Genomic DNA, 138,902 nt, shown 5'->3' on the forward strand with positions numbered 1-138,902 from the left:
TCACCCGTAATAGCCTCCATTCGTCTCAAGCTCTTAGCAAATGAAAAAGAAAGATAAAAATTATCCGGCGGACTTATTGTCTTTGGCCGCCATTTTTGATGTGTTCTTTAACGCCGAGTTGCACGAAACAAAATTAAAATTTAAGTAGAGATTAAACTAATTTAAACACAATAATTTTATACAATTCTTGCGATTAAATTATTTTAATCAATACTTAAATTTTAATTTCTTTTCGTGCAACTCGGCGTAAGATGAGTAATTGTTTCGAAGCATTTTACCTTTGTCTTTAAGTTCTTACCGATTTACCGATTTAATTATTCCTTATGACGTTGCTTCGTACCAAATTTCAGATTCTTAGTTCACGGGAAGTACCCTGTAGGTTTTGATTACCATGCGAGTGTCAAAAATTGGCAGCATAATCGGTTGTATCTTTTGATTGCGTTGGCTTAGAAGTTTAATTTTATTTTACAGCTTCAAGGGACAGTTGACTTGCATATTTGATATACATTTCAGCTTGATACTTCCACGCGTTCTTGAGAAAAGGGGTCTTGACAGATAGACGGACAAAGTGATCCTATAAGGGTGCCGTTTTTTGACGTACGTATAATCAACTTAAAAATATTTATGTACGTATATCAAACAGGTTAAAATGTAAAATCCAAATTAAAAATGATACAAAACTAATAATTTCAAAACTCATTTTTACTATATTTTAATTTACAACAAACATGATAAAATAGTTTCGGTATTTTTGAATAAAAATTGTTGATTTACTAAAATAGTATTTTATATACTTTTGAAATAACTTCAAAAAAGTAACTGAATGTTTTAACAGAGCTCAGAATTGCGTTTCGTGTGTATGTAAAAGTTTGAATTTATTCTCGTATGTTTTAACAAAAGCTGTTGTACCGCGAGTGCATACGCTAACGTATGGCATGTATACCTAGAAATTATGACATAGGACTTAGTATTTTGTTTTTATTTTGTGACCTATGTAGTATCCCATTTATATTATTTAATAGCTGATGATAGGCGTTGTTCTGTGTTGCAAACAGTAAAAAAAATAATGTTTAAATAATCGTTTTGTTTTTGAAATTGAACTTCTTCACGCACCTTGACTTGGGAATTAAGCTGGTGAATGTGTGACGAGAGCGTTACAAAATGTGTGATCGGGCGAGGCAAACGGAGCAAAAGAGAGAGGCACACATTTTCTTTCTCTCTTTCTCACATAGCCAGCTATTTTTCGTATATCTAAGACACAGCGTAGGCCTATCGCTAAAGAAATTTTACTTCAGTCGTGTGGTCTGAAGCACACTCGTTTTTGAATTCTCAATTTTCAATTTTCTACACAATTTCCGTAATTTTTCTGCCCATAAAACGTTCTATAAATTATTAGGAAAAATATGATTTTTTTTAATATTAGTTGTTATAGTAAAATAATGACTAAAGTTGTTAGTAATTGTTTTAAAACAAATCAAAAGGTAATAATACTGTTTATTTAAAAAAGGTTAAATTTGTCAGTTCAATTGCGTTTGCCATCGATATATATATATAATCTATAACTCGACCTCAAAATTTTCAAACGAATGAAAAGGGGAAAAAGTTATATTAACCTCCTTACAGATTGGACAATTTTCATTTGTTTTACACATCAAGACCACGGTTTTTTAACTTTACAAAATTCCATCGTAACGGTGTATTGTTATTCTGTTTGATGGTGTGACGATTTTTGTTATATAAGTATGGATAAGGTAAAAGGGCATCAATGGTAATGACAGGAAACGGTCCTGAATAACGTAGTGTCATCGACGGTCCCAACACCCTTGTCAGAAACCAATTAAATTCGAGCACTTCGGAAATAAAAGAGTGTGAAAGAGCGAAATATTGTACTGTACACTCCATTAATGATTCAAGGTTGTTCATAAATTCGATAAAACGAAATTACTTCATACTACCTGAATTTCATGATTGTACTCGAGTGAATTCCTAATCAGCTATTTACATAATGTTGTTATCCTGGATATTCAGCTATCTACGCACAACATTTTATTGCAATCAATATTATAGTTTTTGCGTGCAAGAGTAACAAGTGTCCATTCAATATATTGCTTCAGTGATACCAATTCCGTCCCGTAACCTGATTAATATTCAAATCTGTGGGAATGTTGAAATAATAATTAGTCTGCACATTGTGCAGAATCTTCTAGTATGGCCGTACAAATTTCCATCACAATCCTCAACTGAGGTAGGGTGAGGCAGAACATATCCTGCTCAAAATCTGGAGCAGTCCGATTGGCGAAGTACCTAGACCCTACAGAAGATCACAGAAATATCTTATACTGTTGTCAAGCAGTGTTGTGTTCCTGTGACCGAAGCTCCTGGAGGAATTGAGGGTAGGGTCAGCAACGCGCTTGCGATGCTTCTGGTTTTCGTAGACGTCTATAAGGTACGGTAATCGCTTACCATCAGGTGAGCCGTACGCTTATTTGCCGACCTAGTTGTGAAAAAAAAACAAACAGTTTAGTAGTTTTTTTTTTGCGTGAAAAAGAAACAAACGCCCTCCTATCCATCCTCCACCTTCCTGATATTTCATATTTAAAGATATTATTACCGTGATTTCAGGTCAAAGATATTTATTCCATAAGATTTTAAACAATCTTAAATGTCAATCTTTTTTACGCACGCTTGACTTGGGGTACTCCCCAAGCTAGTGAATGCGTGACGAGAGCGTTACGAAAAGTGTGATCGGGCCAGACGAATGGAAGCTGAGAGGGAGATATAAGTTAGTGAAGATAGAAAGAGAGAAAATTAAGACTCGTATATTACTGTAGGAGCAACTAAAGAATATTATCTAAAGCACACTCGATTATTTTTAAAAATAAGTATCAAATTATTTCCACCCGAGCATGTCAGGTTAAGTTCAATACAATATACGATATCCTCACAAAAAAAAAAGTAAAAAAGTGAGGGTAGAGTGTTACATTGATGGTGAGACCAGTCACTATGCAGAATAAAGGAACAAGACAATAAGCGACGAAACACAAATACATAAATGTGCAAATGTCTAACTAGATACAGCCACACGACATTTGAAATAAGAATCAATATTTATGTAATTTTTTTAATTAACAAAAATAATATATTATATATTTTTTTGTAATTAAAAAAATTAATTTATATATTTCAGTTATTTATTATTTTTTTTATTGAGTATTTGTAGCTCGGGTCATTATTAATATTTAATTAAACTAGAGAAAACTTAGAAGATTATTTATTGTTGAGATTTTGTTCTTGGTATTTATTAGACACCCCAATAAAGTTGCTATGTCACATGTTTGCTGGGATAACAATTTGTTAATGTAGTCAAACATATGCTTATCGTCCTTGAGGTGTTTATGTTTGTATTCTGTGTTACCGGGCACCTGGCCATAGTACAAAACCTAATCCAACCGGAAGGTGATAAGCGTTAGATGTTTGTTTATTGTATTGATTGTTTACCGAAACAAGCAATTTACTACCTGTCTACCCACCATGCCTCGGAGAGTGCCGTCGATCCCGGTTGTTGTTATGTATTTAGTGATCGTTACTCATAGTAGGGAATATACCTGCCAACCCGCATTGGAGCAGCGTGGTGAATTAAGCTCTGATCCTTCTCCTACATAGGAAAAGAGGCCTATGCCCAGCAGAGGGATATTACAAGCTGAAGTGTAATTACCATATAATAAAAAAAATATTATATTATATACAAGCACAAGGTGGCAACTAAAACCGAAGAGCAACAACGCAGTACAAGTCGAATAACGTATAGTATAGAAACGTGTACAAATTTCTTAATATGAGCACTATTATGTTCACTGAAATATAATTTTATGCGTATCTCGTCTTTCCAATTCACGCTTTGTCGCACCTCATCGCAGACAACCTCTTTGGACAACGTAGACCGTATTTAAATATTTCGCATTTATTCTTTATTAAAGTTGATCTCAAATGCATTTATTGACCAAAAATTTGAAAGTTTCCATTTCGCATTTGGTGCTAAGTGTTTACCTCATAGGTGATTTTTGCTTTGGTGCTTGTCATGTTGTCATATGAATAATTGGATAAATTAAATTTATATTACTTTTCAATAAATTAATAATGGTTAATATGGATTTATCAACGATTCAGAATCGGCAAGATTCTCAGCTGCTTATAACTTAATTATCATGTCACTTTTTTCGTCACTTTTTTACCTGACGTATATTTCGCCCAAGACAATGGTTGAATTGAGAGGGCAAAAATGATATTTATCAGTACTATTATACTCAGTAAATAATATTCTAAGTACGTAAATAAAATAAAATGAATAATAAATATTCTTTAAATGAATCATAAAAATACATACGTTTTGTTTTGTATAAATCAACATTGGCCTTAGTTCGTCTAATACAGAGGATTTATACATTGTCAGACAGACACTGTGTCAGCTAGGACATTCTTCAGGAAAACGCAGAGTTGCCTAAGCTCTGCGCCACCCTCTCGACCTCACTGGCTAGGCCCACAGGAACGAGTCGATACGTGTGGAGCCAGATCGGCTGCAGGAGTCTTTCGCATTTTAGAGCTATGCCACGAATGCTTGACGGAGACCCCATTTCGGGTTTCAAATGAAGTTTTCCTTCTCCAGGACCCTGATGATTTTGAGCCAGGTTTATCGCTCGGTCGCCTTTTACGACCCCCACGGGAAGAAAGGGTGTGGTACTCTTCTACTCGGCCGACACCACACGGCATAGTGTATAAATATTATATACAAAATAAATTTACTTTTTACTATAAACTGCAAAAGATAAAAATATTTTATTCCATATCATAAATTCGGAAAATGTTGATGACATCTAGAACACACAAAAGAAAATTGTTGCCAACTTTTTCTGTGTTTGGCGAGATTCAGTAGCAAGTGGAATATTTTACGTTATATCGAAATGACAAGCGAATGTGGATTATTCTCGTAGAGGTTTCTGCTTTTGATAGATGGATCGTGCTACGTTATTGGCAGATTTATTCGTATTTGTTAACAGGCGTCATTCTTAAGCGGGTTTGGAGTCTGATGTTTATAGATTTGTTCTGTGTTAATATTTGTTGAACTAAACTCACTTTTAAAGTAAAACTTTTTACGCACACTTGACTTGAGGAGTGAGCTGGTGAATGCGGGTGGAGAGCATTACAAAATGTGTGATCCGGCGAGGCTAACATAGCAAGAGAGAAAGGTGCAAGCACACATTTTCTTACTCTCTTTCACTCATAGCTACGTTTCGTATATCTAAGACACAGTGCAGGCCTATTGTGCAGGAGTTGTACTTCAGTCGTGTGGTCTAAAGCACACTCATTTTTTGAACTAACTACTGTTGAGAAAAGCTTTTTATCTTCGAAACGGGTTGAAATCTAATCAATCACGCTGCTTGCGGTTTAGCGAATAATTTACCTACTATGAGTAGTGATATACTCGTATCTGCGATAACAATTTGGACAAACTTGTAGGGTAGTAGACAACTTATTTAGATCCAACAGTTTAGTAAGTTTATCAGGTTAGTTTGGGGCTTAGTCAGCAGATTGTAATCATATGCAACTTTGACTATGTGTGCTTTAGTCAACTAACTCAGTTAACCTTCTAGCGAGCAACATGTGTTAACTAACCAGTAGGTCCTTACTGATAGCTATAGCGTATTTATGCGCTTAAAAGTATGTTTCTTAATATCGACATAACACGAGAGATCTAATCTGACTTCAATGTATTTTATTTACGGAACATACATTAACATTAAGAGATTTTTTTATTATTATTTACTGTACAAAAGAAAAGGATTAAAATAAATTAAATATACGTATATATTAATAATTATATATACAAGAAAGAGTGCTAAAGGTAGCGTTCACATAAAAAAAATCTTCTAGGCAACTTTTGGATAGAAATTATAAAATAAGAATTTATTAGCTATACTAAAACAGAACAAATGGGTATAATGGTATCACTTCAGCCTGTGGCAGTCCACTGCTGGACATAGGCCTCCCCAAGTTCGCGCCAGACATCCCGGTTTTCCGCAATCCTCATCCAGCCTACACCGGCAATCTTACGTAGACCGTCGGTCCAACGGGCCGGAGGACGTCCCACACTGCGTTTGCTAAGACACGGTCTCCACTCCAGGACCCGTCTACTCCAACGGCCATCGATCCTACGACACAGATGACCATCCCACTGCCACTTCAACTTGCTAATTCTGTGGGCTATGTCGGTTACTTTCGTTTTCTCGCGGATAGTCTCATTTCTAATCCTATCTTTGAGTCAATCCTATAATTGTATATTAAACATTAATAAATATTGTACTTTAAATATACGTATACTCGTATTACATATCGCGCCGCGTAACTGTTTAATATTGTAAATTAATTATTTTATTTAATGTTATTTATTTTCATTTCTTTTCATTTACAATTAATTGTTATTCACTTTTAAGAACACAATTTATATAATATATTTAATAAATTACTCTGCAATGTTTAATCATGTATAAATATGTAATTTATATTAATCTGTATTTCAATTAGCATATTATGAAGGTTATGAATATTAAAAACGTGTCATGAATCGCCGATATCAGTTCAACGCTTTAATCTCTAATGACAACGAGGTCGTGTTTAAAGTAAATCTTTAACGCTTTAACGCTTTTGTTAATTTCAAATTGTTTTGACAATTTTAAGTAAATGTAAATAAATTCGAAATAAATATAACATCAATTTATAAATTCAAAGTTTGAATGGTTATAAAAAAAATCCTTTGACCTATTACTAGCCCGCGACTTCCGTCCGGTTGTCGTCCGGGTGGAATAGGAACAATTCTGTCATACATGAATTTTTTTGAAACTGCAGCGCAAGCAGCGGAAGCTCTCACAAACATGTATGTACTCGTATATGTGCAATTCACTCACGACAGGAGTGAAACAAACTTCTGTAAGTAGCCTATAAGAGATTTTTTCATCGATAATATAAAATACTATGTAATCTCATTCTCTCATATACATTTATGTGTTTGTTTATTTATCGTGACGCATTTTCGTTTCATCGAGTTTCAAATAACAACGATTATGAAGAAATTTCACTTAATAAAAAATATGTATAGCGCTGGGGTCAACCAGTGTATTTGTTATAAGCTAACCCACTTACATAAATTCTGAAACACTCTTTTTAAGGCGTTATATTACATAACAAGTACATAAGCAGCTAATAACGTTTACTGCCGGTGTTGTGATTTAGTCTAGAACCTTCACGGCTGTTAAGCTCGAGCACGACATGTAACCTATTTAGCCAAGCGATTAACTAGACATCTCTTTTGGTTTTACCTCTTTACCCTATCGAAAAAACATCAAAGTCATCACGTGAATTTATGTCCATGTTAATATTATTATGTCACGAATTCTAATTTCTCTTTATCCAAGAATAAATAATATACTTTCTTAGGGGGGGGATTGGGGTAGGATCTTCTGGTATTGCAGGCCTCTATAAGCTACAGTAATTGCTTACCATTAGATGAGCCGTATGTTTATAAAATATCCTTATATATTAACATGTTCAAACAGACAAACTCTTTAATTTAACAATTACTATAAATATATAGTCTTGCATTGTCTTGTCAAAGTGTCTTGCTTGGATTGGCATACGAAATTCAATTTACATAAGTAAAGACAGCGTGAACAATTGTATGTCGCGGTTGTCGATCTACTGTTTTCGAAATCATTGTTATTGTTCTGCTTGGAAACAGTATTATTTAGCTGTGGTCTTCTGTAAGGTCGAGGCACTATCTCGGTCGGGCTGCTCCATATTTTGAGCAAGAAATTTCCTGCTCCTCCTTCCTCAGTTGTTACCATTAGACGAACTTTATTTAGAAAAGCTTATTACGATATCTATGAATATCTTAACGATGAAAAGGCATGGCAATAATTAGGCTGCCGACCAATGGCGGGATAACCATCCAACTACTGGCAATGAAATACACAAGCCGTAGAAGGACAGCAGCGTCTTCGGTGCGACAAAGCCAGCCCTGCGGCCACCAACCCGACTGTGCAGCGTGGTGACTATAGGCAACACACATGAGTTCACACCATTTTTGGCGTGAACTTGTGGAGGCCTATGTCTAGTAGTGGACTGTGATAAGCCAAAATGATGATGATGATGATGATGATGATAATGACTTAGGTTTGACCAGGCTTTCTCTACATCCCGCCCTGTCATTAAATATAGTTAAAAATATTGTAAGCAAGTGGCGTGTAGTGATTTCGGTACACACAATCGACTGTCTCGTATTTGTCCTTATTATTTCATGGTCATACTGTAAATATCTTGACTTTGTTTGTATAACGACCTTAAATTTAAAAAGAAGCACTGAGAGTTATTTTTCCGGCTTTTTTCCTCTTGGCCAACACTAGGGTTTATTAGGTTAAGTAATTTATTTTAATAATTAATTAAGCTAATGACATAATAGAGAGACGATGTGTACTTAGACACTAGGGATTAGAGAAAAAGAAAAACATTGTTATTTATTGCATAACACTGGTTCCATTACCTAAGTTTGTAATGTGTCTAATGTCAATGTTGTAGCAATTTTGAAATTGTAACTACCATGACTCTTTTATTTTAATTTTTTAAATGTAGAAAAAAAAATTTTGACGTTCGTTAAATGTGCGTAATCACGAATGGCGAAATATATACTTTCATTACATTCCATAAGTATATCAAAGTAGCAGAAATGTGCCATGTGCCAAGATGTCATTCTGGTACTCCAGCTACGTTAAAAACTAAGATTGAAATCGTTTAAAAAGTTACAGGTATAAATTACGCACAAAAAAAATACAAACACTTAATTACAATGAAAAAACAGTCCATATGACTTAATTGGAAAAACAATTAGTACCTAATTGAAACAACGAAAATCCATTACTGGATAATTTCATGGAATTAGCTCGAATTGGGGTTACTGCTAGCATTATAATCAGAAGGCATTATAATATATTTTTTATATGTTAATCTCGGAATCGGATTTAATTAAATAAATTCGCTTTTCTTTATTTTACTTTTTGACAAGAAAGATTAAAGTACTCCGCTCCGTAAGAATGCGAAAAAAATGTTATTCTAGTTTTTATTTAATTTTTTATATTATAAGAAGTAGGAACGTCCTTATTCTTTTAAATTTAAGATTGGAACTTTGTCATAAATTAACATGACATATTCTGTAGTTAAGTAACAAAGCGAAGATAACCAAAAAGAAGAAAAACGCTCAAATAAAGAACCTACTTCTTTTATAGTACTAGCTGCCCAGACATTATCATGTCTTGGAAACTATCAAAAGGAAAAAATGGGTATAGACACCGCTATAACCTAGTTGTAAGAAATTTACTTAACGACATATTCTCATACATACCAAATATAAAGAATTCATAAAAATCGATCGAGCAGTTTCGTAGGACTGCGACCACGAATACCGTGATACATATTTTTTATATATCAGAATATAATGCTAATAGTACTCCAATGTTAAACTCGTATATACATATAAATATATTGTATCAACAACTGTAGGCTGTGCCATGTGTATATAGCGCAATTAGACCGCGTTGCATAACTTATCGAAGTGAAGAAAGACATTTCGACCGTTTGACACGCTTCAATTTTTTGGTATCCATGTTGTTTTTTTTTAGCATTTCAATATATTTTTTTTTATTGCAAAGGTGGCAAACAAGCGTACGTTATGCCTGATGCTAAGCGGATACCGTAGCTTATGGACGCCATTAACACCGGAATTATTGGCACTGTGTTGCTGACTCTATTCCCATATCCCCGGATCTCTAGCTACCTTACTGACCATAGGAACACAACAACAGCTTCATTTAGTTTTCTCAATTATTTACAATAATTATCACCCACACCCAATAAGTAAGACTGTTTGTTGTTATACGGAAAATTCTGAAGCGATTCAACGGAAAAATTATATAAACGTTCGTGATATCATTTCATGCAAACGTGATTTATATGATATTTATAATTGTCTGAAAAAATATGTATATCTTCTATATAAATAAAAAACGATGTTGCTTAGCGCATAACTCGAGAAATGCTCGACCAATTCGGCTAATATTTTTTTTTGTATTTTGTTTAAGGCCCACGGAAAGTTTTGATATTAAAAAAAAGTTAAAAAAAAAACTGTATAAATAAAAGTCTATATTTAAATATAAAATAGTTGTTACTGGCTTTTCTGTAAATGAATGATTCAAAAGTGCTTTTAAAGCCAATTTCAATAAAGATATTTTTGATTTTGCCCTAATTAGTAAAGCTTGATATATTCAAACATTCTAATTTCTTTTCTTATAAAATTTGTTTTTATATTTTTAATTTTATTTCACGCTACAATAAAACTTTATTTTTATTTTAATTGAGTTTTGGACCAGAATATAAATTTAAATCGTACGTTAAATTTATACGTTATTATAGAAAGTTTTAATTTCGAACACTTCTTGAATAAATATAAAATTTTAATGATACAACATCATTATATTTATAATGTCAATGATTTTTAGATAACTAAGGAACTCATTTAGAATTCTGTATTTTTAAAGTGAAGAAGTTTCTTAAATGTTAAGTAAATTTTCCTTTTTAATTATTAATTATTTCTATTCAAGGGTCGTTCAGATACAGCGAGATATTTTGGGATCGTCAAGGGCTATTGAGTGATTTTCTTTCATCAACTCCGAGTTTTCATATTTTATTTAAGTACCAAAATGAATTGGGAAAGTTATTAAATATCTCTAATTCGTATATTGTTTTCGAGTACGCATCAAATATATAGAGTACTAGAAGAGAAGAGAAGTTGGTCCTTCGAATAGTATTTTTATTTTAACCTACTTCAAAAATAGGAGAATGATCTTATTTCGACTGTATTTTTTTTTATGTATACTCAAACTTTTGACTGTGTGGACCGATTTCGATATTTTTAAATCGAAAGGTGGTGTGTTATGTGATCCCATTTAAATTTAATTGAGATCTGGAAAGTACTTTTTGAGTACTCGCTAGTAATGCATAATATTTACTTGACTGACTACTTTTTGGTGACCTACGTTGTATTTATACCTCATAATTTTTTACTGGGTATACCGATTTCGATGATCCTTTTTTGAATCGAAAGCTGGTACTTTTCACGTAATATTATTTAAATGCTAGCTGTGCCCGCGACTTAATTTGCGTGGAATTTAATAAAATATTTATTGTTCACAAAGTTATAAAATTTAAAAAAATCTAAAATAAAAGTAGCCTAAGTTACTCCTTATTAAATCAGCTATCTGCTAGTGAAAGATCCGACAATATCAGTAGAGCCGTTTCAGAGATTAGCCGGAACAGACAGACAGACAGACAAAATTGTAAAAATGTTATTTTGGTAAATGTACCGTGTATACATACATATGAATTTAGTTAAAAGCGGTAATTTTAATATTACAAACAGACACTCCAATTTTATTTATTTGTATAGATGATCGAGATGACTGCTTTCTGAGCAACGTATAAAAATGCAAGTTTACTACTATTGTTCCGTCTACCTACGTTATGTTACTCCATGTCATTGAAGTCGACTTTTTTCCGTTTGCGGGCAAACACAATTATTACACTAATTCGTTATGTGTGATAAAGATATCGCTTGTAAATATTTAATAGTATTTTCATTATAGCTAATATAACATACAAAATAACTACATGTTACATAATCATATAGATTATAAAATCGAAAAATAGGAATATGACAATGCTATAACGGTGTTAGAACACTTTGTTTGTATTCAGAAGCATCAGCTGACTTCAGCAGTAATTATCTTTAAACTGTAACGGACAAATTAATCTTGTAAATAAACTCCTCACGGCAGTTGATAATTGAGTTATCTTACTTTAGACCATAAGTGAGCAACCTGCGGCTCACGGGCCGCGTGCGGCCTGAAAAGAGATTTTGTGCGGCCCGCCAGAGGTTTCAAATTTTTCAAAACTGTCAATTTTGTTATAATACTTGTACTATCAAGTCTTATTATTTTTCATCATTCTGTGCTTTTAGACTGGAATATCAATTTTTTAAAATTTTACGGCTCTCTAGTATAAAAGGTTGCTCACCCCTGCTTTAGACAAGGCTCTCCTTTGACGATATTTAGGAAAGTCGGGTTACGTGTATTTGCGCTTAAATATTTGAACGGGATAATGTAAACTACATCTAACGTCTTAACAAACACAAAATTGAAAGAAAACATTCTCAAGACTTAGTTTATTTTGTTTTCAAAATACAATATCGTAATTAAGTTATGTTAGTAACAAGAGTTCAAGCTAATTACGGCGCAGTTTTACGGTGCGGTTTTTAAATCGCAAGCAAACAATTATTAACGCATATTTTTATGCGAAGAAGTGCGTATTTTACAGAAGTCAGGGCATATCAACAAATATCAACTCTGCCTTCAATAATCGTTTTGTGTTCTTTTTAAGCGACTTCCGAGGAGGTTCACAATTAGGTTGTATTTTTTTTATTGTTACCACAGAACTTTTGACTGGGTGGACCGATTTTGATTATTTTTTTAAATCGAAAGATAGTGCGTGTCATGTTGTCCCATTTTAATTTAATCGAGCAACAAACACTTAAAACTTACTTTTCGAGATATCTAATAATGTGTATTCAGTTGACTATTTTGTGTGTTACGGTATTAGTGTGGTTACGGCAATATATATACATACATTTTTTATTTTTTTTAATGTAATTTCGGTGATAACTTCGTCGTTTATGAACCGATTTTGATAATTCTTTTTTTGTTGGAAAGGAGATATCCCAGGTGTGGTACCATGATAAGGAAACTAGGATCTGATGGTGGGATCTAAGAGAAATCGAGGGAAGTCCTCGAAAATCCTTTGAAATCTTCGAAAAAACTTTTTACTGGGTGATTTATTAAAATCGGTAATTTTAATGATTTTTAATTTAATCGAAAGTTGATGTTTATCATGTGGTCAAATTTAAATTTCATCGAGATCTGATTACAACTTTTGAAGTAGTCTTTGATAATGCATATTTACTTGACTATTTTTTCTTCTATCTACTTTGTATTACTTGTCGATGTAATTGAAGACGGTTTTTTTCATTTGCCAAACACAATTATTATAATGATACTTAGCTATCAAACACTTTCATAATATTTTGAGTTCTACGTAGAAATTTTCACTGAAATATACTCACCATTTTTATTACTTTCTTACAAGATTGAATAAAAAAAAAATCAACCGAAATTACTTCCCAGTCCATACTAGACCTTTTCTCGAGTGTGGCTGATTTAAAAATAAATCTTACCTTAAGCCATTGACTTTTTTTATATCATCATTACAGCCTATACAGTCCACTGCTGGACATAGGCCTCCACAAGTTTACGCCAAAAATAACGTGAACTCATGTGTTTTGCCCATAGTCACCTCGCTGGGCAGGCGGGTTGGTGACCGCAGTATTGGCTTTGTCGCACCGAAAACGCTGCTGCCCGTCTTCGGCCTGTGTATTTCAAAGCCAGCAGTTGGATGGTTATCCCGCCATCGGTCGGCTTCTTAAGTTCCAAGATGGTTGTGGAACCTTGTTATCCCTTAGTCGCCTCTTACGACACCCACGGGAAGAGAGGGGGTGGCTAAATTCTTTAGTGCCGTAGCCACACAGCACATATATATTTTTTTATATAAATTTGATTAATGATCTTTTAAAATGAATTTTATTGTTAATAAGTAGGATTTTTACTTTTTACTTTTAAAATTTTTATGTGATGTAATCTTAATTATACTTGCTTCATGACATTAATATATGGTGGAATGTTGTGTACTCCGTAATGGGATACATATTAGACAATAATGTAATAATGATTCATATATAATGTTTTGTATGTATTCTGTGGATGTACCTATAAAATAAATAAATAAATAAATCAAGCTGACAATAGTAAAAGAGTTTAGCAACCTCAACGAATTACTTGAAAAAATTTTCTTTTTATGTACAAACACCCTTTTAAATGTTTTTAAATTTAACAAGTACTTTTTATTTAGATAAAACAACTTATCATTTTGTCCTTGCTTCGTACACTTATGAGATTATTATGTGATAATACCACTGTACAATCAATATAATCTTTATTGACACAATAACAAGCACTAAGGAATTAATGTTCAGAACGTACAAATTGCAAAATATTTAGAACGAATATTCAAATATCTTCTTGCTCCTTGGAATGCTTTTACATAGATGTTAGCTTCTAGCATTTGTTTTAGGTTATAAAGCACAACGAGTGCTATAACGAACCTTACTTAATCACACACTTGTCCCATTTTTCACAATATTCTGATATATAGTTGAAACATTTTAAGCTGACAATTTTTAAAATTTTACATGACATGATCAGACTTTCATCCTAATATATACTCATAAGCCCTGAGCTAGAACCAACCCATCTGTTTATATTAAAAATTTAATCGTCAAGGGGCTGGCTGAAAAAATAATTTGTATTATATTCATACACTCACAGTTAATTTTTTTTAAAGAGTAACTGCGGAGTTTCTTGCAGATTCTTCTCTGCAGAATCTACATTCCGAATCGGTGGTAGCTTTACTTCAACAAATATAATAATTTATTTTTAAAGTTTTAATTTGTAAAATGACGATTTGAAAGTGCTCTTGGAGCATATTTGAATTTAAAAAAAAGTGGAACTGTGTTATCCCTTAATCGCCTTTTACGACGTCCACGGAGGGAGAGGCTACATTCGTAAGGAACTGTGTTATCCCTTACTCGCCTTTTACGACGTCCACGGGTAGGGGGGGAGGCTATATTCGTAACCATACAGCAAGAAGCCTTTTTGTAATTTTTTTTATTTTGATTTTTGATTCGCCGACAGTCATTCAAACGAGATTTTTAGCAGACAACCCCATATCATAATACCCCAATAGAACAACAGACAACCCCATACATACATGTATGAGTACGAGGCATTTATTTTATTTTGTATGACTTCAACCTCGTTACCAAATAGTCGCTCAATATGATAAGTGACAAATTGTGTGGTAATTGGCTTTCTAAATTTGAAGCTTGTATCAACTTGTTTGCAAACGATTTTGTCATTCATTACGTTTCCACTTTGAATAGGTCTGCTAATTGCTTTCGTAGCTCGTATGTGTATTAAAGTCGTCAAGTATAACATATGTATTTAATACATACTAATTTTACAAGGATTTTATTTTATAAATCTTTTATTATAGAAAATGCACCTACGTGTAATTTCGGAAATGACCAAAAAATACAAAAGTAAAATGTGTATTAAAAGGCATTATTGACTTTTATTTAAATTTTATGTAATATATAAAAACTTTAACTTAACTTAAACTTTAGCTTACAATATTCAGTGCAGCTTAAATATAAATCACAATAAAAAAAGTTAAAAAAATATCTAGAGATACTTCTTCTATCAAATCTCATTACTGATTATCGTTCTCTTTCGCAGGTGGCGGCATGCAAGATTAGATTAGATAACCAAAGATGTGTACCGCGAAAACACGACAGTTACAATTGAAACTCGGACTGATTCGGAACGTAAAACGCACAGTCTGAAAAACTTCGAAACACACAAAGAAATGAAACTGAAAACTATCAAGTGACTACACTCGGCACAGTGATCACAAATATGTCAGTGATGTAATAATTGTTTAAGTGAATTATTGGTAGTATCTAGAAGTACTTGTGAAAGCTTAGAAGTGTAAGTGAAAGTGTAGAAGTGTTAGTGTAAGTCCGTGATGTCAATTTTGTGAAGTAAAGTTATAGCTATGGGTTGTCAGCTGGGTAAACTGGCTGCGTCTGAGCGTAGGTCGAACAACCAGGTTCTGACTGATGGACCGCCTCCAGCGACGGACCCGAGGCTGCCCCTCACCGCGAAGCAGAAGTACTCGATGCTGGCTTCGTGGAAGGGCATCTCTAGGGCTATGGAGAAAACTGGAATATGCATGTTTATAAAGTAAGTCCTTAAGTTGTTACGCCTGATGCAGGATTTCGTTGTCAAAATTATGACAAAATAAATTAGATATCTACCAAAGTTTTGAAATGTGTTCGTATTTGAAACATCTAGAATAGTTATTTTAACGAATTTACGTAATTTATCGAATTCTACGATACGACTGATTTACCACTTAACACGTTGAAAAGTCCGGAAAATTGTTATATTTAAAGTATATTTTATTTCGCAACATATTATTTTCTTAAGGTATGAATTACAAAGACATCGCTGTATATTCTTAACAAACAACTTTACACAAAACAAACCCATTGCATAGTAATATATTTTTACAATCCGCCAACCCGCATTGGAGCAGCGTGGTGGATTATGCTCTGATCCTTCTCCTACATGGGGAAAGAGGCCTATGCCCAGTAGTGGGATATTACAGGCTGAAGCGATATTTTTACATTATTTGTGAAATGAGACAATAAAACATACTTTTCCGGTGGCAGATTGGGGTCCAGGCGACTGGTAGTTAGGGTTACATGCAAAGGAATCACACAATGCGTCTTATTTCAACCAACACTTTGTACTATGCATTGAGTATTTAGAATACTCTTAAACTTTTTTAATTTTTAAAATAAATTTAAAAATACTATCGTAACTTCATATAATACTTCAGGATACGAATAAACTGTTATCTATATCAATCGTGAGTTAACACTATTATGATATCAGATATAATGTATAATCTATGAACTGTTTTAAAACAGATCTAAATTTTATCTTCATCAAATAGTTCTAAATATAATCACAGATCCATACCATCTCTTTATTAACTTCCCCGTGACTCTGGTTTGCCTTAAATGTATTTCAATAACTCCGTCAATATCAACCTTTGTTCTGTATTAACAAACAATATTGCTATTAAATTGCTATTTGACTTAACATACAAACAAACTATAAATACTGGCCAACAAGTTTAAACAAAGGAATATTTATTATCAGCCAGATTTTTTTTTTGGTTCATACTGATGATGATCAACCTGTTAAACTAAGTAATAATTTATCTTGTGGATATTACCTTAACAAGCTATTCATGACTTAATCGGTAAGCAGTGAAAAATTCCCTCGGTGTTTGATTGTTTTTTAATAAACGTATTTTCAATGTTAATCATAAATTTCTTTACTGAGAATTATCACCATCAATATAAATAAAAATGAATGTTGCTAAGCGCATAACTCGAGAGTGGCTCGACCAATTTGGCAAATTTATTTTTATGTATGTTCCTTAAGGTCCACGGAAGGCTTTAATACAATTGTTTTTAATATTAACTTTTGACAGAACGAAGTCTGTCCGGGAAGCTAGTATATAAATAAAAAAATTACTAGGTTTTAAAGAGAAGCAAAGAGCAATTTCTTTTATTTTTTAAAGCTATTTTATGCATAAATTTAGTTACTACAATTTTATAGCTACTTAAGTACTTGCACCTTGGTCATTTGTAAAAGATATGTGTAGCAGTAGAACGACGTCATTATTTAGAGATAACGTCTATTGATATAAGAAAACATACATTAATATATATTAAATCTATTACAATTTCAGACTGTATTAGTTGTTTTATCCTATTTATTATACTAATCGTCTTTGCTACATTTTATTTTTTATTTTCATATCATATTCCGTTTAGTCCAATTTAGTTAATGATAAACACTTATCTTCAGCTCGAAACATTATTAAGTCTTTCCTTTCAACAGTATTTCTTTTTTTTATAAATAAGCTAATTTCTCTAAGGTTTTATTGCATGAATATTTGAATTATATTTTATCAATTAGATACTTTATTTTTGTGTATAATATGATTTCTATTGTGTGCAACGATATTAAATTACAAGAAAGTCTATAATTTTATTGCGTTGCGTTGCTAAAGTTACCCGATGTGCCGAACTAATGAAATTACAGCAGTGAGGAGGCTTGACCGGGCTTAACACGGCACGGATGACGCGGTAAACATGCCTATGTTAACAAGTATTTAATATGCGTTAATCCAATTATTATTCTGCTTTATTTGATCAACAAGTGAATAAAACTATCGTAATAGTGTGTAATTGTAGGTCATTGACAACAGATTAACTATCTGTGACGTCATTCGCAAATAGCAACACGAGAATTACATCCCTTCTCCCATGGTAAACTGTACTTAATTTTGAAATAAAGAAACTAGTACTCTAGTTCGTAATATTGAATAAAAACATAAGTGCTACGTTTAGTTTTAAATTTAAAAAAATTTAGAGATCAAAAGCTATAAGTACAATATACCACACTAACGCACTGGTAATACGATTACAACGGTTCAACAAAAAACCACCATAGTACACTTGCGTTTTGTATGTGAATGAGCGAAAATTGGACATTTGATCCCTCCCATTCCCCTTCATTTAGGCAGTTACTCATTGACGGCACCCATGGTGTTAATAGGTGACAGCTATTACTTAACATCAGGTGATGCACAAGGGGGTCGGTTTTATTACATTAATATAACAAAAGTAGGTTATTGACTTTCTAATGATTTTTTTGGCATTTTTCGCGTTCTACTGTTCTTAATGGACTTCGAAAAGAATGAGGTTTTATGTATGTGAGTTTGTATGTTTTTACCTTATAGCTTTTTACTGGATGGACCGATTTCGATTATTCTTTTTTAATCAAAAGCTAGTGCTTGTTATGTATACCCATTTATTGCCAGCTTGTCAGTCCGTGTATCGATATAGACATTTATCACTGTTCTCTCGCTTCTTTTAAAACCAAAATTTTAATAAATGTAACTGGTTAAGCAATTTTAGTTTTTAAGTTTAAATTTATATATGTATAATCCATTCCATCCACTTCTGTTCTGCTTAGTGTATTATTTTACTGTATGTCGTGCACGTTAAGGGTTCAACCTTGACATTATGCAATATATGCATTATTTCAGTATCTTTTAATGGCTGTAGCCTGTTTTGTACGTGATTAAATAAATAAATAAATAAATTGAGATCTTAAAAGTACTTTTTGAGCTATCCCTAATAATACGAATTTACTTTACTAACTTTTCATCTACCTACGTTGTATTAATAATCGATGTAATTGAAGTCGGTTTTTTTATCGTTTGCAAGCAAACTCAATAAAATATATACTTAAAACTAACGTCAAACAAGCAAGTCGCTTCGTCTTCTATATTAGGTATATTATTGAACATTATTATAAGGTAGGTGAAATATTTTTTCTAACGATTATTATTTTATAATAAAACTAAGAATCTTTCAAATTCACTAATCAAAACTCAAACATATCACTGAACTCAGTAAAGTAACTCAATACGTTTAAATGATCAATTTCCTGAACTAAACCACGAAGGTCTTGAATAATAAAATGAGTTGACTAAAATTGAGAATAATGATAAGCTTCGCTTTGTCTGTCCGTGAATACTTGGAGTATGAATTTCACGATTACAATGTAAGGGTGTTCTCGAGCGTGGATCCAAGGGGGATAAGAGGGTGGATAACTCTCCTCGACCAAAGTATTATTATGAGTTTTAAAAGAAAATCAAAATTAAAAGTTTACATTTTTATTTTTTTATTTAAAATACAAAGAATCTTGCAAAAAAAAAAATAGCATTTAACGGTGTGACACAAATCATCGTTGATCCGCACACCGGCATTCGACATCGTACGCTCACAATATCAAAAATAAGTCAGTAGCATAATTATAACAACTTAACATAAACATACGATCAACATTTTCACACATCTACCCTCCAAGTTTTATAATGAATCAATCACAAAATAATACAGTCGCAGTAGCAGGATACACACGCGGACATGATTACAATATTTTAATATTATAAGTTGTCACGGATCGATGTATGTGCATAAGAGACGATTGGAAAGAACCTATTTGTAGATGTATTTATCAGTTTCAATTTAAGTATTATTCATATTTTTTTTTACTTTTAAAACTTGATATTTTTTTTATAAAATTTAACAATTACTTAAAAAAGGAAATATTTAAGCATTCTCTCTCATTATCATACAAGACTTGACTAAAATTATAATTATTTATATATTTTTTCTCTCATTATTACCCTAAAATTATAATTATTTATATTTTTTTAAAAAGTATCTGCCGAGTTTCTTGCCGGTTCTTTTCTGTAAAATGGTTTATCTCTATAAAGAACATTTAAAACTGATATATACAAATATTTTTATATTCTTAGGCTTCAAAAAAGGTCTCTCGGCCTCAAGGACTACTTTTTTTATTCGGTTTGCGAACGTTTTAAAGTATTATCTAGCATTATCACGGTTGTCTGGAAGAAATCGCTTACCTAGCGATAATACCGCCTTTGCGCATAATATTATTTTGTAAGTTTAATTTTTTTATGATACCTATATTTCTTCTTCTTCTATTATACATTTTCGGATTAGGTACTATACATTTGTTTAACCTTCTATTTATTTCATATCTTGGAAGAAGGGCAATGAACCCGATAGTCTTTTCAGTGAAACGGAAATATTAATTTCAGGCAACAATACACTCAGTAAACAATAGAATGTGTTACTAATTACTTTACTTATTTATTAACCGTTGTTATATAAACAACAATCAAGACTTATGTATTCATTTATTTATTTTTTATGTAAAATAATAATTTGTTTTTACAAACATATAATTGACTTACTAAATTAAACAATGTTAAATTTTATTTATTTTTGCCTATAATCACAACACGCCTTAATTGTTTAGTAACTTTTAAAAGTTAGTAAATTACAAGTTGGTTAAAATAATGTGTATTTTCAAATAGAAATTGTACCACTTGAAAATATTGTAAATAATTATTGTTAAAATATGGAGCAGCCCGACTGAACTTGGCCTTACAGAAGATCACAGTTAGAAATACTGTTTTCAAGCAGTGTTCTATCCCTGTTGGTGAGTAAGGTGGCCAGAGCTCCTGGATTGGGGGTTGAGTCGGCAACGCGCTTCCAATGCTTCTGGCGTTGCACACGTCTTTAAGCTACGGTAATTGCTTACCACCAGGTGAGCCGTACGCTTGTTTGCCGACCTAGGTGTATAAAACCAACATCACTAACATTACGGACATTAAAATAGTATCAACAATTCGTTTATCGATAAATTAATAATTTCTGAATATACTACAAACTCACACTGTTAAATAATATACACGAAAATTAAAAACACATACTTATATACACAAATCACAATAATAAAATAACCAATTTTCACGCACTTGACAGCGCCACCGTTAGCAGTACACAACCTCTACTCAATTGTACTGAATCAATAAAAATAACGTAATTGCGTGCGTGTCGAGCAGTACAGGCCAGAACGTTTATATATGACTAGCTTTTACCCGCGGCTTCGCTCGCATTGTTTTTTTTTTTTTTATAAAAAGTATCCTATGTTACTTTTAATACCTCCAAGAATATGCGTACAAAGTTTCATGATGATCGGTTAAGAAGTTTTCGCTCGAAAGCGTAGCAAATAAACTTATATTCAGATTTATAATATTAAGTAGGGAAAGTAGGGATCATATATATATATATATTTAATTTACTATAAAATAACAAAGTAACGGTTTAATTGTTATGTACTAAATCAATTATTTCAAAGTCGTTTATGATAAGAAATTTCTTCAAATCTTCGAATTATTATAGATAATATAATTTAAAATCACCAGCATCTTAGAAATAATAAAAGCAATACTTTTGTTATTTTTAACCTACTTCCAAAACAAGAAGAGGTTCTCAATCCGATTTTTTTTATATATATATTACCTCAGAAAATTATAACTGGTTAAACCGATTTCGATGATTTGTAGTTACAAAAATAACTACGATTATTATCTAAGTTCATAAAGTAACGTCAAATTGCGTAAGATAAAATTCGAAAAAAGTAATGTTCTGACTTCTATTAAGGCTTTCATTAATATTGAAGATGTCATAGCCATGGGACCAAGCAAGATTAATCATTACAGGAGTTGAGGCCAAAAACTTTGGGGTTTAAAAAAATAAATTCTAAATTATATTTTTTTTTACGCCACGCTTACGTTTCAGCCTGTAATATCCCACTGCTTGCTCTCTTCCTCTATTTAAGAGAAGGATCAGAGCTTAATCCACCAAGCTGCTCCACGCTTGGTGGCTATTTTGTTCTATTTTTGTATAATTATGTTAAACTTTTAGTATTATTTTGATTGGTAACAAATTGTAAAATTATCATTAATTAGATGTCTTTTATTAGTGCTTAAATGGCACAGATATTCGTAATATTCTCCAATGTTACGCAGAATAGAGAAGACATGACATTGATCGAATAAATCCGTAACACCTTTTGAGAGAAGAGTAACACAGCTAAAATAAAATTAAAACCTCAATTTTACAATTTAAGATAAACAATTCATGTCATATGAGCATTTTACTTTCATAAGCGGCACTTGAACTAGTGTTTTCACGCTTCAGCCTGTAATATCCCACTACTGGGGATAAGCCTCTTTTTCCATGTAGGAGAAGGATAAGAGCTTAATGCACTACGCTGCTCCAATGCGGGTTGGCGGATATATTCCTTACTATGAGTAGCGATCGCTATCAGGTGTACATGATAACAACCGGGACCGACGGCTTAACGTGTTCTCCGAGGCACGGTGGGGAGACTCACGAGGACTGCACAAACACCCAGACCACGGCAAACACCTGTATGGCCAATACAAATGTTTGTATAAGGGGATCAAGTCCGCAACCGCCAGCGCAACCGGCACAATCCATGGCTGTGACCGTTGCGCCAACGTGGCGTCTAACTTGAACTAGTGTTTTACGTCTATTAATATACTTAATTTTTTTATTAATTGGTAAAATTAAGATATTATGTGTCGAAAATAGCACCAAATATAATCTAAATCTATAAAAACCTTTTTTTTACGTGAGGAAAATCCTTCATGGATACCCTCCAGCGCGGGGGCACCAGAGGGTTATGTCAGACTCCTACTGAATAAAAAACCACCACGTGTGAGCAGTCGTCCGCCTTGGTGGGGCGAGATGGGGTCGCGCTAGCATTCGCCACCTCGCCTCAAAATCTATAAAAACCTAACTCAACTTTTCTGATTTGAATTCCTCTAGTTAAGAGATCACAGTTGAATGTTCTGCGGCTGACGTTTCTGTTTTTTTTTTTATTCTTCTATTATTCAAATATAAAAGAATTTTACGATAGTAAATCAGAAATTGTGTACGTTTATTATTCCAATTTCAACTTGGTCGTTTCTTCCATTGTTGCCATATTTTGTTATGAAACAAAAGAATAAATTATATCTCAGCGAGGCTTTTTGTATAATTTTCACACTCACGAACAATACCAGTTTTATATTATCGAATATTATAGTTTCATTAACTTTGCTTTCTTTTTATAATTCACGAATATAATAAATGATGTCACATGCTTTGCGAAAAATCAGAGAAAAATTAAAAGATTATATTTTAATATGACTGATTAATTTACTTTTTAATTATACTATTAAACGATGTATTATACTTTAAAATAGTATTCATACTAATTTGTACTAACAATATTTTTAACGCAATTTAAATTCAACTCTTACTACTAACTGAAAAATACTAGAAAATTCTAACAAATCTCTCTTTATTAAAAGTTGAAGTTAAAAGTTTGCTTATCGAGGATAGCTTTACAAGATTAATTTAGTCGTTATTTTTTTTTAATATACAAATATAACGAGGTTGGCAAACAAGCGTACGGCTCACTGAGCGATTCCCGTAGCTTATAAGCGTCTGCAACACCAGAAGCATCGCAAACATGCTGCCGACCTTATCCCCAATTCCATTCCCCAGTTTTGGAAAGTAGATATTTCAAATTTCCGAAACATTGTCGGTGGAAGTTAAGCTTAAGTGATTTTTGCTATTTTTGTGTCGTGATATCGAAGGAAACTTCTCTTCGAAGTTCAGTTTCGTAGCTTTTACTTTATTTCTTAAACTACAGTTATTTTGATAGATTTACGATAACGTGCAAATTTTTCGGGCACAATTTCGAACATGAATATTTATTTTTATTGAATGACTAGCTGTGCTCGCGACTTCGTCCGCGTGGAATTTCACAAAAAAAGTTATTGTTCAGTTTTTTGTAAAGTTGACTTAAAATTAATTTAGAAATATCATATCAAAAATGTAAAGTTTTTAAAAGAGAAATTGTATGATTGAAGTTTTATTTTTGATTGATGTTGATTTTGAGGAATTGTATGATTTGAAAAGAAATTCGTTTGTCTTATGTATGCATGTAGGTTTTTGAAGAAAACTTTTATACGCACGCTTGACTTGGGAATTAAGCTGGTGAATGCATAACCAGAGCGTTACGAAAAGTGTGCTCGGGCAAGGCGAATGGAAGTTGAGAGGGAGATATAAGTTAGACGGAGCTAAAGAAGCTTTACTTCAGTCGTGTGGTCTAAAGAACACTAGTTTTTCCTTCTGTGTATATTACTTAAAGTATAGAGTTGAAACTTTTAATTGCTTAGGAAATACAAGTTCCAGAATTATGTTATTTACATTATATACTGGTAAAGATAATGTGTGATAACTGCATAGCTTGTATTCAATTCTGCTATTGCATTTGCTTTTCATTTTATGTCCAGCAATAGACCACTATCAGTCACAGACATTAAACTTAAATAAAGAATATCGAAAAGTAACCAATAAACAATGTCGTCCCAATTTATATTTTTATAATTAAAAAAAAAATCTTCACAAATATATTTAATAAATTTCACATCTACAATGGAACAATATTCATTCATTAATACTCACAGTCAAAATAGAATGAACGCTTGAACGAACGAATTATATAAACCGAATCATTCATCTGTTCAGGATCAATATATTGAAACGGCATATACACTGCCAGCTTAATAGCTATTATCAGATGTGGTTAACAGAGACGACGATTGTTCTATAGGTATACGAATTAGCTGGAGGTATAGAGAAGTAATTGCTATCGGGAATTGTCTTGATGATCGAATGTCTACGTTCCAAGGATGCGGCAAATTGTTATTCAGCGACAAATTAAACTTAACTTTATTATTTGATTAGCTCCCCTCTATATGGGGGGAGAATTCAACCTTAAATTTCATTCTTCTGATCTATATGTTGATGGATAATTTTACTACCATAAGTGACGATTTGCTATCAACTGTCTATGATAACAACCGGTACCAGTAGCCTTATGTGCGCTTCTAGGTTTGTAAGTAGACCTATAGGTCTAGGACGTTCAACTGAGGTGGGGCACCGCGAAATTTCCTGCTAAAAATATGGAGCAACCCGACTGGATTAGTACCTCGACCTTACAGAAGATCACAGCTAAATAATACTATTTTCAAGCAGTGGTATGTTCCTATTGGCGAGTAAGATGAGCTCCTGGGGGAAATTGGAGGTGGGGTCGACAACGCGCTTGCGATGTTGCAGACGTCTACAAGCTACGGTAATCGTTTACCATCAAGTGAGCCGTACGCTTGTTTGCTGACCTTGTTATTTCGGCGATACTCAGACGAGTAATAAATATTTAGTCAAAAATAAGTATCTGTTCTACGATAATCGATTCTGCAACAGTGAGTGTAAGTTCATCACTTCATATCATCACTATTTATGGTTTTCATGTAATTAAGAAGCACTTTAAAATCTGATCGAATAAAGGATATTTTAATTTCAATTTTCTAGGAAACAATTACAGCCCAACAGTGAGATATATTTTTTTTTCAATTCAGTTCAAATATTTCCAAGAATAAAACAGAACATATTCGGTAAAAACAACCCCTAAAGGTATTTAACAAGCGCAAGTTTATTCGCAAGTGTAGTCTTTGGACACGGCAGTTAAATCTGAACTAGTTTTGTTTTTTCCGACCCAGTTACTGTGACCATCGGACGCCTTTATTAGAGTTGGACGAAGGGTGACCAAGCGTTCATAACATATTACGGATTATATACGGATTTCATATTTTCCAATTGACGCGTTGACGCAGTGGGTAGGTTTGATCTCCACTTATAGCAAATGTTTTTTAAACCCATACAGACCTTTACCAAATTTTCGACGTTTGTTCTTGTGTTTTCGTGTTACAGACACAATTTGTGTTTTGTACTTAAAAATTTGACCCAAGAGTAAATTCTAGTAAGTGTGAAGCGTTTATTTTGTGAAATTTAATTTTGTATCAATAATTATGAAATGAATAAAAAACTGTAATGTCTTTTTTTAAATAGAAATCAATTAGGATTGAATTATATAAGTTATACTCCTAGAATCTAAGTTAATAGAAAAATGAAATACATTTTATGTGGTTACCCTACTGTAAAACAGTTCGCAATAAAGCTTTCAATACCTTCTTCAATAAAGCTTTTGAAAACAATATCTTTCCGTTACTGTTTTCATATTTTTTATTATTATGCAAAAGTAGTATTTTTGTCTATCTTTATCTATATTGTTATATTAAAACTCCTTATGTATTGTATTGTTTTATTATTGCTGTTGTAGTTATAGTATGATAATTTTTTTTTTTTTTTTATGTCACTAGGTCGGCAAACAAGCATACGGCTCACCTGATGGTAAGCGATTACCGTAGCTTATAGACGCCTGCAACACCAAAAGCATCGCAAGCGCGTTGCCGACCCAATTCCCAATCCCCCAGGAGCTCTGGTCACCTTACTCACCAACAGGAACACAATACTGCTTGAAAACAGTATTATTTTGCTATGATCTTCTGTAAGGTCGAGGTACTACCCCAGTCGGGCTGCTCCATATTTTGAGCAGGAAATTCCTGCTGTGCCCTACCTCAGTTGAATGTTTATTATTTAGTTTATTAGTTAGTAAAGAGATATTATAAAATTAAAAGAGGTTTTTCATAATTAAAAAGATTTTGTACTAGCCCAAGATCCTGAAAGCTGAAAGTTTATCAGCGCATGGTCTCAACACAGATTGAAGCAATTTTCTTCCAAAAAAAACATTTTTTTAAACAAAAGGTGGTGCAAGTAATGTGGTCCAATTTAAATTTAATTAGAATTTAACGAGTAGTTTTCAACTCAATAAGTAGCTGTTGTCCCGCGAACTCGTATGCGTGAAATTTAACAAAAAAAAAATGTTTTTTAAATTCGCAGAGTTATCAAATAAATTTCTAAAATAAAAGTACCCTACGTTACTCCTTACTACATCCGCTACCTGCCAGTGAAAGTTCCATCAAAATTGGTCCAGCCGTTTCAGAGATTAGCCGGAACAAACAGACAGACAGACAGACGGACAAAAATGGTAAAAAATGTTATTTTGGTATACGTACGGTGCATAAGTCACAAGTAAACATCCATATGCATTTAGTAAAAAGCGCTTATTTTAATATTACAAACAGACACCCCAATTTTATTTATTTGTAAAGATGCGTATTTACTTGACTATTTTTTCGTCAACCTACGTTGCTTTTTTTATATAAGTGATATATCCACAGGCTTATAGTGCCCGTGCTTTTGTTATTCCATATATATTTTTTTTTTTCTTTAAACATACATCGGTACTTACTACAACTTAGAAAACTTAAGTACTAGCCATAGAATCTCTAAGTATCGACGCGAGTCCACTGACCACGACTATTCTACATATTGTTTCTTTTTTTATAATTATTATTTTTATTATATTTACACTTATTTGCTAACTACAATATATGGACACATATTTGCTACTTACAATACCTACGTTGTATTATACCACATAACTTTTCACTCGGTCTGGTTTAATTGAAAGTCGATGCTGTTTTGCAGTCTCATTTATGTTTGATGAGGTCTGATGACTACTTTGTACTTATTTTGAAAAAATTGGCGTTTTACAAAAAGTTTACAAGTATTAGGTCTTTACGAGTAATTGTTTGTTTTGTCTACTTTTTAGAATTTATTATATTTTCGTGCTTCGTTCTTCATTACTTTCCTGGGTATAGTCAGTTCAGAAAGTTTGAAACGAAGTTTCTGTTCGAAAATTTTTACTTGAGTTTGGTGGATTTACACGTCAAAAAAAATTGGTTGTCTGTAAAGTCGGTTTAGAGACGATAGTTTAACGTGACAACGTCATAAGAAACATCTCCTCGGATACATAGGCCTATCGAGTGGAAGAGAGATAGATGCCGCGCAAACGTACCGTAACGTAACGGGACACACAGCATAACGGGCATTGAGTCATCCTGTTTCGTGCATGCATCCGGCGTTCATCTATTTATTAGACTTCTAAACCATACGGTTTTCTTAAACTTTTTACTTACTCGAGATAAAAGTTTTTAAAGGCTTTTAACTCTTTAAAATGAATCAATACTAAATGCTTATAAATAGAACCTTAATTAGAATAAAAATAATATTTCCTTAACAAAACTCATTTGAATATATTTACAAAATAAAATCTTTATTTATTTTGTTTTATTGGCAATCAAAAAAAAAACTGTCTAAAACGACAAATGAATTCCTTTGTTGAGTAAAAGCTAACAACGAATTCAGAAAGAGAGTATTCTGGAATATTCGATTCAATTCCATACATTCTATTTCAAGTGAAATTCTTAAGAAATAAGAATGAAATCCGAACATTCCGACCAAAATACAAAATTATTACTGTAGCCACTTTTCAATGGAAATGGAATGATATATTCCGGATTGTTTCGTTGTCTCGTGTGTAAATAAAAACTAACCTAACCTAACCTAAAAACATTTTGAAATTCTACCAAATATACTTAATATTTTATTTTTTTGTAGAATCAAATAAAATTGCGTCTGGGTTTCGGAAAACATGACTGTCGATTAACTTGTGTGTTCATACGCTTGTATGTTTATAAGAGATTTAAAAATCATAATAAAAAATTTCCAATTGTTTTTATCAATAAAGCAATGAAGTTGTCTGACTCAGGCTTTTTCTAGATATTCATACAATTAACCTCTTTCATTGTGACGTTAAGAGATAATTTATCCCAAATAAGATCTATCCCAATAGAAAAAAAAATCCCAGTTATGCGAAATCAGTCTGCTAGAATAAAGTTTAATATATTATCTACATATTTGAACATATCTCCCTAAGATTAATCTTCATTTTCCTGCAACCGTATAATAACAATAGTAAAGTCTCAAGAACAATCAAGCCAAGTATACTAAGTTTTGAAATCAACTCCCACGTAGATTCAACCACATTTAATCTCGCTACAAATACGTCCCAAGATTCATCTCATGCTCTACATATTTGTTAATTTAAAGTTAACTGAAGTTTGATTGTTAACGAAGTCAAAACTGTACTTAACAAATAAAATGATCAAGAAAATGAAGATAACAAGAAAGATTCTAGCAAGGTGATTTAAGATGAACTTAATCTCATTGGACAAATTTTAAATACACAATGTCTAAATGTTTTAGTAAAAAGTATAAATTAACAAAATACATAGTCCTAGGTTAGCACAAACAGTACTATTGACATTGTTATACGATACACTTTGCTTAAATTAGATTTATATTTATGACAAAAAATAAACGTAACAGCACATAAATTCAAGAAAACTTACTTATTATCGTTCTCCATAGAATTCTGTTATTCTATAATGGTTTATGTCCAAACTTTGATATTTTCAGTGGCCACGGTTACGAATATTATTCAAGAATTGGTTGATAAGTTTGTGATATTCTGAGACTAGTTTAGGTTGAATATGTCAAAATTGCATGCTGTGTTCACTATAATAAGAATGAACATTGTACGATTTTCAAATTGCTCCTCACATAAACATTCTTATATTGTGTCATTCAATTTGTGAACCTAATAATAAAAAATAAAAAAAAAACTTTCCTTAAGATTGACTTACTTGACTTTATATCCTACGGAACTTAAGTGGAACAGACAACCTATACAGTGCTCTCCCATTGCGTCTGGTTCTGGGCAATTCGCTTCGATACGTCAGCCCCATCGCCTTCAGTTTCGCTGTCACTGAACGTCTCCTAGTGTGCTTATGACGGCCACGTTTCCTTTTCCTTTGTAATGTTTATTCCAAGGCTTGCATTGGAATGTACATTATAAGGGTCGGTTTTTCTTTAAGAATTACTAAACTTACTAAAACACTAAAAATATTGTTTAAATTCAATCTGGCAACCCTAATCAAATGTGACGTCATGTTACATTACCGGACATTAAGGTGAGCATACTAATAAATTGTTACAATTTACGACTATTTTACGATGTGCTTTAACTCTAACTATTCTTTCAGCTTTAACGACAAATCAATTAAGGCCCAAATGTTTATTAACGTCTGTAGAAAACAATCACAAGCAACTAACTCTAAGAAGGTTTTTCACATCATAATGACTTGAGTGCCGTGTGGTGTCGGCCGAGTAGAATAGCACCACCTCCTTTCTTCCCGTGGGGGTCGTAAAAGGCGTCCGAAGGATAAACCTGGCTCAAAATTATCAGGGTTCTGGAGAAGGAAAACTTCATTACAAACCTGGAATGGGGCCTCCGTCAAGCATTCGTAGCATAACTCTAAAATGCGAAAGACTCCTGCAGCCGAACTGGCTCCACACGTATCGACTCGTCGTTCCTGTGGGCCTAGCCAGTGAGGTAGAGAGGGTGGCGCAGAGCTTAGGCAGCTCTGCGTTTTCCTGAAGAGTGTCCTAGGCGATACAGTGTCTGTCTGACACTGTCTAAATCGTCTGCAATAGACGGACTAAGACCAATGATGATGATGATGAGTGACTTGAATTTCTAATGGCGTCTGTAAATATAAATTTGTCTCTTTCGTTCTCTGTCTTTTTGTATATAATAGGAAATAGTGCATAGCAGGAAATTTTCTGCTCAAATGATGTAATAGCGCGACTGTGATAGTATCTCGACCTTACAGAAAATCACGGCTAATAATACTGCTTTCAAATCGTGATGTGTTCCTGTGGTTAGTAAAATGACAATAGTTCCTAGGGAAGGTCGAAGGTATGGTCGGCAAATGGTGTTGTAGACGCTTATAAGCTATAATAATCGCTTACTATCGGTTGAACCGTACGCTTGTTTGCCGACATAGTTATATAGTTACATAAAAAAAAATAGTTAAGATTAGAAGCCCAAATATTCGTCACTTAATTCGATACTTAACTTAATAAAAACAGTTAAAATTTAAATTTAATGGAGATAACACAAAAAATACATTCGATTTCTCCTCTTTTTTTTAAGTTATTTAAAAAATGTATAAACAAACTATTTACATCACAATATTAAAACAAATTAGGTTCATTTCCGGGCTCCTTTGAATTTAAATCCGTTACGGTTTCCAAGGTACAACCCTAATAACAGATGTATGAATTTAATTAATTTCACTCTGTAAAGGATACGTTCCACAAATATTAATTAAAAATATATCGTATAGAACGGAGGAGCGACAATTTTGATTACTCATATTATATGGGAAATATTTTAAAAATAATTTGTGGCTGAGCTGCAAGAGTACAATGAAATGAAAAATAAATATTTTGAGTTTTAATGTTTTTTTTTTTGCTTTTTTACGCTTTCATAAGAATATGATTAAATCAAGAACCTTATAGCATCCTGTAAACATATCATATATATGTAATATTAGAATATTATAAATCTGAAAAGTTAATTTGTTTTGTTGTGTAAGCGTAATATCACAATGTATTGGTATGAATTGAAAAATAATTTTAATTTTCGATAGTCCATTTATCGAGAAATGCTGTAGAAAAAAGATATTACTGTAGCCTGTACCTACTATAAACTTAATTATAAATAATTGTGTTTGCTCGCAAACGGAAAAAACCGACTTCAATTACATCGACAAGTAATACACCGTATGTAGACGAAAAAAATTAACAAACGCACTAGTCGTCACTACGATTTTCGAGGGTTTCCCTCGATTTCTCTGGGATTCCATCATTATATCCTGGTTTCCTTATCATTGTACTACCTTTTTAAGAAAAAAAGAATTATCAAAATCGGATTATAAACGACGAAGTTATCCCCAAACATACATTAAAAAAATATATATACGGTCGAATTAAGTAATCTCCTACTTTTTTGAACTCAGTTAAAAATACCTTAGAACGTTTTGATATCGAAATGAAGATGACCTTTTATATTCAAAACTAGCAGTGCCCGCGACTTTGTGCGCGTGGAATTTAACAAAAAAATGATTGTTTACTTCGCAGTCATAAAATAAATAAATCTCTAAAATTGAATTAGCCTAAACTACTCCATCAGCTATCTGCCAGTTAAACTCCCATCAAAATCGGTACAATCGTTTCAGAAAATAGCCTAAATAAACGCACATATAGACAGACAGACAGACAAAAATTATAAAAAATGTTATTTTGGTATATGTACCGTGTATATATCCATATGCATTTAATAAAAAGTAGTTAATTTAATATTACAAACAGATACTCCAAATTTATTTGTATAGATGATTTTGTCGTAAAACAACTTGCTTCTTCAAAGTAAGCATACATAAAATTACTTAGACAAGAACCACAAAATAACGCAAAACAGAATTATTCCCTCGAGAATCAAAATGCTCAGCTAAAATGATGTATGAAAATATTTCCTAAATGCCGCAAAATTCTCAAGATAGTACATTCGAGAAATTTAGTTTTAAGAATATTCGAAGTTCAACCTATATTCAATACCCTCGTCAGGCATTCTCCGATCTCAATAATCCACCGAGATTACCTCGGGGGAAGGAAATACGTAATTAAGGACTAATGGAATGTACGGATAAGGCTGTATCTAAACGTATTCTGGTCGTTCGATTCTTCTAAATCTTATCAAATATAAATTTCGTTTATTATTTTCTTAGTAACTCATCAGAAAATTCTGTTTCATAGAATATATAGATTTTATTTTCATTGGTGTTTTTTGTAAGGACATTCTTTAGTATGGAAAATTTTGATAATTCGTTTTTCTACTAATCGTAAGATTTTTTCTTTTGATATAAATACTTGTTTTAAAGCGAAAAAAATGTATAACTTATTGCACAGAGTTCTGGTTTAAAGTCATCATTATCATCATCATCACTTCAGCCTATCGCTGTCCATTGCTGGACATAGGGCGCCACAAGAACTCATGTATGTTGCCCATAGTCACCACGCTGGGCAGGAGGGTTGGTGACCGCAGGGCTGGCATTGTCGCACCGAAGGCGCTGCTGCCCGTCTTCTTGTGTATTTCAAAGCGGTTGGATGATTATCCCGCCATCGATCGGCTTTTTAAGGTAGTTGAACTTTGTTATCCCTTAGTTGTGTTATCTATTTCGACACCCACGGGAAGAGAGGGTGTGGCTATATTCTTTACCGCCGTAACTAAGCAGCAGAAGGTTTAAAATGTATACGATAAAAAATTTGTAAATGTATACAGATCACCATACTGTCAGACGTTTATAACGAGCTTTATGAACGAATCTCCATGAGATTATTCCATATAGATTATATTGTTTTCGGGGCGATAAGCCAGCTCCAGATGATATCAGGCATTATCAACGTGTAAATACCGTCTCTAATACCTGTTTTAACTTCATTATCTAATATATTGTTTTCTAATATTTACGCGAATTTCACTCTATATAATGAAACAACTTTTTCGGATTTTATCGCGGTTATTTAAGTCTTTTAGATGCCCAACGTTTCGGATACTTTACAGCAACCATTGTCGCAGGAAAAATCCCGTTTGAAAGTTGTTTCATTATTTAAGTTTAATACATTATCATATGTAAGATATGTGAATATTTAGTTACTACGTTTCAATAAATTATTAAAGATATCGTAGTTCCCGCTAGGAGATTAGTTGACTCAAAAAAAAATTCGTATCCGGCAAATAATCCTAGCTATGCAAATAAAGAAAAATTAAGACAGTTTTTCTTTTAATCAATTTCTTTATTCAAACAAGCTTCAAAAGTACCTTCGAATCGTTATTTTTCAAATTCAAATTTTAATTATTATAAAAAAATTCGGAATATAGAATTTGCAGAGAAGAACTGGCAAGAAACTTTGCAGTTAATCTTTTAAAAAGAATAAACTTTATTTTAATATAAAATTTGTAATATCTTGCATAAAATACAGTGTCACTACATCCACACATATTTATTATTTATGTTATCCTGCAAAGAATAAGCTATTAATTTCGCTTTAGCTACTGATTTATTTTTAAGATATTGTATGATGCACGTCACTACTCCAAAAATCACGAACAATTTCGTCCATATTTCTATTAATACACACTTGAACGAATGACTCTCCCGAAGTCGGAAATTGAATTTAAGTCGAGACTAATCCATCACTGTTAGTAAAGGTGTGAAAATGATTGATATATAACATAAATTCAACTCAACTTCGTGTTATTCCTGTTTATATATAAACGATTTTCCAAAACGACATATCGAAATATAATTGAATTTTTGAATGAATTATATAAAAAAGAAGTCGACAAGTAAATTAATTTGGAAATTAATCTAAGTTTCTGTATTTCTTGTAATACTTTCTTGGATAAACTCAAGTTGATATTTGACAAAATTAAAGCAAAACGTTCAGACATATTCAAAGTTCAAGGTCGGTAATTATCAAAGCGTGTAAGAAGGCGTCTTCCAACTAATAAAAGTCACATAAATCCATTTATTATACTGAAGGTGGTGTGACATTTTATATAACATATGGGTGTATATGATGGGTTCGAAATATGAAAATAAATTGATTCTACAACGCTACTGAGAAATTCGAAATAAAAATCAAAACTTCCCTGTTCAGCACTAAATGGCACTTGTGAACCATCAATATACAAATTTTAATCACAATCGTCATTAATAAATAATTTATAACTATTGTAGATTTTCCACCGATTCGCAATGAAAATTCTGCTAAGAATAGACAAGAAACTTAACAGTTACTCGTTTGTTTGATTGATAATTTTTTTTAAATCATTACAGCCTATACAGTCCACTGCTGGACATAGGCCTCCACAAGTTTACGCCAAAAATAACGTGAACTCATGTGTTTTGCCCATAGTCACCACGCTGGGCAGGCGGGTTGGTGACCGCAGTACTGGCTTTGTCGCACCGAAGACGCTGCTGCCCGTCTTCGGCCTGTGTATTTCAAAGCCAGCAGTTGGATGGTTATCCCGCCATCGGTCGGCTTCTTAAGTTCCAAGGTGGTTGTGGAACCTTGTTATCCCTTAGTCGCCTCTTACGACACCCACGGGAAGAGAGGGGGTGGCTAAATTCTTTAGTGCCGTAGCCACACAGCACAGCATTTTTTTTAAATAGTTAATTTAAAAATACATACCGTGTTTTCCTATAAATAATTGACACGCTAAGTTATTCGTTTCATTGTACGTAAAATATTCAAATATCAATCACAATATTGAAGAAACAATTAAATTCAAAAGTCAAACAGCTGACAGCGACTAACATTTCTATTCTTTAGACTATCACACGCCAATTCACTCTAAATGCTAATGATGAAATGACAAATATGAATAGAATTGGCGGATCATTCGATTTAAAATAATGAGGTTTAATTATCTGCGACCTGAATAGCGGTGGGTACAAAATACTGTAATCAAATCGTGAACACATTTGAGGTTTTGTCAAAGTTTACTATAGTAGCTTAACCGCGTGATATCGATGTTGACATTTCACAAACAATGGCGGTAAGTAATGGCGATTTCACAATCAAAACCTTGATCACAGCTCTTGATATCAGACAGGGGTTGAGCTGCCTTATTGCGTGGATTATTTAGACAATTTATATGATTCATAGGATGGTTCGGAGAAATCGATATTTATAATAAACTTTGATAAGTATAGATGTAAAAAAACTGTAATTTACAATTATGATTATTCCAACCACACGCGCTTCGGAGAATGAATTATGTACGATCGAAATCGATTGAATCGGTTCGTCGAGCTTAAAGCGCTTATTATTATATATTATATAACGTATATATCAAAGCTAATCACTATTGCTTTACAATCGAAATAATTATATTAGCTTGCAAATAAAAAAAAACCCGACTTAAATTTAAATCGATATATAACACGTAATTAATGAAATAAACAAAAAAGCAACATTATTAGATATAGCTCATAAAGTACTTGTCAGATACCGACCAAATTTAAGTGGGACCAAAGGATCAAACATCAACTTTCAATTTAAAAAATATCAAAATCGGTACTCGGTCTAATTAAGAATTTCCTTCTTTCTTAAGGCGGTTAAAATTGTAACTTAATCGCTAACACAAGCAATCGTTAGAAGCAATAACTCAAGTCAGCAATTTATCGGTATCCCATGAATATGTGATTCTATCAACCTGACTTGTACAATCGTAGTAAATTAATCGTGAATCAAAGACGAAGGTAAACAAGTTGATTCAGTTTAGCGTGAGCGTGCGTGCGAAGCGGACGTGTTTTAAAACATTTAAAGCGATAATAGTTTGGTCAATCTAATTTCGACCGAATTACAATTATTTTAGTGACTATAGTCGATTGATTAGTGCTGTGTCAATTACGTCCATAACGTTTTATACGTAATCGAATACAAAAACAACATGGATATAGTACACTCACCTACTGGAAACGGCCAAAATATCGAGCGTAGTGGATCGCAACCAAACTTGTCTACTATGGATATGCAAGGAAGAACTTCCAAGGATTTACCTAAAACTACTCTACGCAACAAACGAAAATATTGTCCTGACAATGATGTGAATAATCAACTTGGGGATATTCAAAAACAAATTAATGAAATGATGGCCCTCTTAACAACATCTATAAGCACACAAAAAGAATGTTCAACAAAAATAACAAATGATATAGCTTCTATCAAAAATGAAATGTTCGAAATCAAATCCAGCATTGGGAAGACGCAACAGCAACTGTCAACCATAAACACAGATCACGAAAAGATGAAAGCTGATATTCAAAATATTACTTCTGCCACAGGAAAAATGGAGGCAAGAATTGCGTCTTTAGAATCTAATGTTCTAAAATTAGAAACATCCCACATTGATTCGCATAAAATAGATGAAACAATGCACGAGAACATGGTGACAGAAATTAGGGAACAAATTCTTCGAAAAAATAATATCATATTATCTGGGATCCCAGAACCACAGTCTAACGATTATAAGGAACGGCGTAGGCAAGATAAGGAAGAGGTTTTTAAGGTTATTACGTCTTTATCAAAGGATTGCCCCGAACCTACTAAAGTTACCAGAATTGGCAAATACAAAGCCAATCATAATCGTGCTATTAAGGTTCACTTTGCGTTAGAACAAACCGCCAAGATGATTCTTCAAAACAGAAAAAAAATTAAAGAAAGCACAATAAAAATTTTCCCAGATCAAACGCCATTTCAACAAACACGTTTTAGAAAATTAAAAGATGAACTAAACCGTCGGATAACAAATGGAGAAGAAAATATACAAATCAAGCACATAAAAGGCATACCTAAAATTGTTACCTCTGCCCCAAAAAACCACACGATTTAAGAAACCACTCTAAAAAAATCCAAGACACAGCACACCAAGCTTCAAACTCCAAAAATATACAAATTAATTGCATTACAAGCAAGCATACAATAGTAAAGACATTACCTGATAAAAGCCTAACCATAAACAATACCGAAGACGAAGACAAAATTACTTACCAAGTGACAAACAATTACGACAATCTTATAATCAACACACAATCCTTGAAGTTCCTATACGCAAATATTCGCAGTGTTGTGACGCCCGGAAAATTTGACGAATTAAAATGTATTGTTCAATCGTTCAAAAGCATAATACATGTGATAGTTTTGACAGAAACGTGGATTAAATCTGATGCCGAAGCCAATAGATTGCAATTTAACGGCTACACGCACTACTATCAGTATAGACAGGATGCTATTGGTGGTGGAGTGTCAATTTTCGTTCATGATTGTTTGAAACAATATAAGGTAGAGGAACTGGAAAAGGATGGAAATCATTACCTGTGGATCCATTTACAAAAACTATCAATCGATATTGGTGCAATATATAAACCTGGCAGAACTAACGTTAAAAACTTTTTAGAAACTTTTGCATTACAACTGAATCAAAGAAGAAGGGCCGTGTTATTTGGTGATTTTAACCTGGATCTACTAAACCCTGATAGCACTGTTGAAGCGTACACAGATACACTACTGGAAAATGGGTATGCAGTAATCAATAAAATTTGCCCTGAGTACTGCACACGTGAAACCTCAAAAAGCAAAACTCTTCTTGATCATATATCTACAGACCTCAAAGAAAATAGTTTTCATTTGGCAATTATTGAATCATCATTGTCGGACCACAAGCAAATGTATTTTGAAATAAAGAAGCAACAAATAAAACCTAAGCGAAGAATTGAATATGAATCACTCGATTATAATAAACTGTACGAAACAATTAAAATATTAAGCTTAGAAAACATCAAAAACAATGACTATAAAAAACTTGAAGACAAACTAATAAAAACTATTGAGGATTGTAAAATAAAAAAAGTCAAAATTATAAACCCACCAAGGCAAGAATGGATTAATAAAGGGATAATCAAAGAAATTAACTATAAAAACAAACTCTGGCATCAACATAAACACAATCCTAAGGATAAAATCACTGAAAATAATTTTATAAAACAAAAATGAAATTAAAAAAATGAAAAAAGAGTATTTTTACAAGAAATTTACAGACTATAAAAATAAACCATCCAAGATGTGGAAACTTATAAATGATCTATCTAATAACAAAGTTAAGCAATCTTTGGCAGCACCAAAATTACTCATAGGAAATACTTTAATAACTGAAACTAAAGAGATATGTGAACATTTCAACTTATTCTTTTCGACCATCGGAGAGGAACTAGCACAGAAAATAGCTCTTCAGGACCATGATGATAAGATTGTCACTATTACTGAAGTCGATGCGGGTGACGATATACTAACAAATATGAAACCGGCCACGGTAGGTGAAATAATTAAAATCATTAATAACTTGGATTCTAATACTACTTCAGGCATTGATAACATCAGTACTAAATCGATAAAATGTTTAAAAAACCTAATTGCCCCAGAGCTGACTCGATGCTTAAATGACTGTCTAGAACAAGGCACATTTCCTGCTAATCTTAAAATCGCCAAAGTTACACCAATTTATAAATCTGGAAATAAAACTGACCCCAGCAATTACCGACCTATATCAATACTTCCCGTAGTGTCCAAAATTTTTGAGAAGGTAATTTATAATCGTCTTGAAACATATCTAAACTCTATTGATTTTCTTTATCATAAACAATATGGATTCAGGCCCAAATCTAACACACTGTCAGCAACTGTAGATCTAGTTACAAAATTAAAAAATAATATAGATGGAAAAAAAATCGCCATTGGTATTTTTATTGATTTAAAGAAAGCGTTTGATACAGTTTCCCACAAAATTCTCTTAAATAAGATAGGCGATATCGGCATAAAAGGTAAAGCTTTTGAACTGCTTAAATCATATCTCTCCAATCGCTACCAGGTAGTCCAAATTTCAAAATATAAAAGTAGCCCAAAAATAATAACGTGCGGTGTGCCACAAGGGTCAGTTTTGGGCCCGTTGCTCTTTTTAATTTATATTAACTCCCTAAGTAGATTGAGACTCAAAGGTGATCTATCACTATATGCGGATGATACAAGCCTGTTTTATTTCAGTGGCGAAATTGAACCAATTATTCAAGACGCGCAAAGTGATCTTAATATATTAAAAACGTGGTTTCAGTCTAACCTACTAACAATAAACCTATCGAAAACAAACTATGTCATTTTTACAGCAAAAAATAAAATAATACCTAATTTCGCACCTTTGAAAATTGATGATTTTGAAATAAAAAGAGTTACTAGTGAAAAGTATCTAGGGCTAATTTTGGATAATCAACTGACTTGGAAATTACAATTGGAAAAAGTAAAATCAAAGTTAACATCACTTACTGGAGCACTACGCGGAATTGTTCACTGTCTACCACAAAAAGTACGCCACTTTATTTATAACTCTTTGGCAAAGCCGCACATAGACTATTTGATAGAGATCTGGGGATCAGCTGCTAAAACTAATATTAACACTCTTCAAGTCGCTCAAAACAAACTGGTTAAATTACTATTTCATTACGATTTCCTAACACCTTCAACTACAATATATAAAGATACGAAAATACTTAACATTGAACAATCATACAAATACTATTCTTGCATACTTATAAGAAAAATTATAAATAAAGATGTACGTAGCACTTTAACTTTTACTAAAAAGAAAAATATACAAACAAAAATGTTGAGAAGTTCTAATGACCTAGTTCTACGCCCACCGAGAACAAATTACGGGAAAAGGAACATTACATATGAAAGTGTACAAATATATAATAAAATGCCCACAGTTATTAAAGAAGCTAAAAGCATCCTGAAGTTTAAAAAATTGCTAAAAAATTATTTACAAAATCTAAAAATATAATAAAAACAATTATCACAACTACAAACAAAAATTATCATCTAAAATAATGAGTGGAAGTAATAACGTAAATGAACTAAATAAATAAATAAATAATAATAATTAAGAAATAGGTTGCAAAACAATAAAAAAAAAACTACAAATTTATACATAAAAAAAAAATACCTACAAAATATCAAAATAAAATTCTTAGTCTGCAAAAAAAAATATTAAAAAAAAAAAAAAAAAAACGTCAATTTAATATTATTTACATATGTATATGTTTAAAAGACCCTCACTTTAAATCAAAGTAATAACGTTAAAATAACTAGGAAATAGGTTACAAAAGCTCAATAAAAAATAAAGTAATTAATAAATAAAAACCTTAATTATATAATTTTAAAATCACACACATACGAAAATATAATTGTAAATATATATTTCGCCTGGCCGTATCTAGTTTAACATTTGAAGATCTATGTATTTGTTTGTGTTTCGTCGCTTGCTGCTTTTGTTGCTTTTTTTTTTTTAATGCATTGTGACCGGTCTTACCATTGATGTAATGCGTTTCTACCCACTTTTTGGTTTTTGTGACGATATTGTATAATGAATTTTGTTTATTACCGACACGCTCGGCTAGAATTATTGTAAACTTGTAGATATTTAAAAATGTATTCTTTCTAATGTATTTCTCATATAAGTGAATTGTTAATTCTTATGAGAATAAATATCTTTGACCTGATTCATAATCAGTATCGTTCGATGCCTAGACCACGACAAAGATCTGTATGGCCCTTACAAATTTGTCAATTGTTATAACCAAAAAAAAAATACATAAAGTTCATTACTCTCATTATGAAACATTCGGGGCAGAAGGTACGCATTTTTAAACTTCATTTGGAGTTATATTGCGCTGATGTGAATGTCTGGCCCATTGGGAAATCAATAGATCGGTACCAACTTGACTTTCAATTACGGTCTGAAACACTCCTATTATTTTCTAGTGCTTTGAATACAGTTCATTATGTCAAATATGCTCTCTATTTATGCAGTTACGTGGATCATTTCAACCTGGAAATTGGGGCACGTTATTTTTTCTTAATTGAGTTCAACTTGTGACAATATGGATGTTAACCATTTTGATGACACGATATTTTGCAGAATTTTTTTTAAGCACCGCGTATGTTTGGTGTGATTTTTAAGTAATCTTTAGATATATCTGTAGACATTTTAAGTATTCGATTATTTTTAGTAACTGATTTTTGGTAACTGCGCAGTTTTTTGCCGATTCTACTCTGCAGAATCTACATTCCGAATCGGTTGCTTTACTTTTACAAAAATATTATCCACCTTAAAATTTTAATTTGTGAAATGACGATTCGTAAATGCTCTTTGGGCCTATTTGAATAAAGTTATTTTGATTTTGATTTTGATTTTGAAATTCTTACTATTTTTTAATACTGCTAAGTTGTATCGTTGTCACTCTGGATTTGAACTCAATTCGAGCGTATAAATCGATTTATGTAATGAAGTCTCAGTCGTTAATAATACAGACAAATTTAACCTCGATGATATTTCAAACTTAAGTTGCTGTGACGAGTCAAGTTGCTATTCTTAGAATATATTTGATGTTCTGCAGACGTGAATAATTAAATTTAAAATTAAGTAATTAGTCCACAAAACGTAGCAGTTAATATATGTCGTCTGGTTTAATCTACCAAGTAAGTCGTTGGTCCCTTACTAATCTCGTTAGCTTTAAACTTTTTAGCTGTTTTAAGTAATATATTGTTGGAAAGTTGCTTAATTTTAAAAGTGTCGGCCAGAATTTTAACAAAGCTTATTAAAAATTTATGTCCACGTTTTAACTTTCTTAGTGAGTTAACCACTGGTAGGTAACGTGTTTATCTAGAGAAGTTATTTGAAATGAGTGTATTTTTGTCATGCTAATTCCGAAAAAAACTTCGATTGAAGTTGCAAACTGCAAAACATAAAGTGTATTATTAGTAATAGCACAACATCAAAATCGATACATCCATTAGAAAGTTATGCGGTATAATACAACGTAGGTCGACGAAAAAGCGTCAAGTAAAAACGCATTATTAGAGATAGCTCGAAAAGTAGTTGTTAGATCTCAAATAAATTTAAATGGGACCAATTGGCACACACCACCTTTCGATTAAAATAAAATTTGTCGAAATCGCTCCACCCAGTCAAAAGTTCTGATGTAACATACATAAAAAAAAAAATACAGTCGAATTGAGAACCTCCTCCTTTTTTGGAAGTCGGTTAAAAATAACGTTATTTTTATATTACAACTATATGATTTTAGTGGCCAAGATTACAGAATCCGCTGAGACTTTATATCAGGTGTTATTTATCAATTCTAATTTTCATTAAAACTACAATATATACCGACGATCATAATGCTTCCGACAATGTTGTTATTTATTTACTTACACTTTCCACACCACTACAATTTTTAAACAATATGAGATATGCTATAAGAAAATAGAAAATGCATCAGCTGCAAGAGGCGTTTTATCGCTCACACAGCGATCTCTTCCAGGTAATCTTAATTGGACAGAGGACTAACATAGGGAGTGTGGGATGGAGCGCAATAATTGTATTTGACAGGAATATATACATATACAGATACATACACGTGTACATTTTATACTCAGAAATTTTCGGAGTAGATTATTTGCTCAGAATTATTATAACGACTATAAATAGCCCGCTTCTTTAATTATGTTGTCTTATTTAAGTATAATGAGATTTACATAGCTTACGTTAAACACAAAAGTCAGATTCATCAAAATACATTTCAAGACATTCTCTTATATGAAAGGTTTAAATGAAAATATAGTTATTACTATGTAAAATAGAATGCTACTTTAATCCATTATGTAATCTTATAAATTTCAATCTACATAGAACTTGCTTTGATGGTGACCCATGGGGAGTCATAACATGGTTAGTGCTTGAGTAATTGTTTTATATTACAGTGAACGAACCAAATAATTTGTTATACGACCCGTGAGGTCTTACCTTGACATCAATATTTCAGTGATGTGTGTATTTTTGATTATAATTCGCACAGTGTTACTAACGAGGTAGAAATTAAGTTTTGAAAATACATTTTACAATCATAGAGCAACACGGAGGGGAGTGGCCATTGCGTTTGTTACCGATACAAAACTTTCTGTCATTTTTTGCGGGGGGAAATTACACACATGCACACTTTATCTAAATCCCACACAAAAATAATCGTCTGTCACTACGAAACTCACACATACTAAATTTAAATCACACTTACATTTTTCACACACACATAGATACATTCTGTGTTATTACAGTATAATGACACGCCGCAACTACACTGAAAAGTTGCTAACAGCCGTGGTTGTAACAACTGTCGATATGCATTATCGATAAATTCAACTACTCTGTTAGGGAAATAATGTTTTTAAAGTGATACAAAGGTAAGATATATTATATTATAAAAATAGACTTAATTTATTATATACTACAAATCAAACATCTTCATGTAAAATAAACGATTATAAGGAGTAAAGATTTGATTGTTTGTTTGTTAGCATTGAATAGGCTCTGAAACTATTGGACCGATTCAAAAAATTATTTCATCGTTGAGAAGCTACACTATCCTTGAGCGACATAGGTTATACTATATTTTTAAAAATATTAGGGATCTTTACTAAAACTCCAATGATGTAACCCAAGGGATAAAAAAATATCCTAAAAAATTCCTTACATTGCGTGGGCTGCAAAAACTAATGATAATAGAAATATATAATGTAGTAAGACTTTGTAGAACACATCATTATCTACAATAATTGTATTTGCTCGCAAACGAAAAAAAAACCTGACTTCAATTACATCGACAAGTAATACAATATATGTAATATATACGCGTTATCAAAGGTTACTCAAAAAGTTGTTATCAGATCTCGATAAAATTTAAGCGCAACCACATGATAAACATCAGCTTTCTATTAAATTAAAAATCATCAAAATTGGTCCACCCAGTCAAAAGTTCTGAAGTAACATACATAAAAAAATACACTCGAATTGAGACCCTCCTCCCTTTTTGGAAGACGGTTAAAAAGTGTCGCGACAGCATATGTCTAACTATTATAATTATGTCATAATACGTTTGGTGCAACGTTGTTGTGCCAAACAATGCCAGTCTACAATAAACGATTTAAAATTAACCCACATTTTGAGGAGTTGATGATTACACTGTGATGTCAACGAATCAGGAATAGGCAGCGTAGCACTAATGGCATCATAAGATGATAGCCTGTCATTGCTAGATTAAATGATTTGTTGATGACTCTGAAAGGATGGACATTGTTAATTTTTGATTACCCTGTACATGAGACAAAAAAAAAAACTTATGGGACAAAAACAGTGTGGCGTTAGTGTTGGTTTGGTGCCCTCGACTAATCCTTCTATTGTTCGCCAACACTTGAAAGTTAGTGGTATTAATATGATCTGAACAAATTACACTATTTTTTGTGGGCGTCCAGGTAAATCTGTCATTACCATTTTTTTCCCATGTATCCCTTAAATTGGGATTTTTAGAAAACCTGCCAAATTTTTATATAAAACATTATGGTGGAAGTTCACATTAAGTAATTCTAGTTAAATGTATTAATACTCATAATACGTGTATTATATTTAATTTAATGCAATTTTATTATATAACTATGTTTATTAAAAAAAGCTAGCAATATAATATTTTAAATAAATCAAAATCTCAAAAGTGTCTGTCTCCTCTTTTGCCTTTGCCGTTTTTATCGATAACCATCTACAAACAAACCGGTAACAACACTATCGCTCGGCGACTGTGACTTCTCGGAAATAGACTCCGATCAGTCGCTCGACCGATCCGCATATTGTATGCGGGCGAGCGGCCTGTGTTTGTAAACAAATCGAGTCAACACGAACGATAATATTTGTAATTTTTAAGTTTAAAAAAGGTTTAAAAGAAGTATACAAGTAATAATGTGATTAAAAAATACTTACGTATGAAAGGTAACGCCATGTTTTAGTAAATTTGACGTGGCAGATCTTTTTTTGCAGTAAAAAACAGAACAATTTGGCATTTTTTGAAGGACGTTGATTCAATCGCGCAACTAGATTTAGTCTAGTGGTCAGTGCGGCTGCAACTAGTTTTATTGTTTGCATATGGCCATTTGGCCTTATACCTTGACAGAGGGGAACGCCTGTACATAGCTACTCCCCTCCGTGTTGCTCTTTGTTTACAATAGAAATAAGAATTGAAAACACCGATGCACGTACCGGCTTTAAAATCAATTTGCATTTGTATTTGTACAAATATTTTATTCCGGTTTTGGTGTATGTCATGTAAAGATATCAGTCCTGACTTTTTAACCGACTTCCAAAGAAGGAGTAGGTTTTCAATTCAACTGTATTTTTTTTAATGTATGTTACATCAGAACTTTTGACCGGGTGGACCGATTTCGACGATTTTTTTTTTCAATCGAAAGGTGGTGTGTTTCAATTGGTCCCATTTAAATTTATTTGAGATCTAACAACTACTTTTCGAGTTATATGTAATAATGCGTTTTTACTTGACGCTTTCTTCGTCGACCTGCGTTGTATTATACCGCATAACTTTCTACCGGATGTACCGATTTTGAATTCTTCTTTTTTTGTTGGAAAGAGGATATCTCTAATTTGGTAGCATGAAAGGAAACCAGGATCTCAGAGAAATCGAGGGTAACCTCTCGAAAATCCGCATAACTTTTTACTGGGTGTACCGATTTTAATGATTTTTAATTTAATCGAAAGCCGATGTTTATCATGTGGTCACATTTAAATTTCATCGAGATCTGATTACAAGTTTTGGAGTAATCTTTGATAATGCGTATTTACTTGACTATTTCGTCTACCTACGTTGTATTACTTGTCGATATAATTGAAGTCGGTTTTTCTTCGTTTGCCTGCAAACACAATTATATCAAAAATATATCGACCGTTACTCATAGTAAGAAATACATATAGGTAACTGCCAACCCGCAGTGAAGCAGCGCACCATCATCCTTGCTCGTAATCTCCGACCTCTCTCCTTCATGAGACAGAGGCCTACGCTCAGCTGTGGGATGTTACAGCCTGTACCAAAAAATCAATAATTGCACATATTTAAAAAATATACACAATAAAAATCTCTTAATATATAACCTTCATATATGAACTGAATAAAAGTTAAATAAGTGGAACCGATGCATAGAGTCGGTTTTCTAAAGCTTGTGATTTATAATTTATACTTTACACTCTCGTTAATTTTCAACATTCATTTTTGTAGATCCGCCAACCCGCATTGGAGCAGCGTGGTGGATTCAGCTCTGATCCTTCTCCTACATGGGGAAAGAGGCCTATGCCCAGTAGTGGGATATTACAGGCTGAAGCGAAATTTTTGTAGGCTTAAAATAATTTGATGCCGATATGACACAGTGTATTTCCTCTTTTTTTTGTCTCTTCTTTTGTAAGTTTTTCTTGATCGGAAGTCCATCTACTACACTGTACTAGCTTTAGAGAAATAACACGTCTCATTATGTTTTCTAAAACTTACATATTCATATATTTTCTCGGTGAGTAGGTACGGATAGAATTTTAAAGGCAAATTTATCACTTGAAACTCAGTGTTGCCCTGAATTTAGATCCGCGGTCGAGTAACATCGACCGACATTTGATATCCACAAAGGAACGTATCTCAACAGTAGGAGTCTCTAAGCATGTCAAAATATTTATGTGTATATGTGTATGATAATGTATAGTGCACATATAGTTTTAAAGGAAATAGTATTAAAAATCTTACCACCTTTCCTGGGACATATAATATATATAGCTAATTATCTGCAAATAATATACAATTAGGTGTATAGTTTAAATATATGTTTACAATAATTTTTATTTGATTTCCAGTTAAATGAAACCTCAAATTACAAAAATAATACAACATTAAAAATTTCACGAGCATTAACATACCAATACAATTAATTATTCTAGAAACAGTCGACTATCACACAGCATAACATCATTATACACCTATTCAACTACTTCTGGTATCCACAAATTACTGCCAAAATAATTTGCTTACCTGTGGCGCGCGAGTAAAGGCTTAAGTAATCTGTGTAGACTGGGCGATTTTGATGTACTCAGTTCGGGTGTGGCGAGGCGAGTATTGAGCCAGAATTTTTTTGAATTATTCAATTGATATAATATATGTATTGTTAAAAAGGTTATGTAACATCTTGACGTGCAATTACTCTGTCCGCGTGATATGTTTATTTATGTATTAATTCTTATACGTGAAGACCTATTATTAGCCAAATGTTGTTTGGTTCAATTTGCTATGTATTTTTATTTGTTTATTGACTAGCCCGTTGGCGAGGTTTGTAATGTCCTGCTATCTGTGCCGCGGGTTGCGGGTTCGATTCCCGCCTGAGTCTGCGTGTAATATTTGTATATATTTATATATGTATTATTTATAAGTGTGTTTATAAAAAAATGTAGCTATACCAGTCGGCTGTTACCTATAACACAAGCATTAAGTTGCTTACTTTAAAAACAGATGACCATGTGTGTATTGTGTAGATATTTATTTATTTATTTATATTTTTTATAAGATATTTATTATTTATTATTATTATTTGTGCTGTTGGTTTTCCGAATACTAAATAAATAAGAACAGCGCAATGCCAACGTTACTATGGTCCTGCAATATTATACTATAGTGTTAGTTTAATTGAAACAAAGTCTTGCGACGTTGAATAGTACGAGTATATATGGCTTAAAATGTCTCTTGTGTTTGTAATAACTGTTCGTTCAAACAATGTCAAAATGAACATCGATTATAACTCTACAATACATGCGCTTTCGTTCTCTTTTTATCGCTGTTTGATTAAACTTTTCTGTTTGTCATTAACCGCTTGTTGGATTTTAAAAATCGATAAAAGTAATAACCACATGCAATTAAGTTTTATTTAGAGACTTTGTAACAGCAGTTATACAATTTTATGTACAGGTCTTGTGGATTATACTCAATTACTTCCACGATGACTATTATAAAACTGAATTTTTTTCCTCGTAGTATCAGTAAGGTACACTTTTGCGGTTTTATTTCAAGTGGCAATTTCCTTCAAGAGGATTTTAAGTCCTTTATTAAAAAAAATGGCATTTCCACGCCTCCAATGTGGCTGTTTTTATTCTCACAAAATGAAAAGTACGGGAAGCGCTTACTCTTAAAGCTCTACTTATATTATTATAACAGTGCATTAATATTATATACACACTTTTATATAATTATAATATATATCATACTATAAACTAAATATCATTTAAAGTTTTTTGAATACTATTACAGTGAAAACAGTCGAATAAATAAATATTACATTAGACGACATTAACTTTATGAACGTAAGTAGGTATAGGGTTGTAATGGCTCGCAAGAACCGCTTGACGAATTAAGCTTTTTTTTATTATGTCAGAAAAATATTAATTTAGAAGTCTGTTGAATATAAAGGCTGAAAAATTGTTTAACTTTTAACTATAATTGATCACTAAGTTATGGAGTATATTTTTATGAGTCAACTTTCAACTATATCATTTATAATCTCATAAACATTATATATTGCGAAATTTGAATTACTTTAGTAATCCACACAAGACTGGTGAAACAGAAATCTAGATGAAACTTCCAGACTAACATGTAGGCTACTTTTATTCCAAAATTCCCTAAATATAGAAAAGTTACGCAGACGAAACCGCAGTTTTCTGGCTTTCTGACCACAAAATTTGCTATCAAGCCTAAATAAAGTGAGTCCTCAAACAAAAAATTCTGTCTAAACTTTATGGTTTCTGCTCTACTTCTACGTGGATGAAAGTTTGAAATCTAAACCATTGTACATAAACACGTATATACAAATTCGTACGTAAAGTTTAAAGTTACTCTAAAATCACGTAATGTTTCATTTTCGTGCAACATTGTTACCTTAGCGTATTGTGTATTTTAGTATATTGTCTCTGTTCCGAGCTTCAAGCTGTCAGGTTTAAGTACCTACTCGTATAAATCTGAAGTACAAGAAGTATATAAAACAAAAACATGAATTTTGTACATCTGAATGAATTTTGCGGATTTAACTGGCAAAGTTGTCGCAGTTTGTAGTGAGTCGGTTTACACTTGAAACTGGGTTATATATATATTATTATATACTTATTAATATATATATATTTATCGTTTTTTTTTTTTAAGTTATATCAGTCGGCTTTTACGTATAACACAAGCATTAAGTTGCTTACATAGGAACAGATGTGCCATCAGCCTGTGTGTGTATTAAAGATATTTTTATTGTTTGGTTTATGATTTCATAGACAAAGAATACCAACGAATTTTACACTTCTCTTTTTACAGTCTTCCATATCTCATTTAAGCTGTAATAGACATTTTTATTTTTTATTATTAGAATCAAATAGTAGATGTTAAATTTATAAGAAATGTTTTTTCGATGTTTTAAATTAAAAAAAAATTGATATCTAGATCTATTCTTTATACTTATAATTCACGCGGGACCCAGATGCCGTAGAAATTTCTGGAAAAAGTCCTATATTAATTAAATCTCCAGCTATTTATATACTTCAAACGCAATTTATTCTGTTTATGTATTAGGTGTATGCTTGAATATACAATAAACACTTTTCATTTATTAAATTAATCATTGAATCGAAAAATTTCAATAGGATTTACGTCCATACCTACATGTTTTTTTTTTTGCAAAAGAAACTCTTACTCGACTTATTGCCTCCACTGGTGACAAGAGGGCTGGTGCATTTTTTGCCCCAAGAATCGGCATAGCGATTCAACGGGGAAATGCTGCCAGCATTCTTGGCACAATTCCACGCCGACATGATTTATACCAAAACTATCTGTAAATATTTAGTCCTTAAGTTGTGAATTGTAAATATATATAATGGTTAAAAAACTATTTTAAATTAAAGAAAAATAATTATATACCTATATATATTAGTTTTTAAGACTTAATACACTGTGAAGATTATAGCGATGGTAAGGTAAAAAAACAACAGATAGTTTGTAAAACAATACGTAGTCCAACAATGAAAGCCGAAATAAGAATTGTACGAAAAGCAGTATTTTTCTGATAATTTTTAGATAAAAAACACTTAAGTAAAAGAATAAAGCGTGTTTTCGTAAAGACTGGAGTTAATTTCGTTAAATCTGTACTGATATTATCAAACTGTAGAGCTTTTTTTGTGAACGCGCAAATAACATTTAGATTACACAAAGTTCGGCTGATTTTGCTAGTCTAACCCTTTTATACCACCGTTTATACCTTTTATATCATACGCCTGTTATATCCCACAGCTGAGCATAGGCCTCTTTCCCCATGTAGGAGAAGGATCAGAGCTTAATCCACCACACTGCTCCAATGCGGGTTGGCGGATATTCCCTATTATGAGTAACGATCACTATCAGCTGTACATAATAACAACTGCAACCGACAGCTTATTGTGCTCTCCGAGGCACGGTGGGGAGATCCACAAGGTCTAACAACCAGACCGGAAATAAATATTTGCATAAACACAAGTATCCACTATGGGCGGGAATTGAACCCGCGATCGTCGGTGTGTAAGTGCCACCAACACGGCACACGCACCATTACACCAAAGCGGTTGTCATTCATATCATGTCTACATTTTTTTATGTCACTAGGTCGGCAAACAAGCGTACGGCTCACGTGATGGTAAGCGATTACCGTAGCTTATAGACGCCTGCAACACCAGAAGCATCGCAAGCGCGTTGCCGACCCAATCCCCAATCCCCCAGGAGCTCTGGTCACCTTACTCACCAACAGGAACACAATACTGCTTGAAAACAGTATTATTTAGCTGTGATCTTCTGTAAGGTCGAGGTACTACCCCAGTCGGGCTGCTCCATATTTTGAGCATTTATATCATAGCTAGCATAAAATTTCGTATTTTAGCGCATCTGAAAAAAATCTTACTGGTGCTGTCTTCAAGAATCACATTGTTCTTATTGTTCGCTATTCTCATACTATTTCTTTATTCATATTCAAGTATTTCCTTTTTATTATATGTAATACAAATCAAGACACGCTCTAGAAAATTCTAGCTGACTATAAAATAAAACTTACCCTTTTCTTTACCTACGTAAGATAACGTAACATTTTATGCTACAATTGTAACTTCTGTAAGCCACCCATTCAGTTTTATCGTATTTACCTCCGTTATAGAACAATGTAAACGGTAAAAACTACTTCTAAAGAATCTTTTAAGTCTAATTGTGCAATAGAATTCTTTTATCGGCGGATTTAGAGATCGAAAATCTTATTTTATATTCTCTCCTTTTTTTCTTTTAAAAGGGTATTTTGTCACGAAGTGTCAACCCTTGAGCAAGATAATATAATTGGGGTGACCAAATACGGTCCTTTATCGGCCTACTTTTACACATTCTTAAGATTCATTGAAAAAATACTGTACAGTTTACGTAGTTTTTTTTTTTATGTCACTAGGTCGGCAAACGAGCGTACGGCTCACCTGATGGTAAGCGATTACCGTAGCTTATAGACACCTGCAACACCAGAAGCATCGCAAGCGCGTTGCCGACCCAATCCCCAATCCCCTCAGGAGCTCTGGTCACCTTACTCACCAACAGGAACACAATACTGCTTGCAAACAGTATTATTTTGCTGTGATCTTCTGTAAGGTCGAGGTACTACCTCAGTCGGGCTGCTCCATATTTTGAGCAGGAAATTCCTGCTGTGCCCTACCTCAGTTATAGTTTAGTAGTTTACATAATACTCTGTCAAAGGATATAAATGTCGCATTAATGTGTTCAAATCTGTCATTAAAAAGGACATAATATCGACACGTGATATGAAGAACATTGTATCTGATTTTGTTAAGTTTTCAGGGGAGCGTTTTACAATTTTGTTGCGTTAAAAATGTTGCCAAGTGATATTAAATAAAGCCGTATCCGTAATGCAGTTAATTGTTCTATTATTCAATTTTGCTTTTTGTAGTATGAACATGACCATATCAAACGGAAAACTGTTTTTGTTCAAGTTACAACGATTAAGAATACGATTGTTTTAGTTTAAAAACAATGTATGAACAGTTCCTATAATAAAAACCAATATTATCGCTTTTATTATATATTTTTATTTTCGTAAACGAAATTACAATATTTTGTAGCAGGAAACTGGCTTATCTTTCATTACAATGAAGTTTTTTTTCATTTAAAAATCTTTCTAATCGGTCGTATATTTTATACCACAGTTCCCAGATTGAAAGATACAATTTTTTCTCCTAAGTATTCTGATGGTATAGTTAAATATTGTTTCATTAGTTACAATGTACTTCATATTGGGTGTCGATATATAAACAGCATTCTTGAAAAGTAATAGTAGAAAAAAATTAACTGTACATTTAGATACAAATATAAGGATTTTAAGACTAAGTATACAGCATGCAATGTGAGGGAGTCGCTGTAGTTTCGTTGTTTCTAACGATTTCTTTTCCCGTATTTTTTACTACCGCGCCACTTATAAATTAGCTAAATATTACATAAACATTTTTATATACAACATAACAAAAATAAACTTAAAAGAAAGACTTACATCTTAGAAATCTTTTGATCTAGATTTTAGTCTGCTAAAGTTTAAGTGTTCGGGAAATATGATCAGAATTTTCCTAAGCTGTTTCGTTGAGTTAAAACTTGGAATTACTTGCCATCGATCCGTCTAACACGGATTGTGTAAATTGCGCTGGTTGAGTACATTAAATATCGCTTAGTTCGACAATGAAGCATAACGATAATGCTTCGAAAGTGTTGAAGACATTTATTCATTTCCCTGTGTGAATAAAAAAGCTTACGTTATTTATTTTACTGAATTGTAAATGTGTATATACCTTATTATATATACTTGCGACCCACTCCGGCTTCGCACGGTTGCAAAAACTATCAGTGTTCCTCTACTATATTATGCTATGTATTATACATATAAAGCTTCATCTGTCTCACTCTATTTACTAAAAACCGCATCAAAATCCGTTTCGTAGTTTTAAAGATCTAAGCGTACAGACTCAGGAAGCGACTTTGTTTTATATTTATACTATGTGATGATGTATAACAAGATGATCATTTGACCTTTGTACTTTTCTCATTTAATATGTCATAATAAAACATTTTTTTAGACATACCCTCCTTTATAAATAACAAATATAAAAAAAAATACCAAATTTGGTGTAGTCGTGTATACATTTCTGAGATTAATTTTATGGCTATAGATAAATAATTTAACTCCGTTGAGTTAAGTTACAGCAACTGAGGTAACTAACAATAGGAAATTTCCTGCTCAGAATATGGAGCAGTCTGACTGGGGCAGTACCTCGAACTTACAGAAGATCACAGCTAAATAATACTGCTTTCAAGCAGTGTTGTGTTCCTGTTGGTGAGTAAGGTGACTAGAGCTCTTGGGGGGGATTGGGGATAGGGTCGGCAATGCGCTTGCGATGCTGCTAGTGTTGCAGGTGTCTATAAGCTACGGTAATTGCTTACCATCAGGTGAGCCGTACGCTTGTTTGCCGACCTATTTGTATAAAAAAATTCATAAAATTACATGCAATAGCAAAACAAACCCAAAGTCCTCCCTAGTATCGATAAAAGCTTTGACATTTATAGATTGTCACTTTATAAAATAAATATTCTCCATAATCCCGGAGCAAAGTGTATTTTTATTATTATAGCTACTGTCACCTTCGTAGAGATAAAAATTCAATGAGTCAATATAATTTAGTTTTCATGGGCGCGTCCATAAAGACCGCTGTGGATATAAAGCGGTCTGGATTGAGAACTGGAAAGTCTTAAAGTAATGTTGCAATTGTATTATCGCTTTAGTCGTTGAAGCGAAAATGTAATTTAGAATTTTAAAGGAAGAAAAACGCTAATGGAACTTTTATTTATCGAGATATCTTATATATAAAATTTTATCGAGATATCTTATATATAAAATTCTCGTGTCACAATGTATTAACTCTACTCCTCCTAAGCGGTTGGACAGATTTTTATGAAATTTTCTGTGGATATCAGGTAGGTCTGAGAATCGGCCAACATCTATTTTTCATACCCCGAAGTTAATAAGGGGGGGGATTAAGGGGGTTAAAAACATATATGGCAAAACAACGTTTGCGGGGTCAGCTAGTATGTATATATTTAAATTCTTAACATAACTAAATCCGATTTTCTAGACAGTTACATTATTATTATTTTCGCGTTCTTAAAACGTAAATAAAAAATATGCTTAGGAGAAAGAAGGCTGTTTCGTTTTTTACGAGACTGAATTACAAATTACGAAGTCGTTTGTAATGGACGCAAGATATTAAATATCGCAGATTGAAATAATTCAATTGTTTTTTAACTTTTTCATAATATATACGTAAAAAATATGTAGCTACACCAGCAGTTTGTTACCAATACAAGCACTAAGTTGTTTATCTTAGGAAACTGTTAAATGCGGAAAAATAAAAATAAACATTTTTGAATATCATATCAAAAATTGACCGACCGGGGATCGAACCCGCGTCTCCGACTGACCGTGTCGGCGCTCTAGCCAATTAAGCTATGGAACGATGTACCCGCTAAATCAAAATTTTTGATAAATGATTATTTTATTTTCGGTTTGAGCGAACCGTGGCGCCGGTCGCACGGACACGGTTCAGGTTCGATCCCCGCTGGAACCGTCAATTTTTGATATGATATTAAAAAATGTTATAATTCCTAATGTGTGGGTAACACAAAAATAAAATCGTAAATAAAAATAAAGTTAAAAATAATAATAAATTAGAAACATTACAACAGCACATATATTTAGTGCTAGGGAACAACAGGTTCTCAATCGTCTATTATCTTTATTTGTACCACGAAACCTTACAAGAATTCAAGTTTAGAGTAATCACGAGAAAAAATACGATTCAGCTTGTAACATCCCACTGCTGAGAATAGCCTTCTTTCTTCATGTAGGAGACAGATTGGAGCTAAATCCATCACGCTGCTCCACTGTAGGTTGGCGGATAAATTCCCTGCTATGAGTAACGATCGCTATTAGGTATTTATGATAAAAACCGGGACCAACAGCTGAACGTACTTTCCGAGGCACAGTAGGTAAACCAACAGAGACAGACAGAAATATAATTCGTATCACAACCAGTGGAAATCGAATCCGTAAGCCGTCGGTGTTTTGGCGCCTACACGCACTACTACAACTGATACTGGTATTCTCACATACACACACACACACACACACACACACACACACACACACACACACATATATATATATATATGTGTGTGTGTGTGTGTGTGTGTGTATTTTTTCTGGTACATAGTTACAATTATCGTTTATTGTACTCTAACATGTCGCCGCCATATAGTAATGGACGCTTACTTTCGCACGTGCTCGTAAATGTATCCCTCGTTTGTTTTGTTCATTGAATCGCTTCCTAAATAAAGTAAATATAAGTATTTTTTTCGTGTGAATAATAGCACTTCGTTTTGATAAGCTTCACATTTTTATAGACACATAAATGTATGGATTAGATTATTTTTATTCAGCCTGTAACGTCTCGGCGTAGTCTTTTTTTTTCGAGTAGGAGAAGGTCTGTGCTTAATTTAACACTCTGCTACGGGTTACCTGGCTTCACTTGGTTATTATTAAATTTTAATAAATTTAACAATGTTTCATTGTCTGATTTGACGTAACAAACTATACTAATAAAATAAAATAAATTGCGTTAGTTTTATTTTAAAAAATTAAAGCTTATGTTTGACAGAAGTAAAATAATAGTAGGAGAAGGATCACAGCTTAATCCACCACGCTGCTCCAATGCGGGTTGGCGGATATATTCCTTACTATGAGTAACGATCGCTATCAGTTGTACATGATAACAACCCGGACCGACGGCTTCGTACAACGTATACGGTATCAGCTGACGGCTTCACGTGCTCTCTGAGGCACGGTGGGGAGACCCACAAGGACTGCATAAACACCCAGACCACGGCAAACACCTGTATGGCCAATACAAATGTTTGTCATGTGCGGGGATCGAACCCGCAATCGCCAACACAACAGGCACAATCCAAGACAGTAACCGTAACGCCAACGCGGCGTCCAAGCTTAAGACAAGACATAAGGCATGTCCAGCAGTGGGACTAAAGGCTTTTTCGGTTTACTTTAGAATATACTACAGAAACATTATATATCTTATATGTATTTTAAATATGTATATATTTTTGCACGAATTTCCAATACTCTTCCCATTCCATCCAATTTTTTTCTTTTTTTACCTTTGGTTGATGGTTTGTTGATAAATATACCACAGATATATATATAAAAACAATGCATAAAATATAGGAGGTGTCAAATAAATATGATTGTACATATGTGCGTGGTACCTACTTTCAATATATTATTTCTTTTTATATTGAAAAAGCTTATCCACTAGACAAAAAAAAATATAAAAATAGCTGTGACGGTTACATGATGATATGATATATAATGATAGATGAGATAATATATATATATATATATATAGAACACATTACACCCAGACACAGATGAGAATCGAACCCGCAACCTGCAGAACAGAAAGCAGGGCAAATATAAACTGAGCCTAACGGCTAGTCAATTTATAAGTCTGTAGATATCACAGATCAACCCCCCCCCCCTTGGGAGTGATCTGTGGTAGATACTATCTTTACGCACTAATCGGAAGTGGAGCAACTTAATAAATTAAGCTCTAACCCATCTTAATAATAGGAGAAAAAGCTTCTATTCCGTAGTGTCACCTTCAGGAACCTCATAGAACAGTATTACAAAGGAACCTACAGAAATATGTACATATACATATTTTTAGTTTTTTTGTAACAATTTCATCGTGACAAGCACTATGAGAGCTTGCAAATGTAACTGGGCCAATGCCAGCACGGCCTACTTCGGACCTCCGTCTCATCGGGAGTAATTGACACAATACGTATTAGTCTGTATATAAGATGAAGGTTCAATTCTATACTTAGAGAAAAAATTTGAAGTCAGTAAGAGATAAATTTCTATCATAAAAATTAATTAAATAAATTTAGTTACGCAATGAATTATTATTTGGAAAAAAAGCGTTTTAATATAAAGTGTAAGTTGTTAATTATAAATTATTAATATATATATATATTTGTATATAAAGTGTCATCACAATAAGTTTAAAAAATATATATTAGCACTGGAGTGAATGAATAAAAATTTATTTATATAAACAGAAAAATTAGTACTATAAATAAACAGAAAAACCGAAAAATCACAGTAGTTTCAAAACATAAAAGTATAATTTATCGTGCGACAAACCCACCAAGATTACCAAGCACGGAACGATGAAGGAACAACCAGTGCACAGAGAAACGTGCTGGATTACGTCCAATCTGTCTCCTTAATTGAGGAGACTTAGATCCGACTCAGATGTCTAGATTCTCTTACAGTACAGTGGCAAAAGCAAACAAGTAAACTGATCCTAATTTTTGAAATAAGAACACTCAAAGTTCTCTCTTTAAACTAACGTTTAACTGTCAAAATAAAATACTAATATATACTAGTGGCCAGTACTTGAACATCGTTAAAAAAAATCCATAAGGCCTTTCTTTAGTTCGTTATAAAAGCAATATCCCTCGCTCTCGACGAATCCTTGACCCCATTGTGAAAACAGGACGCATCGTGCAATCTAAAAAGGACTTTAACTCTTTGGTCTTAGGTTTATTTTTGGCTGATAAAGAAAAAGATTCAGGTGATAAGATATATTTACTGCGTATATCTTTTCGTGACATATTATTCCCTGTCACGTTTCGATGCAAAGTTTTAAATGGGGTTACTTGATGTGTAAGTGGATTAATAACGAATCGTTTATATTTAACGAAGTGCTTAAGACATACGTGTGTGTGTTTATTGTGGTGTCTGTAGGTGTGTATGTTTCTTGTGTGTCTCTGAACACCAGACACAGAATTCTTTCCTTTTTTTGGCCAATGAGTGTTAATCAAATTATCTAGGGTTTCCATATGCATAGGGATTAATTATTAAGTAAGTAAATATTAAGTTTTTAATGTGTAAACAAAAAGTTTAAATCTATTTCTATTCATAAGCAGAGCGTAAAATAGAGGTATAATAGGTACTTTCAGGTTGAAGATACTTGAATTTTCATTATAACAAGTTATTATACCCGTAAAATATTCATTCATATTCGACCTCAAAACATATTTTATTCAAGTGGGCTTATCTAAGCACTTTTGGATCATCGTTTGCACGTTATGTTAGTTTTAAGTAACTCTACCGACCGATGCGAATCCAGTTCGTACTGAGAATAATCAGAAATTAAATTCTTTTTTTTTATATCACTGGGTCGGCAAACAAGCGTACGGCTCACCTGATGGTAAGAGATTACCGTAGCTTATAGACGCCTGCAACACTAGATGCATCTCAAGCGCGTTGCCGACCCAATCCCCAATCCCCCCCAGGAGCTCTGGTTACCTTACTCACCAACAGAAACACAATACTGCTTGAAAACAATATTATTTAGCTGTGATCTTCTGTAAGGTCGAGGTACTACCTCAGTCGGGCTGCTCCATATTTTGAGCAGGAAATTCCTGCTGTGCCCTACCTTAGTTAATTTAATTTAATTCTATATTTACTATTTAAATGTGTATATTGTATTAATTGAATGGAATGGTCGTGGAATCAATAAAATCTAACTTTTATACAAATAATTGTTTACAAAAGTTTGTCTGGTAGAGATTGCTAATGTTAAACCTTTGCACACTTACTCGAGTATGTTCTCTGTATTTTTTAATAATGTGCTGTAATTGTTGTGCTGTGCAGTGACTGCAATAAAGTTCTTTTCAATCTATCTTTTTTTGATCTGGGTTTTTTTCACTTCACTTCACTTCAGACTAATAAATTCCACGCGTGTCCACGCGTGTCCAGGCGTGAACTCGTGCTTTTTGCCCATAGTCACCACGCTGGGCAGGCGGGTAGGTTAGAATGTAGTAAAGTAACGTAGTAATTTTTTAAGCCGTCATTACATGGATTTGAATAATAGGTACAATAAATATATTCTTTGTTATATATTCAGCCTGTAACATCCCACTGCTGGTACACTGCGAGTTGGCAGATACATTCCCTACTACGATTAACGATCGCTATCCGGTATTAATGAAAACAACCAGTACCTAAAGTTTACCGTGCGCTTCAAAACACATTGAGGAGACCCACAAGGACAGATATCCAAACTGGAAAGAAATATTTGTGAAAAATATCCACCCTGAAGGGGAATTGAACCGCAAATCAGTGTGTAGGCGCCGACAAAACATACGCACCACTACACCAGAACGATTATTATATTATTTTCTTTGTCATACTTTATAATAAATTACATTATTTTAATATGCCATACAACAGCGAAATGAAACTTTACATAGTATAACATAGAACCGTACGTCTAAGTTTTTTTCTAAGCTCGTAAATATTTTATAGGTTCGCGTAACATTATGGTAGTGCGGTTTCATATCAAAATGCTTTACGTGCGACCGAGACGGGATCGTAACTCAGATGTTTCATTTCGGAGAATTAAATTCGACGTGTGTGTACAAATATGTTTATAAAATATGTATAAGGTGTACGTACACATTACGTTGCGTCTTAATTATACAAATTTTATAAAAGCAAAGGCTGTTCTAAAAATAATTTAATAAGAATTAAGTTATATGCTACTAATAACACTAAGAAAAACATATAATATTACTTAGTTTATGAATATTAACACAAGTCCAATTAAAAAAAAATAGATTTGCGTATAAGGCCCCCGGTATAATAAAAAAAAATATCAGGAGTAGAATCGACTGAACGAATGACCTCGTTACGTTTCTATTAACGCCATCTATCGGAATCCAATAGAGTTGCGATAGGTGGCGTAATTTGATTCGTTTATTTACCATTTGGTATGATATTAATCTTTAAGCCTTTTTTGTATCTATTTAGACAGTCGATCTGAAGTAACTGATTAAACTCCAGTCGTGCATCGAAGTCGAAATTTCGTTTTTAAATCGCCATGAATGTAAACAAATATTGTTAATAATACTTATAATTATTTGTGAATAAAGGTCACAGCAGGATATGTCTCGTTCAAATCTTGAATAACTCCGACTGGTAGAATCACAACAACCTTACATAATAATTTATACTAAATAATTTTAACTGAGGTAGGTCACAGCAGGAATTTCCTACTCAAAATATGGAGCAGCCCGACTGGGGCCTCGACCTTACAGAAGATCACAGCAAAATAATACTAAAATGTGTATTAATGTTTTCAAGCAGTATTGTGTTTCTGTTGGTGAGTAAGGTGACCAGAGCTCCTGGGGGATTGGAGATTGGGTCGGCAACGCGCTTGCGAGGCTTCTGGTGTTGCAGGCGTCTATAAGCTACGGTAATCGCTTACCATCAGGTGAGCCGTACACTTGTTTGCCGACCTAGTGACTTAAAAAATAATAATAATAATATCACAAGTAAGGGTAGGCTCACAGGCTCTCAAGTAATGCCCTACACTTAATAACAGGTGGGCCGTAATAGTATAAAAAAATTACATCAACACGACATTTCTGCGTTATGTAATCATTATAACGTAGCTACATTTAAGAAGAAACTGTTAAAGTCATTTAATTCCAAATTTTTAAAGATATTTAGCAATAATATTAATTTATAATAATAATAGTTATTTAGTTCTATATCTATCTATTCTATTTAACTGAGGTAGGGCACAGCAGGAATTTCCTGCTCAAAACATGGAGCAGCCCGACTGAGGTAGTACCTCGACCTTACAGAAGATCACAGCAAAATAATACTGTTTTCAAGCAGTATTGTGTTCCTGTTGGTGAGTAAGGTGACCAGAGCTCCTGGGGGGATTGGGGATTGGATCGGCAACGCGCTTGCGATGCTTCTGGTGTTACAGGTGTCTATAAGCTACGGTAATCGCTTACCATCAGGTGAGCCGTACGCTTGTTTGCCGACCTAGTGACATTTAAAAAAAAAATTGTTTGAATTTTTTTGTTTAAATCTTGAATATTCAACATTTTCAGAATAGGCAGATTTAATTGTCTAAAGCGCATGCTGTAACTACAGTTAAGAGGAATTATATATATTTTTAATACCTAAGCACATAACTCATTGTATTTTTATATACATGTAATAAATAAATAAGACCATTCAACTTCGTAATAACTGATCTAAAAATATCGTGGATTCAACTAAAACAATATGAAAACTTCACTCACACATGTACATAATATACAAAGATATCTTTGTCTATATCTTTTCATTATTATTTGTAAAAAAAAATGTTTTATAGGTCAGATTTAAATTTTTAAATTTCATATTTTATTTCCTAAGGTATATTATAGGCTACGATACAACTATCTATGACTCATAGGTACAGAAAACGTAAGCATAATAGCATGCCGAAGTCAACACAACGTCTGTTTTTAAATAAAGTATTTATCGTATACTTGATTATATTTCCACATTTTGAAAATATATTTAAGACTCTCGGTGTACTTCCGTAAAAGGCTCTTCAAGGGTTGCTTAGCGTAATTACATTTATATAATTGCATTCTGATATTAAATTACAACTCCAGTTGAATCACGAACTTGGGGTATTACGGTGCGGTTAAATCGCTCGAAGTAGAGCGAACCGAAGGGACATTTTTATTCGATGATATAAGAAAACTATCAATTAAAAAAACATTAAATGCACACCTTTATGAGTCCAGAAACTAATTTTGTTGTTGCAAATGTCCATACCGAACTATAATTTTATAGCAGCAAAAAATTTGGGCGCCCCTGCACTCGACGCGCGAATCTCATTGTTTTGCCTAAAACTCGTACCGAGTTCGGTCAACTACAATTACATATGACGGTACGCGTCAAGATACCCTCAAACAATATTGAGTCGTTCGATACATTCAAAAAGCGACTGTCTCATTATATTATTACAAAAATATCTGTCTGAGTGTGTAGAATGGAATAAAAGTTGTTTTCAAATCGTGGTGATGTTTTTGTTTTATAATTGATCTGGGGTATCTGGTTGGTTTGTGGTCAATGATTTGTATGTTATTTTCTCCATTGAAAATGTGAGTACGACAACGAATATCTGTTAATTGTTTTTTTATTATTTTAATTGTTTTCTCATGTAAATGGTGCAATTGTCTTTATGAGAATAAACAATCTTTAAACCTAAACCTAAAAAGTCGATCAAAATATTACGATCCAAGAAATATTATGAAGGATAGTTGTTAATCCTATTCTTTTTTGGAGTAAAGCTTCTTTACGCACGCTTGACTTGGGGAGTAAGATGAATATGCGACGAGAGCGTTACGAAAAATGTGATCGGGTGAGGCGAACGCAGCAAAAGAGTACACATTTTCTTTCTCTCGTTCTCTCATAGCTGTTTCGTATATCTAAGACACAGTGCAGACCTATTGTGCAGGAGTTTTACTTCAGTCGTGCGGTCTTAAGCACGCTCGTTTTTTTTTAATAACTTTGTTATTTACTATATTTTTGGTAAAGTGGTGTGGCAAGAACTCTGGAAGTCGTGTGTTACGTTCTCACTACTGATAGACTAGATATACTGGATAATTTTATATAAATAGTTATATGTTTGTGATCTGGGGGATCTGTACATTTTTGATCCCACCGTGCAACGAAGAACACGAAAAGCCGTCAGTCCCGAATGACGTCATGCACAACCTTCCGCCAACATTGAAGCGTGGTAGATTAAGCTTCATTCCTTCTTCCGCAAGGAGGGTCCTTTGTTTAGTAGTAGAACGTGAACAGACCGCACAGAGAAGAACCTTATGTTCTTTAAGGTTCAGCTTAATTTATAAAATGTTATAACAGGCATTACTCCAGTACTATCGTAGGCCATGATGCTGCAAGAATCACTATACTATACACCTCGAGCATCTATTGTATCGATGTCCGTTAATTGTCTAACTTTTCTGTTCGCATAAACTGCGGAACCGAGTTTTCCCGCGGGGAATGTCAAATGTGTTTTCTACTAAAACTTAGATCGTAACGCTTTTCTACAGAATACACTATTGCTAATGTTACTAACTTTATTTTTCTACTTTTATTTTCAATTTGTATTGAAAGCACATTGAGATTTGTTTACGTCACTTTAATTTTTTTTTATAAATTGAAAAAGTGAAAAGTGTATAAGTTAACATAAGCATTATAAAATTTAATGTGTGTTACAGTAAGATCATTAATATATTCCAAAAAAAAATAGCAAAATAAAACTTTAAGCTAAATAAACAAGAGTAGATCAATAATATTACTCCAAAATTGAATTTAATATATTATGTACCTAGTTACCTACTGATAATGTTGACAATACTGAAGTCCGGTAAAACTCGAATAAGCTTATGTGGCATCTATCGTAATTGTATTTTATATTCTTACTTATATATTAATAAATGGATAAATAATTAATACTTCCATTGGAAGAAACAAATAACGATATTGAATTATTTTTTTTATATAATTATTTCGGCAAACAGGTATACGGTGAACTTGATGGTAAGCGATTACCGTAGCTCATAGACGCTTGCAACACCTGAAGCATTGCAAGCGCGTTGCCGCCTTACCCCCAATCCCCACCCTTGGTCACATTACTCACCACAGGAACAATAACACTCCTTGAAAGCAGTATTATTTAGCTGTGATCTTCTACTTCGGTTAAATAAGAAATCGTCCTATGTGTGGTTTTTAGGTACTATACTAGGAACATCCACATACAATAGATTAAAAAACGATTACATTATAATTAATTTCTGTTAAAACTAGAAAAAATAAAAAAGCTATTATTATACCTTAATTGGTGAGTGACAATACGAGATTTGTGTATTAGCTTTTCAAAGTAATGAATACTCTATTATCTTAGCAACAAAAGCTAGTTTTGTGACAACAAAATATATTACTTCGTGTATAATTCCCGCCGCGCACATCTTCATCCTTTCACGCCAAATAAACGCGTGACAAGGATAGTAAGTTTTCCATGAAAATTTCTCTACGTTATGTAAACACCATAACATTTCTCGTTCCACATATTATCCGCCTCTTTTGGGATTTGTATTAAAGGGGTAAATTGTCGATGCTTTTATAAAACATTGTATATACAAAAGTTTGAAAGGATGGACGTATGTTTGTTACTCTTTCACGCAAAAATTATCAAACCGATTTTAATGAAACTTTGTAAATAGATAGCTGAAGATTTAGAATAACACATAGGCTACTTTTAATACCGATATTTCCACGGTGGTCGGAAATTAGATTGGAAATACCGTGAGTTAAACCGCGTGGAGTTCTTAGTTGTATAATAATGATCAAATGATATTAATGAAAAAGATGCGTGCGTTTAGTTAGGCTGTATTTTATGCAAATGTAATATTTACAATATACTTAATTACATGCATATTACACAGTACGGTCCGGTAAGTTATAAATAAATCGGACAGCGCAATTTATTCGCTGTATCTCAGGTTATTTAACCGCGCCGTAAGTCCTTTCGTAAATTCCGAATTTAATTACCATTTGTGCTATGAAGTTTTTGTATTATGTCAGCTTTATTATTGTAGCATTGCAAAGAAGCCTTCATCGTTTAATAATAGAAAAGATCAAACCATTATTACTAGGCTCCGTATTGGTCACACAAACATGACCCATGTATGTATACATTATGAAAAAGATTAGTAAACCAAAATGTAAATGCGGGATGGATCTAACAGTAAAACATATTCTTGTAGATTGTCAGGCTTATATAAATCAACATGTAACCTACCTAATAACTTAAAAGATTCATCATTATCATTATCTTAATGGTCTTATACAGACAGTTAACTTTTTGAAAAAGATAAATATTTACAAGACTATATAAATGTTATTATTGTAGTCGCTAATGACCTAAGCTTTTAAAAAGCGACTTAAAAAAATAACACTTTTTGATAAAAAATAAAATCACGCTCTAAATAAGATACGGAAAAATACTTAGAACCAAAATATGTAACAAACCTCCAGCGGCAGCTTACGAATTCTTTTCCTTGAGTAATTGAAAGAAGGTGTAATACATTCTTTATTTTCTTCCGTTTAACCTTATTCAAATTTCATTGAAAATTCAAACTAATGTATATAATACAAGTTGAGATCTATATAGTATCTACTATTTCTTGTTATTTACCGTTAACTTAAATTAATAGAACTCTTTTACCCAGAGATGATCTTTGCTACAACGACAATTATGTACATAATCCAAAAAAGTCAAATAAAAACCTAATCAAAAAACCTTTGCGTATTTTTTACATATTTCTATACATTATCATATTTTCGTTCCGAGAGTATTCGAGCGTTAAATCCATATTAACATATTTATGTCATAAAATTTACATTAAATGACATCTCCTGAGCGTAATAGAAATATCATTGGCGAGATAAAGGGCCGGCCCTGTTTACGTATACTTGTTAAGGGTCTTTTTATAGAATACTTCCTGGTAAAGATTTATTCCCGTTGACCCATTTAGCTATTCATTCGAAGAATTTTTCAAGATGACATCTTGACTTGTCACACGGAGATCACGAAGGGTAGCGTATTAATAAATAACATAAAAGTTGCTTCACACCCGATGAACTCCAGTGTAATATAATTCTGACGACAGTAACACAAGTACAGAAATAACGATACAGAAGAGTGATTCTTGGAGATATTTGAGAGTATTATTTATTTCGAGAAATATAGACAAGTTTCCGTTTTTCGTGTTTTCCGTGGTCTGGGTATTTGTGCAGTCTTTGTGGGTCTCCCCACCGTGCCTCGGAGAGCACGTTAAGCCGTCGGTCTCAGTTGTTATCATGTACAGCTGATAGCGATCGTTACTCATAGTAGGGAATATATCTGCCAACCCGCATTGGAGCAGCGTGGTGGATTAAGCTCTGATCCTTCTCCTACATAGGGAAAGAGGCCTATGCCCAGTAGTGGGATATTACAGGCTAGGTTGGTAGGGAATTTTGTTCTTATTTAACCTGTCTTATTATGTTCGATCAATATATGTATATGTATTATAAACATTTTTAATATCATATCAAAAATCGACCGTTCCAGCGGGGATCGATCCCTCATCTCCGACTCACCGTGTCGGTGCTCTAGCCAATTAATAACTTTTCCCTAATTTATGGGTACACAAAAAATAAAATATGTATTATGTTTGATCTGTGATATATAGGGTGTAATTAATTAATAAATAATTTTTGTTTGTATGAAATGATTGATGTACCGTAACAGTAAGTTCTAACCAGTAACGGTATGAACGTTACTAATTACATTTAACTTAGATTAGTGTGAAAAATTCAATGAAAAATGACTGACAGCTGTGTCATGTTGCCACGTCAACAACGATTTCGAGTAATTGACAAACAACGCGTGGCGTAAAACCTGTTTCTATTACAATTGACAAATATACGAGATTAACGATTGCAATTGTTTGTTAACAAATCGTCACTTAAGTTGATTGATGTTACGCCTGCGTCATACATTCACGTCACGAGCATAATCACGTCATGACGATTCACTGAAGATGTCAATTGATAATTGACAAATTATCAATACTTGAATAAATTAAATTAACAAAACTGAGAACAAAAGAATAACACATTAATTGAAACTGTTTCACTGTCGCTGTTTCAATTTTAATTCAATTGCAATTGTTAGTCTAATTAGTTCATAAACTATTAATTGGACATTACAATTGGTCATCTTCACTGCGCTTAAATCGTCATTAGTAATTTCGACGTCAGCGAAGTTATTTGAAAAATTGCTTTTTTATTGAATTCCATTGAAATTCAATAATAAAAAGAAAATTAATTGAACTTATTTTTACTGCGTGGTAATAAAGTTTTGAACCAAGCACGTTACAATTTGTTTTTTTTTTTGTTTTTCTTTTTTTTCAATATTATTACACTTTTAAATCATTTCAATATGTTATGGCAAAGGATCACCACAACACAACAAGACAATTTGGCATGTCAACACGTAAGGATACAAGGTACTGCTTCTAAAATTTAGATTATAAGAAAACACCTATCGGCTTTTACGAGTACAATTGGCTTTAGTTATTACAAAAACGGCTCATAGTTTCTTCTACATACTTGCAAACTAATAACAAGAGTTATTTCACTTCTTGACTCCACTTCATTTTGATACTTACAGTTATTGTGAAACTAAGTGACACAAAATGTAGTTATATGTGTAGTTATGTAGTAGTATGAGTGGCTTTGATTAATACGGAAAAAATATTTTCTTGATGTTTTTACTAATGATAAATTAAGCGTATATTTTGTTTAACTTTTTTCTTCATTTCACTTCACTAGAACACTTACAATTAAAAAAAGAATGTATAATTCATTAATATAATTAAACAAATTGTTTAGTTACTTTGTAAATAAAGTATTCTTTAGACAAACAAATGATATGAAAACTGTTCTCTTTTAAAAGAAAGAATAAATTTTATTTACTTACAATGTTTTATTTTTCTATTGTGTAGGTTGTGTGAATAGCAGAAAGCGAAACAAATTGAATTTCATCGTTCGTTTTTTAACTTGTAAATCAAAGGCTTTCATGCTATGTTGAATGGAATTGAAATTTTACTCTTCCCCTGACGAAACATTATTTTTACCGTTTTTTTGCTGAATAAAATGTTTGAATACATTAATTGTATGGTGAAAAATAATTTCTTAACTCCCTTGAAAATAAAATGTGTTATTCAAAATTTTAATTAGTAACGTTTCAAATAATTAGTTATCTAGATTGCTTTAATGTTATGACAGTTTTCTTTTAAAAAGGCTTTCTGTTTACGCCTTTTGATACTTAAACAAAACTCTTTACTTCAATTAGTACAAAATCGTCGTCAGATATAATTACTTTTTAAAATTTAATTTAAATAAAATGTTATAAATTTTTAAATTAATAACTTATTTAAACCTTGATATTTTGACTGAAAAGAAGTCAATATTTTTATTTACATAATTTTTCATAGTTACCTAAAAGTATACACATATTTTTTTTAACACATGAGTTCACTCCATTTTTGGCGCGAACTTGTAGAGGCCTATGTCCAGCAGTGGACTGTAATCGGCTGAAAGGCTCAAATGATGATGTTTTTTTTGGAGTTTGGTAATTCAAATAATTTTAGAAGACTGAAGGTATAGAACAAGAAAGAACGAAATATAAAAAAAAAAGTATTTTTTTTTTATGTGAACTAAGTTAATTTAGTAATAAATGGGCCAAAAATATTATTGTTTTCGTAATTATAAGAGCCTGTTTAGTTTCAACTTTTACAGAAGAATTTTCGCTGAACTCGACTTTATTTAAGAAACAACCACTTTTCATAACAATGTCTGAAACAAAACTCTTCAACATAAGCTACGTATTTCCTTATGAAGACATAAATAATAAACCCTTTCAACTAACATAACAATAAATAGAAATTAAAAATGTAGATCAAACAATCATTAACAGTAGAATTAATAAAGTATTTTGTGCCCTAAAAATAACAGCACTAACTACATTAAAGAAACAATATACAAAACTAACACTTTCAATTATTTCCAGATTGTTCGAAGAGAATCAAGATCTGCTTAACATGTTCGAGAAGTTTCGTCAATACAGGACGAAGGATGAACAGATAAATTCAATGGAATTAGCTGAACATGCGAACAATGTGATGAACACGCTGGACGAGGGTATAAAGACATTAGATGATTTAGACAACTTTTTTGAATATATACACCAAGTTGGAGCGAGCCACAGGCGGATACCTGGTTTTAAAGTTGAATATTTTTGGGTGAGTTCGTTATAGACTATCTTAGATCTTTGTGATTGCTTCTAAAAAAGAGGTTCTCAATACAATCGTATTTTTATTATGTATGTTACTACAGAACTTTTAACTGGGTGGACCGATTTTGGTAATTTTTTTTAATCGAAACGTGCTGTATATCATGTGGTCTCATTTAAATTTGATCGAAATCTGATGACTACTTTTTGAGTAATCTTTGATTTTGGTTTTTTTTTTTCGTTTACAAGACAAAGAATTTAAAAAAATCTGGTCCTAATAAAGGTAGCTTAAAGCCTATATTTCGAGTAACAGCTAATAAAAAACGCATACATACATACACAATATGGTATATACATAAGGTTCTATTTTACAGAAGGATGAGGTATTATTTATTGACTAAATATTTTTTTATGAGAGAATCTTAATTATTCTATTTATCAAATTATATAATCAAAGTTTATATAACATTAATAAATCAAATTGTGAATTGATATCGCTATAAATTATCTTGAAAAGAAATCTAAAAATAATATTTCAAGCAGAGATATCAAAAGAAAACTCAATAAGACCCAATAACGAATAGTGCAGATACTACGAACTTAAAAAGGATATTTCCTTTATGAAAATAAAAATCATCGCAACAGCAATAAGTAATAAACTATGTATTAAAAATATGGAATATTCTATCAGAAAATATTAAAAAGAGTGAAAAAAACAGTACCTATATATAAATACAATAACTTATATTATTACGTTTGAGTCTACTTAGGTTATGCCTTAAATTAAACATTATAATAGTTTATAGTTTAATATTTGTTAGTTAATAGTGGTTAAAATTTTGATTAAAATCAATTCTTCTAAAGAAATACTTTTCAAACAATTTATTTCAAAAACTATTGAACTTATTTTATCCTTTAGTAATCCTTTTACGGTTAGACGGATCGAAAAACTATGCCATAAATGTTTCATGACAATTCATAGTAGGGGTTAGCTTTAAATGTCAGCGCAGATATGACCGTGGGAGACATCTAGGACTTCTTACACAACTAGAGTGGCAAATAAGTGTACGTTCTGTCTGATGTAAAGCGATTACCGTAGCTAATGGATGCTTGCAACACTAGAAACCCTGTAAGTGCTTTGCTAACCCTACTCGTGTTCGTCCCCAGGAGCCCTGACCATCTAACTCACCACAGGAACAAAAAACTGCACCAATTTTGACCCAAATATTATCTAACCTCAAGATAAAAGTCGTAAATGTGTCAATACTAAGAAAAAGCAACATTTCAATAACGGAGAAAATTAATAAGGATAATCCGTCGCGTTGTTGCTGAATTTCTTACAACTCATGTAGATTATCTTATACTAATTTTCCTCAACAACTTAATAGAGCTCAGATTTATCCTTACTAATTTCGTAAAAGCACGACGGTCACTAATTAACGGTCTCGGGTTCTGTCTCCAGCCTAATATTATCCTTGGTAATGTTGACCGTTGCTATTTTATTAATCCATAGAACTGTGTTCATCTAATTATTTCATTTATTACACTCGGCATTCCATTCGGTTTTTTTGCGTTATCCATTTTATTTATCAGATATTTTGACATCAATAAATTTAAATTTAGTATACTCCGTCTCTTTTTTAAGCCTATAAAATTATTTTCTACATAACACTGTTTAAAATATTGTGTCCTAAGGCACCAAGCAATCGAATAAATGATAAATACTTAAAAACAATTTTTTTAATGATATTATTTGATCCCGCAACATGTACGTTTTAAAACAGACAGTAAAATAATTTTTTATTACAAAAATACGCTAATAATGAATTTCGTGAAATCTAAATATTTAAATTCTCTTCCAGAAAATTGAGACTCCGTTCCTCGCAGCAGTCGAGTCAACCCTCGGTGACCGATACACGCCGAACGTAGAAAACATCTACAAAATAACAATCAAGTTCATCCTGCAGACTCTTGTCGACGGATATGAGAAAGCAGCCTCCAAAGCGAACCCAACATGAACGAGTAGATTAAAATAATTGGTCTAAAATCTTAACTCCTTCATGAAACTCGATTACCGCATGAACACGTCCTAAAAATGTGTTCGTAATTTCTTATGCTACATATTAATGGTCACATTTATACGTATAATACAGAAAAATAGTATCGCCAAAATTGGCGTTCATTTTGATTTGGATTCTAAAATTTCCATATCAATTAACGAATTCAATTTTCGCAATATCGAAACCTTACTTAACTTAACAAATCTGAAAACCAATACAAACACGTTGTATCAAGAAAAATCTATAAATAGACAATATATCTTTACTTGGCTTTACAAATCTTTAAACAATTGATCTTGAATGACAACTGTTTTCACATTATCCATACCACTGAACATGTCGTTTATGTTAAACATGTGCCTATTATCTTTTACGACACAATATCACATTAGATATTCATTTGCGTCATTTAGATATTCATTAAACTTGCAACTATGTTATTCAGGTCAATTTTGTTCCAATAGGTATTAAATGATGGTTATGATATGAGTTTTTTAGTACATTTTTTTAATTTCTATTTGGTTTTTGAGTAATTAAAAAGAAAGCATAATTCAAATGTAAAGTTTTTTTTTTTTTTTTTTTTTTATATCACTAGTTCGGCAAACAAGCGTACGGCTCACCTGATGGTAAGCGATTACCGTAGCTTATAGACGCCTGCAACACCAGAAGTATCGCAAGCGCGTTGCCGACCCAATCCCCAATCCCCCCAGGAGCTCTGGTCACCTTACTCACCAACAGGAACACAATACTGCTTGAAAACAGCATTATTTTGCTGTGATCTTCTGTAAGGTCGAGGTACTACCCCAGTCGGGCTGCTCCATATTTTGAGCAGGAAATTCCTGCTGTGCCCTACCTCAGTTTGTGAATTGTGAGTGAATTCATAATAAGAATAAATAAACATTTCATTCAATGGTTTCATGTAATGCTATGACAAATTGTAATATAAGAATTTAATTTGAGAAACGTAACAAAACTAAACTTTTCAATATATGACTATAGTTACTTAAAGAAACTACAGTCATATATCAGTAGAGTATCGGTCATATATCAAGTAGTTTGTTAATCCATGCAGATTGAAAAAATTCGGTCGGTCGGTCAGTTGCTAAAGTCGGGCTCATACAACATGCATATAGGTCCAAATTACCCATCACTTATATGACTTCAATATTTGTCATAAGCGAGGACCATACCTTCGACTGCTAGCGTGATAGGTTGTGACTCAAAACCCATCAGTAAAATTGAAGCATAAATTAGCCCTGTAAGTAATGAATCGTTAAAAATAGCCTCTTTAAAAGCAAAGTAAACAGTAAGTAACTTAAATATCAATCACTATCAGTCGAAATAACGACATTAATAAATATTCTCAAGATCGAAAACGATCCTAATTCCCCCGCTCGTTGGATTACATTAATTTCTGTGACAAGCGTTTTATTTCAAAAGCAAATATTTATCTGAAATTTATTATATATTTTATTTATTCTTTACTATGTCTATTTGGTAATATCATTACCAGGCTTTGTTGCACGATTTGTTTTAGCCTTCATATTAGTACTCCTGAACATTTACGCATTTTTGACTAATTCTACTTATACTAATTCGCGATGCCTAGCCATCTGTTCCTTGTGTATTCTTAAGATCTAGTTTCAGGTACAGATATGTCAAGGCAATTTCTTCCGACGTATTCATCAGACCATCGCACGAAATGGTCCAGTTTAGGACTATGACTAAAACATAATAATGCCAATGAACTTAATACGACGATTTCAGTTATATCACCAGCAATTGATCATATGGTAGATGTTGAAGCGACTTTCAAATCTCCTTTATTTTATATTGCTTTTTTATTTGGTGTCATTTTTTGAGTACCAAAGAGGTTACATTAGCAACGCTCTGGATGTCACCATTGAGATCTTTCAACTATCCCTACCTTTACAATAGTTAACTTGTTTGGAAAAATTAATAATTTACTTATCTTCATCTTCTACTTCATCTTCGATGTGTCATTATGTTGTTTTGAACTCAATAACAGGTAACAGATGTATTATAATTCTATACTAACAATTCCAAGCAGCCTAGTCGTAGGTCTGGGGTAGTCTTAAATTACGTACAATGAACAACGAGGAAACCTTGAGTTCAATTTTCTTAATTGGTTACTAATTAGAAAGTCACGCACAAACACATACGTATGAGAAAATACAGAACCGTGTAATTACGGTAATCGAGTATCATTACTGACATACTTTGTAATTTCTTTTAAGGGATTTTGATTAGACTTATTTATTATTTAATAATAATTAAAATAAATAAATTTAAACAATTAAAATATCAATCGCTTGTTGTAAATAATAATGTACTTGTCAATTGAAAAGTTTAATTAATCTAGTTTTTAAATAAGATATGTACCTATATACCTTATCATTAAAACTTAAGAATTATAATTGTGTCCTCAGTCTAAATGAAATTAATAATAGAGCGTCTTTCTATTTGTTTCTTTGTTTTATATAAAACAACGTAATTTTTGTATTTAATTAGCTATACGAATATATAATATATAAAAAAAATAATGAATCCTTGAAAATATATAAGTATATTTCTTGTAAAAATCTTAATTTAGGTAATTATTTTAGCCAAAAATGTAACAAAGGGGAAGTAATATTTAAAATTTCTGTAATGGGTAACTGCTACGCAATCATCTGCCAAAGAAAAATTCGTGAAATTAATACCATTTATTCAGGATGACGATCACGATTTACCGTGTAACATCCCACTCTTGGGCACCGGTCTCTTTCTCCGTGTTCGCATTTACTATACGCACAGAATTCTATTACATAGTAAAAATATATCACTTTTTTTTAGATCGGTTAAGGTATGTGGTCAGAAACACTAAAGTTTTCATTGTATGTTTTTGGGTTAGCTAACATATTTATATGAATAATAATTTCCATATTAGCGTTACTTGTACATTTTTGATCTCATTTCTTTTGGTGCTCCGTTGTTAATAATATTTTTTCGCTTTGTTTAATAAACTAATTTATAATCCTTATAATGTAATATTAATAATTATTTTTCTAGTATTCTGTACTGTATCAGCTAGTGACTTAAAACACCGCTAAGAGTGAGATTACACAGATTTATTTTCGAATAATACGAGTTTACTTTACGCAAACGAATTTATTTTTTATGCAAATTTAACACTTGAACAATTAGTTGTACTACTAATGTGTGCACCTCTAATATATAATTAATATAAATTAACATTTATTATTTGGATTTCTTTTACTATGAATAAAATGATATTTATTATTTAAATTTATTGTCTACAGAATATGCGTATGCGTAAATATGCGTGTATTGCGTGTAGAACTTTGTAGCAACTACGAAGATGTCAAATTTATTAACGATATTTTTGTACAAATGAACTTAGCGTTAATCATGAAAAAAAATTATTCCTACAGATTGAAGTCAGCAAAATGAAATAACAGTTCTATTCGTTTATTCATTTGAATTAATAAATCTGTTCAAATTCCGGTCATAATCAAAATCCTTTAAATTATATCCTTGGACAAAAATTGTCAATTTGTTGTATTGTTAAATGAGAAAGTTATCAAAAACTTCTGTCATCGTCATCGTCGGTCTCATGCTGTCTCGTTCACATTTAATTTAACAGAAAGAGACAAAAAATGAGATCTCCGTAGGTGTGTGTTTTATATATATATATATATTATAAACGGCTATGATTAATTATTATGTATTTAAATGTGAATATATATATAGAGCGTTGGTTTCTGTCTGATTTTACTGCGAACACATTAAAAATAATCTTCTTACAAAGTTTTGAGACGTTATAATTACTCGTACTTTAGTTAAAGTAATCTTGGTACTTACTTATTATCCCTTAACTACTGCAAAACATTTTCCTAACTCAGTTTGATACTTGACAAATAATATTATTGTTAAAATGTTTTGAAGGTTATTGTAAGGTCAAAATAACGTTTCACCGAAACATTTTGAGACAAGAATAGTAAAGAAGCACACTTTTGTAAATTAAAATAATAACAAAAAAGTTATTGTTCAGTTCGCAGAGTTATAAAATAAATATTTTTTGAAAATAAAAGTACCCTAACTTACTCCTTATTACATCAGCTATCTGCCAGTGTAAGTCCCGTCAAAAGCGTTCCAGCCGTTTCAGAGATTAGCCGGAACAAACAGACAGACAAACAGACGAAAATTGTAAAAATATCATTTCGGTATATGTACCTTGTATACATCCATGTGCATTTAGTAAAGAGCCGTTATTTTAATATTACAAACAGACATGCCAATATTTGTTTGTATAGATATCATTAAAAGAAATAATTAAGAGATATTTATCACCCAGTCTTTATGCATATCGAATTTAGACTCGAAAACCTTATTTTGATTAATTTCAATCTTGTGAAAACAAGTCGAAGTTGACTGACAACAAAGTAAACCTTTTTGTACTATCGAATTTCTATCGATAATGTGTTCGCAGCCTAAAATAATATGAAAAGTCGTATTATATGACAAGGTAGTACGCTTCTAACACAATAGATGTTATATTAGGTAATATACATATATAGTACATATTATATATGTGTGTGTGTTGGATGTATTGAGACTTAATAAGCTGTAAAAACTATATTTTAATTGTTCTTTGTTATATAGTATTAAATTTAGTTCTTTTTTTTTAATTTATAACTAAACCTTGTGTAAAAAATCTCACAAACGTCATAAAAACATGGACAAATGACGAGCAAATTTTCATATCGTGGAGGTTGTGAGATCAATGAGAGTTTGGTCTACATTTGTCCATCTTTTTGAAGTTTATGGCATTTTTTTTTTCTATAGGGAACTTTTTATGCGATCTGCCATCTTTTGTATGCCATTTTACTAAAATAAAAATTAAAAATCAAATTTTGTTAAATTTTAACTATAATTCAAATTAATCGCCTTGTACCAAATAAAATTAAAATTATAATTGTTTATTTTTGTTATTGTTTCACGAATTTACTGTATTATAAATATTTAATTTAATTTGTTAAATGCATGAATGTATTATGTAGTCAATAAAAATATGTAAATGTGCTGAAATAAAAAGAAAAATTTAGTGTTTGCACTCCTTTAAAGTCTGACTCTTTTGACGAATCGATTTTGAAAAAAAAATTTGAAATATTATTGATATTATAATTAAATAAATGACTATTTTATTGAATTTAAAAATTGAGATTGAGCTGGATTTCCCGCATTTTGTAACTCGTAGGTGTTTCATTGACTAATAATTTTTGTACAGTCTACGTTGAGTTTTGTACAAGTCATCGAAATGTTGGTCATAGTTTACCCAGACTTTGTGGTTGCGTTGTGTGTGTTCCTTGATCCCTGACTAACTATTCAAATCCTATCAGGGACCTATAGGGGATCGATGACTGTAAAGCGTATATATTATTTTTACTAATACTATGTTATGTTCAATATGAGATATTAATAATTATTCTTATTTCCAAGAACGTCAAGTTCCTTCTGTAACATTCAACTTGTGAAATGCAAATATAAAAAAATAGTTTATATATCTCGTCTGTTATATAAGCTTCAAACAATCTAATTGGAACGTAAATTTGTATTTACAATAAAATTTTCACAGATGTGTACGTTAATTTGTGTTTTTTTTTTTTTGATCATGAGCTATCGTGTTGTCTTACTTCATACAAAACGGTGTAATTTTTTTCCGTTTGCAAAGGTTTTACAGCCGAAAAACTATTTAACTATTCAACACGTTGTTCTACGTATATAGACACAACATGGTTATAACTTAGGCTAAAAAACATCATACTATGGCACATAAATAGAACCAAAACCTTAAATACAAGGATTCGTCAACTTCGTAGTATAATACAAACATTAAACACTCAAATTATTGTTCCCCTCGTGGGGGGACTCAGGGGTAATTAATAATGAGTACACAATTCTCGCCTCGGATTTATTCCGCAATTTGAAAGAGTCGTTAGTTCTAAAGAGGGTCATTATTTGAAATGGATCTGCCATTTCTTAGAGACTATTTGAGGTTAAAATGTTGAAAACGGCAGTGATATCTCTGGAATTGGCTTTCTCTATCGATTGACGCAAGCATGCTTTAAGTATGTATCTATATGTATATCTATGTGTATGTAAAGAAATAGATAATTCTTTTCATTGGTTTGAATGTTACGTACTGGCCGTAAAGCAGTGCTGTCAATGCAAATGAACAGATTATAAAAGGATTGGAAAAAAGATGATATGGCGGTTAAGACTAAACCTTATTTAATTTGTTTAGATTATTAAAAAAAAAGATTAATAAAGAAATTGACACTGTGAATAATAAACGTTAAATGTCAGTATTTATCAGACAACTAACTAGTTATTATATTTTGTATTCTTTTTTTTTTTTTTTTGATGTTTAACTTGTATAATACATTTTAAGCAAAGCAAAATAATAGGATGGTATATTAAAAAATATAAAAACATATCCACTCCTAATACATCTGGTGTTGCGGGCGTCTATACGCCACGGTAATCGTTTACCATCAAGTGAACCGTAAGGTTGTTTGCCGACCTAGTTGTAGAAAAAAAAAATTGAACCCCAATCTTACATTATTGTGTCCTCACAAAATGAATTTACTCACTATTAGTTAACATTAATTATAAAAGAATAGAAATTACAATAGTATTTATTTAATTGACAAAATTTTTTTTTTTTAATTATAATGAAAATGAATTAAATTATAATGAAACAACTTTTTCGGATTTAATCGCGGATTATTGTCTTTCCATCATTCTCCTTAAAACTACACCTAGTTCGCAAGTCCTGGGAACTGCTCTGAGTTACTCCTTCTGCTATACAATGGACCCGGCACCCGCACGGTGAATCCAGGGAATCCTAAGAAGTTCGTCTCTTTCTCTTTTTTAGACGCCCGACACCATGACCATGGTTGCTGTAAAGTATCCGAAATGTCGAGCGTCAAAAAAAAACAGAATAAACCACTATAAAACCCAAAAACATTGTTTAATTATATTAACAAATATTTATTAGAAATACTTTATAAGAAAACTTCTAAAGCATGAACAACTCAAATGAGAGACGAGCGAAAAAATAAGATTAATTACAAGTAAATTATAAGCTTTAATTACAAAATACCTAATAACAGTTGGTTTTATTACACGAACAGTATTATTTTTCATGAACATAGAATAATTAATATGCTTTTAGGAAGGTTCAAGGTTATGTTAATTCAAAGAACTTATCGGGCGAAATATCAGAAAATAATACGTAGTTAGTTATGATAATATGGCGACCGACGGAAATCTTTTTAAAAACAATATTGATTTAATGTTACAATAGCTTCCAGCTGTCAATTTGTTCTGTTGATTGATCAGAATATATCCAAAACGTTAATACCATACCAGACTTCTGCACAAAATGCAGAAAAATCTTAGCAATTCGCAGTTATTTTAATTTATTATACGTTGTACGATTGTGGAACTTTAAAACTTAAAGCTAAATAATACTGCTCCTTGGTAGGTCAGCAACGCGCTTACGATGCTTCTGGTGTTGCAGGCGTATAGGCAGGGTAAGCATTTACCATCAGGTGAGCGGTACGCTTGTTTCCCGACATAGTTGTATATAAAAATAGCCTTTTTTCAGGCTCGGTCTTGTAACTTTTAACCCTTAAAAATTTACAGCGTATACTACCCATAAAATCTAAGTGGGGAGTAGTGGAACCATGTAAACCGGAAGCAATTTATTCTTACTCATGTCCACATGAGTGAGCCGAGGGCTATAAGCTATGAGCTATGAGGGCTATGAGCTCTATAAGCTAAGTTAATCGTGAAAATGAATATCGTTTAAAATCTATGTGTACTTTGCCTGCATTGAAATAAAATACTTCAGAAAAAACTATTTTTTTCGGAAAGTTGATTCTTGGAAATAAAAAAAAGGACATAAATTCAATCCTTATTCATGATTTCGCACTCTTGTCTTTTGTAGTGCGAAACAAGATTAATGATAACCAAAAAGGAAATAACGTTTCTTTTTTCGTGAGGAAATAAAACATGAAAGGGAAAAGGTATACGATTCTTACGGAAATTTTTAATGACATTATATTATCTTCAAACGTAAATAATATATTGAAACCGAAGTTAAGAAAAGTTGTTTATATTTTTTTATTTTTTTTTATTAAGAAGATAAGTTAATTCTCTTTGAATATTTTAATATAAGTTTTTGTATATAATGATTAATTCATCTTGATAAATATAATGATTAATTTTATAACTATAATAATCACTACATAGTATAAAACAAAGTCGCTTTCTCAGTCCCTGCACATGTATGTACGCTTAAATCTTTAAAACTACGCAACAGATTTTGATGCGGTTCTTTTTAATAGATAGATTGATTCAAGAGGAAGGTTTATATGTATAATAACATCCATTAAATAGTGGAGAAATACTGTTATTTTTGAGTTTTCTAATGTTATGTCGTAAATAATAATTATTATTATTTTTCGCTTAAATTGCAAACGCAGGCTGAACCCTACGAGATTTATCAAAATAATGTACTAAGTATTGTACACATTAAAAAGGTCTACAGAAAACTCCGCGATGGTATATACCTATCTCTTATGGATATCCCACAATAACATTTTTTTGTCATTTACTTTTTACGACAAATAATGGCTAATTTTCGAAGCGATTTTAACCAATACAGCCTTAATCCTTATCCAATTAAATACCTTAAATATATTTTTTATTTAATATAGATCTATATGGCCCTTTACAGCATATGATTTAAATGAATATTTTCGAAGATATTACAGATTTAAAAATCGCGGTACGTAGCGTTTGCGGCGGTTCCGGCCGGCTTTTACTCTAAGTTAACGCGTGCGGGCCACGGGCAGTAATGAATAAATCAAAACTACTGGATCGATTTTAATCATTTTTTCAGTGAATGACTTAGGCTATAATTATATTTTATACCCGTGCGAAGCCGGAGCGGGTCGCTAGTAATCTTATATATAAAACTCTAGTGTAATGTTACTTACCATACCCCTCCGAAATGACCGATTTTCATGAAATTTTATCTGCATGTCGGGGAGATCTAAGAATCGGCTAACATCTTCTTTTCATACCCCTAAGTTATAGGGGGGATTAAGGAGGCTAATAACATATATGGCAAAACAACTTTTGCGGGGTCAGCTAGTATATCTATAAATAATAATATCTGTCTGATTGTACGTACTAGAGATAGATCTAGTTTTAACTTTAGTCTAACTCAGTCCTATCTTATTCTAGCTCTAGATTAACTGTGGCCTATTAGACATCTGTCGCCAGGAATCAAAGTAAAATATTTCCAGACCTGGCTTTGTGCTCCACGGAATCTTTTTATAGGTTTTTGAAGGCTACGATTCACAATAATACTAAAAGGTGATACCAATCATCTTCTAATAATGATCCTTTGAAAGAGCCGGACAAGTAGACTTAAGATATCTTTTTATACGACCAAAAAATGGAGGCTCTCAAATCCAAGTGTATATTTTTCATGCATAACTTTTTACAGAGACTAGGTAGAAAAAAAAATCGAATTAAAAAAATGTTGGGAAAGACGGAATAATTTATTGTTCACTCACAGATTTTAATGCTGAGTAGTGTATTTTTTTGTCATTATTAGATTTTCCTAAATATCTTTTTATCTATCAAGCAACATTTTTTTTGTAGGCCTACTCACGTTAGTATATAAAAGCCATAATTTTTTTAAAGTATTTATATTATACAACAAATTATAGTCAGACAGTCAGGATTATATAACTAAATTATCTAAACTAAGGTAAGGCAGCTATTTTCAAAGTAATCAAAAATTAAGCATGTAGTAACTAGTAAATTAAAGGCACAAAAATTTATCTAATTTAAATCTATTCAACTATTATTCAGTTGTCAGTCGATTGATGCATTCCTCAATAGCCAAGGAATATTTTCTACATAATGTTCACTCATCATCATCATCATCACCTCAGCCTATCGCAGTCCACTGCTGGACATAGGCCTCAACAACTTCGCGCCAAAAATGGCGTGAACTCATGTATGTTGCCCATAGTCACCACGCTGGGCAGGCGGATTGGTGACCGCAGCTAGCTTTGTCGCACCGAAGATGCTGCTGCCCGTCTTCGGCCTGTGTGTTTCAAAGCCAGCAGTTGGATGGCTATGCCGTAGTGGAACTGCGTTATCCCTTAGTCGTCTCTTATATATAGTTATAGCTATAGCTATATAACGTTGCTTTGACAAAAAAAAAAGAATTATTGACATTAATTTATAAGTTTCAAACTTTAGCGTAAACGCAAATAAATTTCTCTCTTTAAATAAAAAATACAAAAACTCCTAAGATATTTTATCTAATATTATATTCCGCTTCAATTTCATTCAAACTTAGTACTTCAACATGGCATATTATATTATTAGTAAATAAGATTCCCTTTGATCTCTGTTTTCTTATATTGCTTGAAGTGAGATTACTTATTGTACTTAATTTTTCCATTACGATTGAGATGGAAATTATTATGTTTTAAGAGAATATTATCTCAGGAAAAGTGTAATACACACGCTGTGTGTTTGTATGTATGTGTTTCCGGACACCAGACACAGAAGCATTTACTTCTGGGGGCCGTTGAATCTGAGGTTTTTATTTACAATAACAGGCAAATAATGCTAGCCACTGGACTGTTATATGTATGGTATTTTTGAAGGATTAATTTTTGCCATTGTCCCCGCCGTGCCTCGGAGAACACGTTAAGCCGTCGGTCCCGGTTGTTATCATGTATACACCTGATAGCGATCGTTACTCGTAGTAGGGAATATATCCGCCAACCCACATTGAAGCAGCGTGGTGGATTAAGCTCTGATACTTCTCCTACATGGGGAAAGAGGCCTATGCCCAGTAGTGGGATATTACAGGCTGAAGCGTAAGCTAAGCGTTTGCTAATAGCTAACTTACTACAATAATAAATAATTCAACAGCTTTTATACTAGAAAAGATATTAATTAATAATTTTGGGAACTAAAATTTCCACAGAGTCATTTGAATAGTAGCTTAAACTAGGGCCTGTTACATCAGTTGTGGATAACGCTATTTGACGCATGGCAGTATCTGACAGTATAAAGTTATTGATTCATTATTTTTTACCATCGAATTCAACTATATTTATGAGATAATTGTATTTGCATATACTCGTATTAATCTTGAATTTCCAATTTATTAGTTGATTAGAAACAAGTCCTACTGATTTATTCTACCTCCCGCTGTCAAAGTTCATTTGTATCGTCATCCGTCAAATAGCGTTATCCACAAAATCAAAATCAAAATAAAAAATAACTTTATTCAAATAGACCCTAAGAGCACTTTCGAATCGTCATTTCACAAATTAAGATTCTAAGGTATTTATTATTTTTGTAAAAGTAAAGCTACCACCGATTCGGAATGTAGATTCTGCAGAGAAAAATTGGCAAGAAACTCCGCAGTTACTCTTTTGAAAATAATATATAAACTGTGTTTTAGTACAAAATTATTAATATCTTGCATGAAATAGACCGTCACCAAGTCCACACATTATATATGACATAAGTCACAACTGGTGGAACAGGCACTAATAGTATAAATCGAACGACTTTAGCTACACAAGTCATATAAATTACTGTCACATTACGTTTTATTACGGATTGCATCCGGTCACGTGACACGACGGAACCGCCAATGTGTGATAATATCCAATACCGCCTGATGTTCTTAACGTCATGAATATATACGTATTTATTAACCAACTTCAGAAAAGGAAGGAATTGTCGATTTAACTGTATTTTTTTAATTATTTCAATGTCAGACCTTACTCAAAATATTTTTAATTTTTTTTTAATGTTATCATTTGATATTATTTTCTCAACGTTGAAATACTTTTAATAGAAAATTAAAATAATGTTACTTTCGAATCATTTTAGGCTGTTGTACATAAATTGATAATGTTATATATTATTATATATTGTATTTTAAAATAAAAACTATGATTAAAATATAAACTAGACTTTGCTATTCTTTTTATAGTACAGATTACAGTCACTGAAGTGATTAATTAATATACATAAGTCAACTTTTGACCATTAAAAAAAATCTTCATTTTTCGCTCACACGGGTTCAAAATTATACATTGAAATATTACGATGCTTGTCAATATTCCATGTATTAAAATAAAAAAATAATAATTTAGTTTTGATCAACTAAGAATAGAATTAATTTAAAAATAATTATTTGTACGTCTGTCAAGCAATAATTTTCCTAACTTTAAAAAAAATATTTAAAATTCTAAATGCAATATATCTACTAACTATTGAGGAACGTTTCAATTATAATATCTATATTTTTTGCAAATATAAACATAGCACACGTATCGGCTTTACAAAAATTTGTCGTGAACAGTGATCGAACCCGCAATTTCTAAACCAACAGTCTGTTATTGTGACTACTGCGCCCACTCGTCATTTTGAAGTATCACTTTCTTAAAATTTACGTAATAACATTAAGAATACAATCAGCATTTGAAGCCCGATATTAATCAGCCGTTGCATTATAAAACAGCCGACATGACATCTTTATTACAAAGTTGCAAGGTCTATATTTAACTGATTCTTCAAATGTCTCATTATATGACGTAGATCGCCATATTTTCAAAAAAGGTTAACAATATTATCATACAATCACACTGCGCGTCATAAAAAATTGTATGACGCTTAATTTGGACGTTTAGTGATGAGTGTGTCTGTTATCGATGAACGTAAAAAGTATCGACTTTTGTTAGATAAGTACTATTTTTAGCGCTATAGTATCGATATATGAAAATTCCGGAATAAATAATTAATAACAATATTTTAATTCTATGATCCTAAGTATTAAAATTATATGAATTAATGGTTTCATAAAATCTATTTAGTAAAGCATTATATTAGTCTAATAACTTTCAAACATAAATTTACGATACAATAATATTAAGTGAAATAATATATCTTCTTACAAAACGTTACGCTCAAGCCACTTATGAAAAGTTTTAACGTTGTTAAATGTTTTATATATATACTTCATTTATTTTGACTATTAAATTATTCATACTTAGGTAATAATAGGTCTTTACCCATTGCCGTTTTTGATGAAATAAGTTAACGCACTTTTTTTCTATATTTTTTTATTTTTATTATTCAAAGTAATTTACCCATGGAATCAATGCATTTTGCCAAAGTGGTGGTAACTTGCCTTTCTTGAAAAACTCTGCTGGACGGGAGGCAACAAACTCTATAAAGGCATTTTGTACTGCCTCTCATTCATTTCATTTTACTTATGAAAGCGCATCTCCTTTGAAGTTGCTTGAATTATTTAATCTTTTGATAGAATTACAGTGCTTCGTTGCAGGCCCCTATTAGATGCGCAGTTAGATGCTTCTCTTCCCCTTAATTGCCTGACTTTATGTAAAAATTAGAAAAATTATTTTCTGTCAGTTCTTGACTTCATTTAAGCTTTTAAATATTATATTGGTAATCTGAAATTTGAACTCTAATGCGGAGTAACGATCGTTATCAGGTGTATATGATAACAACCGGGACACAGTATACGATCACCGTGCACGTAAAGAGACCCACAAAGACTAACAAACAAACCGGATATAAATATTTATAATTTGTATAAACACAAATATCCACTCCGAGCGGAAATCGAACCCGAGACGCTCGCGTGATTAGGCGCCGCCGACACGGCACACGCACCATTACACCAGAACGGTCGTCAGTTCGGTGATTCATTTATAAAAACATAATATTTAAAATATATTATCTCAAATTCCATTCGGTTTGTTTTGTTACTAAATAAAAAACAAATTCGTCGTCTGTCAAACGTTCTCATTATAATATTAGTAAAGAAAAGATCGTAAGCTAAATCAAAGCAAAAATAAAACAGATTCCTCGAGGGCAGAATCGGGGAACCTTTGTTAACAAATATCTGAGAAACAATTTATGTTTATACCCTTAATAACGAAACGTTACCTTCAAATTTTAATTTCAGTCGAAATCTCGCTTAAAATATTCAAGAAAATTGTTAATTAAGGACGTTCGTTTAACGCCATTCATTCAGTTTTCTCATTCTACCCACCTTTTATATTTGCTAGGATAATATCGTTAAAATTGTATTAATTTTTGTTATTTTATTAAGAACCCAGATTAATTTTTTCCTTTTAAATGGAAACAAAAATCAAATTCGTTATTCAAACGCGAAATAACCAAGATGTTTAAAAGAATTTAGTGTTTATGTATAATAGAATTGAATCATGGTTTATCCATGCGTATAATTTTATACGGTTTCCTTAATATTGTCTATAAATATAAACAATACCTAATATAAATTGGAAAATAAATAACTCATCGATGCATACATAATTATGGCGATGTAGACTTAGCGTGCACAAACGCACAGACAAACAGACAAAAATTCTAACAATCATTGTTTTGGGTGCTGCAGTAATAAAGGTCCCAATAAAAAAATTCTCACATATCTTCCACGTACAGACAGCGATCCGTTACATTTTTACTATATTATTGATAACAGTCGGCAGTCGAAGTATAAACACGAGGAGTAACAAAATTGTAATTCTACGTGTCTGCTGGGCATAGGCCTCTTTCTCCGTGCAAGAGAAGGACTGGAGCTTAATCCACCACACTGCCCTACTACGGGTTGGCGCGTTGCGGTTGGTTTGTTTAATTTATTAATTATAATTATAAGTGAATCTACCACCGATATGGACAGATCCTGCAGACAAAAATCGTCTAGAAACTCCGCAGTTACTGATTTAAAAAAAAACTATAAATATAAGCTATCGCTGTCTGCGACAGGCAGTGACTATTATTTATTTTTAGAAAAATACACTTTAACTCAAGATTATTAATATTTCTATAAGAATTAATATTGAAATACTCTTGCGTTTTATAAACACTTTACCTATAAATTTGTTGAACATTGAAACATGCTGTATAAAATAATACACTTAATAATTTCATCAACTATATATGAAACAGCTTTTAAATTTACACGTAGCACTTGATCAAATAGATTTGATCAAGTGCTACGTGTAAATTAAAATGATTGATAACTATCTAGTATTTTTTATTAATAGATAATTTTGAAACTGATCTAGTAATGTCTACTTATAGTACACCTGTAGTAGTAGTAGACACGGTAGACTGGTAGTAGGTACAGTAGACTGTATATTTTTACGAGATAATTTGTTTACTCAACTAATAATACCATCACTATAATATAAAATAATAAAAACTTACTTAAATTACACTTATCCAAAAACGATTAATATTAATATCGATAACTCAGTAATTGATTTTCACATCACTACCTCCATTCGTCGATGCATACAGTAACGAAATATACTCTGGTCGCTTCACTAGTCTAAACAAATAGCCAAATATAAAAAAAAAAAACCAAAGAAAACATATTAATAAAAAAATAACTAAAATTATTATATATGTATATCTGTTTTAATAAAAAAAAGGTGAAAGTGTTGTGTATTTCATAAATAATTTTTTTTACACATATTTCGATAACGATTGAATTATATTTATTGAAAATATGAAAATATAAAGTACTTTGTTATCAAATTTGACCCCAGAATTAGTGAAAAAAATTGCAATTAAATAAAATTTAAATAAAATCACTCAATTAGAAACAAAAACAAAAAGACTTACATTTACTCATTGTAATCATATAAGGACTAAAAATGGGTTGTAAGCTATCTCAACTCGCAGCGTCTGAGTTCAGTCAAGATCCCTTGGAGCGACCTCCACCACCTTCCGACCCTCGTTCACCTCTCACCGCCAAACAGCAATACAGCATCATGGCATCATGGAAAGGAATATTCCGACAGATTGAGACTACGGGAATTATTTTATTCGTTAAGTAAGTCTTTTTATCTTCATTAAATTTAAAAGGTCTTCATCAATAAAAACTCGTTTCTCCTATTACTATGTGAATTAGATATATAATTTACATCAGAAGTTTATGAACAAAATATCCAAAATCAAAGATTACCTTTTAAATTGTTACATTACAACTTATGGTCCAGATAACAAATTATTTATCATAATTAAACAACTTTTTCGGATTTTATCGCGGTTAATTAAGTTTTTTAGAAGCCTGACGTTTCGGATAGTTTACAGCAACCATGGTCACGGGAAGACTCTCGTACACTTAAGTTGTTTTATTATAATGAGTGAAATTCGCGTAAACATTAGAAAATATTCGCCACGGTTCGCTTAAACCGAAAGTAAAAATCATCATATCAAAAATTTCGCTCTGGCGGGTACATCGTTCCATAGCTTAATTGGCTAGAGCGCCGACACGGTCAGTCGGAGACGCGGGTTCGAATCCCGCTGGAGCGGTCAATTTTTGATATGATATTCAAAAATGTTTAGAAAATATATTTTAAGCAATATTCAGAGAATCAAGACTGTTTTTTTATATAAGTAGGTCGTCAAACAAGCGTTGGCTCACCTGATTGTAACCTATTACCGTAGCATATATATATATATATATATATATATATATATATATATATATATATATATATATATATATATATATATATATCTGTAACACCAGAAACATAGCAAGCTCGTTGCCAACCCTATCCCCAATTCCCCCCATTAGCTCTGGTCACCGTACTCACCAACAGGAACACAACACTGCTTGAAAGCAGTATTATTTAGCTGACTTAACACTTACTGTATAGATTATATGTGTACCTATATCAAACTGAAAGTATTAAAAACGACCTTAAAAATCGCTAATAGAAATTTTAAACAAATCATTTTTATCACAAACAGTTTTCAACACAAATTTCAATTAGTTTTAAATCACTTATCATAAACCTAACCGACTTTTTAATCATGTTGCATTATAATGCAATTAACAAACAATAAAAATACAATTAATGACAGCGATAACAATTAACCATTTGTAAGCGTCCAAGTATTGATATCAAGAGCTATCAATCGTTAAGAATGAATTGAACTGTAGCCAGACTTGCCTTCTATATTGTTTTTTGTCTTGGTGTACAATAAAGAAGGCTTACTTACTTACATGTTCAAGAATTAGTCATTGAAATAAACAACCCATAGTATGTATCTCTGTCATGCGAGGGTTTGTCCTGTGCATCTTTCCCCGTATTCATTACAGCCTATACAGTCCACTGCTGGACATAGGCCTCCACAAGTTTACGCCAAAAATAACGTGAACTTATGTGTTTTGCCCATAGTCACCACGCTGGGCAGGCGGGTTGGTGACCGCAGTACTGGCTTTGTCGCACCGAAGACGCTCTTTCCCCGTAACTTATATAAAAATAATTACAGTATATTCTATATAAAATAACAAAAAAAAAATCAATAATAATAAAAAAAAATAGATGAAAGGCGATATACAGAATGAAATAATGATAATCACTTAAAAAATGTCGCAATATTAATAGCGGGAGTGCGAATTTATATTTAAAAAAAGTATATATCATTTTAAGTATTCATAGTAAAGAATTTCCAGCAAAAGAACTATTTTCAAACTTCGAACGTATATTTTCCTCAACAATATAAATGCATATGTGTATATTGTTAAGAAGGATGTATTTGTACAACGACCTTTTTGATAAGTGTAGCGGAAATTGAACGAAGCTAAGGCTTTATTCATAGTAGTGTTGAGTCCAAATGTCGTAAAACGTTATAAAATGTATGACGCATTTGTCGGACTTTGTAAATTTTTTTTTTTTTTTAATTTTTGAACTTTGATTTTTTTCTGGTAGGTATATAATAATTGCGATGACGCGTTAACGCAATGTATATAGAACTGGCTATTGCGCTAACAGTCATAGGTCGTTGAGTGTGAGACGTTTATAAATTATTTGTACATTATTATTAAATATATGAATATGACATTCATTTAAATAAAAAACAAAATGATAAAGATTCATTTATTATACAGAATAAACTTTTCATCTGTGTTCATCATTTGTAAATTTAATGTTACTCTTGTCGCATTAGTACGTTTTTATTGGTGACACAGTTGCCGTGTGGTTATGGCAGTAAAGAATATAGCCACCCCTGTTTTCCCGTGGTTATCGTAAGAGGCGACTAAGGGATAATACAGTTCCACTACCATCGAAACTTAAAAAGCCGACCGATGGCGGGATAACCATCGAACTGCTGGCTTTGAAATACATAGGCATGACTGTATTAAGCTAAAGTGATGATGATGAATAATGTGTAACTCAATTAATGCCTTTGATTCAACTTCTTTTCGAACTTATAAATACGATAGCTTTAATGTATAGTATGAGGTGTGTGCGTAACCTTACGAATATATAATGTACGGAATCGATTTGCAATCAAACTAAAATTTCACCGGTATATAAATAATTTAAGATGTAATACCACATAGGTTACTATTTGACTTGAAAATGAGATTTGATAAATAACTTAAGCAAAAGACAAATGATTTTACAAACATGTTACAATACTTTTTAAAATGAAACTAATTTTTAGCGGGTATAATTGAAAACCGTTACAGTACATTTAAGAAGTGTAAATTGTTTTTTTTTTTATCATAATATCTATATATAAAAGCTTGTACTTTAATATAGCAGTAAATCCAACTTGATCTCCGAAAATCGATGATAAAACATAATGAAATACAAAAAATAAAACGCCTTTCATGATATTTACGACTCTATCTTCGAGAAAAATGATATAATCCTTACTGAGGGTGACTCCTAAGCAAACAAATTCCTTTTGAAGTAAGCCCACTCGCTTTTTCTCACGTACGCTTCATAATAGCGAGTTAGCAAATGTAACGGAAAAAATTGTTTAGATAAATAAAAAGAAAAACTAAGAGTAAGGTTGTTGCGCTGAATATAATTCAAGCGGTTATATCTGTTGGCATTACATTGACACTGACATTAGTTTATGAATTAGGGTTAAGGACTTAATGAATGAACTGAACTTAATCAGCCTATAAATATCCCATTTCCAGGCATAGGTATCTTGTCCGCATAGCTCAGGGAACATAAATCATGCTACAATATTTCTTGGAAATTTAGGAGGTTCTTATCCTCGAACACACATCGAACGATCAATCTCCTTCATATATTCGTCATCCTTACGTGACAAGGGAGAAATAATTCTATTGGTGCAAGATTGAAAACTATCGGAAAAAAAACCGTGTGGAGTCGTGGGATACCAGATAGGAACGAAATTCTTTATTATAAAATATTAATTTCAAGTTCTATTCGAGATATAAAGAAAATTATTATTCGAATATACATTTTTATAATGATTTTTTATAGATAAAAATCAAAAAACTACTTTATAAAATTATCCTAATACCTTTATTTTATTTACAATGATTTATAAAAATAAATAATAATTATTATATCGAATGATATAATAATAATAACCAACTGCAATAATAATAACGTCATCACGTAGACTATACATTAGACACTGTATAGCAATCATACATAGGCTATACATGAAAATCTAACGCTTTTTTTAACGTTACGGACGTTGTTTGCCGGCTAGGGTCAGCAACACCCTATACGGAACTTAGTTCCAAAAAAAAGGGATGCTTTGATTACCTTTAACTAAAATGTACTAGTATGTTGTGGGATTGTATTATACCGCATAACTTTTTACTGGGTGTGTGTTTTATGATTTTTATTTTAATCGAAAGCTAATGTTTATCATGTGGTATCACATTTAAATTTCATCGAAATTTTTGAGTAATCTTTGATAACGCGTATTTACTTGATAATTTTTTCGTCTCCCTACGTTAACTTGTCGATGTAGTTGAAGTCGGTTTTTTTCGTTTGCAAGCAAACACAATTATTATTTTATATGGCAATAATTAAATCATTTGTGCTACTTTAAGGGAATGATTCCTGTAACCTTCTCCCTAAACCTCTGTTATCCTCATTGTCATATATTTAATAAGAATTAGAATAATAGAGACTAAGATTTTTTTTTATTATTTCACTAGAAGATATGGTACGACGAACGACGATATGGAATTTCATATACAAGTGTAAAATCTTAGCGGAAATGGAACAGGGAAAATTATTTTCCGTGATTTTTAAAATACCTATATCCTTCATACGTCTGACTGTACATTTGCTTCTGAATAGCATCCTCAAGGAACCTAACGAAGTACCGTCGATAATACTCATCGGATATTTGCAAATTTACCTTCACTTGTAGTGTAGCAAAAACAAGATCTATGAAAATAATTTAGACCCAAGGGGCCTCCACTCCTCTGTTGCCTCGAGGCCTCCAGACCTCTAAATCCTACCCTGTTTATGTAACAGGTACAGGTGGATTGATATAGTATAGTATAGTTACGTATATATTTTGGCGAATACATATTTAAATCATTCATTCATTCATTGGCCTTAGTCCGTCTATTGTAGACGATTTAGACAGTGTCAGACAGACACTGTGTCGCCTAGGACACTTTTCAGGAAAACGCAGAGTTGCCTAAGCTCTGCGCCACCCTCTCGATCTCACTGGCTAGGCCCACAGGAACGACGAGTCGATACGTGTGGAACCAGTTCGGCTGCAGCAGTCTTTCGCATTTTAGAGCTATGCCACGAATGCTTGACGGAGACCCCATTCCGAGATTCAAATGAAGTTTTCCTTCTCTAGGACCCTGACGAAATTTAAATCATACGTGTGTTATTATTTCACCCAAAACAGAAAGCATGGTACACAGTGCACACTGCCTCAACAGGCTAATTAACAGGTTAAAGTCAAAGATTAAAACTGAACTTAATTTATCGGTTTGACTCGACTATTATTCGTATATATATTAGACATATTATGTTGTATATGTGTTTTAATTTAATACCTTACATTTATCCACTAACAAATAGCTAGAATCAGCCGAAATGGTAACACCTACATAAAGGCACTTTACCCTATAGTTTAAGAATTTTATAACCTACTTTTAACTTCTTCAAAGCCTTGACTGTTACCATCATTACGCTCGACGGAGTCTAGTAAGAAAGTTCCTATTACCGCGCTATTCCAAATCTTATATTCCAAAGTTCCTTTTATAAAGACAACTAAAGTTCAGTAACTAAACACTTTACTAGCTCAAATGAAGAAAGTCGGGATAAAAGTGGCATACGTGTCATTCTAGTTTCCCAGCTTTATGTGATAAGCTTTATTACAATCAGCTCAAATTTTACTAAAATAAATACGACGAAATTCTCGAGAGTTATATTTATCTAAAAAAACGAGCGTGCTTTAGACCACACGACTGCAGTAAAACTTTTTATCTTCAATAACTTATATCTTCCTCTTAACTTTCGTTCGTTTCGTCCGATCACATTTTTAGTAACGCTCTCGTCACGCATTCACCAGCTTACTCCCAAGTCAAGCGTGCGTAAAAAAGTTTTTCTTCAAAATTTTCGATTTTAACCCCTCGGCTCGCTTGTGTGGACATAAGTAAGAAAAAATTGCTTCCGGTATACACAGCTCATCTTCTTCTACTTCCTAATTATATTTTATGGATATTAAACGCTGTAAATTTTTAAGGGTTAAAATTTACGAGAATGAACCTGAAAAAGGATATTTTTTAATATACAACTAGGTCGGCAAACAAGCGTACCGCTAACCTGATGGTAAATGCTTACCCTAGTCCATAGACGCCTGCAACACCAGAAGCATCGCAAGTGCGTTGCTGACCCTACCTCCTACCCCCACATGAGTTCTAGTCACCTTACTCATCCCAGGAACACAACTTTGTTTGAAAGCAGTATTATTTAGTTGTGATCTTCTGTAAGATCGAGGTACTTCCCCAGTCGGCTCCAGAGTATGAGCAGGATATTTCGTGCTGTACCCTACCTCAGTTACCACAATTAATTTTTTTTTCAAATCAAAAATAAAATAGTATCTATAAATATTCAAATTATACTGTAAAATATTGTTTTTGTCTCCATTCTGTCGTCAGTCCAGTCAGTCCCATATATACGAGTATTATACACATTGAACTTCCGAGTAAATATGGCGTTACATCAAAAAAATATAACAAACTATTTAAAAAAAAGAATCTATCCTAAACAAAGAACATTAAAAATTTACATTATACGTTTGAAACTTGAAATAATACGAAGACAATATTTACAAATAAAATAATTGCAAAAGTAAAAGAAAAATCCTCCATCTCGTGACCATGGTTTCTGTTAAGTATCAAAATATAAAAAACCTAACAAACCGCGATAAAATCCGATAAGTTGTTTCATTATAATGAGAGGAAAATACCAAATGATATACGAAAACTTCGTATAAGAAAGAAAAATCTATTACGAGATAGATAGGTACTCTAAAAATGTATTGTTTACGTAATTGGATGCTGTGTATCTTCAACGAGTGAATAACAAACACAGACTTAATTTGTTTTCTTTATATTAATATTTTTCCAATATCCTTTGTTTATTTTTAATGTGGAAATTATATATTGATACAAATTCGAGCTTCGTAGTTAAACCATTACATAGTATAAAACAAAGTCCCTTCTAACTGTCTTTATGATAGATCTTTAAAACTACGCAACGGATTTTGATGCGGTTTCCTTTAGTAAATAGAGTGATTCCAGAGGGAGGTTTACGAGTATATGTATAATACATGCATAATATAGTAGAGGAACACTGATAGGTTTTTTCAACCAAGCGAAGCCAGGGTGGGTCGCAAGTTGAAAATAAATAAATATATCAACTCTTCAAACTCAACGGCCCACATTGAAATGAAAATTTCAAAGATTCTAAACACAAGCACGAACCGTGAGAAACATGGTATTGGGGGCAGTTGGGCAGCAGATGCGTGCTTCATTTTCACGGCGTATACTTACAATTGTCCCCAACCAGAATCAAAGCCGTGATAGCTAACACTAGATAATCAAAGAACATAAGTGTACATATATGGTAACTAGGAAATAAGTGTACATATACGATAACTAGGCAAATAAGTGTAAATATAGACATAGATAAGAAAAATCATAATGTTAGAAATTAGAAAGCAATTATGTGTATACTTCTGCATAAACAGTATTTAGTAAGGATAAAAAAAAAAAAAAAAAAAAAAAAAAAAAAAACCGTCGGCGTCGGACCACGTCCTAGTTTTACTAGGCAGTCACAGGACTGTCGATCTGTAGTATAATAAGTAGAAAAATCGCCTGTAGTATTATAATGCATGCATGATAAACAAAGGCACGGGCATTTTGAGCCTGTGGATCAAAATTTATAAATAAAAAAAAAAAAAAAAAAAACACTAGATAATCAACCATTAGCTGTTACCACTGTGAAATATAGTAGAGGTAATGCGTCGATAAAATGTAGCTTTTACTAGTAAATAATAAAGGGTATGTATGTTTAACATGTATTTATAAAATACGGGCTTAATTTAGTTCATACAATTTAGTAGTCTTTAAAGGGTTTATCATTTTTATTAATAAGTTTTATCGTAATTGGTAACAATGAATAATGAAACTTGAACGGCTAGTTGTTTCAGAATTAATTTATATTTCCGTATGAAATGGATAGAAATAATTATAATTAGTCTGTATTTGTAATTTATATGTTCGTAGTAATATTGACCTTATTTGAAGGTAATATTACGTTTTGTACAAAACGTTGAAAGGTGATAAAGTTAATACGACCTTTTTATATGTAACACATTTTTAACGCCTTAACAACCCATTAGATGAAATTTATAATAAATTCAAGGTACTAGATGACTAGAGCATTTAACAAAAACCTATATTGTTTGGAATCCATATTTTCTACTAGATCGTGATCATCTCCGGTTCAAGTGATATACAATCGTTGTAAGTTATGTTTGGTTGATTTTATTTAACACTAGCCAGTATTAGCGCGGCCATTTTTTTCGTAAAAAAACCGACTTAGTCTTTTTTTTAAACTTTCTATGCCATGACAATAACGAAAAGAAAAAAAAAGAAAAATTTAATTTGGTGCAGATATTCCGAAGCTATGCGCGTAGGTATATATATATATGGAAGGTTATTTTATTTATAGATTAAATTAATTGGAACGAAGTTCCTTACGGCAGGCTTGACATTTGGCTGGGCGACCGAACTGAAAAACATGTGATACTAAAACCGTAGGAAAAATATCTAACGGAAGTGACGTAATATCAGTCACACGTAGTGTTGCCCAAATGCAAGAACAAGACGAGACTTAGCCAGTCTTGGTCTTGGTCTTGCGCCAATACACCTGGTCTTGGTCTTGGTCTTGGTCTTGCGCTCCCAGTCTTGGTCTTGGTCTTGGTCTTGCGCTCCCAGTCTTGGTCTTGGTCTTGGTCTTGCAGCAAGAGTCTTGCAAGTCTTGCAATTACCTATTAGTCTATTACTATTTATTAAAGTTTACTTTAAATCTTAGAAAAACGTATTAGAATTGGAACATTGTGAGCTTGAATTAACATAGCCATAGTAAAGATCAAGCAGATTAATAAATAACTGAAGATTTGATAAGAAATTCGAAAAATCCACTGACCTATATGTCGTTTTCCATGGAAGTAACTGTTGTTTAATAAACATTTATGATTTATAAGCTTACATTTGCTAAAACATGTAAAAAAACAAATTAATTACAATAACTTGACTGTATTTTAAAGAACAATACTTATCTGTCTAGAAAGAGATTGAACCCTCAACTTATAAGAAATTTAATAAAAGAGTTTTACGATTTATCATTTATTTGAATAAAAAATAAAATACAACACAAATCAACAGCTTTATCATTAGGTTATGATACTTTATATCAATTTTTTTGACCAAGAATTAATACAAAGTAACCATCTGGCTGACTCATCACTTAACCTATTTCTATGTTTTCTAATTACTAATGATGCTTTAGAAAATAACCTCTCAGCAGGTACTGAAGTTGCAGGTATTGAGAGAAAATCACGGGCCATTTTCGATAAAATCGGATACTCTGTCTCATGCGTCCTCCACCAATCTAAAATGTCTTCCGAGCTGGCAGTTCTTGGTTTTCTCAGGTACTCCTCCAACTCGTCTATCACTAAGCCTTGAAGACAAGATCCAGATGACGTCGAGGGACATTCATAGAGTTTATCAAAGTCTATTACGTCTTCATCTTCATCACATACTTTATTTTCTTTTTCTGGTAATTCCAGAGATTTGTTCAGTGAGTGTAGACTTTTATATTCTTCATAAAGTTCATTGAACTTGCGCAGACTTTCTGTTTTAAGTTGCTTCCCCCACATTGTCAGGTCAAAAGTCTGAGCCTTATGCCTTGGGTCTAAAATTAAAGAAGTACAATAAATCCAGTTGCTCTTCTTGTAATGTTTAAGCATTTTGTCTCGAGCTGCTTGGAAAGCTAGAATGAGCCTTTCATCCACTTCAGATCGATTAGGTTTCTCATCTAACTGTTTTACCATGGATTCAATTTTATCTAGCAAGAGATTGAATGATACAATGACTAGCGGTAATGTAACATATTTGTCTCCACCAAGTTTTGTACTTAAAAGTTTAAAGTTTATTAGAAATTTATGTAATTTTTCGAGTACCTGCCATTCATTAGCTGTGATTTGAAAATCATTTAATTCGGTGACAGAACTGCACAATATGTCAATGCCCGCTCTCACTTTTAAACCAAATCCAATCATATCATGTGTGGAATTCCATCTCGTTGGACAGTCAAGAATGGCATTTAGATTTGATGGCACGCCAGCTGCTTCACAAGCAGACTGAAACTTCTTTTTCACTATCTCACTTCTTTTTATTTTACTGGAAATACTGCGTAACTTTGTTACAGATGTACGCGAGTCAGCAATATTTGGTGCAGATTCTTCATCTTCATCATCCTCAGTTTCGTCTGCATAGTCTTCGTACTGCTGATCTTGCGCGTTAGTGTCAGACTCACAGTGTAATGCTAAGGTCTTTAATAAATCTTGTACACCAAGGTTTAAAATGTGAGCAAAGCACCGGAAATGTTGATTGTCTGAATCAAAGTGTGGCGGCAGCTGTTTGCCCAGTTCATACATAAATTTGGTATTTGCAGTTGCGTTGTCGACCGTGATACCTTGTATTTTATCAATTATGCCATATTCCAATAAACATTCATGGAAAATCGTTGCAATATCTTCCCCAGTATGTCGACCGCGTGATGGTATAAAATCAAGAACTACAGATTGATACTTCCATTCGTTGTCTATATAATGAATTACTATTCATTATATAGATTATTACCCCGTAGTAACTCCTACCAGCAATTGACGTCCACCCATCAATGGTAAAAGACATTTTAGATGATAATTGTTGAAGTCGTTCCTTGAGATTCAATTGGAGCTCTTCAAATCGCTCTTTGACTTTCCTTCTAAGTGTAGACCTTTTAGGAAACACCATATTAGGGCAAATACATCGAAAATATACTTGTGTAGCTTCGTCATCGAAAAATGAGAAGGGAAGATATTTTTTCACCACCCAATCAACTGTAGCTGTCGTGATGTTGTCACTGCTGTTTTCCGACTGAAACAAAACAATAAATCTTGTGTTATTATTTAAAACATACTAGGTTTGAGCGTATAAGAGGAGGAGGTTTGTTGTTGTTAAATCGAGAAAATCGTTAAATTGATATTTGTTATATTAAGGTTGCACTGTACTGTAATTTACCAAAATAAAGTACTTAGTTGTTACTGGCCGATTAAATGAAAATATGGGTGTTTATAAAAAATATTTAAGACGATAATTACATACTTAATATGTCGCACCCCTAGATGAAAACACCACTAACTCAAAAATACTTACGTAAGTTAATGGCGTTTTTGAAAGTATCGCATGAATAGCTACGCAGAGTTAAAATTCTTTTAACTGTTAAAAAAATATTCTTACCTGTCCACTTCTTCCAGCGGTTACTAAAAAGCTTGTGATATCTCCACTTAATTTTGGTTTAACAGGAAGAAATATTTCTGATTCCTTTTTGTGGAAAGATATTAGATGTTTCCTTAAGCCTGAAGTGTTTCTGTTTTTCATTTTTATTTCAAAGTTTTTATGTTGGCACAATTTACAGAAGGCAGTTTGGGATGCATGAATTATTTCGAAAAACTCCTCAAATTTGCTTTTGGGTCTTTTAGATCTGTAACTCAAACTCTCGTTACTCGGACTAGAATAATTTGAATCTTCGTCACTCATATTAAATTGTACACGTGATACGTTTTTAGAAAACAACGAGAATTAGTAAAAACAATTATTAAGTTAGACTCGAAGCACAGCTCAATTGGAAATGACTGGAATTAAAATAATTCCTTTATTTATAGTACGTTTCCTTGCTTTCTACCGCGCCGCCTCGCCACGTGCCGGCTCTATGAAAAGGATGCCGCCACAAATCAAACAATGCCGCGTGCGGCGTACAAACACACACTAAATATTACCTACTTGTACAGACGCGACGCGTGAATAAAATATATGTAAAGAATTAGTGCCAATCACTATTCTTTACATATAAGTCAATGTTTTGGCGTACATCTATACTAATATTATAAAGCTGAAGAGTTCGTTTGTATGTTTGATGACAGAAGTTTTAAAATAAATAAATAAGTCCTGAACGTCACTATACCTCCAAAGTTACTATTCCTCGTGGACGAAGTCGCGGGCACAGCTAGTAAATACTTACTCTCATCATCTCTCTCAGAGATATTCGGGCTGGTAAGTAATACAAAACTCTTATCGCAGGCTTTTTATTTTATTAGTAGGTAAGTACCTACGCTTTTTATATTATTTTATTAGTTTTGTAGAATTTTTTTACACGTTTCAAGTATATTTAAAAGTGGCTACAATATTTATTAAACGGGTGATATTTGAACACTTTTTGCTATTTTTTCTTGTAAAAACTTAAGAAATATAATGACTAAATGTACAATAATAGTACCTAAGTAATTAGTTTAAAACCATATAAGTAAACATTTTTGAATATCGAATATATAGAATTCCTAATGTGAGGGTAACACAAAAATAAAATCGTACATATTAAAAAAATAAATAAAAAAAAACCATATAAGTAATCAATATTATAATATATACTTACTAGAATGAATTAATATGACATCTACTACCTATCCTTACCATTTTATCCTAATCATAATACTACTTGCGTGATCAGTATAATGTATTCATTTTCATTCTAAGCACTCTGAAACTTATTTATTCTTTGGAACACCTGTAGGTACTCTTAAAATTCGAAATTATTTTGCATGAGTATACCTACGCCCTATGGCGGCAATCAAATAGTGTCAAATGTTATGATTTCGACGTGGCGGCAACGATTGTTTTAGATTTCAAAAGAAGCCGCCGGCGCGTGTATCATAACCATGTACTTCCGAAAAGCGGCAAATTTCTTTGAGAAGTAAGTACAAAACCTTTGATGCCGCATTATCAAAGTGCCGATGGTTAAAACATAACTATGCATGCACTCAGTTTGATTTTAATAGATATTTTTTTATTCGCTATGTTTATGGTATTAGTCGTAATGCGCATAGGTCCAGTTTTTCATATTCTTTGATACAGTTTTTTGCGTCTCATAGAATTCCTAAGCGTACCTACCTATACACCGAACTGTTACACCTAACTACTCAGTGAAATAGCGCTAAGTCCTAGCTGCAAGACGCAAGAGTCTTGCAGGCTATGTCTTGTTCTTGCTCAAGTCTTGCACGGTCAGTCTTGGTCTTGGTCTTGCTAAAAATACGCGGTCTTGTTCTTGGTCTTGGTCTTGCAAAAACGCAAGAACAAGACCAAGACTGCAAGACCAAGACTGAATTTGGGCAACACTAGTCACACGACTGTATAATATGACGTTTGTAAAACTAAAATATTAACTAGTAACCTTTTTTTAAATTATTTATGTAATTTTATACTGTCGACAAAAATAAATAAAGACACATGTTTTTTTTATTTCACTTAATAGTTTGAATTATTATTATTATTATTATTATTATTATTTTCTTTGATTTATTTTATTTCACGGTATTTGTTATTTTCTAAAATACTAAATTTCCTAAATACTTTTATGTACTTAATAAAGAACCAATCAACAAAATTTAAAAAAAAATCAAGAACTAGAAAATATATATCGATGCCTAACAGCCAAAAAGGGTTAAGCGACATTTTTTGAGAAACTGAGTTATATATATAGTTAGAATCGAATACAACTATATATATAACTCAGTTTCTCAAAAAATGTCGCTTAACCCTTTTTGGCTGTTAGGCATCGATATAAAATTCAACATTTTTTTTTCAAATTGTGTTGCTTCTATACTATCCGAAGGAACTTCGTTCCTACCTGGTGTCCCATGACACCACATAACTTATTATATTATTTTATTGTAGTTTTTCACGCAGGGCACTGTCATTGATTTAGTATCAGACTACATGAGGGCCTCAAGCTGTGCACTCATAAATTTAAGCTGCAGTATATGATCTTTATTAATTCATTACATATAATTAATTTTAATTTACTTTCTAAATAAATTCTCATATTTTTTTGTCTAGTGGATAAGTTTTTTTTAATATATAAAAAGAATAAAATATTTAAAGTAGATACCACGCACATATTGTGTACAATAATATTTATTTGTTATTCAACATCTCCAATATTTTATGCATCACTACATAGTATAAAACAAAGTCGCTTTCTCTGTCCCTGCACATGTATGTACGCTTAGATCTTTAAAACTACGCAACGGATTTTGATGCGGTTTTTTTTAATAGATAGATTGATTCAAGAGGAAGGTTTATATGTATAATAACATCCATTAAATAGTGGAGAAATACTGTTATTTTTGAGTTTTCTAATGTTATGTCGTAAATATTTATTTTTTTTTCGCTTAAATTGCAAACGCAGGCCGAACCCTACGAGATTTATCAAAATAATGTACTAAGTATTGTACACATTGAAAAGGTCTACAGAAAACTCCGCGATGGTATATACCTATCTCTTATGGATATCCCACAATAACATTTTTTTGTCATTTACTTTTTACGACAAATAATGGCTAATTTTCGAAGCGATTTTAACCAATACAGCATTAATCCTTATCCAATTAAATACCTTAAATACATTGTTGATTTAATATAGATCTATATGGCCCTTTACAGCATATGATTTAAATGAATATTTTCGAAGATATTACAGATTTAAAAATCGCGGTACGTAGCGTTTGCGGCGGTTCCGGTTGGATCGATTTTAATCGTTTTTTCAGTGAATGACATAGGCTATAATTATATTTTATACCCGTGCGAAGCCGGAGCGGGTCGCTAGTTTTTATATATATGTGGTATATTTATCAAAAAACCAAAGGTAAAAAAAGACAAAATTGAAGAAATGGTAAAAGTGTTGGAAATTCGTGCAATATATATATATATATATATATATATATATATATATTTATATATATATTATATATATTTATATACATATTTAAAATACATTTACGTATATAATGTATTTGTAGAATATTCTAAAGTAAACCGAAAAAGCCTTTAGTCCCACTGCTGGACAAATGCCTCATGTCTTAAGATAAAGAGGGCTAAAGCTTCGTCACAGCGAAATAAGTGTCATTTTATAGCATCATAACATAGGTGTTTACGATAACTAATGGTCACCCAGTGATCGAAATGCGAGTCTGTCAAATATATGTCAATGTGAATTCTAAAAAAATAGTAGCATTCCGCACTTCTTATCTATATAAACTATAAGTTTGTGACTTTTCATACTCCTCCGTCCGCGCAATTTTCGTAAAAAGGGCTACAAGTTTTTGCTCCGCGTATTAATCTGTACATATAATAAGAAGTCGGTTAAAATGCTAGGAAAGTCAAAACTGTACATTGAATATTTTTTTAAAAGAATACTTGGGGTGTGATCTACAATCGATACCGAAGCCAAAAATATAGTTTTTAGAATTTTTGTCTGTTTGTCTGTATGTATGTCCGGGATAAACTCATAAAGTACCGCATAGATTTACTTCAAATTTATTAAGAAGTCGGGTCAACATATAGGCTACATATTATCATGCTATCACCTACCGGGAACAAGCAGTGAACCTTTATTTCCTAAACGCATTCTGTAACAACGTGTAATCTAACGATGCATATTTGAATGTTGTTGTTATTATTTTAATAATCATGCTATATAAGCTAGCTTCACACTATAAAAATCACGCAATATAAGTAACTAAGCCGATAAACACAATCAAATGAATATAAGTAGACAAGACAATTTTAAAGCAGCGCCATCTATGAGATTTTTCTGTAGATATGAAATGTAAATAAGAAACGGGTACATGAGTGTTATTTTAAAAGGTATAATCGTAGATAATTTTGGTGCTGTATAGCGTTCACGCAGACGACGTCGCGGGCAGCAACTAGTATATAGATAACTAGGATAATGGATGACCAGAAATATATATTTATTCAGAAATAAATATTACCTGCAAAACGAAAATCGGAACTGCAACAGTCAATGGACTTTAACACCTAACCACCTCCACCAAACCGCTTATAAAAGAACTCACAGTAGCTTAAAAGTCTCACTAAAAATAACGCGGAAAAATCCCACGAATATCACATCTATTCACAAATAAACCCTGGCAGGCTTTTCTACGTCCACAATTTAATTTCTCGGCGCCGCTGGAACCCGGAATGTCAAGTGGCGTATCAGTATTTAGAGGTTTAACATTGTTTCGAGACACGCAAGCCATAAAAGGTAGTTTTGGTTGAAGAATTTTACTCACCTAATTATTTCTGTTGAAATTTTTATAAAATATTTTCGTTATAGCATTCGTGTACAAAAACGTGTGGTTTTATTAGCATTTTCTTTTAAATGAAACAATTACGCCACTGTTATTATTAATGCAACGAATAGTACCCAACCAAAAATAATACACATGGATCTTTGGAAACAGAAAATCGGCTAACTTCGATATCGTAGCGCGTTATAGTCCAAGATCCCCAACCTTAGGACCTTCCTTATTTTCTGATTGAAAAAATATATTCAACTAGCTGTGCCCGCGGCTTCGCCCGCGTTGAAATCAGTTTGTCACAAAGTTTTCCCGGCAAACTTCCAGTGAAACTCTCATCAAAATTGGCTTAGCCATTCCGTAAACCTTCCTCTTGAAGCCCTCTCCATTTGTGAAACCGCATGAAAATCCGTCCAGTAGATTTTGAGAGAATCGATCACATACGCTTTTGGGGACTTTGTTTTATAATACACTAACTGTTGCCCGCGACTACGTCCACGTGGTTATGAAGATATGCATTACTATTAAGATGTTTAACGCAAATTATTTTTTTATTTCAGTCACTTGAAATGCTTATCACTCTGAGTAACTTTTTCAAAGGCACAATTTAGTACAATTTAATAGTTATTTTTATAAAACCTCTCTATACACCACATTTTTAGTTTTATTTTAATGCTGCTTAAATAACTTATCAATCGAACTTATAGCTGCTGTATATGTTTCATATAAACTATCAAATCCAATTAAACCCCCTTAGCGGTGGAATATCGCAAAACCCATTCTTAGCGGACGTCTAGTAACTATAATCTACCTCCCTGCCAAATTTCATCTTTGTCCATCTTGGATGGATGGACCATCCAGCGGTTTTTGAGTCCTCGTGATGAGTGACTCAGTGACCTTTCTCTTTTATATGTATATAGATTACGATGCATTATTTGGACACCTCCTCACCATCTATAGAGCATACATTTTAAATTTCAAGTACATACATACATACATACATACATACATATAATCACGCCTCTTTCCCGTCGGGGTAGGCAGAGACCACTTCTTTCCACTTTCCACGATCCTTACATACTACATACTATTTCAAGTATCTTACCTTAAAAACATAGGACTTTCATACAAACTTCCAACCCCCGTTTTATCCCTTTAGGGGTCGAGTTTCGTTAAATTCGTTCTCAGCGGATGTTTACGTCCTATAAGGAACCTATCTGCAAAATTTCAAGTTTGTAGCTGTTGTAGTTTCGGAGGTTTTGTGATGAGTGAATCAATCTACCATCCCCCGTTTTAACCCCAAAAGGGAGTTTCTTTCTAAAGATACATTATTCGGACACCTTCTCACCATCTAAAGAGCGAACATTTTAAATTTCAAGTCTCTTACTTCAAAAACATAGGACTTTCATACAAACTTTTACCCCCGTTTTACCCCTTTAGGGGCCGAATTTCGTAAAACCCGTTCTTAACGAATGCTTACACCCTATAAGAAGCCTATCTGCCAAATTTCAAGTTTGTAGGTGTTATAATTTCGGAGATTTCGTGATGAGTAAGTAAACCTACCATCCCCCGTTTTAACCCCAAAAGGGAGTTGATTTCTAAAGATACATTATTTGGACACCTTTTCATCATTTATAAGGCATACATTTTAAATTTCAAGTCTCTTACTTCAAAAACATGGGACTTTCACACAAACTTCCAACCCCCGTTTTACCCCCTTAAGAGTCGAATTTCGTAAAATCCGTTCTTAGCGAATGTCTACATCCTATAAGGAGCATACCTGTCAAATTTCAAGTTTGTAGGTGTTATAGTTTCGGAGATTTTGTGATGAGTGAGTCAACCTACCATCCCCCGTTTTAACCCCAAAAGGGAGTTTATTTCTAAAGATACATTATTTGGACACCTTTTCATCATTTATAGAGCATACATTTTAAATTTCAAGTCTCTTACTTCAAAAACATAGGACTTTCATACAAACTTGCACCCCCCGTTTTACCCCTTTAGGGGTCGAGTTTCGTAAAATCCGTTCTTAGCGGATGTCTAAGTCCTATAAGGAGCATACCTGCCAAATTTCAAGTTTCTAGGTGTTATAGTTTCGGAGATTTCGTGATGAGTGAGTGACCTTTCGCTTTTATATATATTATAGAAGATATAGTAGTATAAGGAGTTGCTAAAATACTTTGTATGGATTTTAAACTACAATCTAATTAGTGTCTGGCTATAAATATTGCCGGCAGTCTTCGTCAGATTGTCTGGCAGTATGAATTTCATATTTTTTACAGTATTCTATGAATTTAATAGTTATATTGTATTATACATAGTAGACGACCGCTCTGGTGTAATGTTACTTGTGACCTATCAGCAGCGCACAGTGGGACAGAACCGTGCGTACCGTCTCAAAAATAGTTTTTCGTAATGTTCTATATTGAATATTTTGTTAATGCATATGTCTAACTGAATGTTCAATGCATATTATATAGCAGTTGAAATACACTATTTCTCATTTTTTGTATTAGAATAAGGCTTGCAAGTTGACGCTCAAAATTATGTCAATTATGTAGAACACAATTCCACCAGTTTACATGGTCATATTTGCATTACTTTACCAGCAAATTTGTAAGTGTGATATATGGTTAGAATGGTGATAAAATACTCTATTTAAAAATAATTTAAGTGAACCATTATATTAAACCTGGGGAGGTAAAGAATTTTTATTTCAGGACCTAATATTCTATCCTTATTAGAAACTTTGCATAGACTTTTGACAGTTAGCGGTGTCTGCCCATGTCGTAATTTTGATAGCTTCGTATAGAGCAGCTAATGTAAAAGTCAGGGCAAAAAAAATTGAGTGCCCGAATCTGCCCCCCTTGAAATGAAACGAAAAATGGCTAATGGGGAGAAAATACAAAATATTCCAAAAATTATTTTAGTTCTGATTAATGAGATTTTTGGATATTTAGATCACTTTTGACCTTTTTTTCTTAAACAATATTATCTATTTACTCAATCTTTAGGCAAAGTGGGAGTTTTGGGTAATGTATTAGTATGTAGTATATTTTTTTTGTCGTGCGGTCAGATGTGGTTAATGTTTTGTTATCACTGTGTGAATTACATGTTTCTCATATATTTTATGTATTATAGGTTATGTATTAGTAAAGTAGTTAAAAATAAAAACAAAATGAGTGAATTTGTTGTGCCTCGACGAGTATTATGCGAATTTTTATTGGCCATGGAACAAAATCAGAAGATATTCAAAAATGCTTAGAACAACACCACCATTTGTCGTCTGAAAAAAATGAATTAATTGTGAAACGTATTCAAAAAACGCTTATAACAGCGTTTAACGATTGGTGGACCAAATCTAACCGAACTAAAGAACGTTTCTTTAGTAATAATATATATATATATATAAGCTTGAGCGCCTTCAAAATCTTTGCATACGGTTCATATTTGGTCTTCGCAAATATGACCACGTTTCTGAATTTCGCAATTGTCTCAAGTGGCTTCCGATTCGCTTTCGCAGGAATACTCACATACTCTCGCTACTATATTGTATACTTTTTCATTCTGATACACCTCTGTACCTTAAGGAGCGTTTCAAGTATCTTTGTAATACACACGAACGCACCCTTAGATCTGAGTCTACTTTGATGCTCGAAACCCCAGCTCACACTACTTCTTTTTACTCCAATTCTTTTTCAGTTAAAGCTGTTCATCTTTGGAACGCTCTACCTCTTCCTATAAAACAAGCCCAATCCCTGTCTTGCTTTAAAAAATACCTCAAGGCGCACTATTTGTCACTTTGTACGTCATAATTGTTTTTATCTCTGCATAACATATTGTAGGAGTATCGCTTCACTTGTATTTTGTATTCTATGCTATTATTCATATTATATGTATTTCGTTTATATGTAGGTATAGTAAATTTATGCGTATGTATATATATGTGTATGTATGTCTGTGTATATATATATGTGTATATATATATGTGTATATATATATGTTTGTATGTATCTATGTATGTATTGTTCTGTATATGTATGTGTATTTGTACTCGATAGTTGATATTGTTCTAGGTGACACTAATTGTCACTTCTCTGTATACACTTCCCTACCGCTTTTTCACTACGCTGTGTCCTATATGCCCAAAGGTTGTCTGGAAGAGATCGCTACTCTAGCGATAAGACCGCCTTTGTACACTGTTTTATTTTTATTTATTTTTTTTATTTGTAATATGTTATTGTGTTGATTGTTGTTGTGTACAATAAAGAGTATCTATCTATCTATCTATCTAATATATCGTGGTTAGACGGTGAATTTGACAGAAAAATTTGGTGAATATACTCGTGCAACCGCACAACTGTACGTAACAAAATATATGTGGTATAATATGCCTTCTTCAGTACATAAAATCTTAATACATGGGGAAAGTATAATAAGACATTTTGCTGTTCTGCCCATTGGTCATTTATCTGAGGATGCCCAAGAATCGCGTAATAAAGATTACATCATGCTAGAAAATGCTCTAGGTCCGCAACAAACGAAGGCGTATTTCATGGTCTTCTATTTACGTCAGATCCTTATATATCAAGTATCAGAAAACCACCAGTCACTATATCCAAGAAATTGTTAGAGGAAGCTTAGAACCTCTTAGCTATTTAAATCGAAATAATTTCATACATTATTTGTAAAAAATATTTCTGGAGTCGGTTATTCTATATTTGTCATTTCTTTAAATGTAAGATTCATATGTAATATAAAATAACATAAAATAGGTTTATTAATATCATAAAACTGTAAAATTATAATTCAATAAGTTAACCAAACCATGGTTTAATATTAAAATAATACATTTTTATTTTGTTTTATTTTATTTTATATTATTTATTAAACATTTGACAATGATACATTCATTATTGGATTGTATGTACTTTGGAGACACTACATACCAAATTTCAGCGATTTACTTCAATAAACAAAAAAGTTACAGATTTTTGAGACGGTACGCACGGTTCTGTCCCACTGTGCAGCGCCTCAACACGGTCACAGGTTCGATTCCCGCTCAGAGTGGATATTTGTGTTTATGCAAATATTTGTTTCCAGTCTGGTTGTTAGTCCTTTTACTCCCCACCGTTCCTCGAAGAGCACGATAAGCTGTCGGTTCCGGATGCTATCGTGTACACCTGATAGCGATCGTTACTCACAGTAGGGAAAATATTCGCCAACGCGCATTGGAGCAGGGCGGTGGATTAAGCTCTAATACTTCTCCTACATGGGGAAAGAGGCCTATGCCCAGCAGTGGGATATTACAGGCTGAAGCGTTACGTAAATATAACAGTTTGTCCATTAAAAATAAGAAAGGTCTGCAGTGCCTGGGATCTTACACTATTATATTTGTCATACAAAATACTGACAGTCCGATACGTCACATATGTAGGTAATGTGCGTCAGAGACACGGCTCTACGGAGTTCAAATTATCCGACTGTTTCTTTTCAAAGGTCGATGTGCATTACTTATGGCCGGGTACTGTAATTTTATTGTCTACTAGCCGTGCCCGCGACTTCGTCTGCGTGAAATGTAACAAAAAAGTTATTTTTAAGTTCACTGAGCTTTAAAATAAATAAAACTCTAACATAAAAGTAGCCATAGTTACTCCTTATTACATCAGCTATCTGTCAGTGAAAGTCCCGTCAAAATTAGTCTAGCCGTTTCAGAGATTAGCCGGAACAAACAGACAGACAGACATACAGACAGACAAAAATTGTAAAAAATGTTCTTTTGGTATATGGACCGTCCATATGCATTTAGTAAAAAGCGGTTATTCTAATATTACAATCAGACACTCCAATTTTATTTATTTATTTAGATTGTGTGAAATTATAAATTGTTTAAGTAATTTTAGTTTTCGTCCATATTGACTTTACTTGTCATATATTTACTGCTCTTTTCTTACCTATTATCTAATGTATTATTCACAACGTACTTTATAATGCCTATAAGCATCACTCAAAAAATAGTTTGCACACAAATTACTATTTGCTTAGTTGGCGTACTCGCCTGTTATCTGGTTGTGACTTATTTTTGTCAATGTGTCTATATATTATAGTATCCATGGTGTACAGTTAACTGAGTTAGAGCACAGCAGCAACTGAGGTAGAGGTACAGCATGAACTATTCTGCTCAAATGACCTTACAGAAGATAACAGTTGTATAATAATGCTTTCAAGCAATGTTGTGTTCCTGTGATGAGTAAGGTGACCAGAGCTCCTGAGGGTCGGGTCGGCAATCCATCCTCACCAATTTCCGCATTTACAACATTAAGATAACCACCAAAACCCCAAAAATAAGGTCTCATACTTATACATATCTATTTCTTCCTTATTATAGTTAATAAGTCAATGTAATTTTTGGTTATAGGTAACTTTATATCAAGAATAATATTTGTTATATAAAATGTTTTAAAGTTAGTTTAAGTAAAAACAAAGTTGCTTTTATAAGGGAAAAGCATCGGAATATTTCATCAGAAATCAGAAATTTCCACGAGAGCAACAGGCTTTGATTTCACTCGTTTAAAATGTAAATCTACCGAACGGTGTATGTTTTAGAAGTTTTAAATAAAAATACAAAACTACTTTTTTTCCATTTACCTATTGTTGGGTTTTTGTTAACTTTAAAAAAGGATCAGGTTTTTGATGGGAATGTCTGTAATTTTTCGTGATTATTAATAATTTCTTAATAAAAGTAAGAGAAGTGAAATAGGGACATTTCCAGCAAATTAGGAGATGATGATAAAATATCAGTAAAATCGAGGCAGCACCTTAAATTAAAAAGATATTTGTCAATCTATTTTTATGTGCAAGTCTAATATACATAGGCTTAATAATTCTATAGAAATTTAGTGATGGCCTGTTGATGAACACTGTAAATTCCAGGGGTTATACAGGTTGGTGGATTTTGCGAGATGGATTTTTTTTTGGTGCTCCATTTAGATTATATAATCGATCAACTGAGTAACGAACCGGGATCTACAGCTTCACGTGCTCTCCGAGACTCCTCGAGACCCACTAAAACATTAAAACAAACACCAGAAATAAATACTTATACAATTACACCCCACCACAAACCCAAAATCAAAACGATTTTCTATATTTAACACAGCATATTTTTAACATCGAATTCCTTAAGATCTTAATTCCTTTAATATAATTTTAATCCAGTAATATATACATCCCAACAAACGGAGGAACTTTTGTTGGAACTCCAAATATGATCATAACTCTACACCTGACTACGATAAATCCGCTATTAAGCTCCACTCAGTAAATCAGCTGCCCTACATTATTAAAACCTCGCAGACGGTTTTATTTTTAGCACGTACTCTAAATTAAAAATCGTTAGTAATAAAAGGGCACTTAACGGGATTATTTTAACAGTATTTTAAATTGAACCACTGGATTCAAACGTAGTAAAATACTCAAATGTATTTTATAGATATATATGTATTAATTATTGACTAGCCCGTTGGCACAGTTTGCCCTGCTTTCTGTTCAGCGGGTTGCGGGTTCGATTCCCGCCTGAGTCTGGGTGTAATATAATATTTCTATTTATATATGTATTATTTCTATGTATGTTTATGAAAAAACAATAGTTATAACAGGCGGATGTTACCTGTAACTGAAGTATTAAGTTGCTTACCATAGGAACAGACGACTGTGTGTGTATGTTATATGATATTTATTTATTTATTATTATTTATTAATTATTCGGTCACCAAACCGCCTGCTCAGCGTGGTGAGTATGGACAACATACATAAGTTCACGCCATTTTTGGCATGAACATGTGGAGGCCTATGTCCAGCAGTGGACTGCGATAGGCTGAAGTGATGATGATGATGAAGTGATGATGTATTAATTTCAAGTAAAAGCGTGTTTTTATTAAAAAAGTACTCGTTTACTAGTAGCTCTATTTTAAAATAAAAAGCCAGCGTAATTATATACTAATAAAAATGATATAATATTGCAAAGCGTAAACTTAAACCATTTGAATTAATTTTAACCAAATTCCAAAAAAAGGAGAAGGTTCCCAATTCGATTGTATTTTTTATGTGCTACCTCAGTACTTTTGACTGATGATTTTGAAGATTCTTACTTTAATCGAAAACTAATCATGCTTGTCAAGTGTTCTGATTTAAATTTGATCGAGATCCGATTATTACTTTTTTTGTATAATGCGTATTTACTTGACTAATTTTTCGTCTACCCACGTTCTCTTATATGTCGATGTGATCGAAGTAGGTTTTTTTAGTTTGCGAAAAAACATAATTATTTGTGGAATGTTTGAGTTTTCTAATATTTCCCGGAAAATTCTTACCAAATGAAACACTGAAAATTTGGCAGAAAACACCAAACCTCAGACATTTTTAAATTCACTTTTGCTTGACAGTTCGCAATACTGGACATCCGTCGAGATAGCTACTCGTAGTTGGATATGTGTTTGAATAAACGTATGAATTGTCCGAGCCGAGATGGCTTATGGATGGGACGACGTATTTTAGATTAGCATTTGAAGTGGTTGACTCGAAAAGGCTCAGTGGACGGATTCATGTGAAGCCATCCATAAAAGCTAACAGTCCAGGAGCTAAACTAATCTTTAAAAGGTGATCTCATAAAAGAATATATTATTGGATGATTCTATGAAAACTATGAAACATTTACTTCCATTAAACTCAATGAAGCAACATAAAAAATGAAATCCATATACTTCACAGTACATGTAACAATAGGATGATTTACATTCTGATTCAGGGTAGCTGAATCATTCAAGCCTTAACTTATTCGATTATGATCATTAATATCAAATAAAGACCCTGTTTGCTCGGCATATGCTCCAGAACATCACCAAGTTTTGAATCGATTCTAAGTTTATAACTTGCATAAGGCTGAGGTTTCACCGCTAGGTGATTTAATTTGGAAAGATTATTTAGAGATATGTTTGTCAATTCTATAGGATTATTCACATTTTTGATCTCAATATATTTTGTGAACTCAATATATTTAGAGAACTACTATTTCTTCTTATTAATGGTTCAAACAAACAAACTTGTCATGAAATCAAAAGTGATATGACTTTCTTTTGATTGTTTTTTTCCTGGGAGGATTTCTCCCTGGGGATTGGGGATAGGATCGGCAACGCACTTGCGATGCTTCAGGTGTTGCAAGCGTCTATAAGCTACGAAAGTTTGCGGACCTGATTGTCTAAAAAAATCCTTTACTTTGTCACTTTCTATGAAGATCGATATCATTAAGATTATATAATCTTCACACAGCCTTAAACAAAGACAGGGTGTTCTTGTTTTGCCAATGACGAACAATTTCCAACCAAAATATTTTCCTTCAGTCAACACTTATTTTACCTTTTGTCTTTCTATAAAATATACATAATAGCTACATATATTACGATTCTCTTGTAAATATGAATTTTTTGTCAGTTAATTTATTTATTTATGTATTTATTTACACTTTATTGTACACCAAACAAATAAAATATACAAGCAACATTAGTAATAATTTGTAAAAAAAAAGAATGTACGAAAGGCGGCCTTGTTGCTTAAGAGCAATCTCTTCCAGGCAACCTTAGGGCAAAGCAGATGATATATTGACGGTGTAGGTATAGAGTTTAAATTTAATCCAATTCGAGAAAAGTATTTCGTAGATAATAAATGTGTGTTGCTATTATAAAAATTACGATCGAATTAAATTCAAATCGAGAATTTTCCAAATTGAAATATAATTAAGAAATCAATTTGGATAATCGAATAATTACTGAACAGAGGGGAGATTGAACAAATAAAAGACATAGTAGCCCCTTTTAATGGCAACGTTAAGTAGCAATTACTTCGCTTATTTCATTTTCATGTTTTTTAGTCATTTTAATGACTCGCCCGTTGGCGCAGTTTGTAGTGGCCGTGCTTTCTGTTCCGCGGGTTGCGGGTTCAATTCCCGCCTGAGTCTGGGTGTAATATGTGTATTTATATATGTATTATTTCTATGTATATTTATCAAAAATATATTTATCTGTAACAGCCGGCTGTGACCTGTAACACAAGCATTAAGTTACTTATCACAGGAACAGACGACCGTGTATGTATGTTATAATATATTTATTATTATTATGTATTATTATACCATTATTGAAAATATTGTAATAAGGAAACAACAACTGAACAAAACGAGATTTAGACGTTATAACGTGAGATAAAGTTGAGAAAAAACGATGCAATGTTTTTTTTTATAATTAAATTCCAGAGGGTACTAAATCTATTGCAGCAATTGAAATTTAAAACTGACCAGAAGCAGCAACCATGGATGACTATCACTTATACCCATAATGTAGCCTTTGGCGCTAGTTACAAGACAAGAAAATAAATAATTATTTTTATTTAAATATACTAACCGAAAAGCGTGGTTTTACGCACTTTAATAGTCACTGCTCCGTATTTATACGTATATAGGGCGGACTCATATATAGCTCACATATAGAGGGATATTTTATGGCCTAGCTTACAACAAAATCAATATAACTGCTAAGTTTCATCGTACACGTGTCAACTAATTTGAAGATTTACTTGTTAAAAATATAAAATATTCTTATATAATTATAGCATTGAAAAGAATATTAAAATATACAGAAGTTGGCATTTATTATATGAAACAAAAGAAATCATTTGAATCAAAAAAAAGGATGGTTCTTTTATTTCAGTTGAATAATATATTTTTTTAATATACGTTTTAACATCCATAGGCTCTTAAGTGCCCATTCCTTTTTTATTTACATTTTAATTTTCAAAGCGTTAAGGCGTATTAAGTTCAACATTGCATGCTTCAAATTACGAACTAAAGCTTATTTTCTATAATTCGATGGTATATAATATTAATATATGGTATGGATGGTATATAATATTAGTATAATAATAATATAATAAAACAGCATTCTGAACTGAAACTTCGCAAATTACATCGGATTATGAAACAATGATTAACAGCGTTGCGGCTAGCGAATGGGATGATATGTACCTTGTACCTATTTTCATTTTATTTCATTTCAAGCGCAAAATGAGTAATGTAAACAATTCTACAATAATTATATTTTAATTCAAAATCGGACGTGACCTAGTTGATGGAAAATGGAATTCTAGATTCTGATGAACTATGTTTTCAACTAATTGTATAAATTCTGAGATGTTTTTCATACAAACTGAAGCAGTCGAGACAACAATTAATTAAGAAGAAATCGCTAACATTTTAGATAAATTAATATAGGCTATAGAGACGTGTGCTTGTATTGTGAATGATTCCGGACCCTTGATACATGAATCTACTAGCGTAGATTACTGGTGACCGTTTTGATAATATTTACTACAACATCTACTCGGACCAAACTCGAATACAACTGATACTCTATCAAATATAGAAAAAAAAGTAGTTGAACCGTTCTTAAATAAAAACCGGCCAAGTACGAGTCGGACTCGCGCACCGAGGATTCCGTACAAATAAAATTATTAAAAATATTTTTATTATATGATGTAACTAAAAATTTATGTTTTTCGCAATGTTTCTCTTATCTGTGCTTCTCTGTGCTTCGTAGAAAATGTCAAGATGCTGAATTCACGGGACGGTTTTGATTCCCTTGCGAGTGTCGAAAATTTGCAGCATAACCGGCTGTATCGTGTCTTTGATTGCTTTGGCTTAGGAGTTTGATTTTTTCACAGCTCCAAGGGACAGTAGACTTGAGTATTTGATATGAATTTTAGCTTGATACATTCATGCTTTCCTGAGGGAAAGGGCTTTGATAGACAGATGGGCAACAACGTGATCCTATGAGGGTTCCGTTTTTTCCTTTTGATATACGAAACCCTAAAAATTACCTACGTTTTATAAAAATAATAATTAAAATATAGTAAATTGAGGTAGATTTAGAAGACTATTTTTGATTCAACACTTCGATATGAAGCTTAAGTTACTTTTTCTTTCACAAATACAATTGTATATTTAAACCACACTGCCGAACAAATCTATATAAAGTTTAATGCACACTTATGTTATGCATCCTTATTATCTGAATTATTTGGTAGGAAAAAAACATGTTGACCAATAAGACTCTTTATAACGATTACATTATTAAGGGACAAATGTAAATATTTGCGCAATCCCGAAGCATATGAATCTCACTCTAAAACCAATACTAAATATATAGGATCGTAAGGTTTCTTTTTAGTTTGAAATTGCTTTCGTGTAAAGTAAACTAAGAAGAAATGATTTATTGTCGTTGGAGAACGTAAACAAGCTTTCTGTGCGTCCTACATGGGGCTAGGCTTGTATATTAGCACTTACTATGTAAAAGGTTCGAGTGTTAACAAAGTTATTTGATAATTCCCTCGTTTATTCTTCGTTAAAATATATATATAAAAAAAATTAAGTTTGATTTTACAAATAAAACTATAATTAAATTAAAGATATTGATGATATTAAAGAGTTGGATGAGATAATTTGTGCATCATGCTTTGAAAGCATTTACAATACAAAAATTTAGACCAAACAAGACCTGTGATAAATTCATTAAAACTACTGTGAAAGAGTAGTCAAACCTGCATTCGTTACCCACAGCCTGTCACCATGATAAAATAGATGAATTTGCGCAAGCTAACGTTTTAGGATTTTCGAAGACAGAAGAGCTAACTTAGGTCTCAAGTTATCCTGAACAAATTCATCGAGTATAAAGTTTTGGTACCCTCATACTAAACTAGAGGATAAATAAATTATTAATAAATATTAAGAAAAATATTATTGAGCACCCACTCAATGGTGATTTAAGATCAACTCGAAGAAAACAGCAAGCTTAAATGAATACGTTATTTATTGCCGAGTGAAATGGCGTTAAAAATTCTAGTAGCATATCACCATTCACAATACCGATTCTCCGGGTTAAAAGTGCACTAATCCTCTCGTCACAAGTCTATGCAATGTAACGTGGAGACAAACTTTTACAAATAGTTTTGCACCGATGTCAAACGCCCAAGTCTTTTGACTGCAACTACATATAGAATAATATTATCGACATACAAACTTTTATTTTTAAGAATGCAACTATTAATAATAGCTGAAAATAGTTACAATTTTATATACGACGAAAATTGCCAAAAAACGAAATATATAACTATATTTTTTTATCAATATAGATCGTAAAAGAACGTCAATAAATACTTTTCGTTAGATAGCCTATAAAATAATGTTATTGGCTACATGTCCAAGGTCACATAGAGGTCGTCCAGTAAAAATAAGTCATCCTGTTGTGCATATAGAATTCTCAAGATATATATGTATTATACATTGTTGCAATATATTTTCTTCATTACCAAGTGAGAGATCGCCCTTAAGCTTGAAAGGTTAGTTAGACCTGGGTAGTTTGTTCTGGGAAAACAAGATGCCTCCTCAAATAGTCCTTTTTCGTTTGTTTAGTACTCTTCAAAGGATTAAGATTTTCAATAATTATCTGTCACGAGAGAACGCTCAATTGATACTAATGTAAGATTATATTTAAGTTGATCCTATTAGGATTATAAAAAATAGTTTTGTAAGGTGATTAGTGAAATATTTTTTTCCACTTCGGCCAGCGATAGAATGTATACAGGTATTATCGGCACGAAGATTGACCTTAAAATTTTCATCAAAATTTTATAGGTGTATAAATTTTATGAGTAACCTACTAAATACTTGTACGTTTGATATTTTTTACGTTGATACTTGAATTTTCGTACTGAACAAAATTATTTTCTGTTTGTTCGCAAACCTGCACCTGAGCGCTTAATATCCGAGCTGATACCCATATTTACAGTAAGTAGTAGTACTTTCTAATGATTAGTTATCTCATTTCTCAAATAATTTATAAAAAGAAACTCAACACTTAGCGGTACTGAGTATCTCAATCTTGATAGTAACCCATAATCTAAAAATAACTGGCTAATAGGAAATTTGACGAATCATGCATCAAAACACTTAGTAGCATCCTATATCGTACGGAAATTTAAGTAGATCAGGTAAGTAGTTTGAAATTAGTTTTGCCAAGACTAATTTAAGTTTAAACTACTAGAAGACTTATAGTGAAATCGTTCTAAGTTGATTTATACATACATATATGGCTGCAGAGCACTTTATTACTTTTAGACTTTATTGCCGTCTTTGGTCAACTAATTCTTTTCAAATCCAACTTATTTAAAATTTTATTTGAATTCGAAATTTTCTTAAAGCAGTGGACTTTATAATACACAGTATAAATATTGAATAAGAATTAGGAAGAAGGTTTTCAACGTATACTTGTTGGTGTATTTTGTGTGAAAAAAAATTTGTATTCATTCTTCAGGATATTTGAACATTTGGGACAAATCTTGGTATCAAAAAAATAAACCTGTCAGTCAGTTAAGCCTATTGCAGTCCACTGCTGGACATGGGCCTCCCCAAGTTCGCGCCAGACATTCCGCTTTTCCACAAACCTACACCGACAATTTTACGTAAATCGTCGGCCCAACGGGCCGGAGTACGTCCCACAAATCATTTGCCAGGACGCGGTCTCCATTCCAGGACCCGTCTGCTCCAACTGCTATCGGTCCTGCCACACAGATGAGCAGCCGACTGCCGCTTCAACTTGTAAATTCTGTGGGCTATGTCGGTTACTTTCGTTTTCTCGCGGATAGTCTCATTTCTAACCCTTTCTTTGAGAGAAACCCCAAACATAGCCCGTTCCATAATAAACCTGTAAAGTAAACAAATAATGTCGAACACATTTACGATCACAAATATATATGTATATTTTAGTCTTTTAATAATGTCTTTCTAAACAATAGCATACAAATAGTTTATCGTTTATTTTATTTCCTTCTTATCGTTTAGGTTTGTTTTTTCGTGATTTCAATCTTGAGAAACTGCTGGATTTATTGTAAAAACGGCTTCACGAATATCTTATCTCGAGGACTATTTTTTATCTAGATTTAAACACGACTAATATACAAGACTGTTTTTAAACTACAATTTCTGTTTTTTCGTGATTTCAATCTTGAGAAACTGCTGAATTTATTGTAAAAACGGCTTCATGAATGCCTTATCTCGAGGACTATTTTTATCTAGATTTAAACACGACTTACATACAAGATTGTTTTTAAACTACATTTTTTTTAATAGTATAACTAGTCAAGTTTAAGAAGGTGTATATGTGTAATGTTACCAAAATCATTTAACTGAGGTAGGGCACAGTAGAAATTTCCTACTCAAGATAGCCCGACTGGGGACCTTACAGAAGATCAAAGCTAAATAATACTGATTTCAAGCACCGCTAGACACCGCTAGGTGATTTATTTTGTAACGATTATTTCTATTCCATAGGATTATTCACATTTTTGATCTCAATATACTTTGTGTTTATATTTTAATGGTTCAAATAAACAAACTTGTCATGAAATCAAAAGTGATATGACTTTCTTTTGATAGTTTTTTTCTTGGGATGATTTCTCGTGGGTGGATTGGGGATAGGGTCGGCAACGATGCTTCTGGTGTTGCAGATGTCTATAAGCAACTGTAATCGCTTACCATCAGGTGAGCCGTACGCTTGTTTGCGACCTTATTGTATTTAAAAAAAAAGTTTCATATAGTTTTATTGTGCTACTTCTTTTAAACACTAATTAGAGGCATTTAGTAATGATATTCAGTTACCCTAATTCCTTTTTAAATTAGCAACTGTAAAGATTTAAAAAAAATAAAAAAATAAAGTTTTTGATTTTAAAGTTACACAACTTATTTACGTAAAGTTCTATTGTGAAGACAAGTTTCTAAAATGTGGATGAGGATCGTTTATCGACGTTTCCGAGGGACAACCCACCGTGGAGGCCTTAAGGTCTATTTATATCAATTACTTTAGCTTCGAACTCCTTTTCCTTGAGCTGGATAAGGTTTTTGTAAACAATGACGCTTTTAACATGATTAATATATTAAATCATAATTAAAACTTGGTAGGGATATATCAATAGAGCTATACTAAGTTCAATTTTCATTTGCTTATTTTCATTATTTTTGTTTTGGGTATGAACATACAAAGCCAAATTAGAAAGTTACATCCAAACACAAGCACACACACACACACACACACATATTCACAAGCCCTGTATTAGACCAATTTAACTTTTGATTATACACTGCTAGAATTTAAAAAGTCACTAAAATAAACATAATTATGTAACGTATAATCCAAAAATAACACATAATATCGTCTATAATCTAGCTTGTCTGAGCTAAATAATTTTTTATTTCTAATTAGTTTCAAAGTAAACAAATTAATATACATTTAAATTAATATTTACCTCAATAAAAGTGCTAAATAGGCATTATATATTGTATCCTAATATTAATAGGTGCTAAATTTAAAAAAGCCACCGATGTCCGAGCAATATAATTAATTAGCTATCTGGTTATTTTATCTCAAAATATGAAACCATTCATACGACTTTAATATTACAAATGTCATAGTCGTAAAACTAAATCTCATAATAGACAAACAAATAGTAAAATGGCATTCTCATATATTGAAACTAGCTGACCCCGCAAACGTTGTTTTGCCATATATGCTATTAGCTCCCTTAATCCCCCTCCCCCCTTACGACTTCGGGCTATGAAAAATAGATATTGTTCGATTCTCAGACCTACCCAATATGCACACAACATTTCATGAGAATCGGTCAAGCCTTTTCGGAGGAGTTTAACTACAAAAACCGCGACAGAAGAATTTTATATATTAAATTTTATATGTGGTCAACACGAGCCCCGTGTGGAAGATAACTAAAACCCTATTTTAAATATCTCCTACATTTGTGAATATTCAGTGTTAACCTACCACGCTGCTCTAGGTGCGAAAGGCTCTGAGCTTCTCTGTAATGTTCCACTGTTGGGCATAGACCTCTTTATCCATGTAGGAGAAGAATCAGAGCTTAATCCACCACGCTGCTCCACTGCGAGTTGGTGGATATATTCCCTACTATGAGCAACGCTGTTCGTGTGTGTGTTCTGTGTGTGTTGTTGTGCTGTGTGGCTACGGCACTAAAGAATTTAGCCACCCCCTCTCTTCCCGTGGGTGTCGTAAGAGGCGACTAAGGGATAACAAGTTTCCACAACCACCTTGGAACTTAAGAAACCGACCGATGGCGGGATAACCATCCAACTGCTGGCTTTGAAATACACAGGTGGAAGACGGGCAGCAGCGTCTTCGGTGCGACAAAGCCAGTACTGCGGTCACCAACCCGCCTGCCCAGCGTGGTGACTATGGGCAAAACACATGAGTTCACGTTATTTTTGGCGCGAACTTGTGGAGGCCTATGTCCAGCAGTGGACTGCATAGGTTGTAATGATGAGCAACGATCGCTATCAGGTGTACATGATTACAACCGGGACCAACGGCTTAACGTGCTTCTCCGAGGCACGGTAGGAAGGACTGCACAAAAAACCAGACCACGGCAAACATAATATACATACAAATAAATAAAATTAGAGTGTCTGTTTGTAATATTAAAATAACCGCTTTTTACTGAATTCATATGTATACCAATGAACATTTTTTATTGTTTTTGTCTGTCTCTGTCTGTTTGTTCTGGCTAATCTCTAAAAATAACTATTTTGTTAAATTACACGTGGACAAAGTTACACAGCTAGTCATATATATAATCGATCTCGTGACAGACAGTTGAATTCGTCACCTGTACACCGGAACGGTCGACATTCACTAGATTACATAAATATGGAGAAATATTTTTGAAGTTGGTCTTGAATATAATTTAAAACATTCACACTAACACATCATGGCTTTTAAAGTATTGAAATAACATTTTCAATTTTCAGATTATTCGAAGAAAACGAAGAGCTGCTTCACTTGTTCGAGAAGTTTCGCGAGCTTCGTTCAAAGGAAGCCTTTGTTACTTCCACAGAGCTGGCTGAACATGCTACTAAGGTTATGCATACCCTGGACGAAGGTATCAAGGGCCTCGCTGACATGGACTCGTTCTTCGCCTACGTGAGACACGTGGGCGGTACGCATCGGCAAGTTCCAGGGTTCAAGGCGGAAAACTTCTTGGTAAGATAGTCTTTTAACTCTCAAATATGATTTTATGACACGTTACACGGATAGAACCAAATTATTTTGTGACTAATGACTTCGAATGTCTCGTCAAATTTTTTTACAAATAGTTTTCATGTAATTTATCGAATGTTGCAAACAGACGCCCAATGGCACATGGCAAACTTTGTATTGGCCAAACAGATGTTTGCCGTAGTCTGGGCGTTTGTGCTGGTGTATTGTTGTGTGTGTTTTTTTATATCACTAGGTCGGCAAACAAGCGTACGGCTCACCTGATGGTAAGAGATTACCGTAGCTTATAGACGCCTGCAACACCAGAAGCATCGCAAGCGCGTTGCCGACCCAAACCCCAATCCCCCCCCAGGAGCTCTGGTCACCTTACTCACCAACAAGAACACAATACTGCTTGAAAACAGTATTATTTAGCTGTGGTCTTCTGTAAGGTCGAGGTACTACCCCAGTCCGGCTGTTCCATATTTTGAGCAGGAAATTCCTGCTGTGCCTTACCTCACTTAAAGGTCTACCTCTGTTTCCGTACCTCCGACACAGGAGATGATCCTAGTGGGGGCCGTTGAGTGTGAGGCGTTAATAAAAAAATAATATTAAGTTCTCGGATGCTTTTAAGTTCCGATTGTTTAAGTTTTGAGCCTTGTAATCAATGTTTCAGAAAATCGAACAACCGTTCCTAGAAGCAGCGAAGACAACCCTTGGCGACAGATATACACCCAACATCGAGAATATATACAAGATCACAATCCGATTCATATTAGAAAACCTCGTGAAGGGCTACGAAGAGGCTGACCAAGAGAATGGAACTGCAGAAACTTGATATATATTTTGCTTAAAATATATAAAATAGCGCTTAAAAATTATTATCTAACTTCTAAATGAAAATAAAAACATATTTTTTATATATATACGAAATTATTTTGATGGATTGCAACAGGGTTGACATAATAATTGATATATTGATAAAGTATTAAATATTAGTATACATATTTTTGACGATTTTTTATATAATGTGCTATATTCCATTAACTAATATAATTATTATACAGCTTTGCCACATAACATTGGCGAAGTCATCATCATCATCTTCCTGCCCTTATCCCACTTATGTAGGGTCGGAACAACATGTTTTTCTGTTCCATTCCTCTCTATTATTCGTCACTTCAGTGCTTACTCCTTTCTTTCTCATATCCTCACTCACACAATCCATCCATCGCTTTTTCGGTCTGCCGATCGCTCTTCGTCCTTCGACATTCATCCCTAACATTCTTTTACCGACATAGCGGTCATCCCTCCTCATTACATGCCCATACCACGCTAACCTATTGCTCCTTATTTTCTCTGTCACAGGTGCTACTTTCAAACTTCCCCTTATATACTCATTTCTAATCCGGCGATAACATTGGCGAAGTAATTTGTGTCTAAATGACACAGCTAAAAGCTAACGAAAAATTAAATTAAGGCCGCTTATATGTATGTCGTAAAGAATGACCAACGAATTTGACTAAGTAAAATTATTTACATAATATAAATATTATTACATTATGTTATTTTTCACAGATTAAATTAAAACTTCTTTACGTACGCTTGACTTGAGGAGTAAGCTGGTGAATGCGTGATGAGAGTGTTACGAAAAGTGTGATCAGGCGAGGTGTGATCAAGTGACAGAGGTGCGAGCACACATTTTCTTTCTCTCTTTCTCTCATAGCCAGTTACGTTTCGTATAATTAAGACACAGTAAAAGCCTATTGTTGAAGAATTTTTACTTCTTTCGTGTGGTCTAAAGCATACTCGTTTTTTAATTGTCACATTTTATCTTAACACATATTAAGTAGTCCTACCCTCTGAATAAAAAAGTAAAATAAATCATTTATCTCTTTTAAAAGATTTGTAATAGTTTTACCAATATTATGTCTTTTTACTAATGTATGTAATTTTGCCATTATTCTATCATATTTAATATATTTAATTAATAAAATTTTCATAATAATTTTTCATTGATTTTTCTACGTATTAATGTTATTTAAAATTAAGTTAGTAATGATTATTGAAAAATCTATATAAACATTGTTATTATTATTTATATTTAGTCTATTAAATTTTTGAATGTAGTGTTGTTTTATTATTTATACCCTTGTAGTACTTAATTTAAATAATTTTTGAAGTCATTTATCTTTTGAGTCGTTGTGATTTGTGACTCGATGAAACGAAAATCACAAAGACAAAAATAAAGACACATACAATACTGCTCAAAACGCGTAAGCGACACGTTTTATTTATTTATTTTTATTTAGTTATTTATACTTTATTGTACACGACACTTACATTTAAAAACATTTACAGACTGTGAATTACAATGACAATACAGACAACCTAATCAAAGGAAGGATAAATTAATATAATCTCGAGACAGAGTAGGTGGTGCAGTTATTTTTCTATTTTTATTTTATTTATTTAACATTAACACCAACAAGACATACACTAACAAAAACAGAAAAAGAATAAATTTTTACAATAATATTAAGTATTATCTATATATATAAAAATCAATGCCATTTTTCGTTGTAATTTTATAACTCAAGAACGAGCTCATCTATCCAAACCAAATTTTTAGTCTTTGTTCGGACTATTTAGAAGATGGTATGTGTGAAGTTTGCACAAAATCCGTCGAGCGGTTCTTTATTTATCACATTTTTTGTAACATCATCCTTTTGTTAATGGAGATTTTTGTGTCAAATTGAAACTTTTTTTAAGATGGGGATTGTGCTGTCAAATTTAAACTTTTTTCAATGTTGACAGTATAAGCATTTTATTATGTGATTAATGAGGTCATTTAATTTTGGACGTGCTTCGCAAAATTAAAGCAAATAGATAATTATTGCTTTGTGTTTATATTTTTAAACATTTTGTTGAGTGCATTCATACAAACGATGAGTCTTGAATTGTTCAAATGTACTATGTGCGTGTACTTTTCTCAGTTTTTTAGCGAGTCATCGGTGTTTCATATCGTTTACGGGTTTTATTTGAATTAAATTTTCAAACAACGGTAAGTTTAGAGCTGTTGAAGTGAATTACACGTATGCACGTGTGTTTCTTTACTTGAACAAACATATTATGCGCATACAGGTGTTTTATTCATTTGTAACCGATGGAAGCACGTCGATTTAAAAATGAATTATTTAATGACATTTTTATATACATTGATGTATGCAGTCATATATATTTCTATACAAAAATATACGCTCAAGTGTAAATACTGATACACCACTATTAATGTAGCAATTTGTTTTTAATTAGATTTATTCTTTTTTATATGAAGGAAAAATGCCACGGGCCAGACGAACAAACACAGGTCGGCGAACGCGTAATGCAAATGATGTGGCATTACTAAGACGATCACAGACTGCAGATGAACGCGCACAAGTTAATGCATCGCAGCGTGAACGCAATGCACGAAATAGATCTGTTGACCCTGTATCTGTACTGAATCTTGCACGGCGATCACGAATACGTCGTGCTGTTTTGGCGGAAATAATGCGTGCTACTTTTAATTACAACAGTCAGATTGATTTTAGTATGTACGGATACATTGGAATGATAGACGCAATATGTCCACATTGTGATGCGGCTAACTTTCAAGGTGAAACGTCCGGCATGTTTTGTGCTAATGGAAAAGTGAGATTGCCAGCATTAGAAACTCCACCCCAACCATTGTATTCATTAATTTTTGGGATATCTCAAACGTCAAAGCACTTCTATATATATAAAAATCAATGCCATTTTTCGTTGTAATTTTATAACTCAAGAACGAGCTCATCTATCCAAACCAAATTTTTAGTCTTTGTTCGGACTATTTAGAAGATGGTATGTGTGAAGTTTGCACAAAATCCGTCGAGCGGTTCTTTATTTATCACATTTTTTGTAACATCATCCTTTTGTTAATGGAGATTTTTGTGTCAAATTGAAACTTTTTTTAAGATGGGGATTGTGCTGTCAAATTTAAACTTTTTTCAATGTTGACAGTATAAGCATTTTATTATGTGATTAATGAGGTCATTTAATTTTGGACGTGCTTCGCAAAATTAAAGCAAATAGATAATTATTGCTTTGTGTTTATATTTTTAAACATTTTGTTGAGTGCATTCATACAAACGATGAGTCTTGAATTGTTCAAATGTACTATGTGCGTGTACTTTTCTCAGTTTTTTAGCGAGTCATCGGTGTTTCATATCGTTTACGGGTTTTATTTGAATTAAATTTTCAAACAACGGTAAGTTTAGAGCTGTTGAAGTGAATTACACGTATGCACGTGTGTTTCTTTACTTGAACAAACATATTATGCGCATACAGGTGTTTTATTCATTTGTAACCGATGGAAGCACGTCGATTTAAAAATGAATTATTTAATGACATTTTTATATACATTGATGTATGCAGTCATATATATTTCTATACAAAAATATACGCTCAAGTGTAAATACTGATACACCACTATTAATGTAGCAATTTGTTTTTAATTAGATTTATTCTTTTTTATATGAAGGAAAAATGCCACGGGCCAGACGAACAAACACAGGTCGGCGAACGCGTAATGCAAATGATGTGGCATTACTAAGACGATCACAGACTGCAGATGAACGCGCACAAGTTAATGCATCGCAGCGTGAACGCAATGCACGAAATAGATCTGTTGACCCTGTATCTGTACTGAATCTTGCACGGCGATCACGAATACGTCGTGCTGTTTTGGCGGAAATAATGCGTGCTACTTTTAATTACAACAGTCAGATTGATTTTAGTATGTACGGATACATTGGAATGATAGACGCAATATGTCCACATTGTGATGCGGCTAACTTTCAAGGTGAAACGTCCGGCATGTTTTGTGCTAATGGAAAAGTGAGATTGCCAGCATTAGAAACTCCACCCCAACCATTGTATTCATTAATTTTTGGGATATCTCAAACGTCAAAGCACTTTTTGAGTCATATTCAACAATTCAAACAAATTCGGCATTTCAAATGACCTCTTTTGGTGCTACAAAAATTATTAGAGATAACTTTATGTCGACGTTTAAGGTAAATACTTCAATAGGAATGTCCCATGTTTATATCAATTTGAATCATAAAGTATTCGATAGTTTTAAAAATTAAACTAATTTAAAAAATGTTACAGATTCTGGGCCAGACGCTGATCATCAATTTTTGCAAATTTATTTTATTGGTGATGAAAATCGTGAATTAGATCAACTTGTGTAATTGTTTTGAATACAAGACGAGAAATTATTCGTAAGCTACAAAGGTTTTTCCATCAGCAAAACGCCTTAGTTCAATTATTCAAAATTGCTCTCGATCTTATGCCATCTGATAATCACAAAATCGTAATAAGGGCTGATAGAACACCTTTAGGAGAGCATGCAAGGCGATTCAATGCACCGACAATTGACAAGGTTACAATTGTAATTATTGGTGATCAGTTTCAATCCCGTGATATTGTACTTCATCGCAGAAATGAGCATTTGCAAAGTGTTTCGGAAATTCATCGTAGTTACGATGCATTACAATACCCAATATTGCATTGGAAAGGTAACGATGGCTACCATATCAATATACCAATGATTGGCCGATGAACAGGTAAAAATAATTGAAATACTTTCAGTGTGTTAACATTTCATTTATATAATTTTCTAAAGTCACATTTTGCACTTATTTTCAGGTCTATATGTACAGAAAAAAGTTAGTGCCACGAATTTTTATTCGTATCGATTGTTCATCCACAAGCACACAATTATATCTTGAGATGTGGTAAAATATATCATCAGTACATCATTAATATGTATGCCAAAATAGAAACTGAACGTATTAATTTTATTCGTTTCAACCAAGCAAAATTAAGATCCGAAGAATGATGCGATAGCGAATGATGCTAATGTTAATGACATTGGACGTTTAACTATATTGCCATCTTCGTATATTGGTAGCCCACGGCATATGAACGAATATGTACAAGACGCAATGTCTTATGTACGAAAATACGGTCGACCAGATCTGTTCATTACATTTACATGTAATCCGCAGTGGGATGACATCAAAAATAATTTATTTGAAGGACAGTCAACAACTGATCGTCATGACTGTACAGCACGTGTTTTTCGGCAAAAATTGAAAGCACTTATGGATTTAATTTTATAATTATTGTATTTGGAGAGGTGCGTTGCCATATGTACTCCATCGAATGGCAAAAAAGGGGATTGCCGCACGCACATATATTGATTTACTGATCAAATCGATAACGTTATAATTGAATTTGGAGGAATCATGTTTTTCACATGGTCAACTTTATGTAGTCTGTTCCAGAGCCGTTTGTTTATTCATACTCAAAATGGAAAAACAGAAAATATTGTTTATCTAAATGTTTTGGATTAAGTTCTAAAATAGCTAGCAATTAATAAAATATTTTTTTTTGTATTATTAATAAATGAATTTGATGTAAATTTTTTATTATTATTATTTCACTTTATACGTAGCGAAGCACGTACCGGGCCGCTAGTAGGAGTTATATGATAAACTTGCTAATACAACATGCTAACACAAACATGCTGATACATACACACAAAAACAACATACACACAACATACATACATACATACATAATCTTATTATAAACTAATAAATAAATAAAAAATAAGTAGGCTCCAAAAGTACCTTCAAATCGTTGAATCATTTTACAAAAAAAAGAAAGAAAAAATAAAAAAAAAATTTTTGCACATTAGTACTCTTAGTATAGAGTAGTCTTGGTCAGTGGACTCGTGTCGATTTTTAGGGACTATAAAGCTAGTTCTTAAGTTTTCTGTAGTTGCAGTGAAGTACCGATGCATGTATAAAGAAAAAAAAAATTATGGAATAACAAAAGCACGGGCATTATAAGCCTGTGGACATATCACTTACATTAAAAAAAATCGTCATTTTACAACGCTTCAGCCTGTAATATCCCACTACTGGGCATAGGCCTCTTTCCCTATGTAGGAGAAGGATCAGAGCTTAATCCACCACGCTGCTCCAATGCGGGTTGGAGGATATATTCCCTACTATGATATGTATAAATATAGATATTGAGAAGATAATAAACTACTCGAAGTACTTACTAATCCTACGCAGACAAAGTCGCGGGTACCAGCTAGTATAGTATACATTTGTAAATCAGTCAACTGTTACTTAAAACAGCATTAAGTTGTATACCTTAAAGTAAAGTTATTCGCGTCCGTAGGTACTACCTAACCACTTGCCCCTACACGTGCCCCCTGGGTGGTGCTAAATGAATAACAAGTCGAGAGTGCCTGCGCTAGCAACCTTGGGCAGTGCCGGCGCGGGCACTCCCGTAACACACTTACACACACATAATATACTCACCTAGAACACCACATTTACACTACACAGGTACACTCCCACAGGCCCCCACACGCGCAAGTGCGTACATACTAAACATGCACCCATACACCTTCTACACACAATAGACACTCACAACAAGGTTTTAACATAACACTTCTGCAGGGATGGTGTGGTCAAGTTCCTGCGGACCTTCCGTCGCAACAATAAGCGAGGGTTGGCCCCAATTGACCACCCGCGTGTTTGTGCCGTGCGCGGGGACCCGTAAGGGGGGATGAAGGAATCCTGGTGGCTGAGCCGAAAGAGCGTCGGCTGTTGTACGTCTCCAAGGCAACACTCCACTTTGGTCTGGATTTCTCCTGACACGGGAGGCCGGAGACTAGCCACCTTCGGTCAATCGGCTGCGACGTCCCGTCAGAGGGCCGTCAGGCGAGAGCTCTGTCCCGTCGGGGGTGGACGACGGGTGGGACGGTGAAGATCATCTCGCCCAGCTCGGCCTGCTTCCTAGCGGGGTGGGGCTCTATATCCTGAGGTGACTTCTGGCGCTAACAGCGTCCCCACTTGAGGGCTCCAAGGAGGGTGGAAGCACTCTCAGGATGAACTTTATACTACCACTTATGGCTAATAATAAAAATAAAAACAAAAAACACAACACCAAGGCCGCACCCGGGGCGAACAACCCTGCTGGAGCGCCTACCACCAACCAACCGGCTGCACCTCAGGCTCATAACCTGAGTGTTGCGCCAACAATCGAACCGGCTGCACCTCGGGCTCACAACCTGAGTGCTGCGCCAACCCAGCTACTGGCTGCACCTCAGGTGCAGCACCTGAGTGAGGCTAGTACTAGTACTATTGACCTCACTTCTCTGAAGGCAGCAATGCCGACAGCCACCCAACCCTGGCAGGACGAGTCTTGCTGGAACTTGGTGACTGTTAAGAGAAGAGAGGTCAAAAAACGTGACCAGGTGTCGGCTCGCAAGGGGAAGCGGGCTGTAGTCCGTGCGGAGGCGCGGCGAACGCGACGCCCGACTGATGACGGGAGTAGGCCGCTTGAAGCTGCCGAAGGGAACGAAAGGACCCACGCTGCCCCTGTCAGTGTTGCGCTGGTCCCTGGCGAAGCCGGGTCAGCTGCACCTGTGGGGGCACCCTCGGAGGTTGTGGCAACTGCTGCTGCCTGCGCCTCCAAAACCAAACGAGCCAGACGCCGAAACAAGAACGCGACGAAGGTGAGCCACGGGGAGCATCCAAGTCGGTCGAAACCCGCGAAGCGGGACCGACCGGACGACTCCTTCACCCCCCAGGGTAGTGGCAAGCGTCGCAAGCCTACCCATACCATCGGCTCCATCAAATACGCTGACGCGTTAAAGTCTAACGACTACTGCGTCGCGATTATGATGGAACCCTACCACGACCTCTCCAAAGAGCAGGCTGAGGCAATTGAGAGGCAGTTGCAGGGGGTGATGGACGAGGAAATATTCTCGCCCACCACTTCCGCAACACCCGTCGCTGCACCGCAGTTTAGGGGGAAAGCCTTCCATAGTGAGGGCACCCTTAAGATGTGGTGCGGGGACGATTTCGCCCTTCAATGGCTTCGCCGCTCCATAGGGAGGATTTCGTCACCACGCGCGGGAACCAGACTGGTTGTAAGAAAGCAGTCCGAGATCCCGCGGCGCGTCAAAGTAGGGCTGTTGATCCCGCAGGTGGAACCGGAGGATACTCTGGATAAGATCCGCCTGCGGATCATGTGCCAGAACCCGCAGTTCCGCGTCTCCAACTGGGCGCTTTACAATGCGGTGCCAACGGAGGAGAAGGCGACGATGTATCTTCTCCTTGGCATCCCGGAGGATGACGCGGAAAAGCTGAGGGAAGGCGAGCGTAGAATTTACTACAAGTTTGGTAATATCTACGCTCGCTTCCACGATGACCGCACTACTGCACTGCCGAATCTCGGTGCGGACGAGAAGGTCCCTAGTGACCTAGGCAGTGCGAATAACAATGTGGTGGAGGGACAGCCGGGCTCCAGTAAGGAGCCTGTCGTCGACACCGGCTCGTCTGAAGTGGATCCCCAATTTGATCTGGGTGATCTTTCCAAGGATGAGCCAGGTGATCTTGACGACGCCATCCTATCCAGCGATGATGGCGCTGCCAGCTCCACCTAGTAACCAATTAAAAATCACCCAAATCAACCTCCAGCATAGCCAGACTGCGACGGCTAACCTACGCAGATTGCTGGAGGGAAAAACGAAGACCGTGGCCCTGATCCAGGAGCCGTGGATCAGGAACGGGAGAATCTGCGGTCTAAACAACATTGGAGGTAAGTTACTTCTAAATAATAACGTATACCACCCACGCACTTGTATCTATGCACACAGGGACGTGAACATCACCTTAATAACCGAGTTCTGCAGCAGAGATCTTACAACCGTTAGGCTCCAAAAGGAACCCTCTTCGGGCCTGCCTGATGTGGTGATGGCATCCGCCTACTTGCCGGGCGATGCTGACATCCCCACTCCGGAGCTGGCCGCGCTTGCTGAGTACTGCGAGCGCCAGGGTCTGGAGCTCATCATATCCGCTGACTCCAATGCGCACCATGCGCTATGGGGCAGCAAGGACAACAACCAGCGAGGTGAGGATTTTGTTTCTTTTTTACTCGCAACTAAGCTTAATGTTATTAATAGAGGATCGGAACCAACCTTTGTAACTTCGAGATCCCAAACCATCATTGATCTAACTCTGGCGACAGAGCATGTGTCCGAATATATTTCAGATTGGCATGTGTCTGACGACGTGTCGTGCTCTGATCACCGGTGGATCAAATACAACCTAGAAGTCACGCTGACGTCACCTACACCCCGCCGTAACCCTCGGAAGATGGACCGCGGCAGGTATGAGCTTCTGACAGCGGAGAAACTCAAAGGTGTCGAACTACCTGATAACCATGAAGGCACGGAGGACATTGATAATCATATCAACCAGATAACTGACTGCCTAATCACCAGCTTCGAACAAACATGCCCACTTTCATCACCTAGAGCGCGGCAGTTTTGCAAAGGGCACTGGTGGGGACCGGAGCTCGAAAAGCTACGACGCAGGGTGAGGAAGTTGTTCAACAGAGCAAAGAATACTCGTCTAGAACACCACTGGGATGCCTACAAGCAGGCCCAATATCACTACAAAAGGCGCATCAGAATAAGGAAGAAGGAGTGCTGGAGGCGCTTTTGTACCAACATAGAAACGAACAATCAGGCGAACAGAGTTAAGAATATTTTGTGCAGCGAAACGGTGCACAACCTGGGTAACCTGAAAAAACCGGATGGAACATACACCAAAACGGATCTGGAAACTTCAGAACTGTTAATAACTACACACTTCCCAGGATGCCAAATCGAAAGAATTGCGGCATGGGAGGAAGAGCCAAAGAAGACACCTGTAATGGTGGACTGGATCACCGCCAAGAAAATTGTCACACATGACAAAGTAATATGGGCCATCAACAGTTTCTTACCATTCAAGTCGGCAGGACTGGATAAGGTGTTTCCAGGTCTGCTAAGATGGAGTGATAGGAAACTTATCGACCACCTTGTCTCCATATATAGGAGTTGTTTAGCCTATTGCTACACTCCAAAGTTATGGAGGGAAGTGAAGGTAGTCTTCATACCTAAACCCGGCAAAGGAGACTACTCACAACCAAAATCATTCAGACCTATTAGCCTTACCTCCTTTCTATTGAAAGTTTTGGAAAGGCTAATAGATCGGGAGCTGAGGAGCACAACTTTGGTTGAGCAACCCCTGAATCCCAACCAACATGCCTACTCAATGGGCAAATCAACGGACTCTGCCCTACATAAGGTTATATCCTATATAGAGGGCAATCTCCATCACAAAATATCAACCTTAGGCGCCTTTATTGATATTGAAGGGGCCTTTGATAAAACTAAGTTCACCAGCATAAGCCGTGCCCTGACCAAGCATGGAGTCAATAACACGATTGCCGGGTGGATTGACAGCATGCTGAAGTACAGGGCCATCCAATTCACTGTGAATGAAATAACTAGAGGCGTTGTAGCGAGGGGGTGTCCGCAGGGGGGGGTCCTTTCCCCACTTCTGTGGAACATAGTGATCGACGAACTGATCACCTTGCTCAACGACCGCAGATTTCTCACAGTGGGCTATGCAGACGACTTAACTGTACTCATCAGTGGGCCATCTGAGAGGACAGTCTGCGACCAAATGAGGGCCGCATTAAAAGTCGTTGAACAGTGGTGTACGGACCACGAACTAACAGTGAACCCCGCAAAGACGGAACTTGTGATGTTCACAAATAAACGGAATTTAGGGAATCTTAAACTCCCTAAATTATTTGGCACCAGTCTTGCCCTAACCAAGGAGGTCAAATATCTTGGAGTAATCCTAGATAGTAAGCTTCTTTGGAACAGGCATTTAGACTCAAAAATCAACAAAGCCAGCATAATCCTCTGCCAATGCAAAAGGCTCCTCGGCAAAAGCTGGGGCATATCACCTAAAATTACTCTATGGCTTTACAAAACTATTGTCAGGCCTATAATCACCTACGGTGCGGTAATCTGGTGGCAGAGAACAGAACTTACAACCGTTAAAAACAAACTCCAGCGGTTTCAGAGAATAGCATGCTCTGCAATCACTGGCTGTATGCGTACCGCCCCCACAGCAGCTCTTGAGGTTATGCTTGACCTGGCACCGCTTGACTTGTTCATACAACAGGAGGCGGCTATGTCAGCTATCAGGCTGAAACACTTGGGCTTGTGGTGCAACCAGGAGGGTCCACACAATAGACTTTGGAGCAACCTTGTGAGCTATGAGCCACTACTTGCTGCTCCTTGTGATAGGATTCCCAAACAATATATTTTCGAAAGAAAGTACCATATACAACCGTTTGAGGCTGAAAGAGACCAATCCGGCATACGCGAGGTCCGCATCTACACAGATGGCTCCAAAATGGGGTCTGGCACCGGTGCCGGAGTGTACTCACAAGACCTCAATATCAACTTATCACTAACGCTGGGCCAACACAGCTCCATCTTTCAATGTGAGTGTGTTGCGATAACCCATGCAGCCACCGCCGTCCTGTCAAAAGGCATTACGGATTGCAATATCCGTATTCTGTCGGACAGCATGGCCGTACTTAAAGCACTAGAGAGCAATTCGACTAACTCTAGTCTTATATACGAATGTCATCAAACCCTGGAAGTATTAGCCTCACATAATGAGGTAATCCTCCAGTGGATAAAAGGACATAGTGGATCGCGCGGAAACGATGCTGCCGACGAGCTTGCAAGACAGGGGTCCAATACAACGGTTGCCGGCCCAACCATCTTATTGCCGCTACCATTTGGACAACTGCGCTCGTGGGTAAGGCAACGTACACGTGCAAATCACAATGCCCTTTGGGCAAATCAGACCGGCTGTAGACAGTCTAAATTGGTACTCACGGAAGTATCACCGCACCTAGCGTGCCGACTGCTCAGTCTCAACCGCCTGGACATCAGAATAGTTGTTGGCACGATTACCGGCCACATGGCACTCAATCACCAACTATTCATCATGAATGCAACAGACAGCCCTCTTTGCAGGGGCTGTCTGGCTGCTGAAGAAACAGCCGCCCACGTAATCCTGGAATGCGAGGGAGTGGCCGCACACCGGGCTACCATCCTTAAGGAAATAAGGACGCTCCGAGAAGCCTGTGAACGCCCCAGGAGGCTTCTGAGCTTCTGGAAGGAGCTGGGCTGGCTGAACTAGTCGGCCCACTTTTCACGCATAATGGACCACTTTTGCGTCTAAATGCGGAAAACCGAGCCCACTACAATACAATACAATACATACCTTAAGACTAGTCGACCGTGTTTATCTGTTAAGCTTATTAAATAATACAACTCAGTTATCTTAGAGTCATTACGGAGTTTCTTGCCGATTCTTTTCTACAGATACGCCATTCCGAATCATTGGTAGCTTCACTTTTACGATAATTAATTCATTAAATTAATATACTTTTAGTTTGTAAAATGACACGCGTTGGCGGAACGGTTACAGCCATGGATTGTACTTGTTGCGCTGGCGGTTGCGGGTTCGATCCCCGCACATGACAAACATTTGTATTGGCCATACAGGTGTTTGCCGTGGTCTGGGTGTTTGTGCAGTCCTTGTGGGTCACCCCACCGTATCTCGGAGAGTACGTTAAGAAGTCCGTCCCGGTTGTTATCATAGACATCTGATAGCAATAGTTACTTACTCACAGTGAGATATATATCCCCTAGCCCGCAGTAGAGCAGCGTGGTGACATAAGCTCCGACCCTTCCCTTACATCGTAAAAAGAGGGCTAAGCCCAACGGTGGCATGTTACAGGCTAAATTGACATGTATAATTCTTATTCATAAATGTTACAATCAGACTCAGAGCGGTAATTGAATTTACAAACATGGACAGAAAACGACTGACAATTTCGCCAAGGGTCCAGTAAAGTTCGACTTAGATTAACTAAATCAAGTTATACGTCAATCGTAATCATAGTTGATTGTGTTTGCTCGCAAACGAAAAAAAACCAACATCAATCACATTGACTAAAAAAGTTTTTGTCAGAACTCAATGAAATTAAAAAAAAATCTGTTTATAATATAACCAAATCCAAATATATATATATATTTATATATATATATATAATATATATATATATATATATATATATATATATATATATATATATATATATTTATTTATTTATGTAACTAGGTCGGCAAACAAGCGTACGGCTAACCTGAAGGTAAACAATTACCGTAGCTTATAGACGCCTGCAACACCAGAAGCATCGCAAGCGCGTTGCTGACCCCATCCCCAATCCCTCCCAGGAGCTCTGGTCACCTTACTCACCAGCAGGAACACAATACTGCTTGAAAACAGTATTATTTAGCTATGATCTTCTGTAAGTTCGAGGTACTTCCCCAGTCGGGCTGCTCCATATTTTGAGCAGAAATATATATCTGTCTATTAGTAAACGCCATGCTATTACAGTTATTTATGTACTTAAAAACTCGATTTCGAACACTGTTTACCTGCTGGGAACGTATCAAAACATGTCTAAAACATGAAACATGTCTTATTCTTACGAAAGATTTAGAACAACGTGAAATATGTCTAAAAGATGAGGGATTTTTAAGGCTATCCAATTTCGATTGAATATGGTTTTTGGTATTACGCATGGGTTGTATTTATTATTTTATACCAAAAAAACTTAAATTATTTATCTTTTACGTTAATATTTCAAGTTTGATATCACTGACGACGAAGATTCGCTTAACGATGAATAATATGTTTTTCTGTCAAAACAAGAATACAGAGATACATCTCTCGTTGAGAGACAGCTTAGCAATCATCCATAAATTAAGTCACACGAATTTCCCCGAATTTTAGACCCCTTCACCGTCCTTGTCACAGACGTCACATATTTTGCAATTTTAACATATAAATTGTTATTTATTACATTAAAACATCAGTTTCGACATTATTTTTATTTCCATTTATTTAAGATATATTTAATATTTTAAAGGGGATGTCACAAAATTTTAGACCCCTCCCCACCCCTTGTCACACAATGTCACACTTTGTCGACCCCCTACCTCCCTCATAAATTGTGGCGTAATTTATGGATTATTTAAAACAAATAAACGAGAGCTACTACTAAAACTTCGATGGATATTTATATTTGTATAAACAACAAACATTTGTAGATCTTTGTATTTGTATCATTTGTATTGGCCATACAGCTGCTTGCCGTGGTCTGGGTGTTTGTGCAGTCCTTGTGGTTCTCTACACCGCTATCGGTCCCGGTAGTTATCATATACACCTAATAGCGATCGTTAATATTAGTAAGGAATATATCCCCCAATGGAGTGGAGACCGCGTCTTGGCAAACGAAGTGTGGGACGTCCTCCGGCCAGTTGGACCGACGGTCTACGTAAGATTGCCGGTGTAGGCTGGATGAGGATTGCGGAAAACCGGGATGTCTGGCGCGAACTTGGGTAGGCCTATGTCCAGCAGTGGAATGCAATAGGCTGAAGTGATGATGATGAGTAATATCCCCAACCCTAGTGGATCAGCGTGGTGGATTAAGCCCCGATCCTTCTCCAACGTGGCAGTGCGGTGTTACAAGCTTAATTGTATCACGTGAACTATGGTGGCTCCATGAAGGAAGATCATTAATTGACATCAAGTGGTTGCAGAAATCTGCCTGTTCGAAGAGAAACATCAATTTATTTTAAATTACTATGAAGCGTCTTGGTGTATTATATTCTTCTCCATAATACCTATGAAAATCATTATCTATAATATAAAAATGAGTCGCTGAATGTGTTGCTAAGCGCAAAACTCGAGAACGGTTGGACCGATTTCGCTAATTCTTTTTTTAAAATATTCCTTGAAGTACGAGGATGGTTCTTACGGAGAGAAAAATTCTAAAAAAAAAATTAATAAACTTAAAGAATCGACTGTTAGGCGATACGAAGTTCGCCGGGTCAGCTAGTAATTAATAACTATTGATGAATACATGTTACGCCACAATACATTTACCTTGTATCTATACTAATAAATGGAGAGCTGGTTTATTTGTTCGGTTATGCTGAGAAAACTAATGAACCGATCGGAATAATACTTACACCATAAGATGCAGCGTGTTTCAGAGAAGGTTTTAGTATATAATATGCCGGTGATTACTTAATGTGTAAAAATATGGACAGACAGAGTTCGCTAGTATCATATTTATATATTTTTTTGTTTTTTATGTCACTAGGTCGGCAAACAAGCGTACGGCTCACCTGATGGTAAGCGATTACCGTAGCTTATAGACACCTGCAGCACCAGAAGCAACGCAAGCGCGTTGCCGACCCAACCCCAATCCCTCAGGAGCTCTGGTCACCTTACTCACCAACAGGAACACAATACTGCTTGAAAACAGTATTATTTTGCTGTGATTTTCTGTAAGGTCGAGGTACTACCCAGTCGGGCTGCTCCATATTAATAAGCTAAGGATATTTGCCTCCCTTTTTAGAAAACACCATACAATTACTGGACATACATTATATTATTTTATAGATAATTGATTGCTCCACCGGCATCTATAACTAAAAAATGCCTTATTGCTTTTGTGTGTGTAAATTAATTAATTATTATAATTGTTATTACGAATTATTCGCACGGGTATTGCTAGTTAACTATATACCTAGTTCACAATATAATTTAAATTATCTTCTGGTTTCTTTATATGTTATACAAATGTATTATTTTTGTGTGACACTTTCAACAGTCGAACTATCTATATTGCATTTGTTCGCTGTCTATTTGGATATACTATAGGTAAAACTAGCAGACCCGTGCCCACTTCGTTGGGCGTTAATTATTGTTTTTGTGATCCAAATATATAGTAAAGTTTTCATCTCGCTGGCATTTCTCCAACTTGATTTACATATGCTATTATTTTTTTACTGAATGTTTTGTTCAATAACAATTAACTATAGCCTATATACCTATCACTACTCCTGGATAGTGTAGCTTTCTGTTAATGAAAGATTTTTTTTTATGATTGGGCAGTATTTGCGAAGATTATCCCCTACAAACAAACAAAGTTAGAAACTTTACATTTTTATAATATTAGTATAGAGTATAGATATATATGCATACAAAATATAAATT

At 33.5% G+C, this 138,902-nt stretch overlaps 2 protein-coding genes across 2 annotated transcripts; both read left to right on the forward strand.

Annotated features, from left to right (window-relative positions):
* Nucleotides 1-15,879: 15,879 nt before the first annotated feature.
* On the forward strand, nt 15,880-71,641 carry LOC123661191 (neuroglobin-like). Its single transcript, XM_045596177.1, has 3 exons — nt 15,880-16,067; nt 69,402-69,633; nt 71,486-71,641. The coding sequence occupies exons 1-3, from the start codon at nt 15,880-15,882 to the stop codon at nt 71,639-71,641; spliced, it is 576 nt and encodes a 191-aa protein (XP_045452133.1).
* Nucleotides 71,642-87,540: 15,899 nt separating this feature from the next.
* Nucleotides 87,541-122,623, forward strand: LOC123661127 (neuroglobin-like). Its single transcript, XM_045596124.1, has 3 exons — nt 87,541-87,719; nt 121,560-121,791; nt 122,462-122,623. The coding sequence occupies exons 1-3, from the start codon at nt 87,541-87,543 to the stop codon at nt 122,621-122,623; spliced, it is 573 nt and encodes a 190-aa protein (XP_045452080.1).
* The last annotated feature ends 16,279 nt before the right edge of the window (nt 122,624-138,902 follow it).

The sequence above is a fragment of the Melitaea cinxia genome, chromosome 16, assembly GCF_905220565.1.
Source record: "Melitaea cinxia chromosome 16, ilMelCinx1.1, whole genome shotgun sequence".
Classification (NCBI taxonomy): domain Eukaryota; kingdom Metazoa; phylum Arthropoda; class Insecta; order Lepidoptera; family Nymphalidae; genus Melitaea; species Melitaea cinxia.

What these genes read in the sequence shown, in the direction of transcription:
- LOC123661191 (XM_045596177.1), top strand. Translation starts at nt 15,880, where the DNA reads ATGGGTTGTCAGCTGGGTAAACTGGCTGCGTCTGAGCGTAGGTCGAAC. An exon ending in GGAATATGCATGTTTATAAA is followed by an intron (nt 16,068 to 69,401) that starts GTAAGTCCTTAA and finishes AATTATTTCCAG; the next exon opens with ATTGTTCGAAGAGAATCAAG. An exon ending in TTAAAGTTGAATATTTTTGG is followed by an intron (nt 69,634 to 71,485) that starts GTGAGTTCGTTA and finishes ATTCTCTTCCAG; the next exon opens with AAAATTGAGACTCCGTTCCT.
- LOC123661127 (XM_045596124.1), top strand. Translation starts at nt 87,541, where the DNA reads ATGGGTTGTAAGCTATCTCAACTCGCAGCGTCTGAGTTCAGTCAAGAT. An exon ending in GGAATTATTTTATTCGTTAA is followed by an intron (nt 87,720 to 121,559) that starts GTAAGTCTTTTT and finishes TTCAATTTTCAG; the next exon opens with ATTATTCGAAGAAAACGAAG. An exon ending in TCAAGGCGGAAAACTTCTTG is followed by an intron (nt 121,792 to 122,461) that starts GTAAGATAGTCT and finishes TCAATGTTTCAG; the next exon opens with AAAATCGAACAACCGTTCCT.